We start from the raw sequence: 123,885 nt of genomic DNA, 5'->3' as shown, positions 1-123,885 counted from the left end.
GGTGTGTGGAAAGGTGGCTAGGGCGGGTGGGGGGGATCAGAACAGGAAGTGGGCGGGGGGCGAAGGTGGAGGATAAGGTGGGCAGGTGCGCGGGCTCAGGTGGGGAGGCGTGGCCCGCACCGCGGGCGTGTGAGCCTGGAGGGCGCGTCCTGGGTTGGGCCCACAGCGCTGAGGGCGCGCCCGGCTTCAAGCCGCCGCCTGCGCGGGGACGCGCTGCCCCCTGGCGGAGGCGCTCGGCATGGCGGCTCCCTCTCCCCGCGCCGCGCCGCTGCAGAGCCCCGGACCCGCGCCCGCCTTCCGCACAGGACGCAGCGCTCCCTACTCCCGAGCGCCCAGCCGAGGGCGCTTCCTGCAGGAAGCCCTCTGGCCAGCGAGTTCCTTGGTCTCGTCCCCCGCCACCCCCATCTGCATTCTAATCCCACGGAATCATCATGAGGATTACAAGAGTTTCTGTTTCCCACCTGTCTGGCACAGGTGAGCCCCAAGAAGCATTTATTTGCTCTTCATGTGACCCTCGTTCCACCATGACAAGCTGCGCCTAGCTCTGTGCCAGGGTCCCTGGGCGGGCCGGAGCTGTGGGGTTCATGGCCTCGGTCCTCACAGAGACCACGTCTCAGTAGCAGGCGGTGACTGATGAGAAACGCGCCAGGTCTGGAAAGTGCTTGGCTGATGTGCAGGCTTCTGCTTCTGCTCCAGATGAAGGAACAGGGGCCGTTTACACACTGGCCTGAAACAGGAGAAAAAAAATCTAAATTAAAAACAATTTTAAAGCAGAGATAAATACATGTAAAAAGCAGCACTCAAGACACCAGACATACAGAAAGGGCCTGTGCTCCTTGGGAAGTGGAGCTCTGCAGTCGCTCTGCTCCTTCCTGGAGAGACCCCAGGGCCCAGGGCAGGGACCGCAGAGCGCAGGGGCCTCCCTCAGGCGAGCAGACAGCCAGGCAACGAGAGTGAGAGTTCGCAGGGCCGCATTCTGGAGGGGAGAGAGCGCGTGGGGAGGAAGCCCCAGGGGCCCACAGAGCATCATCCTCAGGGCTTAAGGTGAGAACAGGTGGGCGCCAGAGTGAGAAGAAACCGAGGCTGGCGAAGGAGCCACTGGAGGTGAGAGCCCACCCAGGACACGGTGGTGCTGGCGACTGACAGCCAGAGCTGAGGAGCTCGTGATTTAAGGGCATCGGGTAAAGTAGAGAGAAGGGTCTTGCCAACGAATGTAGCTCTGGTGCTGCCTGACAGTTAAGCTTGGAAACTAGACTCAAAGGATCACAGAGCTTCCACATAACTGCATCCCAGAAACAAAGGCGAGAACGAGTGTAGGAACACGAAACGAGCTGGCACCTAGAGAGGCAAAATGCACACTATCTGACAGCTAACCAAAGTTACTCGATGTGAAAAGAAGCAGGAAGTTATAACTCATACTGAGGGAGGAAAAATTGATCAAAACTAACCCAGAAACAACAAAGATGACAGAAAATCACACACACCCACTGTGACTATTGTATACGTAAGGTGCTGGAGGAAAGATTGACTATATTAAGTAGAGCCATGGAAAAAACTTTAAGCCTCAAACCGAACTTCTAGAGATAAAAGTTATAATATCTGAGATAAATAATACATTGAATGGGATGACTAGAATATCACAAAGAAAATTAGTGAACTTAAAGACGAAGCCACAGAAACTATCCAAATGAAACACAGAGAGAAACTGGCTGGAAGAAGGCGAACACGGCACCGGTCAGTTGGGGGGCAGCGTCCACTGGTGACATGCAAGTGGAAATGGAGTCCCCATCTACGACGGGAGAGAGACGTGGAAAAGAAAAAAATATTTTAAGAAAAAATGGCCAGAACTTTTCCAAATGTAATGAAAAACATGAACCCACAGTTCCCGAAAACTCAACAAAACTTAGCACAAGAAACACGGTACGTCGCTCTCAAAACGCTGGGAAATGGTTGTCAAGAGAATAGCTTAAAAACATCCAGAGGTGAAAAGGAAGCATTGTGTATACAGGAACAAAGAAATGGACGCCTCGTTAAATGAAAACAATGCATGCAAGGAGACGATGGAGCAACATCTTTAAAATTCTGAAAAAAGAAATCCTGCTGACCTGGATTCTTTATTAGCAAAAATGTCGTTTGAAAACAAAGATGAAATAAGGATTATTTTCCGACACAAGGAGCTAAAAGAATTAGCCAGCAACAAGTCTACGAGAATCGTGAAAGCACATCCTCTGGGCAGAAGGAAGATGGGGCCAGAAATGATAACTACGTGAGTAACCCCAAAAACATTTGTCGTATTATTTAAATCTCTTCAAAGGACAATCAACTGTTTAAGGCAAAAATAACATCGATGTATTGTGGGGTTTATGCCATATAAAAAAAAGTACAGAGGCTGGAGAGGAAATGAAATACAGTGTCATGAGATTCTTTCGCTGCACGTCACTCACGAGAGACACTGACAAGTCAAAAATGGACAGTTTTAAATCCCAAAACAACCAGTAAAAAAAAACTACCAAAAAATTATAGCTAATGAGGCAACAAAGGTAACAGAATCATTTTTTAAACATAATAATAATCCAAATCAAGCAGAAAACGAGGGGGAAAGAAGAGTGGAGACAAATTAAAGGTAAACACCAAGGCGGCAGATTTAAACCCAGCCCTATCGGTCATCACACTCCAGGTAAGGATCCAAGCATCCCCGTGAAAAGGCAGAGGTGACCAGGGTGGGCAAAAGCAAGCTTCGACTACCTGCTGCCTACACAGGGCGCACTTCTAATGTAGACACAAGCAGCTTAAAAGTAAAAGGACAGGAAAACATACACCATGGAAAGAAACACGGAGTGCTACATCGGTGTCGGACAAAGTGGATTGTAGAGCAAGAGCATTACCGGAGATAAATAGCATCATTTCATTTTGATGAGCTGGTAACATCGCGGGGACGTCGTGGCCCTCCAGGTGCGTGCACTTGACGACAAGCATGACGCTCACGAAGCAAAGCTGATCAGGAGAAACAGGTAAATGCACGACTATACTCAGAGGTCTCAGCACCCCTCTCTCAGCGTCGGATGCGACAAGTGGACAGAAAACCACTCGGAATGTAGGTCTGGACAACGCTGTCAACTGGCTTGGCCCGTGATGATGGAACAATCCAACACGTGCTGGGCCACAAGTCTCGGCGTATTTAAAATCATTCGGGTCATGCCAAGAACGCTCTCCGGCCACACTGGAGTCACATCAGGAATCAGAAGCAGAAAGAGGCCTGGAAAGTCCTCCAATCTTTGCAGACCAAACAATCCACTTCTTAATTTCCCATGCAGTGAAGAAGAAACCAAAAGGAAAATTAAAAATGGTGTTGGACGGAATGGAAATGAAAAGGTGACACATCGAAGTCTGCAGAACGCGGGTGGAGAAACGGACAGCTCTGGACATCCGTGTGGGACAGAACGGGTCTCAGGTCAGGGACCTCGGCTTCCACCCCAACGGACTGGAGGCCCTGAGAGCAAACGAAACCCGCGGAGACGGGGAACTGAAGGTCACATTAGAAATCGGTGAAACAGAAAAAATAAAGACGATAAAGAGAAATAGTGAAAGCAAAAGCTGGTTTTTTTGAAAGGATCAATAAAATTGATAAATCTCTTACAGATGGATCTGGGATAAAAAGAGAGAAGACGGAGAGTTAACGTTACTGCAGATACTATGCAATCAAAAGAACAATCGGAAATAGTTTGAATAACTGTGCCGATACATTTGGCACTTTAGATGAAATGGACAAATTCCTTGAAAAACGAAAACGACCAAAGCTCACTCTAGAAGAAATAAAAGCCTGATTACACCTATTAAGTAATTTGAATTTTTAGTTAAAAACCTTCCCCCAGAGAAAACACAGGCTCCAGAGGGCTTTGCTGAGAAAGTCTACGAAACATTTTGGGGGAAGTAAAACCCTGTCTACGCAGACACTACCGGAAAGGCGAGGGAGGGGGACCTTCCCACTCAGCTGCCGAAGCCGGCCTGGCCTTGAGGCCAAGGCCGCAACGGAGAGTGGACGCTGCGGAGGACAATCTGGCATGAACACAGAGATGCGAAACATTTTTAATTGTAGTTAATCAAATACAACAATGTAAAAAAAAAGGATGATACATCAAGATCAGGTGGGGATTTCCCCAGAGATGCAAAGTTGGTTTAGCGCTTGAAAAACAATTGACGTAACTTACTATGTTAACTGAAAGAAAAAGCATGTGATGATCTCAATAGACACAGAGAAAGCACTGGACAGAATCCAGCACCCATTCCTGATTTCCAAACAAACAGCTGTCAGCGAAAGAGGCTGAGGACGTCCCCGGCCTGAAGAGCGACATCTACAAAGACTCGGCGGCTGACATCAGAGCCGGCCCTGGGAGCCTGCTCCTTCCCCCAGTCAGACCCAGACGGCGCTGCCCGTCCGCCACTGTCCAGCACTGGACTGGAGGGTCGGCAGGGACCAACCGGACAGAAATAAGCAAGATGCTCCCGTTTATATATGACGCGCCCCTCCATGTGGTGATTCTACAGGATCTATGAGAGGAAAAGGCACTGAGCTAGTCACAGCTCACTTTGCAAGGTCGCAAGATGCAGACGCCGCACCTGCAGGTTGGTTATCCGGGCTGTGGGGGTCCGCGGGAGGGCAGCTCCGGAAAGGCCGTTAGCGACGGCTTCAGAGCTAAGTGCACGTCCGGCCTGGCCAGCGCTGCAGTCCTTGCCGAGCGAGGAGGCCCACGTCCGCCGGGAGGTTTGGACCCGACTGTCCACAGCCGCTGTGTCCGGGGGAGCCCCACACTGGCCAGCGCCCCGCTGTCCGTGGGCCGCGCATGGGCGAACCCACCGTCGGACCCCGTCCGACGGGGCCTGGTGATTAGAAGGAGCGAGCTGTTGACGCTCACAACGACGCAGATGCATCTTGAAACAGCCATGCCGAGTGAAAGCAGTCGGTCCGGAAAGCGTGCAGAGGCGTTCGTGCGGTGTCTGAAAGAGCCAGTCGATCTAGCGACAGAGAGCGGATCCGGGGCGCCTGGGGCGGGGCGAGAGGCGCCCCGCGGCGTCCGCCGTCTAGATCGTGGTCGTGTTTGTGTCAAAACCCATCGAAGTGCATGCTTTCAACAGAGCGGCTCACTGGGTCGGTTGTACCTCGGTCGAGGTGTTATTTTTTTTAGAAGACAAGCAGGCGCCGAGCTAGACGGCGGCCTCCGCGTGGGTGGGGGGCCCCGCCCGGGGCTGCGGGGTGAGGGCGCCCAGCCTGAGGGGGCGCGTCCATCATCCCGGCCACGTTAACGCGCAGACGACCTCTTCTTGGTTTTCTTCTGTGACCTGCATTTCAACTTGACAACCTCACGGGACCTTTTCCCTCGTCCCTGGCGCTGATCCGGAACCACTGTTTGGAGGGCCCAGGACCCACTTTCTCCTTCTTCCTCCAGGGACACTGGGGGGCTGGCCCAAGCCCTGGCCTAGGGTCCCCTCCAGATGGTCCGCCATCCCCGCAGCGATCGCCACGTGTGGCTGTGTGACACCGGTCCTGCTTGACGGCTGGCCAACACGGGACACGGCCAGAGCTTCAGGGCTGACCCACACTCCGCCAAGGTCGGGCCCCAGTCCCCTGAAGATGTGCACCCCTGACCCCCGAGCCGATCCCTGCCCAAGGCCAGGCAGGACACTGGTCAGGCCAGGCCGTCCCGATGGGTGGACAAGCCTCCCCGATGGAGAAGCTGGGCAGCCGCTGTCATTGGCCTGGGATGTCCCTCTTGGGTTTCTCTGTGGCTCTCCTCAGGGCAGTGGTCTGGGTGGGGGGTGGGAGCTGGGGGCAGTGCTGGCATCCACGGCCCCCTCCTGCGTGGTGCCCATGCATACTGCCACCTGGAGGGACCCGCTGGAGCGGGGGTCCTGGGGGTTCCAGGAGAGGGGGTTTCCGGCCTCTTCAGGCTGCTAGGCAGGGCTGTCCACGGCCTGCCTCGGCCTCGGCCAGAAAGGGGGCCACCTGTGCCAACCCTGGGGGGCCCATGGCCAGGGAGAGGTGGGGTGCATGGCCCTGGCAGCTGCACCCCGGGCCCCACTGAGCTATAGGAGGGTGACACCAGGAGCTCTGTCCTTGCCCGCCGCGGCCCAAGCTGACCCAGCACCCCCTCTGGGCTGTGGGCCATCCCACTCAGGACAGCCTCCTCTGCAGCCCCTCCCCCTCCCCCCTGAGAACGGCTCAGGTCACGCCGGGGTGTGTGGTGGCATCTGAGTCTTCCGCCCATGGCTTCCTTGGGTTTGGTCTGTGCAGAACCTGGAAGCGGTGGAGGTCAGAGGTCAGATGTCTCGGACCTGTGGGGCCACCCCCTTCACACCTGGGAGAGGTGACACCTGCCCTTCTGCCCTGTCCCCTGCGGGAGGCTCCCTGACCCACCCCACCCCTGCAAAGAGTCCTTGCACAGAAGAACCTCACTGGAGTGTGCCTAGCCTGGTCCGCGTCCTGGCCATGGGCCACCAGCACTAGAGGTGGCCCCAGGACACAGACCCTCCACAAAGGTCCTGGCACCAGGTGACAGATCTAAGGAGCCGAGGCAGAGCTTGCTGATGGGAAGTGTCATCTCGGTCACTCAAATCACCAGGCAGCTGGCAGCTGTTTGTAAGGACAGGGCTCCATCCTTCGCCCCTGGAAGGGGGAGGTAAAACAGAGCTGAGGACGCGGGGGGCAGGGCGGCCCCCCTGGGGCTCCGAGCTGCGGCCGACAGAAGGCTGCGCCCAGACGAGGCCTCTGTCGGCTGAGGAGCAGCACTTTACCAGGAAAGGGGGGGCACCTCGAGACCCGGGAGGAGCATGGGAACAGCTGGGCAGGGGCCTCACCAGGGGGCCCTGCCTCCGTTTACAGCCTGTCCCTTCTGCACCTGGGCCATCGCTCTGCCTCCAGGACCAAAGGAGACTGGACCCCCAGGTCTAGCTGATGCTGCCGGCCGGAGCCTGGGCAGCAGGCAGTGACCTCGAACACTGCGCAGACGCCCCAGGTGTGCTGGGCATCTCTGCCCTGCTGGTCAGGGATGTGCCAGCCTCACCCCGGCCTGCAGCTCCGTCCCAAATGCTTCCCACGTGTGACCCCAAGGCCCCCGGAGCCTGGCAAATCAGACCCACATCTTAGGAAGACCCGGGGGCCTCCCCCACACATGCATGTCTGAGGCAATGGGCCCTCAGGGGTCCTTGTCAAACATGAGTCAGCTGACAAATAGGGTCCCAGGAAACGAAACACATAGGTCTCCCCAAGCGCTGCCGGAAGCACATGCAGACTGTGGGTCTGCTGGGCACTCCTGGTGCCCCTCGCAGGGAGGCTGCAGGGCCATTGTCTGCCCCCACCCATGCCCGGAGGACCTGGACCCTGTGATGGAGGTGGAGGATCCCCAACGGGTCCGGGTGCAGCCGCCAGCACAACCCCGAGCACGGAGGGGTGCCAGTGGGCACCTTCGGGGACTGCCCCGTGGGCGGTAGGTACTGGCTGCCCGGGGCTTACTGCATTCTGGCCTGGCCCCTGGCTGGTTCCCAGCCCCGAGACCCATCATCGCTGGTCACATGTGCAACGTTCGTGAGCCACCTGCGGCAGCATCTCCACATGGGTCCCCTGACCTGGGAAGCCCCTTCCCCACCCCGGACCCTCCATGGGGAAGCTGCAGAAGTTAGCTCCCACATCGGAAGCATGGCAGACGCAGGGGATTCCTTCTGTGTCCCCCGCATAACTTGCCAGGTTGGTGTCGAATGACGGATGACACGGTGTAGCCCGTGGTGACAATCACGGTGGAGGTCTGGGTGCAGTATCTTTACTGGAGGAAATCGCAGCCATGAGCACCCACCCTGCAGCTGACCTGCAAATGCCTTATTTTCTGTCTCCGGCACTGAAGGGACCAGCAGGACTTTGCCACCACACGAGGCACGTTGGCCACAACCCTCCCGCTGTCTTGATAAGACCCAGAGAGCTTGGCTTCCCCGATGACATCGCACTGAGCAGACCGGGTGGGCAAGAGGTGACAAGCACCTTGCTGCTTTTGGGCCATGCATGGTCCCCAGAGGGTGGGGGCACACCCTGTGAGCTGGAGGGCCTCGTGGTCAGGGAGCCCAGGGTCGGAGGTGTTAGGACAGCCTGTTCGAGGCGAGGTGACTCGCTGGCCTCACACGCCCACCCCCAGAGGCACAGTGCCCACGGTTGCTGCTCAGACCTACTTCCTGGGCGGCAACAGGTCACGTTGGCAAGAGAAGGCTCCGTGGAAGGAAAAGCTTGGCAGACAGCCCTCTGAGCCCACACCGCCTGCAGCACCGTCGGCAGAGGCGCCCCCGGCGCCCCGGAGCAGGACCACCTCCTCCTCCAAGCACTGACCCCCGGCTCGGAAAGCAGCCCGGGCTCGCGCTGAGCTCTGTGGAACTCTGACCCGGCTCATTGAGAGGCTGAATGCCCGGAGGGCCCAGCGAGAGCCGGGTGCACGCAGTGTCTGTCCCAAAACGCAGACCCTGCGACCTGAGAGCATCCGGCGAGTCACGTGCTGGACAGGCTCCAGCTCCACTGAGCTGCCACGGTGCTGCCGGAGGAGCTTCCTACAGGCTGCCGGGGTGGAAGGGAGGGGCGCAGACGGGCGGGCAGGCACACCTGTACAGTACCCGCATCACGGTGGGAGGAGTCCGGGTGGCACATCCGCCCCAAGCTCGCTCTCCTATGGGCAGCTCCCAAGAGGCTGACCAGTTAGCCAGATTCAGAAAGACCAAGACGGGAAGTTTGGACAAGGAGGTCTGGGGAGACTCAGAGTGAGGGTGCTTTGTCCCACAGAAGCTCCTGCATGGATCCGGGGAGTGTCCCCTACGTGGAGACTCTCATCAGCAGGGTGCGTTAATCCCAGTGACCACCGCCCGGGCGCCCAGTGGCCAGGGCAGCAGGGATGGAGGCTGCGCACCGGCCAATCACGTGGACTTCCCCAGCCCCCCACAGGGCTCCAAGCCCAACCCAAACCAGCAAAGGCCAAAGGGAACTAATGTGTGGCCGGAGGCTGGGGACGCACCAGCAACCCGGGGACTGCATGGAGCCACAATCGAGGGGGCGACTTACCCCCAGGGACAGAGGGACAAAGCAGATGACTGTCCTGGAGCCACAATCAGCTCCACAGGAGGGGCCCATCCTGCGGCCAGGACAGGTGGCGGCGTCTAGAACCCGCGGCTGAAGGGGCACACGTCACACACGGGCCACCTCACCCTCGCGGCCACGTGGGTCCCCACTCGGCAGGCCTGCAGTCTGCCAGGGAACCCCGCACCCTCCCAGTGCGCTGGAAGCTGAGCTGGCCCCCAGCTGTCCAGATTCTCAGGCCACCAAGCCAGCAGATGAAGAGGCTGCTCTACAGCTGGCTGACAGGTCCAGACTGCCCCAGAGAAACGGGGTGAGTGCGGTGAGCTGAGCTGTGTCCCCCGCGAGTTCTAACCCCCAGCACCTCAGAATGCAACATTTGGACACAGGGCCTTCGGAGGGGTGGTTAGATGAGGTCAGGACGGCGGGCCCCGATCCCGCGCAGACGCACACGGGAGGAGGCACCGTCTGCCGGGCACGGAGAGGCCGCGGCAGGAAGCTGCCTGCCACACCTCGACCTCAGGCCCGGAGGAGACAGGGCCGGGGCACGCACGTTCCTGCCGTGTGAGCCCCGGCTGGCCGAGGCTTCGTGGCGGGCCCTCGTGCGGGAACTGGTCAGTGCGTGACGGTGCCCCACGAAGACGCCCGGGCCCCGAGCCCTCTGGCACCCGCTCGGGGCAAGGTGCGTGGGGACAGGTGCCGGCTTGGGGTTCGGATGGGTGTCTGCCCGAATCGATGTCTCTGGCCCGTGACAACGCGGTTGGTGGCCTCTGGACCGGACACGCACAAGGCGCGGGCAGGTCCGGGCGAGCTGGCGGGGCTGGCTGGGCCCTGGCTTCCATCTGCCCCGCCGGACTCGGCCCCTCCCCCACCCGAGCCCAGGGCAGTGGAGAGGAAGGGACTGCCCTCACCAGGTACCTGCTCCCTCACCGGCTCTGTCTGTCCTGGAGTCAGGGAGGCCGGGGACAACCTCTGCGGCTTCCCTGGCCCTGCCCACACTTTATGAACAGTCCCCAAGCTCCCTCCATCTGGGCGTGCGAGCAGCTCCCTTCTGGGCCCAGATATGGAAGCAGGGTGTCCATGGGGGCAGGCAGAGCCTGTTGTGGGCGCTGCTGGCCTTTTCTGCTGCTGACCAGGGTCAGGGCCAGACAGCCCGCAGGAGGCGGGGACAGCCCAGCGAGGCCTCTGGGAATGGGCGCCCCTCTGGACTCGTCCTGAGCCGGGCGCATCCCCTCCGAGCACAGCCTCAGCTCCTGCTCCGCAGAAGGGGCGAGAGACAGACGGAGAAAGCGGCCGTCCCGCCCAGCGCTGAGCAGGCGGGAGCGGCAGCTGCACTGTGGCCGCCTCCAGCCGCTGACCTGTGTGCAACCTGCTTCCCACGCCGACACCCACGGGAGGGCACGGCAGCGTGAGTGGGGGCGGGCGAGGAAGGCTTGCCGCAGCCGGTCCGTCCACAAAGGCCAACTCCAAGCCCACCAAGAGGAAAGGCACTTTAAGGAGGTGGGGGAGGGGCGGCAGGGGGTGACTCGAGCTGAGACTGGTGGCTGGTGGGGGTCCAGCCCACGCCTCCCCTGGCTGCCCAGGGTTCGCCGCTCAGCACACGCTCACAGTAACTGGGCAGTGGTGGCCCTCACAGGGCAGGGACCTCCAGGTACCGTACAGGATCCGAGAAGGGGCCTGGCCGGGCCCAGTAGTCCACCGCTCGAACCCGATAGGAGCCAGAGACGACGGCTGTGGCTGGGGACACAGAGGTGCATTCGTGTTCTTGAGTCCAGCCCAAACTTCTGCAGCCGCCTGACTTCTGGGTTTACAAGGCCCTGGACCCCGCCCCACAGGGCCCTGCGCTGAGGCCCAGGAGTGGGAGGAAAACACACCTGGGCTGAACACAAAAAGGTTGAAGGTCGATGGCTTCCTGCTGATGGGAGCGAACGCCTGGCCGTCCGGGGAGAACTGGATCTCATAGGTCCACAGGCACCTGGGAAGGTGTCAGGACCAGGGCTGAGGTCGCGGTGGGGAGGCCTTATTCCTTCCAGCCCCACTCCTGGCCCTCCGCGGCCTGAGGGCACTTCCTGCAATGACGACAGCCACCGTGGCTGAGGGGAGGGAGCTCGAGCCCACCTGCAACGTCCCCTGCAGGTGCGCCCACCCGGCATCAGGCGGCAGACGGGTGACGTCACGGGCTCCCTGCGCGGGGCCAGGTGTGCGAGGGGAGGAGGGCATGGCCCGCGGGGCAGCAAGGGCGAGGGCCAGGAGAGCTACAGTGGGGTGGCCACGCGGGCACTGTGGCCGAGGGAGCTCAGTACGAAGGCGACCACACTCACGCACTTGGAGCGCATGCGTTCATCCGACCAGACCAAAAGCAGCTGCCCGTGGGTCAAGGGCAGAGCGCGCAGCCGGGTCACCTAGGAAGAGGGAGGTGCTGTGACGGGGGCGGGGGGGGGGGGCGGTACGCGATGGGCGGGGCCGGGGCAGGGCGGGCTGCCACTTGCCTGGCCTGGTGGCTCCTCGGGGCGCGCGCACACGTGCACCAGTAGCAGCGAGGGCAGCGGGAGCTCGGGGCGGAGCGTCAGGCGACCGCTGGTGGGGAAGGGGCGCGGGGCGGTGGCCACGGGGTCCTGAGGACAGGGGCGGGAACTCAGGGTCCTGGGACCTCCGGAACAGCCCCGCCCCACCCCTCACCCCGCCCCTCTCGCGGACCTCCGCCGCACGCATGCGCCGAAACTGCTCTGGCGAGGGGAAGACCGGCCGGCCGAGGCGCTGCCACTCGCCATGCGGGCTGCAGAGACGGTTGTCCAAGTACAGCGTGACGTACACGAGCCCTGCGGAGCCAGACACTGGGGCCGCGCCATCCAGGCCCCGCCCCGCCGGGCACACCCGCCGCGGGGGAGCCCCCCGCCCCGCCCCCCGCCAGCCCTGGGACCCAGGCTCACCGCGGCACGGGGGCACCCCGTGCAGGCGCAGGGTCAAGGCGACACTGCGGTTGGCGTGGGCGCGGGTGTCGTCGCTTGCATAGACCAGCACCGTGGCGCGCCAGGCGTCGGCAGGGCCAGCCGGCTGGTGGGCGCTGGCCAAGACGCCCACGGTGTGGTTGCTGTCCAGCACCACTCCCCCCTGCGACACCTCGGCCCAGAGTTGCTCTCCGTCTGCGGGGTGTGCGCGGTGGTCACCACACAGCGGTGGCCACCCCTCTGCCCTCCCAGGGCCTGGCTTTCCGTCTGCTCTCCTCCACAGGGCGTCCCCAGCCAGGAGGCCTGGCTGCTCAGCACCCGACAGGACGCACCCACCAGGTCCCCTCCCCGCGCACACACACTCAGGGCCTGAAATGACAGCCCTGCTCCAGGCGGCCTCGTGCGCTTCCAGCCCGGCTCACCCAGCAGGGCCAGCAGCCCCATGGCGGCGAGCACGGGCTTGCGCAGCAGCTGCACGTGCGGCGGGCGCGTGTTGTTGACCTGGAAGCGTGCGGTGAGCGTCCGCTGCGAGAAGGGGTGCGGGTGGTAACTCAGGAATGCGTTGTCGTTGCTCAGGAGTGCATAGCGCACGTGGGAGGAGCTGGTGTTGGCCACCAGCAGGTTCTGGTGCTGAGCGATGACCTGCGGGAGTCACTGCAGCTGGGACCGCGGGGGTCCGCCCCCCACCCCCACCCCAGAGCGGGCCGGCCCGGGGATGGACCCACCTTCACCACCATGGCCGCATAGGTCACGTCAGCCCTCCACTGCTGTGGCAGGGACCAGCCCACCAGCGGGTCGGCCTCGTCGTTGTAGATGGGGGTGTCGGCCAGCTCGGGGAAGAGCTGCAGCATCTGGCGCAGGGCTGCCCGCTCCTGCTCCAGGATGTAGATGGAGCTGCCTGCGCCCTGCGGTCAGCAGCGGGCCTCAGCGTGGCCAGGGGCCATGGCGACCCGCCTGACAGCCGCTGAGCGGTGGCAGGGCCCCAGGAGGCCATACCTTCTTGTGGAGGGCGATGTAGTCCAGCCGCACGCCCACCTCCCCGGTGAAGAAGTTGGTGCCGCGGAGACAGTGCTCCAGGAGGCCCCAGCACAGCCGGGAGCGCGGCGGCGGGTGGAAGGAGTCCCCGGGGCCGCCCAGGCGCAGGGCGGGGCTGGCCTCGCGCAGACCCTCGGAGCAGGCGTCGTAGTAGTTGAAGAAACCTGGGGGAGGGACCCAGGAGTCTTCACCCTCGCACCTGGGCACCACCCCACCCTCAGCTCCGCGGGACTCCAGGAGGCCCCGCCCACCTTGCACAGTCATGGACACGTTGTCAAAGTCTCCGTGGTCCGGCTCATTCCACGTCTCGAAGTTCCACTTGGAAACATGCGCCAGCCCGTATTTCCCTGCAGAGTACCGCTGCTGTCGCGAGGGCCCCTCCCGTGGCGCAAGGGTGGCCCTGGCTGCTCCCTGGCAGGGGCAGGGACAGCTGGAGCCTGTCCCCCACCTGGCCTCACCGCCCCCTACCCCGTCAGGAGGAGGTGCAGGTCCATCGCAGAAGAGCAGCCACGTGGCTGGGAGCGCCCCCAGCCCCACCCCCAGCCCGCGCCCTGCCCACCGATGTATCTCCTGGCCAGGAGGGAGACCATGTCCTTCCACTCAAACACCTGCTGCTTGTCCTCGAAGTCGGTGAAGTGTCCAGAGGGGCTGCCCATCAGCTCAAAGCCTGCGTGCAGCACAGGAGGGCGGCTGGCGGCTGCCCAGTGCCCACACGGTGCCCAGGCTCCGCCCACCCCGCTCCATGAGCCGGCACCAGGGCCCGTCAGGTGGGCCACCAGTGAGGACCCAGAGGGGCCAGCTCATGGGGAGGGGACACCCATGGGCAGACACAAGGCCAGCCACTTACCCGGAAGGAGCTGGTTCTCCCTGAGAAGGTCCAGGTACCCATCCAGGTGGGTGAAGTTGTAGCTCAGGCTTTGTCCTCCCGAGTCCCTGTAGGAGGACAGGTCATGCCAAGGTGGGGAGAGTGGGCCTGGGCTGGGACAGTGACCACATTCACGCAGGTAGGCAGCCAGCAAGGTGCCACAGGATTCAGCTCCAGACTCTGTGGGCCCCCCCCCTTGCAAAACGCCAGCTATGCAGGCCTATCAGTCACTCACAGCCTAGTGTGAAATAGTGTGCCTGTCCTGGAATCCCCACCTCAAAGCCTCCGGGGCGCAGAACAGCTGGGGCTGAGGGTGAGGGTGAGCAGACCGGTCTTTAGGAAAAGGGGTAACACGTGGAGCAGGGAGAACCAAGCGTAGGGTGTGTGGGACCAGAGCCTGACAGGGCCTGGTGTGCCACACCCTGCTTCTCTGCGTCCCCCGGAAGCCAGGGCCCCAGATTGGGCCCAGAAGTACCCTGTCCCCCTCCCACACTCCAAGAGGCAACATGGACGGGCCGGAAAGGGAGAAGGGCAGGCTTCCCTCCCTGCGCCCACCCCACACGGGGCCCAGGGCCCTCGGGCCTCGCGTTCTGAGAGGGGTCGGGGCACCACCAGGCAATCACTCAGATAGGACGTGCCGTGAAGGGGATGTGCCGGGAGCCAAGGGTCAGGCGCGGGGACCGTGCCAAGGCAGCAGCTGAGACCTCCCGAGGGATGGGCAAGGCAGCGGTGAGTGCTGGGGCACAGACGGGACAGCGGAGCGGAGGCCCTGAGGCAGGAGCGAGCTCGGAAAGAGGCGGCAGGAGCGCGCCCCTGGGCAGCACACAGGGGAGGCCGCGGGGCGAGCCCGACTCGGGGGAAAGGGGGAGCCCTCTGCGGGGTCTACGCGGAGCAGCGCCACGACTCTTGGTTTGCTTGTCAAGACTGAATTTTCTTACAGCAGATTGAGGTTCACCGTGAAATCAAGGCACAGAAAATTCCCATCCCCCTGCCGGCAGGCCTGCACAGCCCCGCCCACTGTCAGCCGCCCGTCAGGATCGGAGCGGGACCCGCGGTGCGGTGGCCGGCCCTGAGCCGCCACGCCGCCATCGCCGGTCGCCCACCGCGCTCGTCAGGGGCACTCCCGGTGTTGTGCGCTCCACGGGTTTGGACAGGTGCAATGAGACGTGTCCCCCGTAACGGCATCCTGCGGAGTATGTCGCCGCCCTAAATCCTCGGAGCTCCACCTGCTCGTCCCTCCCTCCACCGAACATTCCTGGCAAACAGGTCTTTTCACTGTCCCTGAAGTTTTGCCTTTGCCAAGATGTTTTGAAAGAGTCCCTCTGGTGATTAACCGGAGCCAGAAGACAGTCCCCCAGGGGGAGGTGTGGCACCAGATCAGGTGGTGGCCGCAGAGGCAGTAAGGAGGGGCCGAGGATCGGTTCAGGTGAGGGGACGGCACTGGCTGATAGGCTTATGGTGAGCCGGGAAGGGTGAGCCCAGCACAGCCCCTCGGATCTCGGATCTCGGCTTGAGCGGCGAGGCAGGCAGAGAAGTGGGGAGAGCAAGGGTGTGGACCCCAGGGGCACGCAGGGATCAGCTGGCAGTAAGGTGAGTCTTGGATTTACCCATGTGGCATCTGAGGGAGGGCCTGGTGTTGGCAGCGTGGTAAGGAGGCTGGTGGTCCCTGGTCGGGCCCAGGCAAGGGTGGGGGGCAGATGCAGCAAGCGGGAGCAAGCACTGACCCTGGGCTGGCCCGGGTGGGGGTGTCACCCGGCGAGGCGCACAGGCAGGTGGGTCGGCGGTGGTCTGAGGGCTTCCCCTGAGGACACGCCTGGTCCACCAGGAGATGTGAGGAGCAAGGCAGGAAATGGCAAGAGGGCCTGCAATATGGCACCTGGGCTTGTCCCTTGTGGGTGACACTGAGGGAGGGGCAGTGGGGGTCACTGTCACCCTAAACAGCTCTTGCTGTCAGTCTCCATCCCAAGTCACAGTCTGGCCAACCTAGGTGTGTCCTCTGGACGCAGTTGGCACCTGCCCCTAGGCACTCTGTCCCCCACTCTCACTTTGCACACCACCGAGGCAGAGCCTGGGCCTGGCCTTCAAAGTTGGCCACTGTGCACAGGCGCCTCCTGCTCCCCCTGGGCCACCTCTGCCCCCCACCCCACACCCCTGCCGGCCTCTGCACAGTCTTTCCGGCTACCGTGCACGAGACCTGCCCCTCCCCCTGGCTTCCCTCCCATCCAAAGTTCACGACCAGGAGCAAAAAATAAAAGTTAACAAGAACTTGTGTAAAAATTAAATGCTCGCAGCAGAAGGGTTCCAAAGTCCCACGGATCGGGGACAAAGGAGGCAGACAGTGCCAGCGAAGGGCGCTCAGTGGAAAGCGAGGGCCCAGGAGCGCTTTCTCCACAGATCCGGGCGCTGGGCAGGCCGCACCCCAAAACCTCTGGTAAATGCTCATCCCTGCTCAGCGTGGCGCCCCCACACTCCCGGCTGGCGAGGACCCCGGGAGCAGTGGCCCCCTGCCCCCCCTCCCCCGCACCGTGGTGCCTCTGGCCGCCGGGCCGCTGCATCCTGCCGCCCCGCAGGGGGCCGCACCTGGGCGCGAGGAGGCAGCAGCCGGGGCGCTCCCGCGCCTGGCCGAGCACGTGGGCCGGGGCCGCGGCCGCTGCACAACGGCCTCATTCACCGCGCGCCGGCGGCCGCGCGGGCGGCACCAGAGCCCCGCAGCCCTGGGCCTGAGCGCGTGCGCCGCCAGGCCGGACCTGCGCCCGAGCCTGGTGAGTGTCCAGGTGCGCGGGGCAGGGACCCCGGCAGCAAGTTCATGGGCGGTGGGGACCAGCCGCGCGTGCTCGGCTCTAGGGGCGCCGACCGGGGCGCGCTCCCGGAGCAGCGGAACCCAGAGGACGGGTGCGCGCGGTGAGGCCCCCAGCGACGCGTGCTGGCGCGTGGGGTGGGCGCCGGCGACGAGCGCGGGCCGCGCGGGCCCGGACCAAGGTGGGAGGATGTCGGGACCCGCCTGCCCGCGGGTCGCCCGCCTCCGCCTTCCCTCCCAGAACCCTGGAGCGCGCGCAGGCGCCGCAGGCCTTTCCGGAGAGACTGGGTCTGGCTCTCACGGCCCAGGATACTTAAGCGCCGTCTGCCCGCCCCTCCGCGCTGGCGGCCATGCAGCGTTTCCCGTCCGGATAAGTGCATGCATGCAACGATTTAAAAAGGCAGCTTGGACACGGATAGTAGGTGTCGCGGGACTGGGCAGGAGGCGGATGAGGGCGGCTGCAGCGGGTGGAAGGCACTGGGGACCCCAGCCCCACCTGGAGTGTGAGAGGAGTCTGGAGCTCAGCAGGCCCCGGGGGCGGGGAGAGGGGGGGTGTCAGAAGACAGTCCCCGAATGCTCTCCCAGGACACCTAACAAGCCCATGGGCCTGGCCAGACCACAGGATGGTCACAGCAATGACCGACTCCAGAGAAGCAGACAGAGGGGCAGTGCCTGTGGGACAGTATGTTAGGCCTGAGCTCCACCAATTCTCTGAAATGTCGGATGTGACCTCGACCGCATTCCTCCACCTGTTTTAGATACCAGCCCATGCAGGAGCCGGGGGAAGTACAAGGCCCCATCCCTGCTACCAGGGACAGCCAAGGCCAGGATAGGGGCTCTGGGTGCTGGGTGCAGGCAACAGCCCTTTCCCGAAACAGCGCCACCTGCCAAGACCCCACCCACAAGCACAACAAACTCGGAGCCTCTGGGAGTCCCTGCCCCCATTCCTGAGAGAGAAGGGGCCACCCCCTATGTTAAGCCACCCCAACCCTGTCCTGGACAAGCAGCAAGCCCCTTGACTCCCGCACACATGCACCTGTCCACGCTGGCCACCGCCACTCTGTGCCCCCAGGAGCCCTCCATGGTGCTCAGCTGCGGCCCTGATGCCCCACTTCCCGTCCCAGGGAGTGGCCCAGCCCAGGCACAGTGAGGACCCCCTGGCAGCCCCCACCTCCAGCCATGGGCCACCCAGCAAGTCCTCCTGCTGCCCTTTTTGGTAGCTGAGCCATCAGGTAAGCTGTTTTATGGCCTCTACACTTGCCCCTGGAAGTGTACCTTATCCGCCCCAGGTTGGGGACTGAGGCCCTGGACTGCTGTGACTTGTCCGGCCCAGCCCCTCCCGGGCCAACAGGCCCAGCGAATCATAGCTCTAGGCCTGGCAAACAGTCCCCAGGGCCCAACGGGTCCCAGGACAGACTCAGAGCAGGGCAGGGAGGCAACAGCCCTGTGGCTGGAAGTCCTCAGACTCCAAACGGGGCCAGACTGTGGGGCCCAACGTAGGCGCTTCAAGGACAAAGAGCTGGGTCGGGAGAGACAGAGACAGCATCGCAGGTGGGGGACACCCTTCCAGTCTCTGGGCCTCTCCCCCTCTGGGCACCACTCCCATCTTTGCTCCCAAATGGGGCTCCTGGTCTCCCCAGCCAGGCCCAGGGATGTGGGGCCAGGGCAGGGCCTGCAGGCAGGCTTCTCGGGGGTCTGAAGTGGGGCTGTGTGTGAAAGGGCTGGCGTGGGCGCCCCTCATCCTCTCACTGTCCCCTGTCCGGGTGGGATGGATCTCTGCAGGACAGCTGGCTGTTGATCTGAATTCCCCCTTAGTGCCTGGGGCCAGGGCCTCTGGGGACAGCAGCCCATGTCAGCTCGGCCTTCCAGCCCCACTGAAGGGACCCACTGTCTCCACATGGGGAGCATGAGGGCCTTCAGCACCCGCAGGCTGGGCCCCTTCTCACCTGTTTCTTCACTTTAAAGGTGAGGGGCTGAGGCTCTGATGACAGCTGTGGGAACAGCAGCTGCCCTTAGTTCACCAGGTGTGGGGCTGAGGGAGCTGCGGAAAGCACTCACTCGCCTTTGCCAGCCCTGTGAGGCTGGCCCCGCTCCGCAGAGGGAGAACGGAGGTGCGGCAAGGCCTGTTCGCACACAGGGGCCAGCACCCGGCTGGCACCCAGACCCAGGGCCTCCACCCCACAGCAGGAAGAGCGTGCCCGGCTTGTAACAGTGTGTTGATGATTGGCTCCCTTCTGCCCTCTGCAATTCTCACACTCTCACACACACACACACGCACACACGCACACGCGCACACAGCCTGTCCACACAGACGGAACAGAGGCCAGGGGCGTGGCTGCCAGGGCTGAGCTGGCTCTGGTACACCCTGCCCCTGCCGGCTTGACCAAACCCTCCCTTGGTCCCCTCTGGTCCTTGTCTGCCCTCCAGGGTCCTGGGAACCAGGGCACTGGGCCCCAGAGCTGAAGGGTCACATGCTGCCTGTGTCCATCTGGAACTGGCCTTCCCCAAGGGCCCCAGAACCCAGCCGCCCGCTCCGGCTCCTTGCCGGCTCCGCCCATGTCCCGCACCTGCAGCCCAGATCAGGAGCTTATTGGAGGCCACACAATGTAATTATTTGTGAGCCTCTGATTACGGCACAGCTGCCTGGATTAGCCGCTCAGGTAACACTTGTCTGGCAAACACGTGACTCGGCAATCTTTGGCGTAAATAATTAAATGCTAGCCCAGCATGGCCAGGTGATCAGATGCTGACCTCAGCGCACTGCCCGCAGATGCGCCAGGCCCCCGTCCCCGCTCCCCCACCCCGCCAGGAGCCAGACGGCTCTGGAGGTTCAGCCGGCCAGCAGACCCTGGCCTCAGAGGACAGACGGGCCCGGGGCCCTCCCTGCCCACCCAGCCCGTGAGGGATGCCCTCAGGTAAGAGCCATGCCGGGCCCCGTCCAGGACAGCGACAGCCCTGGGGACTGGCCACAGCAAATGCCCGCTCCCTGGGTGCAGGGTGCTGTGAGGGGATTCAGCTGGTCAGGGTTTTGTCTGGGACCTTCAGGCACAAGGCTGGTGGCATTTAAACAGCCCTCAATCCACACACCTGGACCCTGGAAACCCATGTGGGAAGGTGAGCGGAGGAAGGACACAGCTCTCTCATGTCTCCTAAGGGACAGAGCCACTACCCTGGAGTCCGCAGGGCTATGTCCACGGCCCAGGCCACCTGCCAGGCTGCGGCCACCCCGCTCTGCAAGCCCCAGGTACACCCAGGCCCTGTGTCCTGGAGCAGCACACGGTGCCCTCAACACACGCAGCAGCATGACCAGGCTCAGCGTCACTAGGAGGGGACCTTGGAGCTGAAGTCTGAGCTGAGCTGGGCATGGTCGTGGACAGACCAGCTGTCTACAGAGGGCCCTGGGTGCCTACTGCCTGGGGACCGGGAGGACAGTCTGGTATACATGTTGCACAGGAGAGAACCCGGGGAAAGGGTGCCCCACAGTCCTGGCCCCCACAGACGGCACTCTCCAAAGCACGGTCCTGGATTTGTCACAAGGACCCATCGGGTGGCAAGTGCTGCTGCCCAAGCACCCCTCCCCCCACAGATCCAGGCCCTGGTGACCAGGCGGCTCTTCCTCCCAGCTGCTGTCGGCTGAGGGCCCCGGTGCCAGGTGACAGGGAGATGGCCGGAGGGGACCTCAGTGGTTTGGACGAGGCGCAGAGGGGCTCCTGGTGCGACAGCAGGCCCCGTGCCTGGACGGGAGGCGGATGGGCAGCAGGAGCTTGGGTCTGGCCACATGCATCCGGCTTCCCGTGACGTCCTCCAGCCTGGCATGTCCTGCGGCCCCTGTGAACATGCCACTTCTCCCTTGCAGGTTCCCCAAGGGGGCTGGTAGCCCAGGATGGACGCGTCCCCTGAGCGCCCGCGGCGGGCAGGGGGGCCGGTGCTGGTCCGCCGGCAGCCGCCCGCGGCGCCGGGCCTGCGGGAGACGCTGAAGGCCAGGCTGAGGCGGAGCTGCACGTGCAGCGTGCGGGAGTTCTGGGCGCGGGTGCAGGACCTGCTCCCCGCCACACGCTGGCTGCCCGCGTACCGGCCGCGGGAGGACCTGGCAGGCGACGTCATGTCCGGGCTGGTCATCGGCATCATCCTGGTGCCGCAGGCCTTCGCCTACTCGCTGCTGGCCGGGCTGCAGCCCATCTACAGCCTCTACACGTCCTTCTTCGCGAACCTCATCTACTTCCTCATGGGCACCTCCCGCCACGTCTCCGTGGGCGTCTTCAGCCTGCTCTGCCTCATGGTGGGGCAGGTGGTGGACCGCGAGCTCCTGCTGGCCGGCTTCGGCCCTGCCCAGGATGGCCCGGGGCCCAGGGGCAACAGCAGCACCCTCGACGCCGAGGCCGGCGGGCAGGGCTGCGGGCGGGACTGCCACGCCGTCCGCGTGGCCACCGCCCTCACGCTGGTGGCCGGGCTCTACCAGGTGAGGAGCTGGCCGCGTGGGCATGCTGCCCACCCAGCAAGGCTGAGCCTGCGGGAGCTCAGGCTCGAGGCCTCAAAGGGCAGTGGGCTTGGCCGGGGACAGGCAGCGGCAGGCCCGTGACAGCACCCCAGACGGCGCCCGAGGGGCTGAGGCAGCCTGGGCAGAGACAGGTAGCCAGAGTGTGGCTCAGCCCCAGACGTGCCCAACGACGGCCCACGTGGCCCGGCCAGGCTTCCTGTCCCAGGTGGGACCCAGGGGCACTGCCCGCCTTCCCGTAGCTTCACCACACCCAGCCCTCTCCTGTTCCGGGCCTGTCCACAGCAACCCTGTGTCACACCCTCCCAAGGGCCACCCTGGGTCCTCCCACTGGCGCCAGGTCTCTGGGGAGGGGGCACAGTGGCACTCGTGGGGCAGGAGGAGCTGCTTGGCCTGCTCGGGCTCCGTGCCCAGGCCACTGCGCCCTGACAGCGCTCTGCCCACAGGTCCTCATGGGTATCCTCCGGCTGGGCTTCGTGTCGGCCTACCTCTCACAGCCACTGCTCGATGGCTTCGCCATGGGGGCCTCGGTGACCATCCTGACCTCCCAGCTGAAGCACCTGCTGGGCGTGCAGGTCCCACGGCACCAGGGGCCGGGCATGGTGGTCAGCACGTGGCTGAGCCTGCTGCGCAGTGTCCCGCAGGCCAACCTGTGTGACGTGCTCACCAGCGCCGTGTGCCTGGCTGTGCTGCTGGCCACGAAGGAGCTCTCGGACCGCTGCCGGCACCGCCTGAAGATGCCGCTGCCCGGGGAGCTGCTGGTCATCGTGCTGGCCACGCTCGTGTCCCACCTCGGGCAGCTCCACGAGCGCTTCGGCTCCAGTGTGGCTGGCGACATCCCCACGGGCTTCATGGCCCCGCGGGTGCCGGACCCCGGGCTGATGTGGCGCGTGGCGCTGGACGCCCTGCCGCTGGCCCTCGTGGGCTCCGCCTTCTCCGTCTCGCTGGCGGAGATGTTCGCCCGCAGCCACGGCTACTCGGTGCGCGCCAACCAGGAGCTGCTGGCCGTGGGCTGCTGCAACGTGCTGCCCGCCTTCTTCCACTGCTTCGCCACCAGCGCGGCCCTGGCCAAGAGCCTGGTGAAGACGGCCACCGGCTGCCGCACGCAGCTGTCCAGCGTGGTCAGCGCCGCCGTGGTGCTGCTGGTGCTGCTGGCGCTGGCCCCGCTGTTCCGCGCCCTGCAGCGCAGCGTGCTGGCCTGCGTCATCGTCGTCAGCCTGCGGGGGGCCCTGCGCAAGGCCAGGGACGTCCCGCAGCTGTGGCGGCTCAGCCCCGCCGACGCGCTGGTCTGGGTGGCCACGGCGGCCACCTGCGTGCTGGTCAGCACCGAGGCCGGGCTGCTGGCCGGCGTGCTGCTCTCGCTGCTCAGCCTGGCCGGCCGCACACAGCGCCCACGCGCTGTGCTGCTCGCCCGCATCAGGGGCTCCGGCTTCTACGAGGACACCGCAGAGTTCGAGGGCCTGGTCCCCGAACCCGGGGTGCAGGTGTTCCGGTTTGCGGGGCCACTCTACTACGCCAACAAGGACTTCTTCCTGAGGTCCCTCTACAGCCTCACGGGGCTGGACGTGGAGCGGGAGGCCGCCAGGAGGAAGGAGCAGGCCCCAGAGGCAGGGGTCAGCAAGGGAGACCCCGTCGGGGGCAAGGACCAGGACCCAGAGAGCAGCAGGGCTGCGCTGGTGCCCACGGCGGCCGGCTTCCACGCGCTGGTCATTGACTGCGCCCCGCTGCTGTTCCTGGACGCGGCCGGCCTGGCCACGCTGCGGACGCTGCGCCAAGACTACGCAGCCCTGGGTGTCGCCCTGCTCCTGGCCTGCTGCAGCCCCTCGGTGAGGGACGCCCTGAGGAGGAGTGGCTTCCTTGGGGAGGACCAGGGGGACGCGGAGGAGGAGGGCCAGCTGTTTCACAGCGTGCATGACGCTGTGCAGGCCGCCCGAGCCCGCCGGCGGGAGCAGGCGCCCGCCGACTCCACCCTCTAGGACAAACAGCGCCTTCACGCCACCTGTGACCCAGGCTGACCCTCCTGGGACTGAGTGCGCCATCTCTGCCCTGGCGGGACCATGGTACCCCAACTGGGTCAGGGCGGACGGCGCTGTGGACACCCACGAGGACCAGACACTCAAGGATCCGAGAACCACACGTTTAAGACAAACCCTGCCAGTGCGAAGCTGGGCTCTGGGCTCTGGGCCCTGAGCCGTGGGGCCAGTGTGGCACTCGATGTCACCATCTCAGTTCAAAAGGGCCTTCGAGGTACCAGGACACTAGTCCCTTGGCCCCCGCCCTACTGGGTGAGAGCTGGTGGCCCTGGCCAAGAGTGCAAAGGACTCTGTGCCTCGAGAAGCCCTCGACACACACCCAAGTGTTCTTACACCTCGTGCCTAGGCCCCGGCCGGGTCGTGTGAGTAACACGACCTCAGCTCGGCCCTCCCCGCATGGCCCGGCCCGCAGAGCCCGAGCCGGACCCTGCGCCTCCAGGGCGACCTCCAACAGGAAGCCAGCAGAGCCCATCCTGGGGCTGTCCCCGCACCACGGTCCCCTGGAGCCGAGGGGACGTCCTCCCTCCTCCCCTCCTTCCACACAGGACGCCTGGCTGGGCAGAGCAGGGGCAGTGGCTCCTCAAGGCAGGATGTGCCCCCATGGCCCCGCACAGCCCCGCACAGCCCCGCGCTGCACGGCCCTCCGCAGAGGGCACAGCCTCCTCTCTCAGCCCCAGTCCAGTGGGCTCTGCCCAGCTAGCCCAGGCTGCCCACCCCCTCCGTCACCCACCTGGCCGTGATGAGGTCCAGCAGCCAGTGGGTCCGGACCTGCTCGATGCCACCGTGAGGGACAGCACCCACGTAGGCCAGGTTGAGCTGCTGGTCCCAGCTGAGGTCATACTGGTCAGCCCGGCTGTGTGGCAGTGGGGGGCTGAAGGTAGAATGGGGGTGCAGGGCATCAGTCCTGCGGCTGGGCCCGCAGAGCAGCCTCAGCAGACATGAGGCACCTCCAAAGCCAGGGCCCAGGACACTGTGCTGTCAGAACCAAAGTCTGGGACACACTGGCCGGTCCCCGCCTGGAACACCACCCTCCAAGATGGACTGCGTAGTGTCTGCCGGCAAATTTACTGTCCTCGATGTAATAAAAGGAACCCTAACACCAGGAATGTTATGAAGTCCCATGATTACGGGGCCAGGACTCCCAGACGAGAGAGGGTCACGTGCTCACCCTGCTCCTTGCCCCACCAGCCACGGGTCTCGGCTCCAAGCCTCACACAGACGGGGTTGGGGAGACGCAGGGATGGGGGACAGGTCCCAGGGCAGGGACGTTCAACACCGCGGGGGCTGGGAGGGTTCTGGTCTGCAGCAAAGAGCGGTGTTCTGAGCCACATGCCCTCCCAGGGCCTGACCTCAGGCCTCCAGACCCTCGGGGCTCCCCCTCGCGCGCCAAACACCACATGGAGCTGGAGCACAGAGGTCGCTCTCAGTCTGCGGTGACCCCGGGGGAAGTTGTGAGCAGCCTGGGCCGGTCTCCTCACACTGCAGCGACTGCTGTGCGCCATGGACGCAGAAGCCTAGGCCTCTCTCCACAGGCGACAAGGGGGCCCCAGAGGCCCAGGGCCAGGGCGCGGCGGGATGGAGGCGAGATGGACGGGCCGCCCGAGCCCCAGTTTTCCGGCGTGCGGCGCTCACCAAAAGCCGGTGCTGCGCCAGAAGTGCCGCAGGGGCCGCAGCGCGCGGGACGCGTCCACGCGCACCAGGTGCGGCGCCTCGGCCGGCTCAGCCCGGGCCGCGGCCAGCAGCACCGCCGAGAGCGCCAGCAGCGCGGCGCGGCGGCCCGAGGCGCGCACGGCCGGGGCGCGCATGGCTGGGGCGCAGCGCGGGCAAACCCCGGGCCCCTGCAGGCCCGCGGGGTCCTCCGCGCTCTCGGAACCGAGGTCTGAGACACGCCGGCCGGTTCCGCCTCCGGGTCGCGCGCCACGTGACCGCCTCTGCGGGGCGGGTCCTTGGAACCGGAGGGTTGGGGCTGAGGCGGGGCTTAGGTGGACGAGGCGGGTGTGGGCGGGGCCAAGGCGATGGGCGGGGATTGGGTGGGTGGAGTGGGGCTGTGGGCGTGGCACCGTTTGGGGGTGGGGGGCCGTCTCCGTCGCGCCCCAGCAGCCTGGGGAAACTGGAACGCTCCTAGCTAGCTCCGCCCTGCACCCCGTCCCCCGCCGACGGGGACTGCTGTCCCGCCTCGCGGGCCGCGTGGGGACCTAGGAGTGGCGTGCGCTGGGGGCCTTGGAAGACCGCTCCGCAGGTCTGCCGCCGTCCGTTGGGTGCGTCCGAGGTCGCCCTGGAGGCCGGCTGGTGCCTAATGGGAGGGTCCGGCGGCTGCTCGATGGCTCCGACGGGGCGGGGAGGCTGTCACGTGAGGGACACATTTAGAAGGCTCAGGGCTAGGACCAGCCGATGGATTGGATGTAGAAGGGCGCGAGGGAAAGAGCGGAATGGAGGATGATCCTAGAGTTCTGCCTGGGGTTTGGGGGGCATTTTCTGAATTCGAGGCTCAGCTGTGGTCCCGGACACGCTGGGGAAGCCAAGTGCGCATTTCTAGTAGACAGCGGGGTGGCCTGGCCGGGATGTGAGTGGGGCGTCGCGATGTCAGTGTGTACATTTTAAACTGTCCAGTAGGTCACAGAGCTGAACACCTGTCCCTGCACCGTCCTCCTCAGACAGCTGCGCCCCAGCCTGGAGTCAGCCAGTGTCCTGGTCCCTTAGGCTGGTGACAGAACAGAATTGAAAAGATAGGAGCTGATCATTTTCCAAAAGTGCTGGAAGACGTGATCCGGTGGCGAGGAAACGCTCCAGGAAAGCCGCGGGCCACCGCCGTGAGGAACACCACCAGGGCCGCAGCCGCCGCAGCCCCCAGGACCTGCTACCTCCCCTGTGCAGGGCAGCCGCAGCTCGCCGTCCTGAAAATAAACGCCCGCAAACCCAGATGTCTGGATGCAGCAAGCAGCACGCTTCAAAGACGAAGGTCACAGACATTGCAGAGACGAAGCCCGAGAGCATTCGTTATTAAGGAGACTGGTCCACAGAGCCCGAGGACAGGAGCGAGGGGACACAAGGGGACGGTGCGTCACAAAAAGTCTAGTGAAGTGCGACTTGTAAAACAATGAGGGTGATGTCTCGTGAGGCCGAAAACGTGCCCAGAGAATTAAAACATGCGACAGCGTAGAAGCGAGGCGGGTCCATGCAGTGTGAGCGGCAGGCCCTGGGCATGACCTAATCCCCGGGGCCTGTGAGTGTGAGACTGCTCAGTGCAGGGGCTTTGCAGGTGCGATTAAGTTAAGCATCTTGAGATGGAAGATTATCCTGGATCATCTGAGGAGCCCTAAATGCCATCCTGGGGACTGGACGCAGAAGAGGCCACAGGGTGACCTTAGAAGAGAGATTTGAAGATCACTGTGAAATCCACATGGGGTTTGTCTTAATCAGAATGCTGAGGCAGTGGATGTAGAAATGATTGTCACAAGGGGAACTTGGTGCTCACAGATCCCTGCAAGCAGTAGGCAGGGCCACTCGGAAAGGCAGGAGGCGAATTATTTTATGTATATTTAATTCCTCGGGCCTTGGTCCTGGAGAGACGGCTGGGACTCACTTGCGAGAGCCTCTGATTACAAACTGACCCATCCAAGAAACAGCCCGCGCCGGCTCCTCACCTCACCTTCAGACACCACGCCGTGTTCCTCCTGCCCCATATCACCCAGGGCCAGGAACTGGACGACTGAGGACTTTCCTGTAGCCCAGGCTGCCGCAATTATGTATGTTATTTGATTCTAACCTTACTCCGTGCACTGTGCTGCCTCGCCCACTCCTTCCTGCGAAAACCCCAGTAAAGGCTCTGGGCCACATCCTCCTCGCTCCTGCTTCTGCTCCTGGCCCGAGCCAGTGCTTCCCCCACGTGGCCTGCGTGGCACTGTGAAATGCGAGTAATAAATTCTCCCTGCAAAGGCATCGCCTCTGTTTCTGTCACCTCACCGTATCTGATCAAAACAAATCCTAGGCACGAATTTTAGAGCAAAGAGCTCCGAGGCTACTCTGATGATGGAAGGAGGGGCCACATATGCAGGAATGCGAGGACCACGGCCAGCCGCAGGCCTGGGCGGGGGGGAGGGGAGGCCATGGTCCTGCCCACACCTTTGCAGAGCAGCGGAGGCAGCGTGGCGCTGGGTGCCCCGGGCACAGCGTGTCCGCAGTGGCGCGGTTCATATGGTCACGTGATTTTGTAAAACTGGCTGAACCGAGATACTGTGACCACAGCAGTTCCCACATTATCTCGGAGTCCCTCTGTCACACTTCCCTCTCTTGCCGGGGTGGTGCTAGAGAGGGGGGAGCACTTTCGGGATCTGGCCAAGTGGAAGTCGGAGCTGTGGAAGCCTCCACTGGGGTTTCGGGGAGTATGTTTCTGTCAGTCCCACTCACTTCCTTGCTTATCAAGGTCAATGCCAGACATCCTGGTGCAGAAAACCATTTCCGGGAACGCCCCCTGCAGTCGACCAAGAGAAGTGGATTATGCGAACTTTTGGAAAGAGATTAAACATCCTGCTGATCTGACAGGAAATGCTACATGGGCACGATAACCTAGAAGCCCACGGCAACGTGACAGGACGTGACGTGAGGGGTTTCATCAGATTAGCAGCGGCGTCTTCGGTCGGTCATGGCCTGAGAACGTGCACCCAGAGCTTCCCCGATGCGTCTTCTGCAGGCAGATCTGACGGCCGTCCGGACACCGGGTCTGATTCGGGCAGGGATGCGCTGTCAAGTGTCTGACTCCTGTAAAGCAGCGGTCCCGGTTTGTTCCCATGCAGCCACGCTGAGGGATGAAGTTACCTATCTATTTCCCCCCTGGGAAATTACATCATAAAATGGTCATAGGAGACAACAGAAAATGGAGAATTAAAAAGTATCAGCAGAGTAGCAGGCAGTTACGAATAAAAATTGTGACATTTCTGGACTTTGTGATGTTTGTGCCTTTAGAATTTTCAATTTGTATTAGAATTTTCAATTTGTTGTGATTTCTTCTCTGACTTTGAGTAAATATATGTCTAATTATATCATAATATTCTTGCTTTCGTTGTTGTTGTTGTTGTTGTTGTTGTTGTTGTTACAGAGCATCCCATCGGCTTCGGCCTGTGTGAACCTGGCTGGGCCCAACACCACATTCACAGTCTCCCCTGGTCACCCCACTCACCAACCTGGGCCTGGCGGCCTCAAGGGCACCAGACAGACGTCACTGTGAAAGGTAAACAGCTGTTCCGCGAGTCTCTCTGTGGCCTGAGGACACAAAGGTCCCACCAGGAAGAAGGCTGTTTGATTGGACAAGGTGAACAGTAAGAAGGGCTGGTCACCAAAGGCCACTGGCAGGGTGACAGGCACCCTGGTGTGAGGAGGGCATGTGCCTCAGTGGCCGCCCGCATCCTGTGTCTGTGAATTTCCCGGTTCCCAGCTTTACCTGTAACCCACAGCGGCTGCTCGGGGCGCTCCCGAGGCCACCGGGACGTGTGCAGCGTGGTGAAGATCACGCGTGCCCCTCGGTGGGCCGTGGCCCCCGGCCCTGTTTCAGCTCCGACTGTACACACCTGTCCTTTTAGCTGCATTTCTGTGCTTTTTCTTGGTGATCTTGCGGCTTACAGCCCCGGAGTCTGGTCCCAAAGGTCGCCTGGTGCTCCCAGGTGCAGGAGGCTGGGACGTGCCTTTGGGAGAAAATGCGTGTGTCAGCCGAGCGTCTTCAGGCCGAGTGACAGTGCTGCGGGCTGAGCCTGGAGTCCGCAAACCAGCAGTGTGCGTTAAAGTGTCTGTAAACAGGAGGCTCATTCAACAGGCTCTGCGCGGCCACCGCCCAGCAGGTGGTGGCCAGGGGCTGGGGGACCCGGCCCTGCTTTCCCCCAGGAGCCGGGGTCAGCATCCGCTGGCTCAGAGCTCAGTGACTTTACAGAAACAAATCTTGGGAATAATGAGAATTGACTGCAGCTGACAAGAATCACCTCCAGTACAGGTAGAGAACTCCTACAAATCAGTAAGAAAAAGACAATAGAAAAATGATCAAAGACATTTAATGGGGCCTCACAAGGGGCAGACCGCCGAGAGGCTCACACCGGTCACACAGACGCACTGAGCACACAGACGCCGGTGCGCCCCAGCCAGACGGGCCCCCTGTGCCGCTGCGAGCGTCTGGGGCTGACGCGTCCCTGTTCGGCGACTCATAAATTTCATCTCTGTGGGATGATGTAGAGGTGGACACAGCATGTCCTATAGCCCGGCGGCTACTTCAGTGCGCATGTGAGCTCGTGGTGTCCTAACACTTGGATGAGAGTGTTCCGGAAGCATGTTTCCTAACAGCCAAGGCCGGGTCACCAGGCAGGTCCATGGGCAGTGGGAGGAACGAGATGCAGACGCACCTGCAGCAGGACTGAGCAGCGTGCCGGCCGCTGTGCAGCGAGCTGTCAGAGGGCGCTCCCGGCGCTCAGACCCACACACTGCCAGAGCGATGCGTCCGCGACCACAGCTGGCGCGTTTCTGCGCCGCGCGCGCAGGTAGCGCAGTCCGCATGCGCATCGGTGCACAGGGGTCCTGCAGGGAACCACCCCCCTCGGAGGCCCCCGCAGCACAGCTGCTTGATCTCTGATGCCTAGTTGGAACTCTAACCCTACGTGCTGGCATCTGGAGGTCCAGCCTTCGAGCCCTTAGGGTCGCACGGGATTCGCGTCCTCAGGGAAGTGACCGCAGAGAGCTCTCCCTCCTGCCAGGTGAGGGCACAGCGAGGAGGCGGACGTGGGCACGCCAGGAAGACGCTTCGCTGGCTGGCGTCTCGCAGGTCCGGCCGGCGGCCTGTGAGAGGTAAACGTCCGTTCTTTAAGCCCCAGGCTGTGGTGTTTTGTGTTGGCGGCCTGAGCTGAGCTGATCGGGACAGTGAGAGAGAGAAAGCGAGAGACAGCCGAGGGGTCGCGTGGCCAGCGCGCGGGGGCGCAGTCCGCGGAGCCGCAGGCTGGAGCAGACGGCCCCAGCAGGCTGCGTGCAGGCGGGGACCGCGCTGTAAGCACCACCTACGAGCTGCCGCTTCCGAAGTTATTCTAAGAAGTTCGTGGAGGGTCCGCTGGAAGTACTGTCTGCCGTTTTAGTTAACACGGGGTCAGAGAGTACAGTTAGAATTCTGCAGAGTGGGGTGTCCTTGTTGCCCTGCATTCCACTTTCTTGCAGACGGACAAAGGTCTGTCCTGAATCCTCTGTCCTTAGGAGTCAGCAGCATTTTGCAGTCCGCACAAACCTGCTCACCGCACCGCGGTGGGGTCATAACCTCCTGGAGCCAGCGGCAGGTGGGGCCTGGCCCTCACCAGGCCCTGGGACCTGGCTGAGGGCAGGTGCAGGGCCTGGGAGGTGCTGAGGAGGAGGAGACAGGAGCTCCCAGCCACTGGGCTTGACAGTGGGGCAGGGGGAAGAGGCCAACAGTGAGCTGAGTGCCCGGGCCAGAGACTCACAGCTTCCTCTGGCTGGAGAGGAGTCCCAGGGGAAGGGGGCCTTTCCGTGCCCTGATCAGCTCCACCATCCCCCCCCCCACACACACACAACTCAGCCCTGGTTCCCTCTCCCCACGCTGCACATGACACTAGGTGGCATCTCTGGGCTTGTTTACTTTTCAGTCTGTCAGATGACAGACAGCTTTAAGAGTGCAGTGGACGCTCAGTGAAGGTTCTAGACAAGTGAGGTGCCCTTCTGGGGTGGGAGCAGCTGCCACCCGCCTTCTGGGGCCTGGTCCTCTCCATATTCAGACGTGGGCCTTGGCACCCCCTCCCTCCCTCCAGAATCCCCTTCTGTGCCAAAGGCTGTGTCTTCCAGGCATTTCCTCCGTAGCATTTGTGACTTCCACTCCGGACATTATCGTCATGGCTGCATACCCTGCCCCTCCTCTGGGAGCCTGGGGTCCCACTCTTCCAGGCACCTGCGGGAGCCAGCTCCTCAGAGGCCCTGCAGCCCCTGCTCACCTTGCCAGGGTAGGGGCCCACAACTACACAGCAGGCACCAGGCAGGTCCCTTGCAAGATCGTTGGCCCAAAATGCCCGGCTCTGTCAAGTGCACTGCAGTCCACTGTCAAGCTCCCAGGAGCAGGGGCCTTGGAGTGCCGGCAGGCGATGGGGCACAGTGACCCACATGGACTCGTCCCCAGCCCAGCCTGGACAAGACAAAGCTGTGCCTGCTGGGGCCGCCTGGCCAGCAGGGATGGGGAGTGGGATTCACCACCGTCCTGGGAGAGCGCTGGGATTTAATGGCGGGGAGGGTCGGAGACCAGCCCTGGCAGGAATGCCAGGCCAGGGTCAGGAAGCCGGGATGCCCGCCCCTTGCTCTTCCCACAGGAGAGCTGACGGGAGGGGCTCCTGTAAGCCCACCTGCAAACATGCAAGGCAGCAAGTCAGGGCCGGCTGCAGTCCCTGGCCGTAGCTGGCCACGAGCCTCAGTCTCTGACTGTGGTGAGGACAGGGGCCGGCGCCTGGGATGCTCCGGGCAGAGTCCACGCGTCGGAAGACCCCCTCCCAGCCCAAGGCCATATCCATCACGCTTCTCCTCCACGGTGGACACCAGACTGAGCCCCGATGGCGGGGCTTGGATCCCCGTTCCCGCCCTGCCCCGCCCCAGACTGTGCCTACACAACCGCAAGCCACAGACTGGATCCTGGTGCCGCATGGGAGATACGCATCTGCGCAGGCACGCGCCAGGGCCGCAGGTGCAAACACCTCGCGTCGGTGTCTGAGGGGAACCCGGCCCCAAGCGCCAGGCGCTGGCGGCCGACCCAGACTCCTGCTCTCTTAGGTCTCCCCACACGCCCCGGATTGAACTGGCCGGGGACCTTGACCCCGTAGGCCAGCCTCGCCTCCCGCCTCGGGCGACGCGCCCAGCCCAGGCCCCGCCCTCTCAGGCCCGCCCCACACAGCCCTCCTTTCCCAGGTTCCTCCCCAGGCCGCTTGGCCCGGGCCCTGGCGGACTCCACTTCCCCGCCAAAGCCGGTTCCGCAGCCCGGAGTCCTATTCCCGCCGGCCCCGCCCCTGCGGCCCCGCCTTCCCCGGCCCCGGCCCTTCCCCGCAGGCCACACCTGCCGCGGTTCCAGGCCTCGCCCCCGCCACAGGCCACACCCCGCCGCGGGCTCGGCCCCGCCCCGAGAGTGCGCGCCTGCGTGGTGGCGGCGGGCGCTGTCGGAAGCCCGGCGCCGACCACGGGGCGCAGCCGCGACCACGGCCTCTCTCGTCCGCAGCGCGGACCCGGCTCTCGCCCGCCGCCGAGGCTCAGGCCGCCCCGGCCGGGATGGCGGCGGCGGCCGAGCCCGGGGCCCGCGCCTGGCTGGGCGGCGGCTCGCCACGCGCTGGCAGCCCGAACTCCAGCCCGGATCTGGGCAGCAGAGGCCGTGCGAGGCCGGGGCCGGGGTCCGGGCTGGGGGCCGGGCCCGAGCGGACGGGCGCCAAGCCCTCGGGCCCCGCTGCTCTGGGCCACAGCTTCCGAAAAGTGATGCTCACCAAGCCCACCTTCTGCCACCTCTGCTCCGACTTCATCTGGGGGCTGGCCGGCTTCCTGTGCGATGGTGAGCGCCCGCACCCCCTTGCAGACCGCGGCCCTTGGCTCGGAACGGGCACCTCTGGCCTCTGCACTGCCAGCAAAGGCCTTCCCGGGACAGGGACCCTTGCCCCACAGGCAGGAACGCGTGGGCCACCCCCTCCCCACCTCTCCTTGGAGGTGCTGAGGCCCGGCTCTGCCAGGGGTTTGGGGGCCGTCAGGTGGCTCCACTTCTCCCCCAGGACTGCCTGGGCTTTCTCCACTCGTGGGGATCCAATGGGGCAAGAGCGTGGGGGGCCGCTCCGGGCTGGGTGAGAGGGGGGCCAGGTTCAGTGACGGGGGAAGAGGCCCACCCAAAAAAGGCCGACTCACCCCCGGACGCTGGGCAGCAGTGTGGCTAGGCAGGGCTGGCCTGAGTCCCTGGCTCCTGTGCTCTGCTGCTGGTCCCTTCTTTCCCTGTGTACTCTGCTGCCCACAGGGGTCAGGTTTGGCGCTGCCCGGGCTCAGACTCCCGGACGGTGGGCCCAGAGCCTACCAGCCCGAGTTCAGCGTGCCCCGACAGGGCCCCCGCCCCGCCGCCAAGCCTGCGGCTGAGCAGGAAGGGCCTCCCTCCTCTGGCTCCTGGGCAGCAGTGCCTGCCCTCCGGGTCTGCCCTTTCCTAGTCCTGCTCTCTTCTGCAGGGCAGGTGGGTGCTCCCCGGGGACCACAGCTGCCCCGGGTGCTAGGGGATGGCCGGGTAAGGAGACCTTGCCTTGCTCAGGGAGACAGGCCTTTGGCTCTGGGGAAAGAGGGACAACTCGGGCGGGGGTCCACAGAGGCTTGGTCCCTCGCACAGGACCCCTCTGTCAGGGTGGGCAGCATGATTGTCCTGAAGCCCCACCTGTACCAGGTGGCCTGGCCAGCATGGTGGCAGTTACCCAGTTTCTCTATCATACTGGAGACATTGCACGGCCCTGCTCAGCCCCTGGGGGAGGCAGTGCTTGTGCGGGCTGAGTCGGCTCCGTCTGGACCCTGGGCCCCTGCACAGTGAGGGCCAGTGAAGGCAGGGCTCCCGCTCAGAAGGGCTCAAGGACCGGCCGTGTAGCCCTGCGCCTAGGCCTGGGTGCAGCAGCTCGTGGAGAGAGGCCAGCCCCAGGGGAGATGTGGAGGCCTTCGCGGCAGCTGCGTGGGCATCCTCCCACGCTGGCTGCAGAACGGGCTGCTGACCTCTGCTGGCAAAGGGGCCCGTGAGGATGTGAGGGCAAGAGCCCTCTCCCCGGCCACTGCCCGGCCGGGGAGCACCCAGGATGTGTGGTGTGGGGTGATTGCGCGCTATCTCCGTGGGCCCGCGGAGGGAGCTGGGCTCCGCCTGCCCGCAGCTGCTGCGGGAGCGGCAGCGCTCACTCGTCCTGCGGCCCCGCGTCTCCCACCGACCCCAGCCTGCTTCTGGCGTTCTCTGAAGCAGGGGCTCGGCCGCTCTCGCCAGCCTGCGGAGGAGCGTGTCAGCCTCCTGGGGCCTGGGCGGGACGGGCTGGTCAAGGCCCTGTGGGCAGCTTCACCCAGGGCTGTGCTGGAGAGATGTCCCTCTGCCGTCAGCCCACTTCCCAGCCCCCTGAAGCCTGTGTATCTGGTCCCACCCTAGTGGGGCCCACCCCGGGACCCCATCTTCACTGGCCCCACCCCTGCTGCATGTGCCGCCAGAGACCGCGTGGCCGCTCCTTCTCAAGGTCTTCCCGCATCCCTTCCATCTTTGGGTCTACCTCCCACTGAGCCTCAGTCTCACTGGGCCTCCCCAGGACAGATGGGGGTGCCCCCTTTCTGCTCCGGTAGGCCTCGCGAGCACAGTGCAGCCTGAGTGCTCACTGCCTCTGGGGCGTCTGGGGGCCCCACCCCTCTGGGTGGTGGCCTGCCACCGCCTGCCTCGGCGGGGTCTGGGCCATGTGGGCACGCGGCGTGTGGGAGGTGTACGTAGGGTGCGTGCGGCTGTGTGAGTGACAGAGGGTGTCCCTGGTGAAGCCGGAGTGTGGGGACGTGCAGAGATGCCCATGCACCCCCCTCCACCCTGCAGGGACTAGAGGGGAGCTGGGCCTGCACGTGGGGCAGGGGCCACTCTGGACACCAGACCTGTCATCCAGAATGGCCAGAGCCATGAGGGCCCTGCTACCCACTCTGGGCACTCAGATGAGGGGTGGGGCGGGGCATGGGCTTGGGGTGTCCTGCGGCACTCACGGCGGGGGAGCCCGTCTCTGGGTGGGGCCAGCAGGCATCACCAGTGCCCCATCGTGCCCACAGCGGGATGGGCTGGGGGGCCACCGTGGCACAGCTGTGCCGAGTCGTCCCGTGTCGGCTCTGGCAGAGCGGGCCCACTGGCCTGCCGGGATGCCGGCGCCCTGCCCTGCCACGGCCCCTGGCAGTCCCACTGGGCCCGCGGGCTGCCCCGCTGGCCATCTGCGTGCCCAGCCAGCATCTCTTGATACCTGGGCGGGACAGGGGCCAGCTCACAGGGCTCCTCTTCCCGTAGTCTGCAACTTCATGTCCCACGAGAGGTGTCTGAAGCATGTGAAGACGCCCTGTACAGGCCTGGCGCCCAGCCTGGTCCGGGTGCGTATGGAGCGTGGGCCGGGCCTGGGGCAGAGGGGCCCTCAGGGGAGCTCTTAGGGCAGGTCCCGGGATGGGGGTCAGGCCGGTGGCTGGGTGGGTGGGAGTGGTCCTTTGTGCTGCCCACCGCGTCCCTGCGCTGGGAGCCCCTCCCCAGGGTGGCAGCCGGGCCTCACTGCCTGCTTGTCCTCACCCATCTCCTCCTGGAGCCCCCAGAACTACCTGTTGGTGGCCCCCCTCCACCTGCTCCAACTGGGTTGGCCCACATGTACCACTGGGGACAGGCCTGGGGGAAGCGGCCAGTGCAACTGGAGCAGGTCCGGAGAAAGACCAGAAGGGCTGTCACCTGCCAAAGGGGTGCCTGAGACCGCGTGGGGGAGGGGCAGCGTCGGTCCTGCACAGAGAAGCGGGGGAAGCAGGGGCAGTTGCCAGCGCGCCCCCTAACAGCACGTGTAAAAGTGCATACCCCAGTCAGGCGGGTGGCGGGGTTGCGGGATCGCCCCGTGGAGGGCGGGAGCAGCGCTGCGTGCACCAGGGCTGAGGACACTTTGCTTCCTGCAGGTCCCGGTGGCCCATTGCTTCGGCTCCCGCGGGCTCTACAGGCGCAAGTTCTGCTCCGTGTGCCGCAAGTGCCTGGAGGCGCCCGCGCTCCGCTGTGAAGGTACCGCAGGGTGCTGGCCACTGGCCCTGCGGCTGGCTGGTCAGGGATGATGGGCGGGCGGTGCAGGGGTGGCCTGGGGACCCCAGCAAGAGTCTTCTAGATTCTAGAGCCGCCGGAGCAGGAAGGCAGGTGCTGGGGCCCTAGCAGCGTGTCCAGCTGAGTAGGGCGGGGAGAGGCGCGGAGAGGTGGCGGGCTGTCCTTGCCCCGCACCTCCGGGCACAGGAAGGTTACACAGCGTGGCGGGGTGAGGGCGGGAAGGGGGCAGGGGCCGTGGGAGCAGTGAGAGGCCCCTAACCCTGCCCGCCCCCCAGTGTGTGAGCTGCACGTTCACCCCGACTGTGTGCCCTTCGCCTGCAGCGACTGCCGCGAGTGCCAGCGTGACGGGCACCGGGACCACGTGAGTGCTCAGGGCCTGGGGGCCGGGGGCGGCGGGGCGGAGGCGCGGCGAGCCTGCTGACCGCCCTCCGCCCCCCACAGGACGCGCGCCGCCACCACTGGCGCGAGGGGAACCTGCCCCCGGGCGCGCGCTGCGAGGTGTGCCGGAAGGCGTGCGGCTCCTCCGACGTGCTGGCCGGCCTGCGCTGCCAGTGGTGCGGCGTCCAGGTGGGGCGCGCGCGGCCTGGGGGCGGGGCCGGGGCCTCCTTCCTATCCGAGCCCGTCTGGGTCACAGCCTTTCGAGGTGGGGTCCCCGCGTACAGAAGACAGTCGGGGCTCCCCCTGGTGTGTGGGCTGCGGGCGCGCTGTCGTGGCCGCGCGCGGGAGTCACTGGCGGCCCAGTCCCGCCGTCTCCCGCCCAAAGGCCCCAGGCTCAAGGCGGTGACCCCCCCAGGCCCACACGGTCTGCTCCGCCGCGCTCGCCCCTGAGTGCACGTTCGGGCGCCTGCGCACCCTGGTCCTGCCGCCCGCGTGCGTGCGCCTGCTGTCCCGCAACTTCAGCAAGATGCACTGCTTCCGCGTGTCCGAGAGCGCGGCCCCCGAGCCCGGTGAGCACGGGGTGAGGGTGCGGAGGGGGGGGGGGCGCGGGGGGAGGGTGGCAGGGCCACCGTGAGCACCGGGCCAGAGAGGAACAACGCGCGTCCCGTAGGTGAGGGAGACAGTGTGGACGGAAGCGCCTCGGGCGGCCCGGGCAGAGAGGCGCAGGCGCCGGAGTCCGGTACGTGCCTTGCTGTGGCCTTGCTGTGGCCGCCGCACAGCCCGCCCCCCCCCCGCCCCCGCCCCCCTCCTTCCTGCCCCCTCCCCCCTCCCTCCCGGGTTCACACCCAGCTCGCTCTGGCCCAGGCAAGCAGACCCTGAAGGTCTTCGACGGCAGCGACGCTGTGCAGCGCAATCACTTCCGAGTCATCACCGCCACGCGGCTGGCCAGGAGTGAGGAGGTGCTGGTAAGAGGGACCCCCAGGGCCGTGGCGGGGCCGCGCCAGTGGGCCCCACTGCTCTATTCTGGCCCTCGACCGGCAGGAGGCGGCGCTGCGGGCCTACTACATCACGGGAGACCCTCGCAACTTCGAGCTGCAGGCGCTGCCCACCCCGGGACAGGCTGGCGACGCGGGTGCTCTGCGCAAGGCCGGGAGTGGTGGGACTCTGGAGGAGGACGGCGGCAGGGGCCCTGCGTCCCGTGAGGCTGCTCCTGAGGCCTGGGTCATCCGCGCTCTGCCCCGAACCGAGGAGGTGCTGAAAGTCTACCCTGCCTGGCTCAAGTGAGACCCCTCCCGGCCCGGGGTCTGCCCGGGGGTCAGAAGGGGGTGGGGTGTGTGGCCTGAGCTTCTGAGACTGTCCCCTGCAGGGTGGCTGTGGCCTACGTGTCCATCCGGGTGACCCCGCAGAGCACTGCGAGGGCCGTGGTGCTGGAGGTCCTCCCGCTGCTCGGTCTCCAGGTGCGTGTGCCGTGGCCGGCCCTGGTGGGGGGCCCCACGCGGTGTCCTGGGGGGTGGTGCTGGTGTAGGCCTGATGCCCCGACTCCACCCCCCACAGGCTGAGGGTGCCGAGAGCTTCCAGCTGGTGGAGGTGCTCATGGGCAGCAGGCACGGTGAGTGTTCTGTTGTGGGTGCCCCGGGGTGGCAGGCTCCCGGGGCTCAGGCCGCGTTCTCCCCTGCAGTCCAGCGGACGGTGCTGGAGGACGGAGAGCTGCTGCTGCACCGGCTCCGAGACATCCGGCAGGTCAGTGGGCCGCTGACCGTCCTGGCCACAGTGCCTCCCCGCCCGGCTCTGGGGCCTGTCCGCTTCCTCAGTCCCCTGTTCCTGGACGGTGGGGTTTCGAGCACAGACCTTGAGCTCTCCGAGGGGTGGAGGGAGGACGCCTCTTCCGGCCGGCGCAGTTCAGCCTGGGGTCTCCCCAGGGCCCCTCCCGGGTGCGCGAGGAGGGGCCTGGCGCTGCGACCCCACTGCGCTCAGCGCCGCCCCACCCCCGCAGGCATCCCTGTGGCAGATGGGCCAGACACGCTTCTACGTGGCCGAGCGCAGGGCCGCGGTCCCACGCGTCTCCCTGTTCGTTGGTGGCCTGCCTCCCGGCCTGTCCCACCCGGAGTATGGCAGCCTGCTGGACGAGGCTGTGGCCACCAAAGGTGTGACCACCTGGGCTGGCCCGGGGCTCCTGGCTCCTGGCCGCGGGGGGCAGGGTGGGGGTCCTCAGAGCGGGCTTTGGGGGCTGCTGGGCAGGGCTGGGTCCTCCTGCCCTCTCCCCCACTGTTGCCGCGTTTGTCGTGCTGGTTCCCCACCCGGCGGGTCTCCTCAGCTCCGGGGCCCAGACTGGGACAGTCCCCTAGGGGCTGCTGCCCAGCCTCGCCGGCCCTGCTGGGCACTCCTAGGATAGCCGCCCCTGCCGGGTACAGTGAAGTCGCCCCTGAGCAAAGTGGCTGGGGGCCGGCCCTAGGGGTAGACAGCCCTGGGGACAGGGGCCTGGGGCGGTGAGGCCTCTGCCCCTGCCGACCACAGCCTACCTTACAGCTGGCCTGGCGACCCTGAGCCACGTCTACTCCTCACAAGGTGAGCCGCTGCCCAGGGGCCGGGCTCGGCGGAAGTCGCTCCTGCCGTTACGTGGAAGAGCCCCCCCTTGCTCCCCTGGTCGCGGCCCCCGTTCCGACCTGACCCTCTCCGGGAGCCTGTGTGAGGGAAACGCGTTTCCGCTATCGTCCCACGGGTGGGCTCGTGTCCTTGTCGTGGACACCTTCAGGCCTCCTGGGGGTGGGAGGGCAGCGCCACGGGCCGCCTGTCTTCTGTGGGTCCCGAGCACTTACCAATGTCCTCCGTCCTCGAGGGCACGTCCCCCAGCCTCGGGGGGCTCGGCCGGCGGGGGAAGGGCCGAGGGCGTGCCACACTCTGCCTTCTGGTGGCCTCGCATCCGTCCCCCGTGTCCTGTCTCTGCGTCTGGCCGTCCTCGAGGACTCCCCCAGGGGCGGGACCCCACACCACACAGACACCCTGGGCTGGCTGACCTGTGCTCACAGCCCGCCTGCCGCAGGTGCTGTGGTGCTGGACGTGACCTGCTTCGCAGAGGCCGAGCGGCTGTACATGCTGGTCAGGGACACGGCTGTGCACGGCCGGCCGCTGACTGCCCTGGTGCTCCCGGAGGTGCTGGTGAGTGGGCACTGGGGCCTGGGCCGGGCGGCGGCTTCTACAGCCGGTTCGTCTAATGCTCAGGTGTCTGCTGCACACGCCCAAGTCACACAAGTGGGAGACCTGGCCAGAGGCCACTGGCCAGGGGACCTTGTGGACTCCCGGCCGGCTCTTGCCCTCTGCCCTTGGGTCACTGGGCCTGGCTGGACTCCCTTGCCCAGCAGGCCTCGGATCCCTGCTTGGAGCCTCTGGCCAGCAGGTGGTGCTCCCTGACGCATCGCTGCCTGGAAGAGGGGTGCTGGGTGGCCAGGGCAGGGAGAGGGTGGGCACCGCTGTGGGCACCACAGCTGAGGCCGGACGAGGGCCAGAGCCCTGGAGCCCGCCCTGTGCCCTGCGCCTTCCCGCAGCCTCTGGGCCTCGGCCCTGCTAGCCCCAGGGGTCCCCCAAGGTGTCTGTGGCTGCTCTGCCCTGGGCCCCTGACCCTGTCCGGGGAACCAGGATGACAGCAGAGTGAGCGCAGGGCCTGAGACTGCGGCGGCCAGAGGAGGACGCAGCCCCGCAGGTCAGGACCCTAGCGCTGGCCCCCGGGGCAGGCTCCGGGCCAACACGCCGTTCTCTCTCCCGGCAGCTGCCTGCCCCTGGGGGAGCCGGTAAGTGGTGCCCGCAGGCAGCTCTGCCCGGTGGGTCACACGTCACCCCGAGTGTGTCCTCGGTCTCGGGCCATGGCCATTGTATCCGTGCCTGGCCTGCATGTGTCCCGTCGCGGGGGCCCTCGCCCCCCACCTCGTTGCGTGGACCGAGTTCCCCCACCCCCGTTGCCATCGTGAGACCCCAGCACCCACCCTGTCTTCACTGCCGTGGCAACCACAGTGCCCCATCCTCACCGCGAGGATGCCAGGCTCACCATTGTTACCATTGTGGGAACTCTGGTCTGCACCCCCGTCTTTGCTGTTGTAGAGACCCCAGCCCCCTCCATCCTTGCCTGTGGGGACCCCAGCCCCCTGCCCACTGTCTCCTGGGCAGTGTTTTGGGGGCTGGGGGAACGGGCTTCGTCCTGAGCCTGAGGAAAGCTGTGCTTGTACCCTGGGAGGTGGGCTGCTCCTCTTACCTGCCACATGGGTGGCCAGGGGCCCTGGAGCTGTGTCCTCCCTGACTGCACCAGGTGGCTCCAAGAGGGGCAGGTGAAGTCCCAGGTGGGTTTCCAGCCCGGGCTCATGGCCCATGGATCAGGCGGTGTATGAGGTCTCTGGGTATGTGTCGGCGTGTGGCTCAGGCTGTATGCTCAGCTCCAGGCTGGTCAGTGGCCTCTGGGTGCCGCCTCTGCCCATAGTGCTCAGTGGTTAGCTGAGGACAGCCATGTGCCTCTGGGCCTCGTGCGTGACTTCCTTGGGCGGTCACTGCTAGGCAGGGGAGTGGGGCCCATGCCTGCTCTAACTTGGCCCCGTCTGTCAGCACACCAGGCTGCCCCCAGACTGCCGGCCCCTCCTTGTGTTTGTGAACCCCAAGAGTGGAGGCCTCAAAGGCCGTGACCTGCTCTGCAGTTTCCGGAAGCTGCTGAACCCTCACCAGGTCTTCGAGCTGACCAATGGGGGCCCTCTTCCCGGGTGAGTCTGCTGGGGTCCCCAGCAGGGCCCGGGAGGGGCTTCGTCCACCCACTGACGGGCCTGCGGGAACCCTAGGGCTGTCCTGGGTGGGGGATGAGCCGCAGCCCATTCTGAGGCTGGGCCGCGCCCTCACGACCCTGCTCGCCGCGCACCTGCATGGCCGCGGTGGGGCAACGCCTCTCTCCCTGCCGCCAGGTTCCACGTGTTCTCCCAGGTGCCCTGCTTCCGGGTTCTGGTGTGTGGCGGGGACGGCACGGTGGGCTGGGTGCTGGCTGCGCTGGAGGAGATGCGGCCCCGTCTGGCCTGCCCGGAGCCCGCTGTGGCCATCCTGCCCCTGGGCACAGGTGGGGTCAGCCGGCGAGTTGGGGGCTGAGGCCTCGGGGCTTATCCCTGCCTGCCCGAGTTCGGCGGAGGCCTGGGCCGGAGGGTCAGCCTGCATCTTGCCCCTGCCCCAGGGAACGACCTTGGCCGGGTCCTCCGCTGGGGGGCAGGCTACAGCGGCGAAGATCCACTGTCCGTGCTGGCGTCGGTGGATGAGGCTGACGCTGTGCTCATGGACCGGTGGACCATCCTGCTGGACGCCCACGAGGCCGGCGGCGCGGAGAACAGCCTGGCGGACGTGGAGCCCCCCAGGGTACCAGTGTGTCCGGGGGAGGGTGTGGCCGTGGCGGGACCCCTGCAGGCGACTCTGCGTGTGCATCCAGGGGCTTATCCTCGTCCTACCACACCTGGCGTAGGTGCCAGTACCACTCCATCTATGGACAGGGAAGTTGAGGCACAGAGCAGCGATTGCCAGGTGACAGGCCCAGGGCTGCTGGCTCCAAGCCTGGCCTGTGCCACGCGCCACGCTGCCTTCTCAGGAGGTGGCAGTCACTCAGCAGGCGGGGCCTGGGCAGAAGCAGCTCTGACGATGGCAGCAGAGTTGGGTTGGAGACAAGGAAGCTGGACCCAGCGTGGGCAAGGTGGGGAGCACCTGGTGGGCTGACTGGGGCCATGGGAGAATGTGTCTCGTCCCCAGATTGTGCAGATGAGTAACTACTGTGGGATTGGCATCGACGCAGAGCTAAGCCTGGACTTCCATCAGGCACGAGAGGAGGAGCCCGGCAAGTTCACGAGCAGGTGCCAGAGGATCAAGGAGCTTGGGACCACTCTAGGCAGAGCGTGGGCTGCCCCCCGGTGACTGCGTACCTCCAGGGGCTTCGCCAGCAGGAATAGGACACGGGGGCTGCTTTAGACAGGGCAAGGGCCCCACCTTGAGACCGGAGGCGTCCCCTGCAGGTTCCACAACAAGGGCGTCTACTTGAGGGCCGGGCTGCAGAAGATTAGCCAGTCTCGCGGTCTGCACAAGGAGATCCGGCTGCAGGTGGAGCAGCACGAGGTGGAGCTGCCCAGCATCGAGGGCCTCATCTTCATCAACATTCCCAGGTGCAGTGGCCGGGCCCCCCCGGGCTCGGCCACCCCGCAGCCTCCGCTCTGGCCTCCGGTTCTGGCCCCTGGCGGACTCTGGGCCCTGTGCGGCCTGCACACTTACCTGTGCACCCCTCCCTCTTGGCACAGCTGGGGTTCAGGAGCTGACCTGTGGGGTTCTGACAACGACTCAAGGTTTGAGAAGCCACGCATGGACGACGGGCTGCTGGAGGTGGTGGGCGTGACCGGCGTCATGCACATGGTGAGCGCAGGCAGGCTGGGGGGCGGGGCCCAGCGTGACCCTGCGGCCCGCTGAGCCCGGCTGGCTCTCCCCTGACCAGGGCCAGGTCCAGAGCGGGCTGCGCTCTGGCATCCGCATTGCCCAGGGCGCCTACTTCCGCGTCACCCTCCTCAAGGCCACACCTGTGCAGGTTGATGGCGAGCCCTGGGTCCAGGCTCCCGGACACATTATCATATCGGCCGTGGGCCCAAAGGTATGTGAGTGGTGGAGCAAGACAGGCTGGGCGGAGGGGTGCGGCTGAAGTCCTGCTGCAGTCGGCCCTCCCCTGCCCCGGGGAGGCCAGCTGGCCCTTCAGGAGCACCTGCCTCACACGGAGATGAGCCCCTGGGCCCCCGAGGGGCGGGGCTTCCGCTGGGCAGCACCAGGCTTGAGCCGCCCCCACACGCTGCAATCACAGGACCCCCACTCCTTCCCCTTTTGTGAAATGGGCCGAGGTGGCGCTGGGTAGCCTGCAGTGTCACCCAGCCCTCTGACCTTGCCTGCTTGGGACAGGTCCACATGCTCAGGAAGGCCAAGCAGAAACCCAGGAAGGCCGGGACTCCCAAGGAAGCCTGAGCGAACGGGATGCCTACCCCTGCGGGGGACCCCAAGGAAAGGAGGCCCAGAGCAGTCCGGCTGGCCGACAGCAGCAGCCAAAGGGGATGGGCTTGCCCATGGCCCCGACCTCCGGGCGTCCCTCCCACAGCCCCCTCTGCACCAGTGACTCTGGTGGGCAGGGCTCCACTGGCCAGTCCTCTCGCTCCCTGGGGCCACCACCATGGAGGACAGGCACTCCTCCCTTAGTGTCCTCTGCTACCTGAGCCCTTTGAGCTGGTGGCACTGGACCTCAGGGGGTCCCCCTGGACACTCCTACAGAGCAGCTGGCTCCATGGGCCTTGGGTGTGCCCAGCGCAGACATGGCATCCACCACCAGCTCCTCTGGCCTCGTTTCTCCACTGAGAGTGGAGGCATCTGCCATTTGCTTCCTGGCCCCACCGCTTGCCAGCCTGGCTGTGGCCTGAGTGACAGGGCTGCAGTGCAGAGGGGGCCTGAGGGGATCACATGGGCCCGGCCACCATTCCAAGGCAGCAGCTGGGGGGCACCCCCTGGGGTGGGGCAGAGCGGGCCTCAGGGGACCTGAAGCGAACCACAGTGGGTGAGGAGGAAGCAGCTTTAATCGTCAGGGAGAGTGGGGTGCTCCCTGCCGAGCATACAGGGCTTCAGTGGTCACGGGGCTTCTCTGCACGGACCCCTGGTGATGTGGGGTGTGGCCACTGGGCAGGCCACTTCAGCAGCGTCCCCACCAAGCCCTAAAGTCCAGACAACCATGGAGCCACATCTCGGCTGCTGGGAGGAGCCTTACCAAGTGCTCAGTCCGCCTGGCAAATCTGAGGCCCGAAGAGAGGACCCTCGGCTCTCCTCGGTGTTTGGCCCTTGCCGCTGGTGCCACGGGGGCTTCGTCCTGAGATCTGGCTTAGACCTTGGGCCCCACCCGGCTGCGGTCCTCCAAGCCGCTGTGACGCCCTGGACATGCGCGCATTTTCCATGCCTTGTCCGTGCTTTGCAAGCCCTGGCCTTGACCTGGGTCTGCGGAACTGTCTGGGAACTGTGGCTGGGTGAACCTGTCCCATATTTAAGTACGTGTGGCCCTGCACCATGCTCTCCCGCGCAGCCTGCGTGACCTGAACGCCGCCGCAATTTATATCTGCGACAAATACAGTCTGGGCACCACTGTGCCAACGCCTCGCTCCTCCTTGTGCCCATGGGCCAGTGCATGGGGAGGGGTGGTCTGTAGCCTGGCAGTCTCCAGGGAGCTCTGTGTGGGGAGGGTGGGCTGAGGCAGGTCCCGTTGAGGACCTGGGTTGCAGACACCCCTACACCCCCCTGGAACCACCCGACTGCCTGAGTGTGGGCCAAGGGCAGAGGGAGGCGCGTACAGCACTATAAAGGCAAGTCCCGTGAGTCTGCAATATGAAATCCCACCGTGGAGCCATGAGACACTGCGACCTCAGGCTAGCGGGGGGGACGGGTGCTAGCAGGGAGCAGGCAGCAGCGGGGCCCGCACATCCTCCTCGGCGCCCCGCGCGGGCCGGGCGAGGCCCCGCAGCGTCTGCAGGAGGGCCAGGGCCAGGCGCACGAGCAGTCGCAGCAGCAGGAAGGCGGAGGGCACGGCGATCTGCATGAGGTGGAAGATGGCCGTGCTGAACCGGCTCAGGAAGCAGGTGGAGGCGAAGGCCAGCAGGCTGGTGCAGGGGTACAGCGCGAGCTTGGCGAACATGAAGGCGTGCTCGCGGCCGCCGAACCGCGCCGAGGGCTGCAGCGTCTCGGGCCCGTGCAGCAGGGCCGCGGTCCACGTGGCGAACTGGAAGATGCTGGCGAAGAAGATGATGGCGCAGCTGATGCGCACGCGCGCGAGCTCGTCGCGGGGCTGCCGCGCGAAGGCCGAGGTCTGCTGGTAGGCCAGCGGGAGGCCGCCCACGAAGGCCAGCGAGAGCGCGTTGAGCAGCCCCATGGGCTGCGTGGCCTTGCGGACGTGCAGGAAGAGCGAGTGGTGGGCGAACCAGAGCAGGCCCACCGTGGCGAAGGAGCCGAAGTACGCCAGGAAGCGCGGCCCCGACTCTCTGAGCGCGGCCACCAGGCTGCCGTGGAACCTCTCGTCCACGTCCTTGGCGTCCGGGACGTTGTCCTCGCTGCGGGTGTGAACAGACGGCACGCGCAGCGGCCTCACCATGGGTGTCTGGTCAGTGCTGCAGCCCCTACCGGGCAGCTGGGTCCCAGCTCACCTGAGCTTCAGGTGGCTGGCATGCACTTGGGCACACTCAGCTTGCACGAGCCTGAACTTGCACAAGTTCAACTGCATGCCATATTTTCTTTGCTAACTGGTAGCCCTGCCCGCCGGACCAGAGCCCGCAGCCCCCTTGGCCACCATGGCTGGGTGCTTGTGAGGTCTGGCCGTCCCCGTGAAGCCACCTGTCTCCGGGGGTGGACCTGCAGGCCTGTGGTTCTGATCTGTGGGCCATGTGTTATCGTGGGGAGCAGTTCTAAGACATGTTGAGCGCCAGGCTTCTCCCCTTCCTGGGGCCTGCCGCTCCTGGTGGTGGCCCTTCTCCCCCGTGGAGACACCCTCCTTGCACAGCGCTGCGTGTGCTGGTGGGGGTGGGACACGGAGCCTGGCGCACGGCCTGGGGACCCCACCCAGGTGCTCAGGGCCAGCAGGGCAGGCGCGGTGCCTCTGGGTCTTGGAGGGTGGAGGGGGGAATGTCCCATTCCTGGGCCCCCAAGCACAGCGGCTCCCTGAGCTAGGGTGGCCCTGGCCGCTGCGTGGAAGCAAAGTCAGGTCATTCCGGAAGCTTAGGTCTAGGCCTCAGCACTACCAATGGACACTTCCTCCTAATTTTTATGTATTCACAAATTACGGCAGGAAAGAGCCACTCGGAGAGAACTGAGAGAATCAAGACTGGACTGTCAGACACAAGACATAAAAACAGTTTCTCATGTGTTTTACGGAAGGAAAATGCACTGAAACATGACCAAGGAACAGGAAACTGCCAAGAGGAAGGAGTTTGAAAAGAGGCGAACAAAATGCTCCAAAGTAGAAATAGGACAACTGAGGTTAGGCCTGTGACAGATGGAAGAGGCGGTCCCGAGGGCAGAGGGAAAACCCTACAGGGAAGTGGGAGGGTGGCGTCGGGTGGCCAGGCAGGGGCCCTTACCAGATGTCCAGGATGAGGAGTGTGGCCACAATGGCGTAGACCCCGTCACTGAAGGCTGCCACCCGCTCCTTGCTGAGAGGCTCCTGCCGGTTGAGGTCGAATAACTCTATGCTGGGCGTGGGGGGCTCCTGGGGGCCTGCGGGTGGGACGGGAAGGAGCTGGCCAAGGCCCTGGGGCTGTGGGGTCAGCGTGGACTCTTCCCCAGGGGCCAGGAGCGGGAGGACCAGGGGAGGGCACCCCACAGGGATGCCTGCCCGGCCGCGGGGACTCACCCAGGAGCCTGCATCTGCACCAGCTGGCGGCCTTGCTGAGGTAGGGGAGGAAGACGGCCATCGCCATCAGCAGGTACGACTGCAGGACACACACGGCATGTCAGGGCCCACCAGGAGTCCCACGTGAGGGACCCGCTGGGCGTGTAGGGAAACAGGTGAGTTACACCTCCCTGAGGCGTACACCTATGCGCCAAAGAACACTGCCCGCCCGTGGACAGACGGGGGCGCAGGAGCGAGCCTGCCAGGCACGTCTGCGCCACCTCCCACAACAGGGTGTTACCGGGTGGCCGGGAGGAAGGAAACCCTGACAGGCTGCCACATGACGAACCCTGAAACACCTCTGGGCGCAGGGGGCCAGGCACGGCAGCACCCTCGCTGTGACCCATTTACGTGGAACACTCCGCCCTCTGCCGCCCACTCACCGCCGGGTAGAAGAACAGGGAGAAGCCGGCAGCAGCCAGACACAGCACGGGGCCGCGGAGCACGATGTGCAGGACGTGCCTCCGGTACAGGGCCCGGTGCGCAGAGCCCTGTATCTCGGGGTTCAGGAGGTGCGGGAAGCGGAACGCGTACACCACGATCAGCGCCTGCGGGAGAGCGCGCTGCAGAGCACAGCAGGGGAGTCCTGCCCCGCTGCGGGGGGGGGGGGGCGGGGGCGGGGCGGGGGGGTCTCGGCTCCGCCCACCCCGCCGAGCACTCAGGAGACCCCACTCTCCGCTGCCCACGGCGGCGCCGCACAACGCGCCGTGGCCCCACAGCTCTCAGGGCACCGACGCGCCTCGCCCGCCTCCAGACTGGGGCTGCGCCGGGACACGCATGCGCAGAGGGCAGGCGGCGCGGGAGTCCTACCTGCACCGCCCCGATGGCGATCACGCACATGCAGAACAAGAAGATGCCCAGAGGCACCTCGGGGAAGGTCACCATTAAGGAAAACTGCAGCCAGAAAACACAGAGCGCGGCCTGCAGGCCCAGCTGGCGGCGGTGGCTGGGCCCGGGGCCTCCTCCCTCCAGAGCAACTCCGCGGCATGTTTGAGCTGAGGCTGGGCTCACGGAAACCCAGGCCCCAATTCTCCTGGACACTCGCAGTCAGTGGGGGACAAGGGTATGGGGACCACACACTGCGGTAAGCCTGGGATGGCTGAGGGCGGGGGCACGGAGGAGGCACCTCCACCCAGCCTGGGAACCCCAGGAACATCCCTCACCAGGCAGATGCGACTGCCACCCGGAACCCCTTCTCTTCCCAGCTGTGCAGCCAAGCCCTGGACCACCCGGCTGTCAGCATCCCTGAGGGGGGACCTTCTTGGGCTGTGAGCCCCCTCGCCCCGCGGGGGCCCCGGGGCCCTCAGTGAGGCCTGGGAGGTCGCAGCACTCACTGTGAACGGGAGGAAGGTGATGGTCATCATGCAGGCCTGGGATGGAGGAGGAATGGCCGGCAGGTCACTCCCGGCTGGTCGTCCCACCCGCCCGCCAAGAGCCTCGAGGAGGGGCCGGGTGGGGACAGGGCGCTGGAGGAGCCCCGCGTGCACTTCCGCCCCCAGGGCGGGACTCCACACGCCACCTCCGCAGAATGAAGGGGACTCACCAGGTTGAGCAAGGCCAGCGTGTCGTCGATTTTCCCAACAACCTGGAACAATCTACAGTCAGAGAAAAACAGGAAAACATGCACGTCAACAAAACATGGTTAATGGCATTAAACATCACGCTCTCCAGTATTTTCTGATGAAATATCAAAATACATCATTTTAAACCAAATTTAACTACCTAGTGTGCGAAGGCCGCAGGAAACTGACGCGTGAAGAAAACGTCTCTGGAGACTGCCATGCTAACACTTCCCAGGGTCCCCCGTCACCTTCCTTCCCACTTACAGCCCCTGCTCCGAACAGAGCGCCCGTCTGCACAAACGGATGTGCCGGCAAGCTGTGCGGTGGCTGACCACGCTCCTCGTAGCCACTGACACAGAGGGGCTCCCCTGGCCGCCCAGGAGACCAGAAACCTGAAGGCTGAGCGCCAGCCTACAGCCGATGTTTTCTAGGCCTCACATTCAAAACCACTTTTAGAAAGGGAAACCCGTTCATCCATCACACGTGGGGCCCGTGGGAACAACCCGCTCCACACAGCCCTGACGCTGAGGGAGGCGCAAGCAAGCCCAGCGGAGCTCCCAACAGCTGGGTCAGGACCTGGAACACGAGCTTTGCCAAGGCCCTGCCTCCTCGCCAGGCCCTCCAGGGGGTCCCCCTCAGGGTCCTGGCCCCTCTGCAGACTGGCCTTCTCCTGGGCTGGGCTCAGCTAGGCCCAGTGGGAGCCTCGGGGGGCCAGGACTCAGGGTGGTGCACTTCTCCACAGTCAGAGGAAGGGGCCATGTCCCCTGTGGCCCATGTCCGGCGAGGGGCACAGGGGAGGCCAGGCGGGAACCTGCTGCTCCCAGAGGCAGACCCAGCAGTAGGTGTGGCCAATGAACCAGTGTGCCAACAGGCACAAGTGGCCCTATCCTCCCGCTGGGCTGCTGGGTGGCCTGGCTGGACCAGTGGCCTGCACAATCACCAGCAGGACCGGACAGGGGCCGGCTGTGACCACCTGGCTCTCACCTCCTCTCCGTAAACAAGGGAGGTGGGAGAGAAAAGCCGTTCCCTGAGCCTGTCCCATCAGGAACCATGGCTTTGCTGAAAGCACTGGACACTTTCAATGCATGTGCCAGAGCCTAACCCTGGCCGGGAGCATTTCCTTACCGAGGATGCCACACCCCACCTCTATCTGGATACCCCAGTTGGGGACTTGGGTCTCCTACAGCTCAGAGGCCCTGTTTCCTTAGGATCCGAAAAAACCTCTTGCTCCTTAAGAGAAAGCTCAGGCCCCAGGGCTCGGTTCCTGCGGCCTCGTCCTCCTGGCCAAAGACTGGGGACGGTGATGGAGGGCCGCGCCCCGACTCCCGCCCCTGCACAGCGGCACAGGGGGCCGAGGGTGTCAACTTGCACCCTCACCCTGTGCCCTTGTTGACTCCGGCGGGTAGTAACCCAGACCAGTGTGCACGTCACCCCGTTTCGTCAGGCCCGTGAGCTAGAGGTCCCGACCTTTCTGGCGCCAAGGGCCGGTGCCCATATGAGAGTCTAATGTCTGGGGATCTGAGGCGGAGCTGAGGCGGTGACGCTAGTGCTGGGGAGCGGCTGCAAATACAGATGACACTTCGCTCGCTGGCCCACCCTCACCTCCTGCTGTGGGGCCCGGTTCCTAACAGGCCACGGACTGGTACAGGTCCATGGTCTGGGGACTGGGGACCTCTCCCGTAAATGGTAAGCCTTGCCATTGCTGTATCCACAGGAGGAAGAGGAGGCTTAGAGTGAGGACTCCGGTGAGGGGCAGGGAGGGGCTGCTTGACACCCCAAGGTCGTTGGTACGGGGAGTGCATGCTTTCTGTCACGCTGACCCCAGCCAGGCGGGACCTGCAGTCCCCAGGCTTATGCACTGCAGGAAGGCCTGGCCAGACCCGCACCTCGTGTGAGCTGCCCAGGCCACAGTCACGATGAGAAACGTCATCAGGTAGACAGCAATCCTGGTTGCCAGAAGTTTCTGTACACTCTTGTCGAACTGCTGAAATAGAAGAGCACAGTGTCAGACAGCTGCGCGCCACGGTGCCCAGCCGCTCCGGTGGGGACGGGCTCTCCTGAGCCCAGCAGGGTCCCTCTAAGGGGGGCTCCAGAACAGCAGAACCTGCACCGGGCCTCAGTCACCATGTGGGGTGCTGGCTGCCCAAGCCAGGTCCCACCTGCTTTTCTATTAATTCTCACCAAAACTCTGCGAGAGACATCGTTATCGTCTTCCCAAATGAAAAAGCCAAACTCTGAGCAGCACCCCCCACCACCACCACTACCAAAGGCAGCCAGGCCAAGCAGGCTAGTAGGGATGGGACCACAACCAGGCAGAGATGTAGTAGGCCCTGCACCGCACACCCTCACCCCTCCGCCTCGAGGATGCCCCATCCACACACCAGGAGGCACCCAGGGCCTTCAAGTGTCCTCCAGAGTCGTATCTAGCTTCTAACTGTGTTGCCATTTAACTTACAGAGCAGAAACATAACAAGTTGGCTCTAAGTGAAAACTGCTTTAGAATACCGTCCCCACTCACCTCCATGACAAAAGCCGCATGTGTCCCTGTGTGCCCAGGAAGCCCAGGCAGGAGCATCTCTCCTGGAGCCCAGAGGCTGCTGGGCCTGCTTGTCAGGCAGACAGGCCACCCTCTCCCCCGAGAACCCTGCGAGGGGTGCTCCAGGGGCAGCGGGCTGAGGCGCCTCACCATGACTCGACGCCGGGCGGGCCTATTGCACGTTCCTTCTCAGCCTATCCTGGGGCTCCCCATGAGGGCAATGCCGCTGTCCACAGGCCAGGGTCTCCCTGGCCAGGTTTGGGCTTGTGAACCCTCACCCGCACACCAGATGTTGCAGACTGTGCCCAAGTACCTGTTCTGGGGAGATCTTCGTGTGGGTCACAGGCAGGATCTGTGGGAACAAAGGAAACTGAGATACTCCTTGGGCACTGACTGTCCCTCGGGTGCCAGGGTGTTGGGGACTCAGGCCAGTGCTGGGCGGCCTCGCCAAAGCTGCCTGGGCACACAGCCGGGGGTCCTGGGCGAGGGGTGGGGCAGGGGAGGCTCTGAGCTGGGTGGGCCCCACACGGACCATAACAGTGGCGATTATGGACAGCAGGGCGTCGCTGAAGCTGAGCATGCGGTGGGAGTGCTGGGTCCCGTCGGCAGCGTCCTCGTCCTGTGTGCCCGCGGCGGAGTCTCCCTGCACGCAGAGGGCTGGCTCTGGGGTCCCGGGCCTGGACATGGTGGGGCCTGGAAAGCAGCGCAGGTCTGAGTGTGCCAGGTGCTCCCGGGGGCCTGCCCCGCTGGAAGGTCACCACGCGAAGATCAAACGCACTCTATGCACTAGCGGTAAGCATCCTGAGAATGGATGTGAGGGGACAGTTCCGTTTACAACAGCATCAAAATACTCAGGAACAGATGCAGCGAAGGAAGTACGAGGCGCTGCTGAGAGAGAGTACAGACCGGAACAGAAAGGCACCCTGTGCTCACGGCCTGGGAGACCGATGCTCGTCGGTACGGCGTCAGTGCTTCCCAGCTCATCTATGGGGGCGACGGGATCCCTATCAAAAGCCTGAATTTACATAGTGTTGGGTCGAGTTTGCTAAAAAAAAAGTTAAAAAAAATGTTGCACCTGCGTCTACAAGGAATTTTGGTCTTTGGTTTTCTTTCTGTGCAACTTGTCAAATCTCCTCCGAGTAACGCTATTCTGACAAAGTGAGCTGGAAATGCCGCCTTCCACCAGTTCTAAGTGGATGTTTAGAACTGGTTTTATTTCTTTTTTTTGACTGTTTGGTGTGGAATTCCCAGTGAGGACATCCAGCGCTGCAAGTCCCTTCGAGGGAATGTTTTTAACTACAAGTTCGGTGCTTTAAGAGACGGAGAGCCACTTGGGTTCCCGTTCCTTGAGTCAGCTTTCGCAGTGCCTTTGCTCCTTTCGTGCAGGCTGCTGAATTTACTGGCATAGTTATGTGTGTTCTCTGGTCACCCCTTTAGCTGTGACGCCATCTCATTCATAGCGTTAACTTTTCTTTTTCTTGTTCAATTTGGGCAGATTTCTCTATTTTATTGATCTCAAAGAATTGGCTTTTGGTTTCATTGATTTTCTCTATTATTTTTGTTTTGTTTCATTGACTTCCACCGTGCTATTATTCCTAACATTTACTATTTATTACATTGGTAAATATCAATGACATTTATCATTTTATTGTAAATTACATTATTACTTTGGATTTCCTTTGCCCGTTTTTCTTATGGTGGATACTGAGGCTGCTGATTTGAGACCTAGTGTATAGTAGTGTTTTAGACATGTACCACAAATTTTGAAATGCTGCATTTTCATTTTCATTCAAAATTCTCATTCCCCTTTTGATTTCTCCTTTGCCCCACAAGTAGAGGGTCAAAAGTGAGTCATTTAGTTTCCCACATTTAGATGATGTTCAAACAGCTATCGGTTTATTCTAACTTTTTTTCATTGTGGCCAGGGAACATATGTTTCATATCCCATAATATGGTCCGTCATTATAACTGCCATTCATACACTTGAAAGTGTGTCTCCTGCTGTTACTGTGTAGACTGCTCTTTGGAAGTCATTAGGTCAAGCTTATTGATAGTGACTTTCTGGGTACCTCTTCTATCATTTACTATGAGTGTGACACCTCCAACTGCAACTATGGGGTGTCTGTCTGTCCTGGTGGTTCTGTTAATTTTGCTTCATGCATTTTAAAGCTTTATTACTGGGTGCAGAACTGTTTAGGATTGTTTTGTCTTTCTGATGCGTTTACCCTCCGTCACCATGAAATGACTCTCAATTTCTGGTAGTATTCTTTGCTGTGAAATCTGCTACAGAATACAGGTATGTGGGGCTAAGAGCGCATATTCAGCTTTGGGCACGTATGTCCAAGGTGAGATCTCTAAGAACAGATGTCTACAAGTTCAGCGGGGAGATGAGGCCTGGAGACACGGATCTGGGTTCAGACGGAGTTACCAAAGGGGCTACGGCAGTGCCAGTATGTAAAGGGACTCTGTAAATACTCAGGAAATAAAGTCTGAGCAGACACTGGCTTCCTAAGTGACGACACCACTTAGAAGCCTCTACCTGATGCGAGGCGTGTGCGGAAAACTTCATGGTGTCCAAATTCAGATGAGCCTCCACCTCTGTGAGGTGTTCTGGCGGAGACAATCGCCAGGTTTTCCACATTAACTGTTTTTGATCCTTTCCACATTGCTTAAACCTTAGCTCCCTCAAGTCCCTTCTCATTTCCCATAGGTGTTTTCTTTTCCTCATTCTCAGAGAAAATCCGAGCCGTCGGAGAATTCTTTCACTTTCGTTTCAGTAAACACAGTTCCCTGCAACTGCAGTCCTTCTTCCTCCCCTCACAGTGAAAGGTGTTTTTGTGTCCAAAGTGAAGACTATCCCCTCCCCCCACACACACTGATGTCGTTTCCGCCCATCTTCTGGGGGCTTCACGTTGCTGCTGCCACCTCTTCTCTGTCAGCGCACTTTCTCTTGCCACTGGCTCCCTCCCTTCCATCAGCTTTGAACATTTCAACACCACGTCATCCTTCCATACTTGCTCCTCCACAGACGAACTTCCTGAGTCTCTACCTCTTCATTTCTTTACTCCTGTTTATGCTAATGAATAGCTTCCACCCCACCACTGCAATGGGACTGTTCTCGGCAAGGTCACCGACGATCTCATCGTACACTTTTCATTCTCCTTTTTCTATGTGACTATTAAGTAGCCTCTGACACTACGATTTTAGCTCTGGAATCACCCTCTCTCTTTGGCTCCATGACATAATGGTCCCTCGGTCTCCTCCCTGCTTCCCTGGCTGCTCTTTCTCCAAACACCTGTCCACTGTCTGAAGGCTCTAACCCTTCTCTAACGACGCTGTCCTCACGGATGCGCTCTTCGTCTGTTAGAGAGTCAACTGCCATCCACATGCTGAGGCCATCCAAATACCTGTCTCTAGCCTGGAGTCCTTCCCGAGCTCCCCTTCCTTGTACTCCACGTACCAGGCAAATGCATTGGTTGGTGAAGCCATACGACTTGTGTGGAATTCTAGCTGTATCACCTGTTGACTGTGGCCAAGTAATGACATTATCGAGTCCGTTTTCTCTCCAAAAAAAGTGGGGGGGATTAACCATATTCTGCCTTCTTCCCCAAGATACTCTAGGATAAGGACAATGAACCACTACGTAGAAGTTATAAGCAATAAAGCACTGCTGTTGTTATAAAGATGACATGTATTAGCCTGTCAGGAAAGAGATCTTTAATAGCTTCAGATTCTGGAAAAATTAAGATGTTGACTGGGGCTTTCAAAACCATTTTTAAGTTTGAGAATGAATACTCTTATTGAAGGGTTTGCAGCCTCAAACATGTACATAAACCAGACAGGTGACAGAAACGAGCCAAGCTGGTCAGGTGAATGAGACTGTCTTACCTGAGGGGGCAGCTCTCGGTGATTGGTGACACACGGGATTCTGGGTCCAATGATGCCGGGTCTGATTTTCCTACAGAAGCTGGAAAACCGGGTTTTTAAAACTTACGTTTTTCAGTCTTTTAGTAACAACCTATTCCTTTAAGAAAAACGCTCATGTGGAGCCCCCAGCAAGCCAAACAAGCCAGGCCCATGGGCGGTGCCACCAATCTTATTAAACGTCGCCGCGAGGCAGAGCTACACCGGCCTCGAGCGCTGTTGCCCGGGGCCGGCCCCGCCCAGGTCCCCGCGCGCACGACGCCCTGGGGCGTGGGAGTGCGCGGGGCGCCGGGCTACCTGAGCCGGGGTCCCCGCGGCCACCCCTCCGCCGAGCGGTGCCGCAGTCGGCCGCCGGCCGCGGTCGGTCGCCGGGCGGGAGCCGCGAGCCCGGCCGCCGGAAGTTGCCCGCGACCCGGACTCCGCGCATGCGCAGCCTGCTGGCGCGGCGGAAGTGAGCGGCGGCGCTCTTCCGGGTCTGCGTCACGGCGTCGGGGCGGAAGCTGGTGCGGCTCGGGGCTGACGGTTGCTGAGCGGACCCCGACGCCCCACGACCCGGGCCCCCGCTCGGCGCCCGCGGAGGGCCGCCGCCATGTCGCTGCTGCAGTCTGCGCTCGACTTCCTGGCGGGCCCGGGCTCCCTGGGCGGCGCCGCTGGCCGCGACCAGACCGACTTCGTGGGGCAGACGGTGGAGCTGGGCGAGCTGCGGCTGCGGGTGCGGCGGGTCCTGGCCGAGGGTGAGGCCCGGGCCGGGTGCCGGGGGTCAGCGCGGGGCGCACGGGCGCGGGGCGAGCCGGGCGGGGTCGGGAGGGTCACGGCCAGGCGCGCGGGGTCAGGCGCGGGCGAGGCAGTCACCGCAGGTGCGGGGCTGACCTGCGGCTGGGGGGGAGGCTGTGGCAGTGGAAGGAGATGGCGGGCAGGCGGAGAGCCTGGGGGAGGTGAGGGCAATGGTGGAGGCCGAGGGACCCAGCAGGCTGAAGGCTGGAGTCTGCGGGAGAGCAGCGCGAACTGGCCCTTCCCTTGGCGTCGAGGGCTGCCGCGGGCCGTGGGACAGCACCGGACTTCTGGCGCCACCTTGTCGAAGGTGGTTGCAGTCCTGTCCTTCCTGGGTGTTGGGACACAGACAGTGCGGGTCCTGTAGCCCTGCTCCAGCCCCCATCCAGGCGAGTGTTTCCTCGCCTAGCCCAGTCCGACCGGTCAGTGCGGAGGAATTTCCGGGTCAGTCTCCGGCTTGTGAGCTGGGCCCCTGCATGCTGCTCCCAGCTTCCTGAACGTCCTCTCTCTAGCTCACACAGCACTTGTCACCAGCGTTGGTGCAGTCCCGTCTCTCCAGTGGGTTCTCCTTACACTGTGTTTGGTGGTGCCCACAGGGGCGTGTCAGGTCGTTAGAGACGCCATGGGAAAGATCGAACCCCTCTGTGACAGCTCGCAGGGCTGTAGGTTCAGCCTGTCGCGGTGGCCACCCCTGCGGCCATCTGTGTACAATTGGAGATGGGAAACCAGCTGACCGTTCTGTCGCCCTTGTTCCCGAAGGCCTGTGGGGATCTTCTGGCTGCAGCACCATCGCACACTTTTCCTCTTTTGGCTGTGGACAGACCCAGGCTCTTCCCGTGGTGGGGACTGGTACCTCGCCTGGCACTCTTTCACACCTGTTGAGACAGCGAGAGTTCCCCCCGGACCAATTCATTCATTCCAAATATACCAGGCAATTGTCTCGGTTCTTTAAGAAATTCACAGTAGACAGTCGGTGGCTTCTACCTAGCGGAACTTAAAATTAGACACATGCTCCCGTGACAGAGGACAGCACTGTATGGGAGGACCCTCGAGGTGGGACAGACAGTGGAAGAGGGTTCTCAAGGGCCCAGCTGACGTGGGAGGGGAGAGAGTGCACCCCTGCCAAGGACAGGAGCAGGGCCCGGGGCCAGGAGGGGTCACCGCAGACGGGATGCACATCACTAGGTGCCCAGGGTGAAGAACAAGGAAGCATGACCGGCCTCTGTGGGTATGCAAAAGGTCCCACTCCCTCTGCTGTCCAGGCAGGTCAAGGGGCAGAAGTCGTTACGAGCGGGGGACTTCTTCCTATTAAGTTTAATGGGTGGCTTGCGGTCTCTGAAACCTGTGAAGCCTCTTTCTGAACAGAAATGGTAAGAACCCTATCTGGAGTCTTTCACGTAAAACAGTGATGTCAGAACACAGGCTGTAGAAAGTCAAGCTTCCTGGATAAATACGGGAGGATCCCAAGCCCTAAACCCGTGGGTGCCAGTGTTAAACCTTTCAGAATTCAGGTTTCAGGAAGAAATGCATCTCCTGTGTATCCTGGAATAATCCCGTAGGGGTTGAACAGTGTTCTTTAATCAGACACATTCATGTATCTGCTATTAAACGAGTAAGTACTCTCACCGCGGGATAACTAAGTCTTTAAATGGCCCCCTCACCAGTTCGCATTAGGTCTTGGCCCACCTAAATTTGCGATAGATCAGGTTTTGCTGTCAGATGATTTAGGGAAAAGATATGGCTTTTCATAGCTTTTTGGAATTCACATGAAATGGTGTGGACAGAGCTGTGGAGCCAGACAGCTCACTAATCTTTTCAAAATTTGTTCTAAGTTTTCATTAAAAAAAAAAAGACAAACTGTAGGGCAGACCCAGTGTCTGGATGGGTCCTGGGGTACATTCCTCTGTCGTCCTGCTGTGGACCCACTTGCTCCAGCGTGCCACTGCCAGAATGGGTGCCCGAGGTGTGTCACTGCTGCCGAGACGGGTGCCCGCCACGCACAGCAAGGCCCCTCACCGGGCCACTTCCCTCTGCACGGGGCTGAGGCAGTGCATGGCAGCTCCTCAGACATGGAAGACGAGGCCTCGTGGCCGCCACAGAACCCGAGTGTGACTGGTCACCTGTGTCTCGTTAGAGGTGATGTGACGTCTCAGCCAGTCAGCACCACTTGCTGGGACACCACGCATGGTATCGGTGGCCTTTGATGAACTTAACTGTGGTTTCCGCTCACGGATTTGTGTCACCTCTGGGGTTGGCGCTGGCCTGACAGACCGTGAGGTCACACCCCACGGTAACTCCGGGCCATCTGCTTGGAGCCTCGGCCCCGACCTGTCTCCTGGCCACTGCTTTTGGAGGGCAGCTCCCTTCATGGTGAACAGCGTTGCGATGCCCTGGGACAGGCTGCGGGACTGTTTGGGGGACGGGCAGGCGCAGGGGCGTGTGACGGTCGGGACTCTCGGCCGCCAGTCTCGGAAACCACTGAGGCTGGTCCGAGGGGCCGCGAGGGGCTTCGCTGGCGCGGACGTCCGCACACGCGGCCACTGTGCAGCGCGTCGGGGCGGCTGGGAGGCGGGTGGGCGGGCAGCACGCCCACGCCGCGGCTCGCCCCCGCTCCGCCCGGGACGTGCTCTTGCCGGGCCACGCGCCCCCTCCCAGCCTTCGCGGCTTCCTCGTCCTTGCTCCTTTGCGCCGGCTCCGGGACCCGGAGGCCTGAGTCCAGGGGCTGCTCTCCCCACACCTGTCCCACCCCGAGGGTCCGCTGCACTGTCCTTCCGTCATCAGAGCCTGTGTCTTTAGTTTGCCAGACAGAGCCAGCCAGGGGTGCCGACGGGATGTTCCCCCGTCCCGGGGCGCAGCCGGCCAGGGTCTTCGTGGCTGGGGCTGGGAGTGGCCCCGGGCTCGCGCCCCGCGGCTCGCCCTCTCCTCGTCTCCTCACTTGCAGGTTGGTGGCTTCGCCACCGGCCCCGTGTCTGCCGTGGCTAACAGCCACTTGGAGTCTTCATGGCCGCCGCCGCCGCCTCATCGACGGGGCTCCAACTCTGGCGGGCGTAGTCCCCAGGGCTTCCTGGCGACTGTCATCCTGTCGGTGGCTGAGGTCTTGGCTCACCAGAGCCACCAGGCAGTGAGCGGTGGCGTGTGGGCTGGGAGCCCAGCGAAGGCCACCTGGCCCGGGGCTCCCCAGCGTCTGGCCGAAGGCACCTTCTGCATCGTGTGGTGCCTGGGCCCACCTGCGAAGCTTGCCCTGGAGGGAGCAGTGTCTGGAGTGGGGCGCTCTGGGAGGTCACCACCAGGGTCGTGGAGGCGCTTGCTGGGGGGGCCCTGGTTGCCGCAGCTCGCCTGTCCTCTCGGCTGCTGACGGACATCCGAGCGTTTCCATCGGGCGCTTATGAGTAAAGCTGCCGAGAACACTTTCTTGCAGGCTTTTGGGGGCGTGTGCTTGCCTCTCTGTCGGGTAGACCCCCGGGAGTGGGGTCGCGACGCGGGTCTAACTCTCCACGAAGCGGCTGGACCCTCCTGTGCCCGCCCCCTGTGTGCGTTCTGCTGGGCGTGCGGTGATGCGGGCTCGTGGCTGGATCTACATCTCCCTGATGAGACCACATTAGACCTTCGTCACCTGCTTAGGAGCCAGTCACGTCTTCAAGCCCTGTTTCCATTTCCTAGTGGCAGGAGCTGTGGGAGTTTCTTCTGCACACACAGTCACACGTACGTGAGGAAGAGAGGTGAGCCCCGGCGCGGTCACTGCCGCCCCACCGGGCCGCGGGAGCCAGGTGTGGCCTCTCCCCCGAGGCCAGAGCGCCGCCGGTGCAGGGACCGCGTGCGCGGACGGGCCTGCCCTGCACGCCGGTGGCACCGTCTTTGTCCAGATCCCGACTTTGAGATCGTTGCAGAGTCACGTGCAGTTTGTCGCAGGAGGCGGCCGGAGAGCGCAGCACACCGTGCCGTTGCCCCAGGGCTGGCATCGGGACAGCGCGCGTCCCCTCCGGGGTCTCGATGTCGGTCGGCACAGTCGAGACGCGGGAGTCCCTGTCTGCACGGGGCCCCCCGTCCTTTCCCGGCCGCGCGGCCTCCCGCCCCTGGAAACCGCCCGCCTGTGCTCCGTCACTGTGACCCTGTCCTTGTGAGAACGCCGTCCGCGGGACGGGCTTGCCGCACGCGCGCGGCTCTGCAGACCCCGGGGCCCACCCGCACCCGTCCTGGCGCCGCGGGCGTCCTGCGCTGTGGGTCCCGTCTTCGTGCCCCCACGGGCGGCGCCCCGGTGTGTTTGGCGGCAGAGGTGCCGCGAAGGCTTCGTGCACACGCTTCCACTCCGCAAGCCCCGGGAGTGCGGATTCTGGGTCAGGTGCTGGTTGCGCGTTTGTTTTTTCCGGAAACCGCCAACCTGTTTTCAGAGTGGCTGTGCCACTTCTATGTGCCCACCAGCGGTCAGCTCCTGCCGCTGTGACAAAGCCCCACAGACCGGTGGCGAAACCGCAGGACCTCATTTTCTCCGTCGCAGAGGCTGGTGGTCCGAGTCGGCGGGGGGGGCCGGCCGCTGCCAGGGACGCCCCCCCGTCACAGCTCCTCAGCCCCGTGCAGCGCCCCCTGCGGCCTCCTCCCGCCGCAGCCACCCCCTCGCGCCCTGCGTTCACACACAGCCCTGGGGGCTTCGGCTTCAACACGCGAAGTCGGGGCGACCCGGTTTCCCCGTGACCGCGCCAGCGTCCGAATCGCGTTTCTGTGTCGTGGCCGGGACAGGTGCGTGGTGACTCCTCGTGGGTCTAATTTGCGTCTCTCTAAGGCTGGTCGCACACCAGCTCCGTCTGCCCCTCGCGAGCCAACTGTCTCTTCCTGTCTCTTGCCCATTTTCTAATCTCATTTTTGTCGTCGTTAAACTTCCAAGGGTTCTTTGCGGATTGTGGACGCGCGTGTTCGGTCAGACACGCGGTCAGCACGTGCTTTCTCTTAGCCGGCAGCTTGTCTTTTTCTCCCTAAACGGGGTCTCTACAGGTCCAAAGTTTCTCACCTCCGTGAGGTCTGCGGTACCCGCTTGCCCCGTGTGACTCCTGCCTCTGCTTGCGCGCCTGGGAACTCCGCCGTGCTCCGCAGTGCGAGGCTCTTCTCGTCTTTTCCTAAGGGCCTCGCGGCTTTGCCTTCGTGCCCTCTCCGAGTTCGTTGTCACGAGGCCTGACGTTTGCGTCCACTCCCTCCGCCCTCTGCTGCAGCGCCACGTGCGGCCGGCGCCGTGCTTCCGCCAGTGAATCGCTTCGGCATCTTTATCAGAAATCGTGTGGCTGTTTCTGGGGTTTTCCTGTCCCGTTGACCCGCGACTCCACCCCTGCACCAGGACCAGCCTGGGCCTCAGTAGCTGTGTGGCAGGTCCTGAAGCTCAGTGTTTTCGTCTTCAGTTAGGGAAAATTCAGCTGTACAGACCAGTAGAACGGATAACAGAGCAAATGTCCAAGTCCCTGCTCTCCAGGGCTAACAGACATTAGCTTCAGAGAAGTTCATGTGGCTCCAGACCATCTAAACGCTTACGCAGCCGGGGTCCGTCGCGCTGCCCCTGGCCGCATCCCGTAAGGGCCGCGGGAGCTCAGTTCATTTCATGATGCAATTTTCCACTACAGGAAGCTAGAAAAGGCTCAAATTAAACCCCAGAACAATGGAATTATATTGGTTTTCAAAATGCAAAAGCAACTTTCCTTAGTCACGATGCGTCATTTTTTATGTGTTGTTGGGTTTGACATGCTAACATCTGAACTTCCTTAGAATTAAGGGCTTCTTAAGAATTCTTTCGTCTGTGTTCCCGTGTGACGTCAGTCTACGCTTTCGACGTCCTTTTCTGTCTCGCGCATCCGGGCGGCGCTGTTAGATGCTGGTCGTTTGGCCTTGATCGGTCTCATGCGCTCTGACCCGTCTGTCTGGGATTCACCAGTCTCGCTTACTTGTCAGAGCACTTGCCTTGCCTTGTTTTTCTCCACTTTTTCTGTCGCTGATCTCTGTTCCTGTGTTTCTCCTTCCTGCCTCTGAAGCAGGACGATGAACAACTAGTGTCATACAAATTGGAGCTGTTATTTTTGCAGAAAACAAATTGTTACCCACAGGTCCAGTTTGTATTTTACTTAGTAAAGGTATTTTAAAAGCTTAATGTTGAGTAAAATCATAGCACTGAACTGATATGTATGGTTTTCTAATTTTCAGGAGGGTTTGCATTTGTATATGAAGCTCAAGATCTGGGAAGTGGCAGAGAGTATGCATTAAAGGTAAGAAAGGGTGTCGCCATTTTATGTGGGTTTTGGGTTTTTTTAGAGGGACTCTCAAAGTGGCAGTTTCGAAGGGTCTATCGCCATCATTTTGTTGGTTTCTTTTTTCCAGTCCGTCTCTGTGTCTTATCTGTTTCTTCTGGTGGCGAGAAATCATCAGCAGTGTTAGTGGACTTTAAGGGCGTGGTCTCCAACTTTGGGACGAGGACTCAGCGGGCCACCTGGGGGGGACGGTGACCTCACAGTGCCCAAACTGCAGTGAGGGTCCCACAAATAGCCGGGCTTTAAAAGCTGCTCGCGTAAACCGCGGCCCACAGTGCACCTGTGTGTAAGCCACGTCCCGACAGCGGGAGGGACATCTGGGCCTGGGTGCTGGCCCAGGCGCCTCTCGTCAGTGGGCAGAGCGCGCGGCCGCCCCGTGGGGGTTGGGGGCCCGGACGTGGCCCCGTTTCCGCAGCGCCTCCTCCCCTGTTCACGCGTCGGCTTGTCCTTCGGGCCGCTTGGAGAAAACGCTCCTGTGTTTACTTTTTCTTGTGTCCTTGGATCCTCAAGGACCACATCCATGGCCTTCGACTTCTCTCGGGGTTGGCAGAGGTCGGGGGTTAAGACGGAGTGGCGTCTGCTCTCCAGGATGCAGGGCAGGGCGACGCACAGCTGCTGACCCTGTCTCCGCTCTCCCCTGCTGCAGAGACTGCTGTCCAACGAGGAGGAGAAGAACAGAGCCATCATTCAGGAAGTGTGTTTCATGGTATCCTTCTCGGCGCTCCCCGGGGCAGCGGGCGCTGAGCCACGCCGCCCGCCGCCCGCCCTGCTCGCCACGCACTCACGCTGGCTTTCGCCTTTCCCAGACGTGTCTGTAGGCTGTGTCTAGGAGACAGGAGCTTTTTCCACATCCTTCACTCCCGAGTAGTAGCGGCTTTGGGAGTGGACGCGAGGGTCCTGCCCCAGAGGTCTCCGTGCTCGCGGTGTGGGCTGCTGCGGCCCATGGTGCCCGCCCAAGCGCTGCGGCCCGGGCCATGGCCAGGGCCCCTCGCTGGGCCTCAGCATCGCTTCCCCTGACCAGCCGCCCCAGCCACCAGAGCGCTCGGGCCGTGGGCCCCGTGCACAGGTGGTAGACTTGGGGCGCTCCTCGCTGGCCCTCCGCTCCGGCACCCGTTCTCCCCAAGCCGGGGTCTTGCCCTTTGCCGCCAGACCTGTTCTCAGTCCCCTCTGCCCATGGCGAGCCTGCTGGCCGCCTCGGCCCTGGGTGCTTGCCTCGCCAAGGGTTGGGGCCCCCACCGCACCCTGCCTGCTGCCCCCCAGCCCGTGGTCGGGTGTGGCCAGCGCGCTTGTCCGCATCTGTCCCTCCCTCTCTGCACCCTTCTCGCCGGGCCCTGGCCTCCGGGGGCCTCACCCGCCTGCCTGCATCTCTGCTCAGTGGTCAGGCCCGTTGCTCTGCTCTCGACCCGTGCCTCCGTGTCTCTGAGTGTGTGGGCGTGGCGTTCTCCTTTAACAAGACACCCGCAGAAAAAGCTTTCTGGGCACCCCAACATCGTCCAGTTCTGTTCTGCAGCGTCCATAGGGAAGGAGGAGTCGGACACCGGGCAGGCGGAGTTCCTGCTGCTGACGGAGCTCTGCAGAGGTGAGCGCCCTGTGCGCCGCGCGGCCGTGCGAACAGCACTGGGCTCTGGGGCCGGGCGGCGCGGCATTCCGAGGCCCTGCCCGGCGACGCGTGGCTCCCCGTGCGCCCCGGCCGCCTCTGTGCCCTCAGCCGGGTCGCCGTGTCTGGGGCGCAGACGTGCCTGCACTGCTTCAGTCTTGGGGTGTAGACGACTGTGGGGCCAGCAGGGCCTGCGGGACCCATGTCTCGAGTGAGGTCGCGTGCCGAAGGACATGCCAGCGGTGGGGCCTGGTGCTGGCCGCGCACTGCGCTCCCCGCGTGGGGCAGTGCGGCTCTGGACAGGGCGCCCTCGAGGAGCACGTGTCCAGACCCCAGTGTGGGTGCCGCGCACGAGGCTGGGGGCTGAACGCTTGGGGTGCTTGCGGGCGGCCGCAGGGGTTGCCTGGCCCAGGGCGGGGACCGGTGTACGCAGGTCTTAGGAGGAGGGTGACGTGGGTGCCCCCCGTGGGAGTCTCCTCGCCCTGCCTCCCCCCGCAGTGCCCTCCCCAGCCCCTCTGCCCCCTTGGAGTTGTTTTCGAAGAGCCCCCCCCCCGCCCCGGTTTCCCCGGAACGGCAGAGACCGGCGAGCCCTGACGAGGCGCCGGCTCCTCTGCGCACTGGCTCGTTCGCCCCCCTCCGGCCAGGCCCTCAGTGTGTCCCCAGCCCCTCCGGAGGGGCGGGGCCCGCCTGTGAGGCAGGCGTGGCCGGGACAGGGGCCGGTGGGCTGGGCTGCGGGGTGAGAGCCGGGGGCCCAGAGCGTGGGCGGATCGGGGAGCCAGAGCTGAGGCGGGGGGTTGGGCTGTTGGTGTGGGATGCAGACGGCGGAGGAGCATGCGGGCCCCGGGCCGCAGCTGCCCTTGGTGTTGGAGGCCACGAGGCGACGCGGTCCGCGAAGGGCCTGGACACCTGGGCGTGCAGGAAGTCCACGCTGGCGCCGCCCCTCGCCCCTCCGCAGTGTGGACGCTGCCGCACAGGTCGACGTGCGCGTTGCCACCGCTGTGTGCAGGCGAAGGGCGCGGCGACTCCCCAGACAGCCCACCCAGAGCCCGGTCTCCGCCCGGGGTCGGGACGGGGTGGTTCCGAATGTCCAGGAAACGCGGCCCAGGAGAGGGGGTGCACGGTTGACAGTCTGAGCCGAGACAGCCGCTGGAAGGTGACATTAGAGGCAGGAAACAAAAGGGGCAGGGGCAGCCCGAGGTGGGACAGGAGACGGCGAGCATGGCAGCCCGGCCGGGGGCAGGAGCGCGGGCCCCACTGTGGGGCCGCAGGGCCCACGACTGCCCGGGTTCCGCGTCAAGCAGCTGCGGGGGCCCGGTGCCTGGGCCAGGAGGGGGCAGTGTGTATGGCCTGAGCGGAAGGCGGGCCCCTCTGGGAAGAGGCTGTGGGGACGGTGCCACGGGGCGCGGGCAGCCTGTGGAGCCGGCCCTGCAGCCCGGAACGCGGTGTCCCCAGCAGACAGCCGCCCCGTCCTGGCGGGGCCCGGGGTCCCTGGTGCAGCGGGAGCCCAGGCTGTCACCACATGCTCGTCCCACGTGCGGTCATGTGCAGTGCAGAGCGAGCGCCCACCGAGGCTCCCGCTGACAGGCAAGACAGCGTGTGTCGCTCCGGGAGACGGAGCCGTGGTTTCGCGGGCAACGGTCGTGGGAGGCGGGCGCGACCGCGGTGGTCCCGGTAGCCGCCGGCTCCGCGGCTCCGTGTTGCCCGAGGCCTGTGGGGGCCGCGGCAGGGGCTGTCTGTGTGCTCCCCCGGCTGGCGGGTGCCTCCCTGCAGCCGCCAGCATCCGTGGCCCCACCGCGATGCGCATTTCATCCTCTTTTAGGGCAGCTGGTGGAGTTTTTAAAGAAACATGAATCTAAAGGGCCGCTCTCGTGCGACACCATCCTGAAGATCTTCTACCAGGTGTGCAGGGCCGTGCAGCACATGCACAGACAGAAGCCGCCCATCATCCACAGAGACCTCAAGGTACCGCCCCCGGGGGGCAGGGCCCCTCGCGCGCCCCGCGGCCCTGGCGCTCTCCCTGTCCGTGAGGCTGCGGCGGCCTCCACGCTCGAGCCTCTGACGAGCCTTTGTTCTTCGTCACCCGAACCTGGAGGCCGGTTCAGGTGACCCGCCGGCAGGTGCCCGACCGTGGACGCGTGTGGGGCTGGGGCCCCGGCCCGGGACCCGCGCCTGCAGGGCTGCGGCGAGAGGCTGCCGGGGCCGCGTGGCCCCGGGCGCGGACGCCCTTTCCCGCCTCCGGACAGCACCGCGCCCCCCGGGCCCGGGGTTCTCGTGCCACCAGGACCACTCCGGCTCCGGTGGCGGGTGGTCCCTGTGCCCGCGCCCCGCTGGCCCTGGCGTGGGCCGACCACGGGTCGCGGGGTCCTCCCCGCGCCGTCTTCCGGCTCCCCTTGGGGGGAGCACTGCAGACACGCCAGCCTGTTTTTCGCTCTCTGAGCTGCCGCGCTCGGCCCCCTCCCGGGAAGCCCCGCGTTGGGGGTGCGCGTGGCCTGCCGGCACACTCAGTGGCCCGTGCGCGGAGGGCACCCCTCTGCTCAGGGCACCCGCCAGCCGCCGTCACAGTCGCGTCGTGCTTCGTGTCTTGACGGAGCCCCCACCCTCCCAGGCGTGGCGTCCTGAAGCCCGCGGTCGCCCCGTGCTCGGGGCCCGGGCCCCCGTGTGGCAAGGCCACCCCTTGCCGGAGCTTCGCGGCAGCTGCCTCTGCTGCTCTGGGACCGCTGGCTCCTCTTGGTTCTTTGTGTCGCCATGTAAAGTTTTGAATCCGCTTGGCAGGTTCGGCCCCCAAACTTGGGGACCCTGATTGGGACTGCCTTGACTCCCGCAGAGCGGGCGCCCATGCGCTCTGTCCGGGAAGGGCCAGACCGCAGACGATGCGGCCCGTTGGGGCAGTGAGCGCGGCGGCCCGGGGCCCGCGCTGGGCAGCCGTGGGCTCCTGTTGGTTTGCGAGCACTGCTGTCGGGGAGCCGTTCTCAGGCCTCCGCCCTGCAGAGGGGCAGCGCTGGACCTGGGTTCCCGGCCGCAGGTCTGCTGTCCAGTGACCAGGACAGGGTCCTGCTGTTGGTGTTGGGAGCATGGTCTGGTTCCGTTTACTTTGGCTTTTAAAGTTTTATGTCAGTTATTTACAGTTTTCTGGCCAGGAGTCTGTTGTGTGTCTTCCGTTACAGTTCTTCTTAGCTTTTCGATGTACTCGGTGGCTTTTAATTGGGATGTTAATTTTTTTTGCCGTCTAACCACTTTTTCTAAAGGCTTTTGTCATATGTTGCACATTATTTGTTGGGCTTACCTTTGAATTATGGTTGATTTTGAATTTCTAGTTTTACTAAATTATCCATTTTTAAAGGTACACATACTGATTGTGGTCAGGAGAGCTAAGACGCCGCGGCTTTCCCTTTGGGGGAGGAAGGCCTGCTGCTCACTGCTCCGAGCCCTCCGTGGGGGGCTGCCTGCGCCCGAGCTCACTGGCGCCGTCCGGCCCTGCAGGTGGAAAACTTGCTGCTGAGCAGCCAGGGGACCGTGAAGCTGTGTGACTTCGGCAGCGCCACCACCATCTCGCACTTCCCCGACTACAGCTGGAGCGCCCAGCAGCGCGCCCTGGTGGAGGAGGAGGTGAGGCGGGCGGCGCGGGTGTGCCCGCGGGGCGGCGTCTGGGAGTGCCGGGCCAGATGGGAGGCTCAGTGCCGGCCTCCAGCTGCACGGAGCTCCAGGGTTACGGGAGGGTCACGTTCACACACGGTGCAGGTCGTGCACCTGCAGTGCGGCGGCTTCCGGAGTGGACATCCTCGCACCCCACTGGGGGCCGCCCGCCTCGCCTCCCCCGGGCCCTGGGCCAGCCTGCCCCAGCGGAGCACGGGAGCGGCTCATTTCTGGGGGTGCAGGAGCTGCCGGTGCCCTTGGCTGGCGCTGGGTGTCGTGCACGTGTGTGCCCAGCCGCGGCCGACCTCAGAGCCGGTCCCCCAGTGGGGAGCAGGGGTCACCCCCCGCACGTGCCCCCGTTTTCCCTGTCCTGCCGCAGCCACGGCTCTGTCGACAGTCCCCACGGAGCCTGCGGCCGTGGGGCTGGGGCTGGTGTGTCTGCCGCGCGCTGAGGCTCCCGTCTGCCACGGGTCCCGCCCTGTGTGTTGGGGTCTCGGGCTCTGTCCGTCCTCCCGTTACTGAAGCTCATAGAGTAAACCGCTTCCTTTCGGACACACGAGTGGCCCTTCAAGCCGGCTTCGGGCCGCTGTGCACGGGCCTCCTGCTCGGCGAGCACAGCACAGGGGTCCTCACGAGCACGTCCGCCTGCTGCTCGAGCCAGCGCCGGGCGCCATGCGAGACGGGTGGGGACGAGCAGCTCTGGAGGTGGGCGGCGGCGGGGGTGGGGGCCAGCAGCCTGCGGCCTGTCCGGACCGCGGTGACGTGGAGCGAGTGTCTGGCGGCGTGGGCGCCGGCTCACAGTGGGGACAGCAGGCCGCACCCTCTGTCCCCTGCAGATCACCAGGAACACGACGCCCACGTACCGGACGCCGGAGGCCGTGGACCTGTACTCGCACTTCCCCATCGGCGAGAAGCAGGACATCTGGGTGAGGCCGCCGCGGCCCGCTCACCGCTGCCTCTGGAGGACTGAGTGGAAACGGGGTGTGCGCGCGGGGCGGTCAGCATGGGTCCTGCCCGGGCGCGGCGCCGGCACCGGCCTGCTCCCCGCAGGCCTGACACTGAGCGCCCCCGACGCAGCCACCTGCCCTCTGGCTCAGAGCCCTGCCGGGCGGCTGGGACGTCCACGGAGCTGTGGCCTGTGTGGCCATGCCCTGGGCATCCCAGGTGGCCCTGGGGCGTTACGCTGGGCTGGCGATGGCCAGAGCGAGGGCTGGCGTCGCCGAGGTGGGCGTCACGCCCAGCAGCGCTCACTCCCCCCCCCCGCCCCCCGCCATTGAGCTCTGGTGCCTTGCGGCCTCCCTAAGAGCGGGGACAGTGACTCCTCCACCCTAGACGGCCACCCTGTGGCCTCGCACCTCGAAGCTCACGTTCCAGACTCCGAGCTCGGTGTGATGGAGCCCAGGCGCGGCTCAGTTACTGATGGGCAGAGACTGGACCTCGCGGGCCACACCCTCACCCCCGCCCCGCCCCTCACCCCCGGCCCCGCCCCGCGCCCCCGGCCCCGCCCCGCGCCCTCGGCCCCGCCCCTCACCCCGGCCCCGCCCCTCGCTTCGCCCCGCAGGCCCTGGGCTGCATCCTGTACCTGCTGTGCTTCCGGCAGCACCCGTTCGAAGATGGGGCGAAGCTGCGCATCGTCAACGGGAAGTACTCGATCCCTCCCGACGACACCCAGTACTCCGTGTTCCACGGCCTCATCCGTGAGTCCTGCGTGCAGGGCCCGTGGCAGACGCGCCCCCTCGCGCCCCCTCACGCCCCGTCGCCGCGGCCCCGCGCCGGGCAGCCTCCCCGCTGCGGGCTTTGCCCTTGCCGCTCGCCCTCTGTGGGTTCGCGGTGCCCTGCAGGGTCGGCCGGATCATTTCCCTCCACTTGTCGTTGCTTTTCGTGTCATAGTGTCCTCGCTGTTCAAGTCAGCGACGTGAGTGAAACAGGGCCCCTGTGGGTCTGGGCGGGGGGGACACTGGGCCCTGAGCACGCGCTGCCTCTGCTGCAGGCGCCACGCTGAAGGTCAACCCCGAGGAGCGGCTGTCCATCACGGAGCTGGTGAACCAGCTGCAGGAGATCGCGGCCGCCAGGAACGTGAACCCCAAGGCACCCATCACCGAGGTAGGGTTTCCGGGTGTCACGTGCGAGCGTGTGGTCTTGAGACAGCTGGCCTGCTTTAGGGGCGACAGCTCTTGGGGGAGCTCCCGTCTGTCGTGCGGGGAAGTGCGCCCACGCCAGCCGCGGGGATCGAGTGCCCTGAGGGCCGGCCCCCCGCTGAGAAGCGTGCCGCCCTGGGGTCACAGGGTCAGGGGAATAAACTGCGTGTGGGGCCCCGTTGCCCACGCAGGGCCGTCCCGCATCAGGTGGCACTCAGTGTCCACCCCCGGGCCTGGGGCCCAGGCAGGACGCGGAGTAACGGGCTGGCGAGGCACACGGCCGTGGTGAGGCGGGCACAGGCCGGCTGTAAGGCACGGTGGCCGGGCTGCCCCTGCGCCTCCGCGGGCGGGCGGCCCTTCCGAGTGTTCTGGGAGCTCCATGCGGGGTGGCAGAGGTGCCACTGGACAGACACAGGTCACCGCAGGGTGGCTCCCGAGCACTTAGTGCTTCTCGATCCCAGGACAGCGGGGCAGACGCCAGCCCCGCTGACGTCCAGCAGCTGTCCCCGCGAGGCAGCCGAGCCCGCTGGGGCGGACACGACCGCGCCCGTAGCCCAGGGGCCGCGCAGCTGCGCAGGGCGTGGAGAATGGCGGAGTCTGGCGCTCTCGCCGGGGCGGCCTCAGGGACCGGGGTCGTTCCGCAGTGCGGTGGCGGCGCGAGCGTGGCCTCCCCGTCGGAGCCGGGTGAACCGGGTCGCTGACACCGGACGTGTGGAGGAGAGGCCTGCCCGACCCAGGGCCACGTGCTGCCTGCGCCCCCCGGAGCCCGTGCGGGCTCCACGCCGACCACGCTGGGCCCCGGGAGACGCTGCTCCGTGCGCGCCTTGCCCCTGGGGTTTAACGCAGTGACCCACGAGAACCTGCAGCTCCCCTCTGACTCCTGAGCGACCCACAAGCTTACCAGCCCCTGGGAACAGGGCGGGGTCACTGCGGCGCTGGCGAGGGGTGGGCAGGAGGCCACGGCCTGCTCCCAGCGGCCCGCCACGCAGGGCAGCGCAGTGCCGGTTGGCTCGGGGCTCCGCTTTGCCGCCGCAGCTCAGCTCGGAGCCAGGTCTCTAACTCACAGCCCGCCACCCGCCGCCGGCAGGCCCCGGGCGGGCACAGGGAGGCGCCGCTCATCTTCCCGCGTGGGCCCCGTGGCCGGCAGAGCCCGGCGCACAGCGGGCATGGGCGGGCTCGCAGCCACTGCCTCCATTTGGAGGTGCTTGCTGAGTGACCCCTGTGAGTGGACACTCCTGGCCTGTGTGGCCGCCCTTGGTCCACGTGGATCGTTTACACCTGTGCAAGTTCTGTTCTCGGATTTGACCACGAGCCATGGCTCGCCGCCACCGGGCCGGCCGTGGCCGTGGCTGTGGCGCCTGCTGACTGTGTGCTCTGAACCTCGCAGCTCCTGGAGCAGAATGGCGGCTACGGGAACGCCGCCCCGGCCCGGGGGCCGCTCCCTCCCGGCTGCCCCGTGAGCAGCAGCCACAGCACAAGTGAGTACCTTGTCTGCACCCGCCATCCGTCCGGGGGTCACTGCACCTCGCTGTGCTGGGCACCCAGGCCTGTCCCTGGGGCTCTCGGCCTGACAGTGAGAGGCGGCGGGCTCTGAGGGCCCGAGACCCTCAGGGTCACAGCTGCCTGAGCTCCCAGACCTCAGCAGGGGCCACATGCTCGGCCACGGCTCGGGGAGGGACCAGAGGAGAGGGGAGCACCGGCCGCTGGGGCCCCGAAGCTGCCTGTGAGCCCTGGGAGGGCTGAGCCCTGCACCCAGCACGCAGGGCTATCGTGGTGGCCACACGGCACCACTGTCCCCTACGTGGCCAGCTCCGCCTCTGACCCCTCAGAGGCCCAGCCAACGTGCGTGACCCTGGCGCAGGCAGATGAGGCCGCCCCACAGGGCCGCCGACGGTGACCGTGAGGGTGACGTGCAGGGCAGTCACACGGTCATGACGGACCCCAGGCTGCAGGGGCCCCAGTCTGCCGGTGGAGAGGGCACAGGCACGCGGTCCTGGCAGGGGCAGCGGGGGCCGGCGGGCCCTTCTCAGGACTCAGGCCGTGCTTGGTGAGCGGCCGCACCGCCTCGTCCCACGTGTGGGTGCCCAGGGCTGGCACAGCGGAGCCTTGTCCCGGAGCTGCCCTCAGCTCGACCCCGTGGCTGTGCCCTGGAAGGCCCCGAAGGCCGTGCCGGGTGCCCTCTGCCACCCCCGTCCCCTCAGCCTCCTGCCCTGGTGTGTGGAGTCCAGGTCCCAGGACCTGTTCCACTGCTTTGTTTCCTGGGGAGGGATCATCCTGGTCTCCGGTTGGCCACGTGTCCTGGGCATCTCGTGTCCACACAGTGTGGCTTCAGCACCCCCACTGGCCCTGGGCGCCTGCTGTGTGGAGGCAGGTGGGTTCTCGAGGTGCCCAGCAGGGCCACCCGGCAGGTGCTCACGCCACCTGTGTGAGTGCCGGGGCCAGGCTGGTCCTGCTGCACTGCGGCAGCCCGAGTGGCCCCGTCTCAGCTGCGGCCCAGCCGTCGGCGGCTGGGGTTGCTGTGCTGGTCACTGAGGTGGTGGCAGAGCCCACAGACCCCCAAGACCCAGTGGGGGCCCACACCTTCCTCTTTCCAGAGCCGCCTGTAAGGGCCGCACCCGGGTCCCTGGAGTTTCGGGCACCCGCCTTCATTCGCTGTCACCCCGTTCACGTCCTGTTGGGGGCCCCGTGGAACTGCGGCCTGCTGGCCAGGCTCTGGCCTGGTGCCCCCACCCCTGTAGCTGGAGCGCAGTCCAGGCCCGACCCTGCCGCCTCAGCCCGGCGGGGGCCTCCCGCTCGACCCCGCTCCTGGGCCCTGTGTCGTGGGGGCTGTCCCAGGCCCCGGCCCCTCGGCCTGCGTGTGAGCGGGGCGGGGCGGGAGGCGAGCCGCTTCCGCGTCCCAGAGACGGAAGCAGAGTGCCGTGTGCCGCCAGAGGCTGGCGTGGGGAGGGCGGGCGGTCGGGGCCGACAGGAAGTGTGCTTGTCGCGGGTTCCGGGTGTCGTGGGCCCCCCACCCCCCCGCCTCTGGGACCCTGCCTGGCGCGCCCTGAGGCTGGTCTCTGCTCGCAGGCCTGGCGCTCGCCGAGTACGACCAGCCCTACGGCGGGCTCCTGGACATCCTGCGTGGGGGCACCGGGCGCCTGCTCACGAACATCAAGGACACCTCCTCCAAGGTCATCCAGTCCGTCGCCAGGTGGGTCGAGGGTGTGGGCGGCCTTGGCGGCAGCTCGCGGCTTCTCTGCAGCGTGTGGATTTCCCACCCGCGGGGCGTGTGCACCCTGCAGACCTGACAGCCTCCTCAGGGGCGTCAGGCTGCAGCCCCGGGCCCCGCCGGGTTGGGGGGCCCTCCACAGGAGGCGGAGGCGTGCTGGCGTCTGCCGGGGGCACCCTCGCCTGAGCGAGGCGCCGTCCACGCCGGCCGTGCCCCTGCCTCGCCGCCCCTCACGTCTGCGCTGTGCCCTCTGTGGCGCGGGGCAGGCGGGCGCCCCCTCAGCGCTAAGCGGGCCGGGCGCCCGTGTGCGGGGCCCAGGCGCGGGCTCCGGCCTTCAGCAGGGCCGGCACAGAGGCGTCCACCTCGCCGTGAGGCCATCGCTCCGCCCCAGCTGCCTCGGGACGCCGTCCTCGACGCGTTGCGGGGCCCCTGCCCCAGGTCGGGGCGCTGGCCCCTTGGCCGTGAGGAGCATTTCTCTGGGCATCTGTGGAAACCTCCCGACCTCGTTTCGCGTCCCCTTTCTTTGTACCGCGACTGCTGCGTGCTTCTCACCGCGTCGCCAGCGAAGGCGAAGGCGCGTGTGCGAGGGGTGCACGTGCGTATGTGTATGTGTGGTGTGCAAGTGTGAAGGGCGTGTGAGCCCCGGCATGCAGGGGCCAGGAGTGCACGCGCCCTCGCGAAGGGCGTGTGAGCACAGGCGTGGGCATTCGCGTGTCGTGGGGGTGTGTGGGAGTGCACATGGGGGGTGTGAGCACGGGGGTGTCTGTGGGCAGCCGTGGACGTGTGTGAGGGCACGTGTGCCCGGGACGTGCCGGGCACCGCCGTGGCCTCGTGTGCTCGGTCCCTGGCGCGATCGGGAGCAGAGCTGATGGGGTCCCGCCGGGGCCAGGTGTCGTGCAGTCCCGGGGGCCACGTGCCTCTGTGGCCCTCGGCAACACCCCGATTCGGGCTAGCAAGTGGCGTGTGCCTGTCCTAGTGTGGGCCCTTCGGGGTCCCGACCGTGGGGACGGGCAGCCGGGGCCAAGGCTGGATTCCGGGCAGTGACCACTCAGTGCTTACTTGACCCCATGCCGTTCACCCCCATGCCAAAGGCGGGTGGCCTTGGGCGACGGCACCAGGCCGCGGGCCGCTCTGCACGTGCGGCAGTGCCCGGCCATCCCCTCGGCCCCGCGGGCCGCCCCCTTCCCGCCGCCCTCCTCCCACCGAGTGACGCTGCAGGGTCTCGGCCGGGTCCCGAGTCGGAGGCTGCTGCCCGATGGCAAGGACGGGCGGCTCCTGGGCACGGCAGCGACTCGGCCTCCCTCGCAGAGAGACGTGCGGATTGGTTAGGGGCCGCCTTCCCGACGATGCCCTGGGCCCCGGCACCAGCTTCGTGCTGGGCAGAGAGAGGCCGGGCCGGGCGAGGAGCTGGGTGCGTTTGCTGCTCGCGGCGCGAGGTGCTGGAAGCCCCCAGCGGGGCCAGCAGCAGGGGCGGGCGTGGGGCTGTGGGCCCGCCTCCGTGGCCCCGGGAGTGCAGCTTGGTAAACAGTGCCCTGCGAGGCCGGGGAGGGTGGTCCGCTGTGGATGGAGCGCTTGCGGGGCGAGGCTGGGTCCGCGGCGGCACCCAGCGTCCAGTCCTCTTCCTGTGGTCACTCGGCTCCGCGTGGCGCCTGGGCAGAGGCGCCCTGCCCGGCATGCACCGGACATGGAGGCAAAGCCTGGGCCTGGCCACTCTGCCCGCGTGGGCGAGGTGCATGTGGCGCGCGCTCTCCTGGAACCCGACACCTGCCAGGGTTGTCCCCGTGCATGAGCGGTCAGCCCTGTGTGTGACCACCTCCTGCCCAGGACGCTTGCCCGCGTGCCCACTGCAGAAGGGGTGGGGCGGGCCTGTTCTTCGTCTCTCCCCACTGAGAAGGTGGGTTGCGGCGGCGGCCGAGGCCCCTGGACTGTGGCTGGACACTGGCCAGTCCCCGAGGGCAGGGCTGCTTCGCAGTGGGACCCTGACTTGGGGTGCCCGTGGCCCGAGCTGGGGCCTTCGGAGCCTCAGAGGCGCACTGGCCGGGCGGACGGGGGCATCTGAGGCACTGGCAGGCGCGGGAGTTCGCAGGGCGACTGCCCGGGTCACACCAGAGCGGGGCCTTGGGCAACACGCTGGCAGAAGACGTTCCCAGCCCTTTCCCCACGGGCTCACACGTGACTGGCGGCTGTGACCTTTGTGCGTGTGACCGTGAGGGCCCAGCGGCCGGCGGGTGGGCTGCTCTGCTCGCGGGCCCAGGTGCCCGGCGCCCGGCGCCCTGCGTAACGAGCTAGGGCCTCCGGCAACCCAGGGCTCTGCCACAGGAGGCCCGGCTCGGGGCCTGGGGGCGGCTGACAGGGACACTGTAGGGTCCCTGGGCAGCCCACTCTGCTGCGGGCCGAGCCCTCAGCAGGCGGTGCGCGGGCCCAGCAGCCCCGGGGGCCCGACCTCAGAGGAGGCCCCCTGCGCGCGCCCTCAGCTGCCGGCAGCGGGTCCGGGTCCTGGGAGCCGGGCCCCGGCCTGGGCCTTCCCTCTGCGGTCTGTGCGTCTCTCTCGAGGGCTGGGGGTGCAGCTCCCGGCTGCCCGCACCCTGGAGCCAACACGCCCGGCCTCACACAGCGTCCTGCCGGGTGCCGCGGCCCCGGCCCTGCGTGTCTGCAGCGCCTGGCCCCTGCGCTTGGCGCTCGCTCCGCCCCTGCGCCCCACGGGTGCTGCGTTGCCCGGTCCGTGCGCCACCTCGGCACCGGGTGCCCGGGTCAGGCCGGCCGTGGCCGTGGCCTGCTGGCCACAGGCGCGTCCTGTGTGTGTCCTGTGCTCGCCCTCCCTCTTTTCACGTCAGGCTTTGCCTTTTTAATTGACTTTCACGCGTCCTAAGTACTGATTTGTTCTGTGAAGAAGGTAACGCGGCAGGAAGTTTCTCTCTGTCGCTCATCTCTCTCTGGTTCTGTGCTTGGTGTCTGACTTACCCCGTGGGCACACCTGTGGCTTCCTCGTGTCCTGTTTTCTCGTTTGGCGGGAAGTTTTTTCATGCCCCATTTTAAATGGGTTAGACGTGTTTTAAAATACGTTTCAGAGTGGTTAAGTGTGTTTCTAACTTTTTTTGTGCACGTGCGTCTGTAATTTACGTGGACCTTACTTTGGGGGTTTGTCATTGACTCCGGCCTGCCGTCCCCCAACAGGAGAGACCCCTCTCCCGTTCGGCCGAGCCAGGCCTTCCGGGCGACCTGCGAGCCCCGCGGCCGTCCTCTGAGCCCCCGCCCGCCGGCAGGCCTCCCCTTCTCTCCCTCCCCAAGGCGTCGGCCCCTCTGCTCGACTGTGTCTTCCGGTGAATTCTATAGAACACGCTTGTCAGGTCGCCTGCCTGGTTGCTGCGGTCTGTCCATGTTATGACCGGACTGGGGACACTCGGTCTCCATGGCGCTGAGTTTCTGACTCGTGTCGTCATTTTCCTGTGTAAAGAGCGTTTAACGTTTCTTGCAAGGCAGGTGTGCCGGCAGCAAATCCCGTCCGGTTCTGTCTGTCTGAGAAAGGCTCTAGTTTTCTTTCACTTTTGGAGGGTAATTTCACAGGGCACAGAATTCTGAGTTGGTGGTTTTTTTTCTTTTTACCACTTTAAATGTTGATCCCGTTCTCTTCTGACTGGCCCGGCTTCCAGGAGGTCGGTGGGATTCTTCCGTTCCTCCGGGTGGTTCCTCGCCCGGCCTCCCTCGGGCCCTGGTCTTCGTCTTTGACCTTCTGCCGAGCGTTGGTGCCCAGGCGCCGTGCTCCTGGTTTTCGCCCGGCCAGGTGTTCTCTGGGGTCCGTGGGTCTGTGGTTCGGGCACGTTCTCGTTCTCGCGTGTCCTGAGAGCTCCTGCCCCCCCTCCCCCGGCGCCCCCGTATGTGCACGCACCTTCCGCCGTTGTCCCACGGCCCTGGCTGCCCCGACTGGGTTTTCAGCCGGTTCCCTCTGCTTCTCGGTTTCCCGAGATGGCGCCGGCGTGCCTGAGGCTCGGGGCCCCTCGCCGCGCCGTCCCCGAGCCCGTCCCCCGAGCCCGTCCAGGCGTCTCTTCTCAGCTCGTTCCTGGACGCCCGCCTTGTGCGCGTGGCCGCGCGCTGCCCTGCCAGCTCCGATTCCGCCTCGGAGGCTCTTCGTGGTGGCCAGACGTGGCGTGCTGGGTCGGAAGTCTCCCTCGCACAGTTTGGTCACCGTCCGTCTTCGGCGCCGGCTCCGAAGCGGAATGGCGCTGAGTCAGAAAGGATCCTTCCGCTGGGCGCACGCGGCCCCCGCGCTCGCGGTGTCTGATTTCTCATCCACCTCCCATGTGGACATCAGCTCTGCACACGGGCACGTGCACAGATGCTACACTCACACACTCACACACACACACACACACACACACACACACTCACACACACACACACACACACTCACACACACTCACACACACTCACACACACACACACACACACACACACAGCGTGCCCCAGGAGCTGCAGCCCGACGGTGACGCCGCCCTCCGCGGCCTCTGCGGGACTCGCTGTGGTTTAAGATCTTGCTGCTGAACCGTAGGAGTTTCCTGCGATGACTGAGTGCTTTTTAATTCCAGTTATGCGAAGGGGGATTTGGACATATCCTACATCACATCCAGAATTGCAGGTACGTCAGCAGCTGTGGCCATCAGTGCCCTCCCGCCCCCTCCCCGTGCGGAGCTGGGGCACGAGGTGCTGGCCGTGGCCAAAGCCCTCGCCCCGGCGTCAGGCGGGGCGTGAGGGCGTGGCCCGTGGGGAAGGCGAGTGTGCCTCGTGGGCAGCCACACGCTGGCCCGAGGGTGACCTAGGACATCTGTCCCTGAGTCCAGTGCACCTCCAGGCCCTGTGGTAGACAGCGCCAGTATCATCCCAGCTTCTCCCCTCTGGAACTTTCTGGAATTCTGAGGTCATGAGAGGAATGATGCAAGGTCATGCAAATTTAAAACTTGGGTCTCCAGCAAAAATCAAAAGCACAACCAGACCCAGACACCCAGCCTGTGTTGTGTCCCAGGCCTCGGGCAGACCCTGCTGTCCAGCTGGGGCTGCAGATAGCCTTCCTCGCAAACGGCTGGCCCGCTGGGGGCTCTGCATCACCCCTCAGCTCCCACTGCGCCGATCAGCCACCCGCGCAGGGCGCAAGCACAGGGCCTGTGCGTGGCCGGCCACCCAGCCAGGGGCCGGGCAGCCTGCCCTCACCCCGCACGGGTCCCCGGAGCGGGCTGCTGACGTGGGCTGTCTCTTGCAGTGATGTCGTTCCCGGCAGAAGGCGTGGAGTCGGCCATTAAAAACCACATAGAAGACGTGCGGCTGTTTCTGGACGCCAAGCACCCCGGACGCTATGCCGTCTACAACCTGTCCCCCAGGACGTACCGGCCGTCCAGGTTCCACAGCCGGGTGCGTGGCCGCGCCTCGCCCCCGCAGGACCCCCTCAGGGACCGGTCCGCGCCTCGGCGGGGCCGGCGCCCGGCTCCCGGCCTTCCCCGGGGCTCTGACGGGGGCCGCGGTCGGTGGGCGGTCAGTGGGTCGAGTCGGGTCGGCCGAGCGGCGCCGTGCTGCCGCTCGCCTGGGGCCCCGCGGCCCCCCCCCCGGGAAAGGAAGCTTCGGGACGCAGACCCCGTCACGGCCGGCCCCGTGCGTCGAGCGGGCCGGCTCCAGGCACTCGTCGCCGGAGCTGCACACGTCCCGTGGCGGGGGGCGGGAGCCGGCGCGCGGGGTGGGGGCGCGTGGGTGCGGAGCCCCCGCGAGCCTGGCCCTGCCCCGCAGGTCTTCGAGTGCGGCTGGGCGGCGCGGCGGGCGCCCGACCTGCACCGCCTGCACGGCCTCTGCAGGAGCATGCACGCCTGGCTGCGGCAGGACCCGAGGAACGTGTGCGTGGTGCACTGCGCGGTGAGTGCCGGGCCCTCGGGGCGCAGGCGGCGGGGGCGAGGACGGGGGGGGGGGCTCGCCTGGCGACGGTGCTGCCAGGGGGCCGCGGGGCCCGCCTCCTGAGGACGGGGGCTGGCGCGGGGCCTCCCGGCGGGTCCCCGGAGGCGCAGGGCCCGCCCTGGCGTCTGCAGCCGGCGGCCCCGGGCCTACGTGTCCCGGCCTCGTGCGACCTGCCCTCGTCCAGCAGTGTGGACGCTGCGCTCTCTGGCCCCCCGGGGCCCCCAGGGAAGGCCCCCGCACGGGCGGCGGCAGCGTCTCTCGTTGGAACACGGGGGGACACAGGGGCCCCCACGCGGCATTCTTCCATCTCCCGGTGGGAGTCCTGCCCAGCCGCACCGGGGCCCGTCCGCCCCGCAGGACGCCGGCTTTGGCCCGCCTGCTGGGGCTGAGGACGAGCCTCTCTCCAGCCGCAGCTGCACAGCAGGGCTCAGGTGTGTGGGCGTCACAGTGGCTCCCACCAGACACACGGACAAAGGGTAGCGCCTCTGCGCTGGGGTGGTCGAAGCCACAGCGGCAGAGACGGCGAGGGTTCCGTCAGGGTGAGCGCGAGGCCCGGCTGCAGAAAGCGGCCGTCTTGTGCTTTTTGGGCTGGGTTGGCACGTCACCGGGTGCATTTCCGTAAGCTCCAGAACGTGCAGCCCAGAGGCAGGGCCCTGCTGTCCCCAGGGGAGGCGGGGGTCGGGACGCCCGCGGCCCCCGCGTGCGGCGTCAGGACCGCCCCGTGCCGTGTGTCCTAGGACGGGCGAGCCGCGTCGGCGGTGGCCGTGTGCTCCTTCCTGTGCTTCTGCCGGCTCTTCAGCACCGCGGAGGCTGCCGTCTACATGTTCAGCATGAAGCGCTGCCCGCCGGGCATTTGGCCGTCCCACAAAAGGTACCGCGCCCACCGCCTGGGGACGCGGGGTGAGGCGTGGGCCCTGGGCGGTGGGCTTGGTTTCGCGGGGCCTGGCGCCTGGGGCCCCGCCCCACGGCCTGCTGTGCTGGCGAGGACCCAGGCCCACCCGCCACAAAGGCTGGAGAGCAGGGCCTGGGCCCCGAGCAAAATGAGGAACTGCTGACCCTTTAAACATGTCAACCTGGAAACCGTTTTTCCTCCCGTGTTCCAAATCCATTTGGGTCCCCGAGTGGTGCCTGTGGAGCAGCTGCCGCCAGTTGGGGGCAGAGCGGGAAGGGGGTGGTTAGCCGTGCCGTGGGAGGCCTTGGGGCCCCACCCAGGCTGCCTCCTGGGAGCCATGCAGGTGTGTGGAGCACATTTCCATCCTAACTGCTTAGCGAGTAGCCCGTAGCAGGACCAGTGTTAGGTTCCTGACTCTTGAGACCTGTTGAGCAGTGGCCGGCCCGGGACCTGCAGAGCGGCTGGCGTCCCTGGGGAGCAGCAGGCGGAGTTAGCAGGCGTGCGGACCAGTGAGGTGTGGGCGTGGGCGTCGGCCTTCTTGAGTCTCCACTGGGCAGTCAGAGCAGGCGCAGAAGAGCCAGGGCCTGAGGGTGCCTCCCTGTGGGATGAACGTGGTCGGAGCGCCCAAGACCTAGACTCCCCTGCAGGAGCCGGAGATGCTCGCAGAGCAGGCGGGCGACGTGCAAGCCCGCAGCAGCGTGGGGACGGTGAGGAAGTCCCGTGGGAAGGCCAGGCACGAGGAGAGACCTGCGAGTGGCACCGAGCAGCCGGACCCGCACCCCTGCCGGGCCGCCTCACGGAACAGTGAAGAACGTCGTCGAGGTCGCCCCCAGTCAGGGACAGCAGCAAACCTCGGACAGGGGACACCGAGCAGGGACAGGGACGCCCAGGAAGCCCACCGCAGCTCTCCCGACGCAGAGCGGCAGAGAGGGACGCCGTCCTCGCGGGGGCACAGGGCACAGCGGGCAAGGTCGTGTTCTGGGCCGTGTCAGGGCCACAGGTCGAAGGAGCGGAAATCGTACGGGCTGCGTTCACAGGCCGAGGCAGGGCAGAACCGGAGGTCGGTGGCAGAAAGCGGAGGGATCCGTGACCGTTTCCGAGTTCACGCACGGCCTCCTTCCCAGCACCCCGGGAGTCGAGAACGAAGTCGGACGGGAAGCGCGAAAACGTTTCTCGCTGAACGGAAATGCCGGCGTCAGATTCGGGGCGTGGAGCTAGGACGCTGCTGACAGCAGTGAAACTCGTGCGGCCGAGGAAGGGTCGCATGTGCTGCCAGGAGCACAGAGCACGCGCGTGAAGAGGCGTGCAGGCTGTGCGCAGCGTGCGTGACGGGCCGCGCCTCCCGCCCCTGCAGGTACATCGAGTACGTGTGTGACATGGTGGCCGAGGAGCCCATCGCGCCCCACAGCAAGCCGGTGCTGGTGCGGGCCGTCGTCATGACGCCCGTGCCGCTCTTCAACAAGCAGCGGAGCGGCTGCAGGCCCTTCTGCGAGGTCTACGTGGGGGACGAGCGCGTGGCCACCACGTCCCAGGAGTACGACAGGATGAGGTGAGCTCAGGGGCGGGCCCGCCCTCCCCCGGGCCGCCGCGCGAGCCTTCTCCGTCCTCGGGTCCGGGCCACGAGCAGCGAGCAGCCTCGCGGGCTGTTCCCGGCAGGCAGGCGGGAGCCCCGTGATGGCAGGCTGGGGCGGCTCTGACGGGTCATCCCCGAGAGAGCTCGGTAGCACACCAGCAAGACCAGAGCGTCGGAGGTCGGCGTTGGCGAGCTCGAGGCTTGCTCTTCAAGACAGCCTCTCACTCTCGTTCTGTCCCACAGGGACTTTAAGATCGAGGACGGCAGAGCGGTCATTCCCCTGGGCACGACTGTGCAAGGGGACGTGCTGATCGTGATATACCACGCGCGGTCCACCCTGGGCGGAAGGCTGCAGGCCAAGGTGAGCTCCTCGTGGGCCGGGGCTCCCGTGGCAGCCCGCCTTGTCCCCGCCTCCCGTGCAGCCTCCGGGTCCCCCCGCCGCGGGACGGCCGCCCGCATGGGGTCTGGGGGCTGCCCTCCGCGACCCCGGGAGGCCTCTCGCGGGGCGCTGCCGTCCCGCCGCCATGTGCCCGAGGCGCCCGGAGTGCGGCGACTGTCTCAGCGCGACGCGGCGCTCCGGGTGCCTCTCGTTTGCGCCCTGCAGATGGCGTCCATGAAGATGTTCCAGGTCCAGTTCCACACGGGATTCGTGCCTCGGAACGCGGCCACTGTGAAGTTTGCCAAGTGTGTGGGTTCGCACTGGGGCGGGGGGGGGAGGTCCAGGGGGCGGGGGGCGCCGCACGCGGGCTTCCACCCCGGGTCTGCCCGCAGAGCCGCCTTCGCTTCAGGACCCCCTCGACCACGGCCGCCCGCGCCTCGCCGGGGGCGCCCTGCTCGCGAGCGGGAGGTGGCAGCAGCAGCCGGGCCCTCGCGGCTCGGCACCTCCGGTCGGCACCTGAGGCGGCGCCTGCTCCGCTGGGCGGGGCCGGGAAGGGCCCGGGGCGGTGCCGGCCGGCGTGGGAGGCAGCGGGGCAGCCGCCCGTCCCGTCCCGTGTCCCGTCCAGCAGTCCTGGGTCACCGCGCCCTCCGTTCACGCCGACCGTGAGGACGGTGGCTCTTGGCCTCGCTGCGCACCTGGCCCTCGGCCGCCGGCCCGGTGCGGCCTGAGCTCAGCAGGACGGTCTCCGCGTGCGGGGCCTTCGCGCCTGCCGGCTGCTCTTGCTGCTCAGTCTCTCGCACGCTCACACACGCGTGTGGGGCACACCCAGACTCTCGTGTTCCAGCAGGCGGCTTCAGAGGCGGCTGCCCACAGGTCCCCAGCCTGCACCCTCCGCGGCCGGCTCAAGTCCCACCCACCTGGAGCTGTCAGGGCCCGGCCCGGCTCCTGGGGGACGTGTCACGCGGGGTCTGCACGCGGCACTTAGTGACCCACCGCCCCCCTCCGGCCGCCAGCGTCAGGAGGCCAGGGGTGCGCGGCTCACGTTTCCGGATAGGGCCACTCTTTCAAGTGGTTTTTATCATCTTTTTATTGTCTTTTTCACGTTGGCGCTTAAAAAAAGTTGTGAAGTGCCCGTGTGACAAGATGCCACAGAGACAGGAAGTGTCGCAGCTTTGGCGTTCCTGTGAAGATAGCCCCCGAGCTTCAACGGTTCTTAACCTGAGCAGGCGTGCGTGCAGCCGTTGTCACCAGAGACCAGAAGGCGAAGGTGGTGATGGCCACAGTGACTCAGGCGCTGGACTCAGCAGACAGGGGCTCCCGACAACGGGGCACTGTGTCGGGGGGGGGGGGCAGGAAGAAGGGGCTTCCGCTGGGGCTCTGCACGGCGTGAGACGTGGCGGCCGTGGGGCCCGGGCCCCGGGAGAAGAGCTCAGCCCGTGGGTTCCTAGCGGAGCAGACCCCCCAGAACACAGAAGTCGTGAGTTCAAAGCAGATACCTTCAGGCTGAGGAAAACTGATGGAGAGACAGAGAGGGTCGTGAGAGGTATCGGGGCCGGGACGAGGTCCGCACGCTCCTACTGGAGTCCTAGGAGGAGAAAGAGAACAGAACTAGCGTTCGAGAATGTTTATCGGTAAACGTTTCCTCGCACCGACGAGCAGCGTCGCGCTGTGGCCGCAAAGCCGCCTTCGTGAGGGGGCCCTCGGTCGGCGGGAAGGAGCCCCTGCCAGGCGCGTCACCGCGGGTGCCGAAGGCCAGAGCCGTCGCTCCGAGCCCCTGGCCTCCGGCCCGCAAGCCCGACAGCGGCCCTGCAGGGAGCCGGCGGGAGCCAGGCGTCCCTGGGGACACCCTTTCACGTGCTGAAAGACGCGCGTGGGCGGCCTGGAGTTCTGTCTCCAGTGAGTGTCCTTTGGAGTGGAAGTCAGTCACAGGTGTCTTCAGGCCGAGACGGTGTTCAGACACGACGCACGGCCCGCGCCTGCGGAGTGGGTGACGAGGCAGCCGGTCAGCAGTGGGGTCACTTCTCCAGCGAGACCCCAGTGGGCGTGAGCACAGGGGAGGCGCAAGTCAGCCACGTGCACCCCGACTAGAGTGGCCGAGGCGCAGGGAGCTGCCGAGCACGTCGCCGGCACAGGGCGGAGTCGGGAGACGCTCGCACTGTGTCCCCGAGGCCGCCCTCAGGACGCGCGGCCCCCGCGGCCTCTGCGCCTTTCGTCGGCGAGGCCGGCACGTGCGTCCCGGCACCTGGCGCCGCGGTGTGTGCGCTGCGACGTGCGCCCGCCGGCTCAGCCACCACGCGGGCCGACCTCTCCCTGGGGCAGGAGCGACTCGAAGCGTGGGGGGGCACAGGGCGGTTCTCGCGGTCGCCACACTGCGCCTGGCCGCGTGCGTCCTCACGGCCGCAGAGCGGGAGGGGCCCAGCGTGGCCCCCGGGCGGGCGACGAGCTGGCCCTCGCGGGGCGGCAGCTCTGCCCAGGCCAGCCCCGCGCAGAGCGGCTCGCAGGCCCAGGACCCCGTCGTCAGCTCAGGCCTCACGCGGGGCCGTGGACAGCGAGGACCGGCTGCCCGGGGCGGGGTGGGGTGGCTCAGAGAGGCACGGGGACCTTCCTGGGTCGAGAAGGGACTTTCTTAACGTGCTGGTCACACAGCTCGGGAACAGCCAAACACAGCCAAAGTGCCCTCAGGTCGCCACCCTGCCTGTGACGCCTCCAGCTCGGTCAAGGAGGGGGCTGCCGGGTGGCCCTGCCGGGGCGGGAACATGCTGTCCACGGGTGGGGCCCTCGTGCGGAGAGGGCCTAGGAACGGGACGGCGAGAGAGGGGTCTGGGTTGCCATGAGTGGGATGTGCTCTCAGGTCTGCCCCCCGTGGGGCGTCCTGTGAGCAAGGGCGGGCCCCCCGGGTGTGTCTGTGGGCCAGGCTGCAGTCTGTGACACAGGTCAGTGCTGGGCCCTGCGCCCTCTGAAACCCAGGGCCTGTGGGGGCTGCTCCTGTACCTCTCACAAACCCCATTGTGCCCTCACCGGCCTGCCGGGTCAGCAGGCGGGCTGGGCCCGGGGCAGTCTCTGGGGGCCAGCGGGGAGGGGAGCGGGCATGGGTGGTGACCCACGCGGCGCCCGGAGCTGAGCCCGCAGAGGCCATGTGCCCCTCTGCGGGGACCCCGCCGCGCCCCCTCCGCCCGTGCTGCCTGGCCTCGCCTCCTGTGGGCGGGCGTCGGGGCCTTCCCCGGCCCTTGCCGCCCGCTGGGCTCCCCGCCCACGGTTCCTGCTTCCGCTGCTCCCGTCTGGTGGAGGGGCCGCCCGTGCCGTCCTGCTGGCGCCCAGCCAGGACGGGAGGTGGGCCGTGGGGGCCCCTGGGCCCGGAGGGAGTGGGCGGGGGGGAAGAGGGGGGCGCATGCAGAGGGAGCCGTGTCTTCGCGGGAACGGGAGGGGTCAGAACTGCTGGATGTCGCCCAGTAGGGCCGCACGCGCTCACCAAGTTTGCGCGTCAAGTGCTGAGGAGTGAGAGCCGGAGCCTGCCGTGGCTTTGCCCCCTCCCCTGAGCCCCGTCGCCCCGGTGGGAGAGGTTGGTCGGGGCCAGTGGCGCCATGCGGGCCGGGGGCGGCTGGGCACCCCCCCCCCCCGACAACGGGCGCCGCACAGTAGGTGGCCGTGGGAGCCTGTGGGGGCGGGGCGGGGCCTGTCCACAAGGGCGAGAGTCCCTGGGGGTGGCCTCGGGGCGCGTGGCTCACCGGGGAGTCCCCGGAGTCCGCACAGCCCAGTGAAAGGGCAGCCGAGGTCGCCACTGTGGGTCGCCCCGGGCGCTGCCGTCCAGGAGCCGGCCTCGTCCCTGTCCCCAGCCCGGCAGGGGCAGGCGGCTGCCGCCCCCGGGCCCTCAGCCAGCACACTGCCGGGCCTGTGGCCGGCCCTCAATGGGGGTCTTCGAGGCAGCGTCTTCGCGGAGACGTGCCGAGCTCCCGGGGGGCCCCGCGGTGCGCACGCCCGTGTGCACAGACCGTCCTGAGGCGCAGCGGCCATCCTGCGCCCGGGCGGCACTCGGCCCTGCTCTGGGCTCTTTGCTGGTGGACGCTGGGCGGCCCGTACAGCGTGTCACAGCCTTCCTGACGGGCACGCGGCCCCCCCCTGCAGGTATGACCTGGACGCGTGTGACATCCAGGAGAAGTACCCGGACTTGTTCCAAGTGAACCTGGAGGTGGAGGTGCAGCCCAGAGACAGGCCCGGCCGGGAGGCTCCCCCCTGGGAGAGCGCGAGCATGCGGGGGCTGAACCCCAAAATACTGTTTTCCAGCCGGGACGAGCAGCAGGACATCCTGTCGAAGTTTGGTGAGACCCTCGTGTTCTGAGCACGCTCGTGGGGGCCAGGTTCCGACGCCGCCCCGCGAGGCCGCTGGGGTCAGGCCGAGCGTGGGGCCGGGCGCTCGGGCCGGACGCGCCCTCGCTGGTCTGCTGGGCGCGCGCCCGCTTCAGATGTGACCCGGATGTCGAGGCTTCGCCCTGGACCGCGGGGGCCACGCGGCCACCGGCGCTGCAGGGCGCGCGTCCCTGGACGACCCCTCGGGCCGCCCAGCCGTCCTGGTCAGGGCAGCCGCACACGGGTCGCAGGGCAGTGCACCACGACACGCTCCTCACGCTGGGTCTGCAGCTTCCACGGTTCCTCCGTGAAGACAGCCGAGTGTCCCTGAGAACCGCGTGTGCGGCATGCGCGTGCCCGGGCGTGCCGTGCACATGCGTGTTCTGGTCGTGTGTGTACCGGTGTGCACACGTGGCCCGGGGCAGCTCCGAGCACACGCGGGTCCGCGCGCAGGCCGGTCCCGGGGCTGTCGGCGCAGGCTCCCCGTGGCCGTGGCCGTGGTGGGCATCGCCCAGTCGGGCGGCCGGGCCTGACGCCCCATTGCCCTGGCAGGGAAGCCAGAGCTCCCCCGGCAGCCGGGCTCCACTGCTCAGTACGACGCCGAGACGGGGTCTCCCGACACAGAGCCCACGGAGCCGGAGTCCCCACAGACCAGCAGCAGCACGGACACCAACCACTTCCTCCACACGCTGGACTGGCACGGTAGGCGCCGTGGGCACGCGGCCCGAGCCCCGGCCGACGGAGCCCCTGCCGTGCAGCCGCCTCAGCCGGCCGTTTCTTTTCAGAGGACAAGGACTCAGAGCCGGTCCTAGAAAGTAACTTTGTCAAGGAGATGCCACCGGCCCCAGCTGAGGACGGAGGGGACAGTGAGCCATCTGACGAGGACGCAGCAGCGTTCCCAGCCGAGAGCAGGGACGCGGCTGCCGAGGACGCGCCAGGCCCGGCAGCGAGGGCGGCAGAGCGCGCCTTGGTGTTGGACGCGGACTCGCCGGCCTCGCCGCAGGAGCCCGCGGGGCCGGGGGACGGCGTCGACCTCCTGGGGCTGCACGCCGAAGCGGGACCGGCGCCCCCTGCACAGGCCTCCGGGGGCCCCCCCAGCAACGCCGACCTGCTCGGCTCCCTCTTGGGGACCCCCGAGGCTGCTCCAGAGGCCTCCCCAGGCGACCTCCTCGGTGGCGAGGACCCCCTGCTCTTCACAAGCCCGGCCCCTGCCCCAGGCCCGCGGAGCACGCCCCACGACGGCCTTGGCCCCGCGCCTGCCGGTGCGTGTGCTGCGCCGCGGGGCTTCCGGGGGGGGGGGGTGCCTGCGGGAGTGGCGCCCTGAGGCCCGGGCCGCACCTCCGTGGAGGGCGGGGCCGAGGGTGCACCTGTCGCCGTGGCCGCGTCTGCCGGCCTCTCACCTCCGCCCGCCTCTCAGGGGTCTCCACCGCCGACCCGTTCGACGCGCTCCTGCTGACCTCCGACCTGGACGCCCCGGCCCAGCCCCAGCCAGACCCCTTCTGCGGATTTCTCCGCGCGGACCCTCCCGCCCCGCCCGCACCCTTCCCCTCCGCCCACAGCGCCCCGCCCCCGGCCTGCAGCGCCGACTTCCTGCAGCTGGGTAAGCGGCCGCGCGGCCCTGGCTGACGCGGCGTGGCTGCCGGCCCTCCGTCCACTCCAGGTCCTCCGCCCTGTCCGGGGGGCGTGGAAGGCAGGTTGTGGGGGTGCTGGCGTGCGGCCACGGCGAGTGTGTCGCCAGCCGGCGGTGGGGAGCGGGGGAGGCCTCTGAGGACCCGGGCAGAGGAGGGACGGGCCGCGTTGCCCAGGGAGTGTGTCCACGTGGCCGTGACGTGTCCTCGGCCCGGGAGGAAGAGGGGGCTGACAGCAGCTGGGGAAGCCCCTCGCTCAGCTCGGCCCCCGTGGGCTGGGGCGGCCTGGCCCGGGGCCCGCTCGGCCAGCACTGTCTTGGGCCAGCTGCACCCGCAGGCTGGCTGCGGCTGCCCGTGGCTCAGGGGGAGCTCGTGGTTGGCGGGTCCCCACAGGGTCCGCAGGGGGCAGACCACACACTGCTGTCTTCCAGGGGACGTGCCAGCAGAGCTCAGCAAGGTGACAGCCTCGGCCAGCCACCCGGACCTGCTGGGAGGGTGGGATGCGTGGGCCGAGGCGGCAGCCCCCATGCCAGCCGCGGAAGGTAGGACGCGGGCCCTGGAGCCGGTTCCCCTCAGGGTGCCCACTGGGCCTGGTGCCTTTCTCCACCTGTAGCCCTGGACCCCCCAGCAAGGGCCGAAGGGCGGGAGCGCCAGCGGCCGCGAACAGGCTGCGATGAAGCCTGGGCTCGGGGGGCGTCCCCCGCGTCCGCGCGACCCACGGGCCCCCGCGCACTGCCGGGCTGGCCTGGGCAGCGGGGGCCGGGGGTGCAGGCCGGGCCCCGGGGAGCACAGGGCCAGGCAGCTGTCCGCCTCACACCCTCGCCCTTCTCCAGGCCCCTTCTTCTCTCCCGGAGGCCAGCCGGCCCCCGCCGGCCCCCCAGCCGGCCAGACCAAGCCTCAGAGCCTGGATCCGTTCGCAGACCTCGGCGACCTCAGTGCCAGCCTCCAAGGTATTGTGCGGGACGTAGCGGGTTACACGGAGTGCCGGGCTGCTCGTGGGAGTGTTCGGTCGTCTGTCCTCTCGTCCTGCTCTCTCACCAGACTCAGGCGCCCTAGACAGGCCCTCACCTGCGCCGCCAAGACCCAGGCCACAGCAGCAGGAGTAGCCGGTCTGCCCTGCCGCGGGGCCCTAACCCAGCTGGCACCATGGCAGACTGGTGCCGGGCCTGGGCCAGCCGGGCATCGTGGTATGCATGGGGCTGTCTGGGGAGCCGGGACTCAGCAGGGGCCTCGCATCGTAGCCTTGAGTCCCCTAGAACTGATCCGACACCCTAGGGACAGCGGCTGCAGAGGCCCCTGCAGCTCCTCCAAGAGCACATAGTGTGTGAGTCCTTCAGAGGCCGTGAGTGTCAGGACTTCGTCCTTGGTGGCCGGGTGGCTGTTACTCTCCAGGTTGATACCACGTCTCCTCGGAATGCTTGCTGCTCAGGGCAGTCAGCATCTGGCCCTTGGGTGGCGTCTCCTGTGGGAACGTGGTGCCCAGCAAGCCCTCGCCCCTGCCTGCCCCGGGCAGCCTCTTCCCTAATCTGCGGCTGCAGGGGCTCCCGCCGGCACCTGCTGGGTCCCAAGGGTTTGTCGTTCTTTGAGGAGTCCTTTCTAAAGGTGGTTTCCTGGCGTTTCAGGGGGCAGTGTCTCTCGGGGGCGTTCCCGGGAGTTGGGTTTGTCCTCGGTGTTCCGCACCCGCGTAGCCTCTGTCGCAGGCCATCTGAGCGTGAGACGGGGCCACCCGGAGCCTCGGGGTGCGGCCTGGGCTGTCGGCTCCAGGTCTGGTGGGGAGGGGCTTCTCCGGACGGAGCCCGCCCTCAGGCCTGCACTGTGGCCCGAGAGCTTCCGTCAGCCCTGGGGACACAGAATCCCAAACGCGATGGCAGGTGCGAGAGGACAAAGACAGATGCGGCCGGAGACCACAGCGTCCCCGTCGCCACGGCACCGCGCGGCTGGCCGGACAGAGGCCGGGCAGGCTCGGGAAGCGCTGCCCGCACTGCGCCGAGGCGCGCGCGGCACGCAGGGACCCGTCGCCGTGCCAGGAGCACGTCCCCTCAGCGCGCGGGGCCCTCAGCCAGGAAGCTCGTGTCCCGGGCGCTAAGCAGAGGCACGTTTGGCGGCACAGGAGCCGCGTGAACCGTCACCCTGCTGACCTCGTAGACTCGAGCCAGAAGTCAGAAACGGTCAGCCGCTGGGGGCCTGAGCGGCTCCCCTCAGAGTGCCACCAGCGACCCGGGAAGTCTCGGGGGAGGCAGCGCCCTGAGTGACGGGAACGTCTGAACCGGCGAGACCGAGGAGTGGCCCTGTGGCGCTGCATGCCGTCGGGCCCGAGAGCCCGGGCAGGCGGGGGGGGGGGGGGGGCGTGCCGAGAGCCCGGACGGGGCCCGGAACGGTGACGGGCAGAGACGAGCCGCTGCCCCGGAGACGCCAGGGCCGGGGGCGGAGCGGCGTCGCCTCGGGCTGTGCGCAGGGCCGGCAGGGGAGTGCCTGCGCCGCCCGTGAAGGCTTGGACGTGCGTGAGGGGGACAGTCTTCAGCAGCAGCGCCCCCACCCGCTGAGGGGCCCGTCGCTGCAGCCTTCCGCGGTCACCAAACGGACTCGCCGTGGGAAGCCGCCCCTGCCGGAGGAGCTGGAGTCACCCTGGCACCGGGCCGGACTGAGAGCACGAGCAGAGGAATCAGGCGGCGTCCACAGCAGTGCAGGGGAGCAGAACCCGTCAGACGCCAGGCGGTCCCACGCACACCCACGCGGGGCCCCCCGCAGCCGGGCGAGGCTGGCACCGCCTTCCAGAAGCAGGTGACCCAGCCCGCCACCCACCCGGCCCGCAGAAGTCACGTGACCGTATCAGCAGAAGAGGCTCTGGACGGGGCCCAGCGCCTGGTCGTGGCAGAAGGGTCAGCGGGCTGGTGACGAGGGGGGCACTCCCACCCCGGTGACAGGCACCGAACGGCCCCCCGGCCCAACTACACAGCGGGGAAGACCGCACCGGCTGAGGGCCGGTCGAGGCGGGCACGCCGTGCCCCCGAGTCCCAGCCGGGCAGCCCAGGCAGCAGGAGCGTTGCCCGCATTGCGGGGGAGGAGCCGGTCCCTGTGGCTCACCTTTGGCAAACTCCGGAACCCTTTTGACGCTGGAGCGAGTCCCGCCTCGGCCGCAGATGTGAGGCCAGCAGACGAGCAGGTGCGCTGTCCTTAGCGCCACGCACAGGGCCTGCCCACGGAGACAGCGCCCTCGCGGCCGCTGGGGGCGAGGAGCCTCAGGTGGGACCCAGGACATGTGCGCCGGAGCTACGCAGCAAGCGCCACGCGGGGCCTGGCAGCCCAGCCCCCCCCTCACGGCCCGGCAGCCCACAGACGCGGGGAGGAGACCGGGCGGCGGGGCGTTCTCCGGCAAAGGAGCAGCGCGGAGGCCGCCGCCCAGCCGGGGTCGAGGCCGTGTGGCGCTGGGTCAGCCGAGCAGCGGCCGGACGCGGAGCCGTCTGAGTGAGGGCAGCTGGCTGGCGACAGGCGCGGGAGCCGCTGCCGTCGGTGCCGGGCGATGGGCCGTCTCCCTGGCGGCAGGAAGGTCACCTCGCCTCAAAGGTCACGCCTCACTGCGGGCAGCGCAGTCGGTCACAGGCTCAAGTGTGAAACGCGGAAACCCTCTGGGGCCCAGGGCGAGGTTTAGGGGTCACGACCTGCAACAGGAAACGTGGCTGCGTCGGCTCCTGAGGACTCCGTGCTCCGCCCTGCTGACGGGGGCCGGGTGCGGAGGCAAGCGGCAGACGCGCGGAGAGCGTTTTCAGAGCACGCGTTCGACAGAGAACTCGATCCGGGCCTCCGGGCCGTGCAGGCGCGGCCAGGCCTCGCCGGGCGCCGCCGGGCGCCTCCGCGCCTCCAGGTGGAGCGGCGGGCGTGGCCGAGTCAGGCTCCGCAGCAGCGTTGCGATGAGGGGGTCACGGGCCTGCCGGGCGAGTGCTGACGAGGCGCTCCAGCCCCGGGGCGCGCGGACGGCCACGCTGGCACCCGGAAAGGTGCCACCGGGAAACCGCGATGGCGCGTCACCCCTCGGGGCGGTCGAGCAGTGGGGCCGGCGGCAGGCGCGGGCGCGCAGCACCCGGGCCCTCGCGCGGCCGGCCACTCGGGGGGCCCGGGGCCGGCTTCCTCGGGTGAGCGCGCGCGGACAGGGACGCGTTCACCCGGAGGGGACGCGGGCCTCACGCACGTGCTCACGGCGCCTGCGGCGGCTCGTGCAGCGCGAGCCGACGCCGAGCACCCTGGCTGGCTCCGCAGCTTCCTGTGGCTCAGTGTGAAAGGGAGAAGCTGCAGAGCCGGCCCTGCACCTTGAGAGCGAGGGGGCGGGGTGCGCCCGCCCCCGCCCCGCCCCTGCAGACTGCCCAGCTCGGGGCCTCCTCCCCCCAGGGCCGCCCGTCGGGCCCACTTGCTAACGGCCGCCTGCCGCGACTGTCTCCCCAGGCTCACCCGCTGGATTTGCTCCGGGGGGCTTTGGTCCCAAAGCCGCCGCGCCACCCAAGGGCAGTGGTTCCTGGCAGACAAGTCGGTCCCCTGCCCAGGGTCCCTCACGGTCCTCCCAAGCCAAGCCGCCCCCCAAAGCCTCACAGCCAAGGCCTAACTATGCTGCCAACTTCAGCGTGATCGGCGGCCGAGAGGAGAGGGGCATCCGCGCCCCGAGCTTTGGTGAGTCTCCTCCACACGCGGCCCCCGGGGAAACCTGGGCGAGCTCGGGGGCCCGCAGCCTCGTGCTCAGAGGACACCCCCGTGGGTGGGGGCGGGGTTCAGACCGCGGTGCTCGTCATGGGGATGGCGCGTCCCTCGCGGCCCCTGCTCCGAGCGCTGGGCGTGGAGGTGCGGTTGCGACGGCCGCAGGCCAGCAGCGCACTGCCGTGCTCCAGAGAGGGCGACCCCCGGCTGCCTCTCCTTTGAAGTGTCACATGGCGCCCGCATCCCGGGCGGGCCGAGTGTCCCTCAGCAGAGTTTCCGTCCTCCAGCTCAAAAGCCACGGGTGTCGGAGAGTGACTTCGAAGACCTGCTGTCCACGCAGGGCTTCTCCTCCAAGGCCGACAGGAGGGGCCCGAGGACCATCGCCGAGATGCGGAGGCAGGACCAGGCGCGGGACGCAGACCCGCTCAAGCTGAAGGTGCGCGGTGGCCGCCGGGGCGGGCGGGGCTCCCTGGGCCACCTGTGCTCCCCCAGGTTGTCTAAGCGGACAGCACGTCCCCCGCGGCCGCCACGGGGCCCTGGGGTTCGCCGAGAGGCTGCGGGGAGCCTTCGGGGTCCCTGGGTGCATCCGGCCTGCACCCCGAATGGGCAGTAGCTGCCTTGGGCCTCTGTCGTCGCACAGGAAGAGTGTGCGCCGTTTCCCACAAGGCCGAGTGAGCCTTCCGCGAGTGCAGGAAGGGCGCAGGCCGCCCGGCTGCCTCCTCCACGCTGACCGAGGGCGGGGGCTTCGGCCTCTCCCTCCGTGGCTAAGCGCTTCTCTCAGGACACCTAGCCAGACGTGAGCTGGCTCGGGGGGAGCGGCTTGGGACAGCGGGCCCGTGGGAGGCCTGCCGTGCCCGGCCCCCGGGTCCCACTGTGCCGCAGCGTCACCGGGTGCTGGGGGTGGCCTTGCTGAAGGGTTGGCGGTGACCTGGGCCTGCAGGCCACCTTGGGCGCCATGGCCTTGAGCGTCACCTGATAGGCCGCCCGGGAGCCCGGCCTTGTCTCGCTGCTGGGCGGGGCCAGCGCACTGGGGTCAGCAGGCCAGCCTCTGGGCGACGGCCGCTAGCTGCAGGCCGGGGCGGGGCGGCGTCCGGGACGCCGGTCTGCAGCGCCCGCCCGCCCCGCAGCTCCTGGAGTGGACCGAGGGCAAGGAGAGGAACATCCGCGCCCTGCTCTCCACGCTGCACACCGTGCTGTGGGACGGCGAGAGCCGCTGGGCGCCCGTGGGCATGGCCGACCTGGTGACGCCCGGCCAGGTGAAGAAGCAGTACCGCCGGGCCGTGCTGGTCGTCCACCCGGACAAGGTGAGCGCCAGGCGGGGCGCGCGGGGGCGGGGCCGGGCCGGCACAGCGCCAGGCTGCCCTCACCGCCGCTCCCGCAGGCCGCCGGGCAGCCGTACGAGCAGCAGGCGCGGATGATCTTCATGGAGCTGAGTGACGCCTGGGCTGAGTTCGAGACCCAGGGTGCCCGGCCCCTCTTCTGAGCCCGGCTGTGCACGCGGCTCGCGAAGCCGGAACCTGCTGGGCTCCACCGTGAGGACCACCACCCCCCCAACCCCCCACCCCGAGGCCGTGGGCCCGCACAACGCCGTGCCGCGCCCAGCCCGCGGCAGACCGGGTGGACTCCATCCATCCGGCCGCGAGACCGGAAAGCATTCCGAAGCCTCTCGGCTTTTTCTTTTTTTTCCTCTTTCTCAAAGGAAAGTGTTGATTCACGCTCCTCCCACAGTCGTCACAGTTTGTGATTTATTTTGTCTGTGGCCAACCCCTCCCCCGGCCCCGCCCGTGAGCGTCCGTCTCCCGTGTAATCAGCCTGGCTGCTGCCTGTACAGAATTAAACTATTTTCTGACGACGCCGTGTCCGTGCCGAGTCCCCGACTCCCCACTGCTCTGCCGTCGTCTGGCCTCAAAGGCACAGCACGGGGACCCCACGCACTGCCCGGTTGGCCATCTCGTCGCCGCTGGCCCGAGACTTCTCTGGGCCCCAGGACAGCCCGGGCCGGTGGTCACCTGCAGCAGGAAGGCAGGCAGTGTGGGGACCGAAGGGTCCCCCACGGCTCGGGGTCTGGAGGTCGGTCCTCTCCGGGCGCTGGCTGTGCCCCGCGGTCACTACCCGTGGTCAAAGCGCAGGCGCCCGGACGCTGTCCCTGTGGGAGCAGAGGGCCCTGTGACCTGTGCATCCCCCGTTCTCAGCCAGGGGGGTGCAGGGCCTTTGGTGTTCAGCGAATTCAGCACAAAAACTACTTCTTTGAGTCGAGGCCTGTGGCACAGGCGCCAGCTGCTCCGTCTCGGGGGTGTGGTGGGGGGGTGACGGGCCATGCGTCAGGGCGGGTGACGGCAGCGGTGGCGTCCTAGCCTCCTGCGGGCTGGTCTGTCTGTCCACCAGGCCCAAGAGCTCAGCCCTGGCTGCCCGAGGGTGTCGTGCCTTCGTCCCCCACCCTCAGTCCAGGCCAGCAGTGCAGGCCTCGGGGACCCTCACCTTCGCCCAGAGAGCGGGTCACCGACTCGGACGTGACGCCAGTGGAGCGCGAGGTGACCCGGGCGCGTCCCGGGAGGCGAGTGGCCCGGAGGCGGGCAGCTCCCACTGCCGCCGTCTGCGGTGGGCGTCGAGGCGATGTCCACCTTGATCAGGGGCCTCCCGTGCTGCGTCCCGCCTGTGGGGACCTGGCGCCGACGTCCTCGAGCAAAGGTGTCCCCTCCAGAGCCCAGACCGTGGAAGCTGACCTGCGGCTCAGAGCTGCTGCCGGGCCCGACGCCTCTGGGCGGCTGTCTGGGGCGGTGCTGGGGGGGGGGCTAAGCTCCGCCCACGTAGACGATGGGCGACGGGCTAGGTGCAGAGATGCCGCGTGGAGTCGCTGGCGTGGACCTCCGCGGGCCGGGCCCAGCGGCTCAGCCGTCGGTCTCCGGGTGGCCCCCCCTGCGCTGCCCCCACCAGCGCCGATGTGCCGCGCTGGGCAGCGACCGTCACGTTTCCGCCTGGTCTGCCCCAGCGGCTCCCACCTGCAGGCCGCGAGCCCTGTGTGGCAGCCGCTCTGCAGAAGTCCACAGGCCCAGGGACTGACCACGTGGGCCGCAGACTGGCCGAGCGGCATGCAGTGCCCAGCCCATGCCCCAGCTCAAGGGGACAGGTGACTCCGGTCTCTGGCGAACCGCCACGGCCTCGGGGAAGCGGTTCGCCCAGCACTAGGTCCTTGCTCGAGACTCGGGCAGGCTCCCACGAGGACCTGGTGTAGGACACACCCCCGTGCCGCCTCCCCATTCTCTCCCCAGGCCTCCTCTCTGCTGCCCCCAGCCGGCAGGGCAGCCCCCTGCACGTGCGCCCGGCGGGCTGGGTGACCGCTGGGTGACCGGTGCGCTGCGTCCGCACACGCCCGTCCCCCCAGACCCGCCTCCCCGGCCTCCGTCCCCACCAGCTCCCATGCACCCTCGGGCCTTGGCCAGGTGTTAGGTCCGGCGTCAGGAGAAAGGGCCCCATGGGAGTGAGTGTCCGTGGGTCCAGCCGCACGTCCTGGGCCTCGAGCATCCCGACGCTGGCCTCCGTCCTGTGGCACCGCCGCTGTTCCCGCAGCTCCCGGGCGGGGCCCTCAGTCCCTGCGCGGCTCCTCTGAGGACCCTCCGAGACCCTTGCTGACAGGGATCCTCCCCGGGCCGTGTGGCCTCAGCCAGTGGCAGGACCCTGGCCAGGCTCCCGCAGGTGCCCATGGGCGGGGTGAGTACCCATCTGCTCAGTGATGCCACTGGGCGCCCACCCCCACGCAGGCCCCCGGTGACCGCGGTGCCTCTGGGGTCAGGGCCCAGCAGGGCCGAGCACCGCCTGCTCGTGCCGAGGCCAGTCAAACATCGCCGCTCCAGACTTTGGCTCAGGCTTTGGTCCAGGGCGAGAGCCTCTCAGGGTGTGCGGGGCACTGGAGTGGCATGGGGGCCTTGCTCTGTGGCAGGTCCCACAGAGCAGTTGACCGCACACCCCGTTCACACTGGGGTGCCCAGCGGAGCCCTATACGGGCCCAACTCATTCCCTACAGGGCAAGGGCCCTGGTGGCCGGGGCTGGCGCTCTTCATGTGAGAGACCCCCAGGACTGTCTCGGCCTTGGGTCTGAGTCTGTACCCCAAGTCTGTGGACTGTCCTGGGAGAGACCCCCCCCTGGGGACCACGGCACTGTGACTCCTGTCCCGTCACTAAAGCCACTCGGGCTCCCAGCAGCTGAGCGCTGCTTCGGCCCCCGGGCCCTGGCACCAGGTGAGCATGTCTGGAAGTCTGACACTCTGCCTCTGGGGGCCCCACGCCCTGTGCTGTGTGACAGGCTGGGCGATGACAAGAGACTGAGGGGGGCACAGCGGGGAGGCCGGGGGGGGGAGTGGGAGGCTGTCCCCCGGTGGGGTCTGAGCAGGGGTGCGAGGGGTAGCCCTCAACGTGCTCTGACCCGGGCCCTGGCAAGGGGCCCGCGGGGGCCCATTCGGCCAGGGACACTGAGAAGCAGCCCGGGGGGCCCTGTGGAAAAGGACTGCAGGCCGGAGAGCGCTGCCTCGGGACGTGAGAGCGAGGGCAGGCTGGGCACCTCCACCCCCCAGGAGCCCGTGGCGGAGGAGGAGCCGGGGCACCGGCAGCCCACAGGGGCCCAGCCCGACCCCAACGAGCCACGAGGGTCCCCATCTTTGCTTTTTACATTATTACCTTTTGATGGTGTACAGTCCCGCAGGAAACAGGGCAGCTGCTGGGGGCAGAATCATGCAGCACTACGAGGTCCGCGTCCACAGGGTGTGCTGACCCCCCCCCCCGCCGGCCCCCACTCCGAGAATGAAGAACAACTCCCGCAAAGCCCTCCCAGGGCCCTGGGGTGGGGGTGCTTGGGTCACTGGAGCACCAGGGCTCGGCCAGGCCTCCCCAGAAGGAGCAGAGGGGTGCCCGGCAGGGGCCTCCGGAGAGGGGCTGGGGGTTGCCTCTGCCATCCGGAGTGCGTGTGGGGGTCCGAGGGGACCCCGGCAGGGCTCTCACAGCACCACCGCGGCTCCTTCAGCACAACCCTGCTGTGGGTCAGGGGTCCCTGGCCAGTTTCTGGAGGGAGGTGCTTTGAAGAGCTGGCAAGACCCCTTGGTGGGACTCCCCTCCCGCAGCTCCCGGGCCTCGTCCCTTCCCACCTCCCCACTGTCCTGGGCCTGCCTCCCGCTGACCGCCTGCTGACCGCGCAGCCCTGGCCTCAGCCTTGTCTCCCGCCGGCCCCCACAGGTCTCTCCTGCTCCCCGCGGGCCTGGGGACTGCTCACCAGCTCACCTGCTGGGGCGGGGGCCAGCATCCAGGTGGAGGCGAGACACAGAGCGGACCCACCACTGGGCACTTCCTGTCCTCACCTCCTGCCCAGAGCTGGCACTGCCCGTCAGACCTTCTCACGGCCCCGGAGTATCAGTCACTGTCCCCAGATTGCCACTGGGTGGGTCTGAGGCCTGGTCGGGCCACCGCCTCTAGCTCAGGGCCTGGGCAAAGGACTGGGGCTGCTGTGTGTGGTGAGCGGAAGAGCAGTAAGGACGGAGACGGCGACCCCACAGCTGACGTGCGTGGTGACCCCGCAGGGAGAGGGAGGGAAGGAGAAAGAGACAGAGACGGAAGCAGACACAGTCGGCCCCGCGGCCCCCGTGGCCAGCACACGGCCCGACCTCTGTGGACTGCAGCACGGGGGGCGGGGCGGGGGCGGAGCCGAGGCGGGGGCGGGGGCGGGGCGGGGCGGGGCCTAGCTTGCCTGACCCGCGCAGGTTGTGCGGCCCAGCCTGGCTGCCGCGAGGTCAATGGGACGACATCTCCCTGCCAGCGGCTTGCGAGGGCAGCAGGGGCCATCGCGCGTGGGGCCTGCCCTGGACGCAGCCAGGGTCACCTCTGGGGTCCTCTGTGGCGTTGCCACCAGGATGTCAGCTGTGGGTCACCCCAGGCCTGGGGCGTGTGTGGGGATAAGTGATTTCTCTCGCCCCTGGACCCCCTCTCCCCCCCTCCGCCTCCACTTCCAGGTTCTGAGGGTGCCAGAGGGCTGGGTGACCACGTCTGAGCAAGACCCTCAGGTACTGGGAGACAGTGGCCGCTCTGCAGAGCACCTGTCCCCAGACCCGCACCAGGCCCGAGGCTTTGACCCACTTCCTGAAGAAGTGAAACATTCCGGGAGGCCGGACGGGGGGGCCAGAACGGGGCCCCTGCACCCCTGGTGCGAGTCCTGTGTCCTGTCCCCAGGCACACCTTTCTGGGCAGCCCCGACCCTGCTCCTGGCCCGGATCCGGGTGACAGGAGTGGACAGTGCTAGGGCCACTTCCATGGCCCTAGGACCCTGGGACCCTGAAGCTGTGTGTCCTGGACCTGAGTCTCCCCCAGGGCCTCTGGGGCCCCCAATCCCAGGGAGCAGTGGCGGGCTCCTCCACCCGTTTGCACCCCCATCCCTTGCCTGCTGAGGGCCCTGCCAGGCTCCTGCTGGCCACGGTTGGGCCTGGAGATGGTCAGCGAGGGGCGGGAGCTGGGGGCAGGGGTGCCCAGCAGACTGGGGGACACAGGCAGGTAGGAGCTCAGGCTGAGCTTCCAGAGGGGGTGAGGGGAGGTGGGGAGACGAGCATGGGGAGCGATCCCCCAGGAGTGGGGGCAGGGGCATGGACAACCCCAGGATCCACCGCTTCCACTCCAGGTCCCAGGAGCCTGATGACTCAGCCCGGCGAAGCTGTAACAAGTTAACACCCCGCCACCAGGGGTGTGTGCGCCCACCGCCCAGGCAGCTAGCCTTGGGCGGCTCCGGAAGACCCCTGACCCTGCCCAGCAGCGTGCAGGGACCGCAGGGCCGGGTCACGGGACCCATGGCGGGGCCGCCAGCGGGAGGCTGAGCCGCCAACCTTGCAGCGACCCCACTTGTCCCCGCAGTGCAACTTCCGCCGCAGAGGCAATCCCGGAGGCCCCAGGGAGGGGGCAGCACGGCAGGCGGGCGGGGCTGCGGGGACGGCGGGGGCGGAGCGGCGGGTCCGCAGTGACCTTCACGCCCCCTCCCCGCCGCGGGCCGCCGGCCGTGCGAGCGGCGGGGCATCTCTCTGCGACCGTGCGCTGAGAAACGGGTCGCGGGTGGGGAGTCGGGGTCTCCACACTCCCGCACGCGGGGCGCAGAGGCCCGAAGGCGGCGGCGTCGGGGTCGCGGGCGCGCTTAGGGTCACTTGGCCGGTCGGGGACTCCTTCCCGTGCGAGCCCAGGCAAAGCGGAGTGGGAAGGGGAGCCGCGACCCCCAGCCACGGGCCCTCCGCACCCAGGCCCGACGAGGACTGTCACCACGGGGGTCGCGCGCGTGTTGGTCCCGCACACGCTCGCGAGGCCTCCCCGCGGCGGGAGGAGCGCGGACCAGGCGACTATGCGATTCTGAGTTGCTGGGCGGGCAGGGGTCGCGCGCGGGCTCGGAGAGCTCGGGTCGGGCCCCCCCGAATCCGCGCGGGCGCAGGGCTCTGCGGCGCGGACGGGGGCGCGGCTCCGCCGCCCTGGCCCCGCCCCCCGCAGGCGCCCGCCGGGCCGCCGCGGCCCCGCCCTCCTCGTCACGCTCGGACGCGGGCGGGGGGCGGGGAGCCTCCGTGTGATGCGCCCTCCTCGCCGTGCCCTTCAGCCGCCGCCGCAGTTCCCGGGGCGCCTCATGGACCCGGCCGGCCCGAGCGCGCTCCGCCGCTGACCGCCCGCCGCCCGCCGCCCGCCCGCGCCCCGGCCCGGGGAAGGTAAGCGGCGCCCCGCGCGCAGCCCCCTCGCCGCCGGCCGCCGCTCCCCGGCCGGCTGGGCGCGCGCTCGGCCCGGCGGGCGCTGTCCGCTGGCGCGGTGCTGAAGCGGCCTCCGCGCTCCCGGCCCGCGCCCTGCCCCTGCCTGGCTCCCGGGCCGAGTCCCCGGCCTCTCGCGTCCCCCCTTGCCCGCCCTCGTCCTCCGTCTCCTTCTCTCTCTTGGCGCGCTCCCCGCCCCCCCCCCCCCCCGCCAAGGCCGCTCAGCGGAGCCCGGCAAATCGCCCGCCCGCAAAGCCGGGGATGCGGTGACGGCGGGAGCCCGGCTCGGGGCCCTGGGGGAGCTCTAGCAGCACCCCGACCTCTCTGCGGCGGGCCCTGCGGTTCTCTCTCCCCCAGCAGCCAGGGGAGAAGTTTGGAAGAGAAGCCGCTTTGCGGCAAGGGCGCCCCTGTGCGCCCGCGCTTCGCGGGAGGGGGCACTCCCGCCGCCGCATCTCCCCAGCCCGCACACGCGCGGGTCTCCTAAAGAGGAAGGAGCGGGGAAACGCCACAAAACAGCGGATCCCCAGGGCCCTGGGTCTCCCTGCCAGGAGAGACCCCACTGTCCGGGACGGGGCGGGGGGGGGGGGCCTGCAGCTGATTTTACAGGAAGCATCTCCCGAGTTCCCGCTGTGAGGGACCCAGGAGCGCCCCACCCATGCAGATGCAGGTGGGGGCTCTGCCCCCCCATTTACATTTGTCCCTCAAGACTGGGCTCCCTCCTAGTTCTCCCACCCTAATCTCTGCAGTGGATGGGTGGCAGTGGACCCTGAATACCCCTGGACAGAGCCTGGTCTCCCCACACTCCTCCTCCAGCAGCTACAGGGACTTCCCCGAAGGGGTACCCACTCAGGGTCCCCTACCCTGTGTCTTAGGTGGACCCTGCCCTCTGTGGCAGCAGAGCCAGTCACCTTCAAACACCCCTGGGCCTGCCCCTGCTTCTCACGGGCTGTTTCCTGCGAGCTGTGCACCCCCACATTGTGAGCGCCCCCCATCTCTGCAGTAGCAGCCAAAAGCTGGCCTCGAAACCCCCAGGGGCGGGGTGAGACCCCTTAGCAGATCCAGCTAGGGTCCTGGGATTGGCTCACTCAGGGCGGGGTGTGCTGCGGGGTGAGGCCCCCCCACAGGGGCCCCTCCCAGTGTCACGGCCCAGCAAGTGACGCCTCAGGATACAGACGCTGCTCAGGGCTGCCGCTCTGGGCAGCAGGCAGGGCGAGGAGGGAGGCCGGGGTGGTGACCGCCTGCTCTCCCCCAGGCAGAGGCTCGGCCACACGTGCACCAGAGTTCAGACCGGGAGGAACTGCTGAGGCGTGAAGGCCGCGGTCATGGAGTTTGTGATGAAACAGGCGCTGGGAGGTAGGAGAGCGAGCTGCCACCAGCCTGCGTCCTCAGCCGCACGCGGGCACGCGGGGCGCCCCCTCTCCGGGCAGAGCGGGCGGGCCGGGGGTGGGGCGTGCTGGGGTGCTGTGGTCAGTGAGGCCGGGGGACACCCCAGCGTGGGTTTTAGGGGTACCAAGGGCCAATCCTGCTGGTAGGGCCCGTGGAGCCCATAGGTGGCCTCAGCAGCGAGAACAGGGTGGGGGCAGCGAGCTACGCGGGAGGCTGGGGCTGGCCGAGCACCAGCACAAGAGGCGCAGTCCAGGACAGCTGTGAGCCCCGGCCCCACTGTGGAGGCAGTGTGGGGGGGCCCCCCTTCTGACCACGCCGACTCCCAGTAGAAGAGCCCACTTGGCTCAAGACCGTCGGCGTAGCCCGAGACCCTGGCCCAGGAGGGGGTGGGACTGGGCCCAGGCCCGCACTGGCACCGATGCACCCTGGAGGGCACTCTGGCCAGCCCGGCCCCCAGCTGCTGTGATGGGAGCCAGCACCTGCCTGCCGCTCACCATGGCCTCCGTGGCCACACTGACCCGGTGCCATTCACAGCCTGGCCTTAGTAGGTGCTGCTGTGAGGTCAGAAGGCACTGGGAGCTACGGCTGGAGGCGGGAGGCTGGGGAAGCCATCCTGCCCGGATGAGGGGCAGGGCAGAGCAGCCGGGGCCTCTGCACCGGGGACAGGACCCCCTTGTGGGCCACGTTCTGCTCAACACTGATTAAATGAGAAGACATTTAGGCCTGGCCCGGGGCCACACTCCCTGAGATGCTGTGGTCAAGGCTGCAGGTTGAGTCTAATTATAATGATTACATCACCGGGACATGATTCAGGGCCCAGCGACATTCTGGCACCAGGAGGGGTCCATGCTCCACCCAGCCAGCCCCAGGCTGGTACAGATAATTAATTAGGCAGCTAATTCAGGCCCCGAGGTGGGCTTGTAAGAAAACCGAAATATCTGATTTGGCTGTCTACACGGCTGAAATTAGCTGGGTAATTGCCAGCCTGCACTCCCTTTGTTCCGTGTCAGCCCAAAGTTTCTCCTGCAGCAGCAGCGGCATGGTGGGCTCCTGAAGGACAGGGGAGCCGCGAGGGGGCGGCCCGCCGGGTGCCCCTGCCTGGGTGTTGCTCCCCCCGTTCACTGTCCCAGTTCCGCTGGGACAGGGGCTGCCCCCGAGCTCCAGCAAGGCCCACCTGCTTTCTGTTCCTGTCCCATCCCGGGCACTCAAATGGGCATGGGGGACAGGGAGACAGACGGAAGGACAGAGACAAACCGGAGCCTCAAAGAGAGGAAACCGGCTGGAGAAATGGGCCGAGGATGAGCTGGAGAGAGGATACAGCCCAGAAACAGACCAAGATTCAGATGGAAACAGAACGGCCCCAGGACCCGCGAGGCGAAGGTGTGGGAGCGAGAGGGAGACAGGCGTGGGAGCGAGAAGCCCGGCGGGGAGGGCAGCTGGGGCAGGCGGGCACGGGGCCCAGAGGCTGGGGGAGCAGCTCGTGAGGCCCGGGACCTGAGAAACGGGTGAGCGGTGGGAGAGCAGAGCGCAGGGGCCGGAGAGAGAGACGGACAGGAGCAGAGCGGACGGGGACCGAGACAGACCCCCGGCCGGAGAGGCACACGCTCGTACACCCAGAGAGGACGAAGCCCAGTGGGGAGGCAGCGGGCCTGTCAGGAGCCCCAGGCAGCCTCCGCTCAGCCGCGCCGGGGACGGGCCGGATGCGGCCTCATTAGCTGGCGGCCATCTGCGTGGGCTGCGGGGGCAAGTCCTCTACCGAGGATGCACCTCCCAACACCTCATCTGCCCTGACCCCGTGTCTCAGCCTCTGTGGGGGACAGAGGCTGCGAGGTGAGGCCCCTTGGGGACAGCAGCTGCAGGACTGGGCATCCTGTGTCAGACAGACGGACAGGTGGGGTACGCACTGCTGGGCCTTGTCCGCCCTGGACCAGGAGCAGCTGATCCCGGACCAGCCAGACCTCGACGAGGTGCCTGCCCTTGGTCCATGGGGTCCCTGCACCCTCCCGGGCCCTCTGACCACTTGCCAGGAGGGTTGCCCCGGCTTTTCCATGGCACTGAGGCCTCTCACTCCCCGGTCATCTGGTCACTGCTCCGCCAGCAGCCGCTGCCCCTCCGCACACCCCAGCAACCAGACACCTGCCCCGTGGCCAGGCCGGGCCCAGGCGAGATGAGGCACATAGACGGGCCTGGCCCAAGCTCAAGGGAGTCCACTCAGAAGGTGCAGACCAGTTGGCTGTGAAACCCCAGGCCCCAGGCCAGCCTGTGACCTCACAGGGTGCTTGACCCTGCCAGTCCCTGCGGCCCAGCCCTATTGGACCAGCTGGTTCCAGCTCTGCCACTGCCAAGGGCCCTCGCCTCCAGTGGCTTCTCTAGGTGAATGCTGAGCCTGCCTCTCTGGGGACCATGAAGTCCCTTGGGAGCAGGACGCAGACCCCTGTGGGCAGCCGCTGCACCAGGGAGGGGGAGGAGGTGACCAAGAGTCATCTTAGCAACAAGAGCCTGCCCTAGGCAGTGAGGGAGGATGGGGGACACAGGCTGGGAGGGGGCCGTCGGGGTGGGCTGCAGTCTGCAGTGTGGGGACAGGGTTGTCCTTGGCATGGGTGGTGAGCAGTGGGGCCCAGCTGTCGGCAAGGCCAGCAGGACTGCCTGGTGACCTCTCCGAGACTCCTGGCACCGAGCCGCTTCTCTAAAAGCAGGTGGGCAGCTGGGGACCACAGAGGGAGGGACAGGCGGCTGGCAGGGCCCCTCTCCCTGAGATGGCAGGAGCTGCCTAGATGCCGCAGGTTTGTGGGAGCCGGTCTGAGCCCCGAGAGAGAGGGACTCTGGGGCAGAGTCTGGTGGCAGTTCTTGCTGGCACCTGCGACCTGTCCCCTCAAAGCGGCCAGGCACTCGCTCGGACCACAGCTGCCCAGACCGGCAGGGTCTCAGGCCAAGGGGAGAACCTGGGGCACATGCTGCTGCCCGAGGCTGGGCTGCCGCACAGGCCCGGGAGCTATATTTGCACCTGGGCGCGTGGGCCCTTGTCAGGTCAGCGTGGCTGCTGCAGACTCATCGGCTAAATCGGGCGCAGCCCAGCTGTTCTGGCCCCGCCGACCTGGTCCACGGCTGGCTGTCCTGTCGTTCCGCCTCGGGGTGACACATTCCGTGTGCAGAACACGCTCAGGTCCCCAGCAGCCGTGCAGGGACCTCTGAGGTGGGCGCCGAGGATGGCACCGAGACTGGGCCGCAGCACGTGCAGGGGCCCGGGGGCTGTGGGGCCTGAGTCTGGCAGGTGTGGACGGCAGCAGGAGGGTCGAGGGAGAACATCGCAGGACCCCAGGGACCAAGCCCGGGAGGGTGTCTTCTCGCCCAGCCCTGTTCTTCCCTGGGGGCCTCCAGTGGCTCTTGGTGGCCTGGTCAGCGTGGACGGGGTCCTGTGGCAAGTTGGCCGGGGCCTGTCCTGGGAGCAGGGAGTCTGGTCTGTCTCAGAGAGGATGGGGACCAGCCGCCGCCGCCCTAGGCTTGCGTGTCTGAGCTGGGACAGTGCCCAGCGGGGCGTGTGGGAGGCCAGGCCGCTGTCCCCAGAACTCCATGGACAGAGGAGAAGCATTTTCACAGGTACAGCCCCAGGGTCCCCAGATGTGTGCAGGCCAGGACAGGTCTGGGAGAAGGGAGGGCTCCCACAGGTGGGCCAGGCTGGGGTGGGGGTCCCCTCTGTGAGCCGGGAGCCCCTCGGGCTGGCCCCGAGGGGCACATTGGGGACCTTCCCTGGCCTGGCACCTGCTTGCATGGAGCAGCCCGAGCCCCACCCCCGCTGCTGGCTCCATGACCACAGCGGAGGCTGTGTGCCTGCGGCCACGGGACGCTGCTCCAGGCATGCTCCGTGGGCCCGCTCTCTCCTCGCCTCCTCGGACCTGAGGTCAAGGGCGTGCGGGCAGCCTGAGGCCCCAGCTGGTCCTGTCCCCGCCCCCGTGTCCACTGCTGGGGCGCCACAGCGGGGTGACGCCGGGCATCCCCATCCTGTCTCAGCCCCGAAGGAGGGCTGTCCGCACCAACACCCCGCCCCGTCTGCTCCTCGGTGGCGCCCGTGGGCCTGGTGCTGCTCCCTGGCACGCTGGCCGGGCGAGGCCAGTTCCTGGCGTCCGCCCGGAGGCTGGCGGTGCGGGGGCTGGCGGGGGTGGCCGTGCTGCGGAGGGAGGAGGGGGCGGCAGACCCGGCGGGAAGCTCGAGGGCTCTGCTCTGGGGGAGGGGCTTTGGCTCAGCTCACGGAGTGCCAGACGGGACGGCCTGGCCTAGACGTGTTTCTCGCGCGCGGGAGGAGTCGGGAGGTGGCTGAGCCGCTCGGCAGCACCGCAGGACCTGGCCGAGGCTCTCACTGCGCCACCGTCAGCCCAGGGGGCCTTTCGTGCGCAGCCTGCCCCTCACAGTAGCGGAATGGCAGGGGGCAGGGAGGGGCTAAGGGACACCTCTTCATCTGTGCAGCAAACGTGTTTGTGAAATCTCGCTGGCGGCTTCCAATTACGCGTCACAGGCCGAGGGGTGGGGTGGGGGTGGACATCGCCCTTTAAACAAGGTGGGGGGCGGTACTGGCACCTGGCTGAGCGTGCCTGGCTCCCACCAACCTGGGGATTGTCAAGTGCAAGACCCCAGGCTCTGAGCCCCCAGAGGGCAGGGCGCCCCCTCTGCAGGCAGCCGGCGACTGTGGGTGGTGAAGATCCACATGTGCTCGGAGGCCCGCAGACGCTCGGCCGGCGAGAGGCGCTGCCCACCCCTGGTTCTGGGAGGCAGGGGACGCCTTAGGGAGACTGCTCGTCCCTCAGGGGAGGGAGGCCCCTGGGGACTGAGCTGCACCCTGGGCTCGCTCGCCTCGGCCCTGCATGGGGACAAATGGACGTGAACACTGGGGCAGATGCCACCCCCGAGTTTCTGCCCTGTGGGTCCGACTCGAAGCATTTGTCGTGGTCATGCGGAGCTCGTGCTAACACCAGGGGACGTCCTGGGCTTAGCGCTGGGACAGGAAACGGACCAGGGCATCTAGGACAGTTTCAGGAGTTTAAAATGAGCGCCAACTACAGGCAGACCTCAGCGCAGCCGGTTCCAGAGACCTAGGCCTCTGAACCAAACCAGAGCAGAGCAGCCGGAGGAGGGGGCCCTTCTGAGATCCTGCTGTGCACCCTGGTTCCCGTGAGACAACGTGGGGGTCCCCGCGACGCACCCGTGACGTCGCCGCCCCAGCTGCATCGCAGGGCCTTGGGGAGGGGCTTGGGTTCGGTCCCCAGGCCCCGGGCAGCGCAGCGCCCGGCCCTGCTCCACCTCAGGCGGCCTTGGGGCCAGGAGGTGCGGGGTGGGGCGTGCGGGCGGCCCCCGGAGGGCCCCGCCTCGGCGCCGGGTCGCTGCGACGCGGCGCCCCAGGCCATCGCCGCGGGCCGGCGGGGCCGGCCTGGCGAGCGCCGAGCGGCTGAATGGAGGGGCGCGCGCGCGAGGCTTACAACCGTCCCGGACGCCGGCGGCGCGCCATCTGTCGCCGGGTTCGGCTCCGCGTGGGCTCGTTAATTGGCGTTTTCATCTCGCCTCTGTCTCCGTTTGTCCTCTCCGGAAAGCCAAGACCAGACGCCCTGCGCCTGGCGCCGGCTCCGCAGGCAGGACCGGCCCGGCCGGCGGCGCCAGGCCGCAGCGCAGCCCCGCGGCGGGCGGGCGGCGTTTGCTGCCGCCCGGGCCGGGGCCGGGGGCTTTGTTCTCCGCAGGAGGAAGGTTCCCGGGCCCTGACACAGGTCTGCGCAGCCACGGGAGGAGAGGTGGGGAGGGAGGAGGTGCTCTGGGCGCGGGAGGCGGGTTTTGGCACCTTCGTCTGAGTGGGCGGGAAAGCTAGAGGAGCACCGCGGAAAATCGGGGAGGTGCGCGCGGCGGGGCGCGGCTCCATCCAGGCCAGGGGCCGTGACCCCCACGAGCCCCTCCGCGCTGCAGGCACGAGGCCCGCGCCCAGGGCCTCGGGGTGACACTCGCGAAGCGGTGGGCTCTGTTGTGCCAGCAAGAACTGCACCAAGTCCTCGCGCGTGCGCCTGACCTTGGCCGGCGGCGGTGGGGGCTGCTGGGCCCAGGACGGCGGCCGCTCTACCTCCCCTCGGATGCTCGGCTCCTCCGCTCCGCCTGCGGGACGGCCGGACACGCCTCGTCTAGCCTGTCATCAGAGCTTTTGCCTTTTAACATTTCCTTGCTGTTCACTCGTTTTATCTTAGCATACGGAGTGAATTTTCTTTTTACAGCCCTGCGGTGTTTTGGGACCTACGTGCCCTTCAGAAACATTACTTAAGCTCCAGTTGTCACAGTCAGGCCTGCGCTGTGCCTCCTGAGCCCCAGCCAGGCCTTTCCAGGGTTCTGCGCGTGCGCGTGTGCTTGCTGCGCGCACACGCGTCCGAGCCGGAGCGTCGGTACTGCGGCCCGTTTCCTTAATACATAAAACATGTTTTGACCTTTGCATTCAGTTCTGTAAGAGACTGTGATACAAATTCATGTTTAGCGAGAAAGTGCGTTCCCCTATCATTGAAATAGTGAATGCTCATGGCGGGAAATTGAAATCATGAAGTCTAAAGAGCGAGGTGGAAATCGAGACACCGCGTTGCCTGAAATTCATCGTCAGCCACTCCTGGCTTCCCTCAAGGCCATCCCCAAGGAGCACCGCCTGCAGACCCAGCCGAGTTTCACACGACTCCACCGGGGCCCCGGTGCCGTTCACTGACCAGACCCACTTGGGGGGCAGCACGGTCACACTGATGACTGGGGGGACAGTCAGCCCCCCAAGGTGACCGTGGTCTCACAAGGCTCCATCTCAAGGACCTTTTGGACATCGGTTTCAGGGACCAAGACAGACTCGCCCCGGGAGGTGAGCACAGCGTTTGAGGACGGTCACGGATGGCCCCCACGCTGGCCAAGGCAGGGCGAAGGCCTCACTCTGCCCAATCTGCCCATGGTGAGGTGTAGCCAGAGTGTCTCGTTTCTGAGGTCACCCTGGAGGTGAGTCCTTGCGGGCATGTGTCCCCGGAGATGCTCCCGGAGTGCTCCCCAGAGATGTGCTCACTGCGGTCACCTACGACATTCAGTGAGTCTTCTGGCACGGACTGCGGACAGACCCCTGTCCCAGGCCCCCGTGGTCACGTCAGCAGCTGGTGTAGGCATGGGGGAGCGGGGCGCTGGACCACACCCCTCCCTCACAGAGCCTCCGGCTTGCCGCCCGCTCACCGCCGCCCGGTCCTCCACATGCTTCCACAGCCTCTACTGTGGCTGTCTGCGGCGGCAGGGCGACAGGCAGGGCCGGGTCCGAGCAGCCAGGGGGCCTCCCTCTGGAGGAGAAGGAGCCTTGCAGAAAGAGGGGCCCCCGCGGGCCTCTGGCTGCCTGCTCCACGGTTACAGCCAGGCGAATGGGCATTGCCGGTGGGAGCCATCGGCACCTCCCTGCGCAGACTCTGCAGGAACCCACTGCACTCCTGTCTCTGGTGCAGCTGCCACCGCGCCCTCCCGGTTTTGGGCGTCATTCTGATCCCGATTTCACAAACAACGTGTAGAATTCCCTGTTCCCTCCCTTCCGGAACAGTAGAAATATCATTCCAACTATCCGGCTCCTGAATGCTAGAAAGAATCTGCCTGCGAATTCTCAGACGCAGTCCTCAGTGTTCGATGATGTCTTCCAGAAAGCCGCCTCCTTTCGAGTTTGCCCAGGTGTCAGCGCTTGCGGAGTGCGGGGGTGGGGGGCCTCTTTCCGCCCTCCCCGCGCGGACTCCTGACGCCTCCCCTCCTGGCCCCGCGGGCTCCGCGCTCAGAGTGGGCCGCGCTGCCCGCAGGACTCACGCCTCTTTCCGCGCCCTTTTTCTTTCCTTGGAGCCGGGAGGCGCAGGCGCGCCCCGCATGCGTGCCTACGTGGGGACCTGCGTGTTCCAGGGACCCTGGGGCACTGGCGGCACCTCGGGTTTGGCCAGAGCGAGGCCTCGTGCCTCCGGTTCCCAGATCTTGTGGTCTGGGTCACATTTTCTCACGCATTTGTCCTTAGAGAGATTCCACATTCGCAGCGCCCCGGGCTGTGTCTCGCCGTGGCGGTGTCTGCGGCCTGGCCCCTGAGCTCTTCGTCGTGATGCAGCGCGCATAGCGTGAAGTTTGCCGTGGGAAACGCTCCCGGGCGCCCTGCCCAGCGCCGCAGGGCACGCGCACTGCTGCGTGGCCCGCTCGGCCTAGGACTTTCCATGTCCCCAGACGCCGCTCTGCGCGGTCGGCGCGCACCCCCGGCCCCGCCCCGCCGCCCGTTGCTGATCTCCCCGCTGGAGGCCGCGGAAGCGGAGTGGCGCCGGGCTTGTCCCGCGCGTGTGGCTCATTCACTCCCCTGCCGTCCTCGGGGGCCGCCTGCGGTGCAGCCCGTGTCAGAGCGCCCTTCCTGCCTGAGGCCGAGTCACCTTCCACCGTGGCCGGGCCTCATGAGCTTTACCGTCGTCCCGCGGTGGACTCCGTGCCCCCCCTCCGCTCCGGGGCCGCTCGCAGCTGTCTGCGGGGTGCGCCGGGGCTCACCGGCTGGCGCGCAGGTCCGCGTTTCATTGCGTGCGGAGCCCGCACGCTGCGCGCCCGGCGGCCACCGCGTCTGCGTTCCCGCCGGGAGCGCGAGGCACCCCCACCCCCCGCCAAGTCCCGCCCGCGCGTGTTGTTTCAGGTTTTTTGTTTGTTTGTTTCTGCTTTTTTATAATGGCCATAGCTCCTGCAGCGCTTCTTCCGCCGCACGGATTTAGTTTAACCAAACCCCCCAAAAGAAAGGGAGTCAGAGGGGTGTAGAGCGGAAGCGCAGCCCAGACGCGCCCCTCGCACGGGTTCTGGGGCCGCGCGCGCGCGCGCGTGGCGCTGGTCCCTGGAGAACCCGCGCGCCCAGGCCTGGCGCCCCTTCCTGCGAGCGGCTCCGCGGGTGTCCCCGTCAGACTTATTCCCAAGTGTTTTCTCCTTTTAGAATTGCTGTGAACGAAGCGTTGTTCCCCCCTGTGTGTCGGTCGAGCTCATCATGGGCAGTGCGGGGTGACGCTGCTGAATTTTTACACACCGTTCGGCTGCGGCCCGCCTTCACTGGGCGCCGAGGTTTTAGACATATGATCGCAAGACGGTGGCGAGGAGAGACAATTTGGTGTCTTCTTTCTCAATGTAATACTCGCTATCTGATTTCCTCGTGAAACTCCGTGGAACCGCCAAAACGGAGCTGGACGGCCGCTGCCGTGCGCGCCGTCTCTCGCCCTCAGCGCGTAAACGGATTTACCCGTTCGCTGTTTTTGTTTGTTTTCTACTTCAGTTATAGCTTTTATCTTTATTAATTCTCTCTTCCTGCCTTATTTTGGGTTATTTGTTACCTTTAAAAATTGTAAAGATAATAATGAAGTTTCTATACTTTATAATTTTCTCCTTGAAAATTTAGGGCTATAGTTTTTCCTCTAAAAACAGCTTTATCCATGGACCCTAAGTTCACATATACCGTGTTTATTTTTCATTTCTTTCTAGAGTTTTTACAGTTTCAGTTTTTATTTCCCCTTCAATTTAAGTGCTAATTAGGTCCATACTTCTAAAACTTGAACTTCTGCAGTTCTGGGTTTGCTCATAATTTTTTTAGTATTTGTTTGTAGTTTGATTAGACTGTGATCCGGGAAGATGGCCTATGGTTTTTCATTTGTTGGGCAAATTTGACAAGGCTGCACTTTTGGAAGGGTGCGTTTCCCGGAGTTCTGACCGTCACCATGATCGTCCCCAGGGGCCCTTCGCAGTCTGTCCTGGCCACGCCCATCCATTTGCTGTCTCTGTGGACTAGTTTGCACTAGTCTGTGTGAAGCAAGTCGACGTTTGGCTTTTCCCCTCTGCATAGAGACGCTCTCCGGTCGGCAGTCCACTCCTGTCCACTGCGCAGCCTCCCACCATGCACGGGCCAGCTCGTCTGCCCGGCACCACACGCCGCCGTGTCGTGGGCTGCACGCCCTGGGCTGTGCTCCGCCCGGGCGCCTCGCCATTCTATGCTCCGCCCTCAGCCTGTTGGATTTCAGAATTTCCTTTTTCACTCAGGAGTTCGATTGTAATTATGTTTATTTGTAACTCGGTGTGGGGAGAATGGACATCTTTACATTACTGTCTCCCAGTCCACAAACAGGACAGTGTCTTTATTTATTTAGGCATTTTTTAGTTTTTCATTATGTTTTATAGTTTTTCCCATAGTTTTAGTTCAAATTTTAAAAATGTTTCTTTTTAAATATTGACTTAACCTAAGTACAATGTGATATCTGGGACCAGACCCTGAAACAGAAAACCACGATAGCGGGAAGGTGGGGGCCCCGGGTGCAGTCTGCAGGGGGGTAGCGGTGGCGGCATCACCGCCTCCGCCCGGGGCCTGGGGCCGACGCTCCGGGAAGCTGGTCGAGGCTGCAGGAGCCCTGCGCACAAACTGTGTGTCTCTTGCGTAAACCAGAGGTTATTTCAAAAAGAAGCTTTAAAAATCAGATTTATTGTACGTATTATTTAAATACGCATCATATCAGTTATGGATAATGCAGTGAACACGGAGTTTCCCGGTTTTGGGGGTGACTGTGAGCAGGCGGTTCCCAGGAGACCCTGTCTGGGGAGACGCGGGTGGGAGGAAATGGGAGGCACAGCTGAGCCCCTGACCTGTCCTCCCGGCGCCTGCAATATTCTCGTTCAGGCTCCAGCAGAGTGGAGGACTGCACAATTGGCAGGGGCAGTGAGGGATGCGGACCTGGGGTGGCGGCGGCCCCCAGACCCGTCGCTCCTGCCAGCGTGCTCCGTGGACAGTGCCGAGTGGCCCTCCAGCTCCCAGTGGATTTCTGCGTACCGCCCTCCGGGGGAAAGGTGCCCCCACTTAGTCTTGCGATTGTGCCCCCAGAGATTTATCTGCCTGTGGGGCAGGGGCTGCGCCAGCCCCATCTGCTCCCAGCTGCCCTGAGGCTCTGCTCCCTACTCCTCACCAGGAGGCTGAGCCTCAGAGGAGAGCGAGGAAAGAGGTGGGTTGGCTCCACGATACCCCGCCTCTGCACCAGTGTGGCGAGGCCAGTGCTGGACTCCGGGGGACCCCAGCCGGTCTCACCCACTCCTGCAGTTGGAGGCTTGGGGGTCCCTTTGGGCTTTGAGCACCAGGTGGAGCGCTCACTGCCTCAGTTTCCTTATCTGTAAACAGGCGGTGCGTAGCACCTCTCTGCTTGCGGGTGGAGGGCTTTGTGCGCGTGCGCAGAGGAGTGGGGATGGGGTGAAGAGTGGCGAGCAGGGAGGAGACCCCCAGGCACACCTGGCTGGCAGCTGCTGCGCCCCACCCCCCCGCTACTGGTCCAGGAGAGCCAATGGCACTTGGGGCTTCAGTGACCCGGGAACGAGCCTCCCCAGCATCTAATGCAGGTGCCGCTGCTAGTCTCACCCCAGCCATGCGGGGCCCGGGCACGTCAATGCATGGCAGGAGCTGTGGATGCCCCGAGAGCGAGGTCTGCTCAGACAGGGGCAGACAGCCCCACGTGTGACTTTACCTCCTACCCCTGGACTGGGAGAGGTCACCCTGCCTCAAGAGCTGCCCCTCTGCCCATCCACTGGGCTAGTCCCTCCCTGGCCTTCCCTGACCCCCCTTGCCGAGTGGACCAGCCCAGAGCACAGCCGTGGGGCTGGGGGCCCTGACACCCAGAGCCAGAGGGCTCTGGGCAAGCACCCAAGGGTGGCACAGTCCGTGCTCAGTAAGTGCCTGTTTTGACCCATAGCCCGTGTAAGGCATGAGCGGAGCAGGTTCAGGGACCCAGCCCCAGCTGAGTGGCCCCTCCAGCCCCTCCCCCCGGCCCTCTGTCTCAGGGGAGATATGGATGAGATGGCTCATCCACCTCCACTTTAGATACCTGCAGTTTCCAGAAGGAAGTGCTATTGGTCATTCTCATTTTAGTGTGAAGGAGCTTGTTCCAGTGGTGAGAAAAGCTGACATGAAAGCAGCCGCTGGTGCTGCAGGCGGCCAGGAGGCCGGGGAGGCTGGGGAGGCGCCGCCTGGAACGAGGCTGGCTGTAGCCGCTGCCCACACCAGCGAGAGCCACACCTGTGGGAGCCACACCTGCGGGAGCCACACCTGCAGGAGATGGCTGTAGCAGCAGGAGACTGATAGGTTCTGGCATAGTTGTCTGGGGAGCAGATAGGAGAGTGTAGAGCGACTCTATGACCCAGTTTCCCTTGAGTCGTTGGCCCAAAATCTCCTTGGCAAAATTGTGCATATGTGGCTGAACACTGACCCTGAGGCTCTCATTTTGTCTGGATCTGTGCCATTGGCCAAGTACCTGGCACAGGTGGACTCCCTGTGCCTTGGTGACAGCGGTGGTGAGTTGGCCTGGATCTCCCCACACCCTGAGACCCACAGTGGTTTCTGGTGGGCAGGAGGGCCCACGCAGTATAGGCTTGGCCCAGCCTGACGGGCACCTAGTTTTCAGCCCAGAGCTCAGCCACCCACAGCTGGGAGCCTTCCAAACCACTCCCTCTGTCCACACAGGGGGTCATTTCCGAGAGTAAGCAGCAAGGCAGCATTTGGGACACATACCTGCAGGCAAGGGGACCTCTCCAGGTTCAGTGTTGCACAGACCTGTGTGGTATCGGAGTGGCACCACAGTACCAAGAACACCAAGGACGTGGAAATGGAGAATCGGGTCACGGAGCTGCTGAGTGCGGAGGGCAGGGGGTGTAGGGCAGGCCCTCTGAGCAGGCCGGGAGGGGCCCTTCCCCCGACCACGGAGGGCAGTGCCCACACAGGCTGGTGCCGGGCTTCTTGTGCACGGCCTGCTCCTGCTTACTCCTGAGGTATGGGCCCCGCTGGCCATGGGCAGTGCTTGGAGAGGTCACGAAGGGACAGGGGGAGGGGCAAGATCTTCAGAGCCCGGAGGGCATTGGCCGGACGGTCACTGATTCCTGCCGAGGACAGGGAGGAGGATGGCAGGCACCGGGAGCCCCGCGGGCAGGGCGGTAGGGCGGCTGGCTGGCTCCTGCAGGCGCGCAGAGGTGCGTGGGCACAGGGGCCTCAGGCTGAGGTGGGCGGAGCTGCAGCGCTGGCCTCTGGCCGCTGTGCTCCCTGCGAGCCGCCGCACCGCGAGGCTGTAATTACACGCTCTGTCCTGTGGGCCGAGTCACAGGGGGCGTCTGGGGAGGTGTTTGTTGTCGCCTGTGAATCAGGAACTCATGAGAAAAGTGGCGGCTGCCGCAGCGGAAAAATTAGGGCCTTGGTGCTGCCGCATGCAGCCTCCAGCAGCGGCATGCCGGGGCCACCGCCAGTTCCTGCGCGCCAGGGGCCTTGCCCACGCCTTCCGGGCCGCTCCCCAGCCCGTTAGGCCATGTGTCTGGCCAGTCCTTCCACCACCTTCCGGAGGCTGAGCCTCTGCTGGACACAGGACCCAGAGAAGACACACACCAGCCGCCTCCCAGAGCACACAGACGTGCACGCGCACACGCACCCCCCACGGCACAATCTCACGCACATGCAATTGTGCTTCTCTTACAAACCACCTGTGCACGCACCCCTCCCCCAACACACACACACAAAGGCCACGTTTTTCTCTATGGGCAGAAAATGCCAGAACCGATGGCAGCGCGGGATCGCTGCCGGCGTTGTCTTCCGTCTGGGCAGTGCCGACCCGCAGTGGGGGCTGCCCAGACTCACTGGCTTTTCCGTTCCCAGGGGCCACCAAAGACATGGGGAAGATGCTCGGGGGAGACGAGGAGAAGGACCCTGACGCAGCCAAGAAAGAGGAGGAGCGCCAGGAGGCGCTGCGCCAGGAGGAGGAGGAGCGCAAGGCCAAGTACGCCAAGATGGAGGCGGAGCGCGAGGCCATGCGGCAGGGCATCCGCGACAAGGTGTGGACGGCGGGGCGGGGCGCGGGGGCGGGGGGGGGGGCACACGCTGGGACGACACCCCCACACTGCAGATCGCGGTTCCTAGCTTGGGCGCGGGGTACGGGGGACCCAGCTGGCTGTGGACCGAGGGAGGCTCCCTGGCAGGGGCCACGTGGAACCTCTTTCTTCCCCTTCTCTCTGCTCGGCTCCACTGCACAGACCTTCGGATGGTCCCTTCAGGGGGGTCACTGCACCCCAGGTGTCCATATCTGCCACACAGGCTGTCCCGGGATTAGAGTGCCCTCCGTGGAGTCCCCAGTCCTTCCTGTTCCTGACAGAAGGCGGCTGGTCCTCCACTCATGGGTTGGGTGCGACCCTGGGGCCCATGCCAGGCTGGGCCTCCCCTGTGGAGGGCACTTGGCCGGAGTCACTGGGTCCAAATGGTAGATTTGGTTTGGGGGAGGCACTGCTTTGCTTGGGTCCTCCCGGCAGGCAACCCGATGCCCTCAGCTCTGGGTTCTGAGGGCGTCCCAGATGCCCCGGATGAAGCCTGCAGCCGGGGGCTGGGTGGGGTGCAGTGAGACTTCCCCACTGGATCTCCATGGTGCCTGGCCCTGGCCCAGTGAGGCACGTGGGCTGCAGGGTGGGAAAGTCTGGGGTTCTGCCTCAGTGTACCCAGCAAAAGGCCAGCTCCATCCTGCCTGATGCAGAACAGGACCACCCAAAGGGGGCAGCACAGGTGGGGCACTTGCAGGTCCGAGCCCACAAGGGCCCCACAGACAGCGGATGTCCCACTGTGGGTCACTGGATGCCTTTCCTGGGCACCTGCGGAAAGCTCAGGTCGACTACGTTGTGACACCAGCTCTCGACTCCTCCCCAGGGATGGTTTTGCTGGCCAGGAATCTGTCTGGAGCAGAGCCAGGAAATGTGCACCGCCAGGCAGACCCCACCTGGGATGTGGCCGCGGGCTCTGTGTTGGTGGGAGGAGGGGCTGGGGCGGTGGAGGAGGTCAGAGGGGAGAGAGACAGAAACAGAGACAAAGAAAGACCGAGAGTCCTCCCCCACTCCTGGGTCAGAAGCAGCTCAGGGGGTGTCTGACGCGTTCGGGGTGTTCGCGGGGCTGGAGCTCTGGTCTTCCTGGCCTCACTGCTCCAGCCTCCAGAATTCGGTCCGCCCTTCGAAGAGCCTTCAGCTCGGCAGAGCGGTGCCCAACTCCTCCTACCCTGTCCCGCAGTGGGAAGCGCAGTGGGAGGGGTTGCGCCCTTGACTGGCGAGGGCGGGGCGCCCCCTGGTGGCAGGTGTGGGGAGCTAAGCGCCGGGCACCTGCCGCCGGTCCTGACCCGCGGCGTTCCCAGCATTGCTCGCCCTGCTCCCGCGAGGTCCGTCTGTCGCGCGAGTCCTCCTCCAGCCCCGGGTGCGGAGTACTGCCCCAGACCTGGTGGGGCTGCTCAGAGAAGCGGGTACTGAGCTGCCGGGTCCAGGGCCCCATCGGATGGGGGCCAAGGGACGCGGCCGGGGTCATGCGTGCTCGGGGCGTCCAGCTCCCCTGGCGACCTCATACGAGCGGAGCGGAAGCGGACAAGCACGACTCTCGCTTCAGGGGCTGGTGGGCGGTGCCCCCGTCCCCATGCGCGCGAGCCCTGGTCGGAAGGGACGGGGGCATTTGCGCCCGCGGTTTGCAGACGTACTTCCTGATTTGCACAGGCACCTTCAGATCCGTATGTGCACCGCGAGGTTCGGGCTTCCAGCGTCCAGTTGCGCAGCGTCGAGTCAGAACCACCCTCCTCCCTGCACCAGGCTGGCGGGTCCCAGCCCTCCCCTACCCCGCACTCCGGACCCTACAGCCCCTGAGATCACTCCATGCTCGGTCTGAGTTTCGCGCAGATAGTAACAGGTGTGGGCGTGGTTGCCGATTATTAGTCGTTTGCTCATGTTACAGATTCTCACCGCTAGTGGGCGCCACGTTGGCTTCTTCGCAGCACCAGGGTGCGTCTCAGCGGTGGAGGAGGATGCCCGGGGACCTGGGTGGGCAGTGTCTCTGATGAACAGTTGTCGATGTACTCCTGGACCGGGTGTGGCTGGGCGTTTGTCTCTGGAGCCTGGAAGCCTCAGCCCAGCTTTGAGCGAGCACAGCCGGGCAGGGTCTGGTGGGCTCCAGCTCAGGAGCCCTGCCCCCGCTGAGTGACCACGGGCCTCAGGTCAGCCCAGAGTGGCCTGGGCCTCAGAAAGCCTTTGAGCTTCAGTGGGGCAACTGGACCGGGTCTCCTTCCTGGACCTCAGAGCGGAGGGCCCCAGCACTGCTTGCAGACAGGGACCCTCCCCACCCCCCTGGGCTCCCGTCTCTGGTCAGGCCGACGCCCGGTGTTCTGTGTTACGTGGGTGTCCCGGTGTCGTCTCCTGGGTCCGGCCTGCGCTTGTCCCCGCAGTGTGCACACCTGTGCCTTGGGAGAAGGCTGGGGCTCCTGCCCCTGGCTGGAGGGAAGCGCTCCCTGGTCTGACCTCGTTTCTGGTGGCATGTCTCCCCGCCCACGCTCTGCACCCCAGGACTCCCGGCCAAACACCCTCCCAACCCTCCGTGCCCTGGGGCCGCTGCTCCGGAGGAGGGGCCCCCAGGGAAGGGCCGCTGCTCCTGGTGCCAGCCCCGGGGACTGCCCACCCTCTGTGCCCTCAGCTGACCTGCGTTAGTGCTCTGTACAGGGCCTTCTGGGCAGTGTCCTGCTGCCCAGGTCATTCTGGGGGGGAGGCCTCCCCACCCCTCATCAGGCCTGCCCAAGCGCTTCCGCCTCTTGTCCCGGGCACAGAGGGGCTTTGGGCCTAGGATGCATAGACGACCCTCATGCCCCTCCTCAGTGGCCTGCAGGCACCCCAGGAGGCCCAGGTTGTGCTCTGGTCACACCCCTACCCCCAGTCTGGAAGCAGGGGGAAGGGCCTTTGTGGCGAGCCAGCCTCCCCCCCACCCACCAGAGGGGCCGAGGAGAGACGAGCAGTGCAGGGTCCTCCCCCTGGGCAGAAACGCCCCCTCCCCAAAGCGATGGCCGGCAATCCCACCTTCGCGTGCCCCTCAGCACCCCCTCAGTCTGATCAGTAATCACCGATCACCACGAGCTCTCCCAGTGCCCCCTCTTTGCCCTCATGACTGACCTCGGACTGAGCCAAGGGTGCCCCTCCAGCAGCCTGGGTAGGTCCTGAGCTTGACCCCAGATGGAGGACCAGCCCCCCAAACCCACAGGGCCACCTTGGCCCTGCCTTTCCCACAGCCCTAAGGTCTCATGGCCTCAGTGACCGTAGGCTCACCGGCACCGGTGCTGATGGTCCACGGAGGGCATGTGCGCATCGCCTAGAAATGCGTTCTCAGTTCTGAGGGCCTGAAGGCCAAACTCAGGGCTGCGCTCCCTCTGAAAGTGGCAGAGAACCCTCCGGGGCCTTCCGGGGCTCCCGGCGGTCCCCGCAGTCCTGGGTTTGTGGGATGTTATTCCCAGCCTTCCTTTTCCATAGGGCCTTCTCCTCTCTGTCCTTTTCTCTCTCGCAAGGAAACACACTGGATTTAGGGCCCAGAGCAGTCTCATTTCTATTCTGCCCTTAACTACATCTGCAAAGACCCTGTTTGCAAATAAGGTCACATTCTGAGGTTCCAGGTGGCAGAGACTTTGGGAGAACACCAATGCACTACAAAGGGGAGATTTGGGTAAGGGTGGGGGGCCGGGACACATAAGAAATCAGAAGTAGGGGGCGCCAAGGTGCCCAGCAGTGTTGGCTGAGGGCACACCTAGGGGGCGTCTGGGACGTCCATCCAGAAGGGACCACTGGAATCGCTGCTCCGCCAGCTGCCCACGGCGTGTGCGGAGTGATATTGCAGGGGTTAGATTCATGACCGTGTTGGGGGAGACTTGGCCAGGCATGAGGGAGTGACCACCTGTCTCCCCACCAACGATCGGGGCTGTATGGCGTCGTTCACCAGCGGAGCAATGGGCTCTCGCCACCACCGCCTGGCCCCCAGGCCAGCTGAGGACAGCGCGGCTCCGCCCCCCAACCCTAACCCAGAGGGGCCGCGGGCGTTGGCACTCCTTCAGGGAGAGGCACCCTGCCCGCCCCTCCCAGCACACGCCCGGGGGTCCTGTGGGCTCCGGCACACGCCTCCTGCACACGCCTCCGCCAGCCGCAGGCGCTGCCCCTCTAGGCCCCTGGGCCGATCTCCCTGCGTAGCTGGGGTCCAGCCCCCCAGGCTCCTGACCCTGCCTTGTCCCCCACAGTACGGCATCAAGAAGAAGGAGGAGCGCGAAGCGGAGGCCCAGGCCGCCATGGAGGCCAATTCGGAGGGCAGCCTGACGCGGCCCAAGAAGGCCATCCCGCCGGGCTGCGGCGACGAGCCGGAGGAGGAGGACGAGAGCATCCTGGACACGGTCATCAAGTACCTGCCCGGGCCGCTGCAGGACATGTTCAAGAAATAAGGCCGCGGCGCCGCACAGCCGCAGAGCCTGGACCCCGCCCCGCCGCCCCTCGCCCACACCCCGTCCGTGCCCTCCGCCGAGGCCCCGAAGGGATGTCGGGAGCAGAGTGCAGCCCCCAGCGCCACTATAAGCCATAGTCCTCCGTCCATCCGCCCCTGCCCCCTCGCGCCTCGGAGCCTCCGACCCTCCCCCCTCCCGCACTGCCATCGCCACCACCACCGCGGGAGGGGCGCCCAACCCCCAGGGACCAGCCCACGTGCTCCTCTGGCCGCGGGCGGTTTGGACCCCCCTTCAGCCTGTGCCGCCCTTCACTGTCCCCGCCCTTCCCCGCCACGCAGGGGCGCCTGAGCCGGAGCCGCCGAAAGGGCCAGCCCCTCGACCTCCCCTCGGTGCGCGCCCGTCCGGGCCCACACTCAGGAGCACAGCCATAGTGGGAGGGGGCGGGGCGGGCGAGCCGCAGGGGCCGGGGTGGGGAGCCCCGCCCCGTCCTCCGGTCCGCCTGCCCCCTGGCGCCCCGCCCCCCGCACTGACGCGGCCGCCGGGTCTCTGCATCAGCCCGTCCGCTGGCTGCCCGCCTCTCCGTCTGAACCCGCCGCGTGCCCCGGCCGCGGTCTCTGCGCTTTGCTCCCCCGTCTCGGCCCCCTCCCCCGGAAGGCTCTGCTTCTCGTGAATGCCACGGCCCTTGTCTAAGCTAAGGGAAACAAAGCAATACGACCGGGGGAAATCCTCGCTCCCCCGAGTGTGGCACACGCAGTCTCCCACACCCGCTGTAACTCACGCTGCCCTGAGTGTAGGTCCAGCCCGGCCCATCCACTCTTCTCCCTGGTTGGCACCTCGTCCTGTACCGGGCGGTGCCCTGCTCTCACCAGCCAACTCCCACCCCCCGCTCCCCGCCGGAGCTGTGCGGGAGGCCCGGGGCCGCAGGACTGAGTGCGCGGCTGGAGGCGTGTGTCCCTGGGCCCCTCCGCTGGGGCCACCGGCGCGCGTAGCTGAGGCGGCGGGTTAGGTAGACGCACTGGGCCTCCCGTAGCCCTCCGTTTCCATCATCCTTGTTTAATTTGCATCACAATGTGTTGAATCTCAGGTAAATGAGGTCTAACGTATTGGGGGAGTTTATCTTGACCGAAAGCCCGGGGCCTCCTCCCGGGCCCTCTGTCCACATCAGAAATTCACCGTGTCCTCCTGTTGCGGCCCGGGGCGTGGCCCTACATCGCTGTTTAGAGAAGCCATACAATTAGACTGCAATACTAACCGCGGCCGCCCGTCAAAGACGCGCGCCCTCGCCCCGCGCCGCCTCTGTGCGCCTCGCGTCCTGCGCCCTGACTCCTCCCGGGTCCATGTCTTTTAAAAATGCCTGTTTTCACACTTTAAAAAGCCAACTCCGCGCAGACAGGGCGTTGTCTCGTAGAAACCCCGCATCCCGTTCCCAGCGCATGGGGCGCCCGGAGAAGCCGAGCTTACCGTAAACGGCGGATGCCGCCTGTCCGTTGTCCTTGCGCCTGCGCCTCCTCCTGCATGTCGGGGCGTCGCGTGTGTTCTCTCCGGATGGAATCACAGCCAATAAACAACACAGTGATTTCACACTGTGTGGCCCTTCTCTCCAGAGTCCCGGTTCTCCGGGAAGGCGCTGCCGAGTCAGACTGAGGATCCACACCCTCCAGGCCATGCGGCCCAGACCCCGCTCACCCCGACTCCTGTCGAATAGGAAGCACCTTCCCCGCTCCTTGGGGCACCAGCTGGGGCTCCCCACGGCTGTGACCCAGATTCACCTCTCTGACCTTTTCTCCCTAAGGGGCCCTGGCCAGAGTAATCTCTACCTAGAATGCAAACCGGCCTCTCAGGCGCCCCCCTCCCATCTGAGCGGAGGCCTGACCCACAAGATGCTCATGGGCCCTGCTTGGCACAGAGGACGGCCCCGCTGTCTCCCTTTTGGACCCTGCACATGTCCTTCCCGTGCCTGAAGCCCACCCCAAGGTGCCTTTCTCTAGAGAGGTGGCAAGCCTGGGTCACCTGTGATGTTCCTCCCTCTGCTGGCTGGGGATGCACAGGGAGCGTCCGGCAAAGCCTGTCCAGCAAGCAAGTAGCAAGGCCACACTCGCCCCTGCCCTTGCTGCCTTTCCCCCTCCCCATCAAGCTGCTTCCTGAAGGCTGCTACGGAGCCCGCCACAGCCCCTCTGCCTCTGCCTCAGAGGCTGGGGGGCATCTGGGACTGAATGTGCTCCTTGAGCACAAGTGTGTGTGTAGGGGGGTCTCCATCCCGCTCCTGCTACCTGGGTGGGTGCAGCTCCAGCCTCCAATACTACAAAGCTGCTCAGTGTGCCTTCCACTTGCTGAGGACAGAGCAGCTGTTCACCTTCCCTCGATCCAAAACTCACACGGAAGCCTTTGTCACCAGCTTGGCGGCTTTGGGCTCTGTGGGCTGCTCTACAAAGGCACTCACCATCTGGCCCCTTTACCCTGCCCCCACACAGCCCAGCAGCACCGTCTTGGGCCTGAGCAGTTACCTAGATGTGCCAGGTGACCTGCTGTGCTTTCCCTCCACCCTGGCCAGACGCTTTGGGCGCTGGTGTCTGAGGCCCCAAGGAAAGCATTAGCTCACCTGGTGTTTACTGAGCCTGACCAGGGACAGAGCCCAGCTCCAGGCGCTGGGGATGACACCTTTTCCTCCTGGAGCTGCTGTTTCCGGCGGGAGGAGACAGATGACAAACCCCGAAGCCCAGTGGTGTCTTTTCCTGCGGAGGGTATCCAGCAGGATAAGGGGACAGGAAGGATGGTGAGGCTGCCATTTCACCTCTGAGGGGTGCAGAGAGACCCTGAGGGAGAGTGGAGGGGGCCCCCCGTGGGCCTCTGGTGGGAGAGCCTTTGGGGTAGAGGAACAGCCGTGCCAAGGCCCTGAGGCAGGAGCTGCCCTAGGTGCTTGGAGCAGTGCCCGTGGCCCCAGCTGACTGTGGCCTTGGCCTGGTCGCTTGCTTTGGGCCACACTCCCTCAGGACATTTTACTCTGTTTTGACAAAGCAGAGCACACCTTGGTGCTGGGCACCCTCCAGAGACGGCCTCCACTAGGCAGGCTGGTCCCCTGCAGCCCGGCTCTGATGACCTCTTTGGTCCCTGAGCACAGCCAGCCCCAGGCAGGGCTCTGCTTCCATTTCCTGTCTCCTCTTGAGTCATGAGCCACTTAACCGTCAAGGCTGTCATGACTAATTTAAGGACCATTTGTCTAGTTCTGCTAATCCGCAGCTAGACGAATCCTGCTGTCTACAATCGCAGCCAGCGGGGTCAGTGAACCCTGGGTCTGCGCCACCTGTCCACGTTGGAAAGGGATCCACTGCTGTCTCAGCGATTCCTGGAAGGTCGGAGAGGAGGGGTCACGTTGCAGGTGAGGCGCAGGCCCCACGGAGTTGGGCTTGGTCTGGGGGCTGTGATATCCAGTTAGTGTTGGCCACACGGCAGCGTGGCTTCGAGGAACGGCCTTAGAGCTGGACCGCAGACCAGCGGCCCTGGAGCTGGGCGTTGAGGCCGGGCGTCGGGGCGTGGCCTTGAGGCAGGAATCCTTTCAGGCCCCGCCCCACCGCCACTGCCTGAGCCAATCAGCGCCTGCGGGGTAGGCCGCCGCTATTGGCTCCGAGATGGTCACGTGGTCAAATCTTGTCCAATGGAAAGTGGAGAGATGCCGAAGCGGGCGGGGGGGGGCGGGGGGGGCGGGGGGGGCGGGGCGCGGCATGTGAGTCGTCCGTGCTCATCTCGGCAGCCTCGCTGGATCGTGCAGGACCCCAGGAGCTGAGGAAGGGGCTGGGGTCTCCTCTGCAGCCTGGGCTCAGGGTGGGTGGGCACAGCCTAAAGCCGGAGTCCCGCGCGTTTCGCACCGCGGCTCCCGGGCGTGGGGCCTGGCGGGGCCTCCCTGCTGCAGGTCCCCATGACACCACTCAGGCCTGGTCCCCGGCCTTTGGCCCCAGTGGTGCCCGGGGCGATTTCTCTCAGCGCCAGAGGATGAGGCCTGGGAGTGGAAGTTTGGTTGATTTCTACAAATAACAATTCTGTGCACCCTCGAGGGATTCCATTGAGACTGATGCTATGCAGCGGCAAAGTTAGACTGCCAGGAGAAAGGACCCGGTCTGGCTGGGATGGGCCAGGGCCACAGGGCCTAGCAGAAGTTCCCGGCTGTAGGAGGAGGAGACTCAGCAACGGGGGACCCGGTGGATGGCAAGGAGACCGGGGGACACAGCTCTGCCACTCCTCTGCCCCCTGCCCTCCAGAGTGCCCTGTGCAAAGACGGCTGTTTGGAAAAGCAGATGTTAATGTTATTAACCGGCCTTGGAGGCTGACTCAAGTCCTGACCTTTAGTTTTTGGTGTGGGCATCCCATGCAGCTGCAGGGCTCGCCTGTGGCAAGGCATGTGCCCTGTGTCCAGGCACTCAAAGCCTGACTCTCTCCCAGGAGTCCTAGGCTCCAGGGTCTGTCAGCCAGAAGTCAGCCTCCATCCACACGTGTCCACCAAGGCC

At 65.9% G+C, this 123,885-nt stretch overlaps 6 protein-coding genes and 2 long non-coding RNA genes across 40 annotated transcripts; 6 read left to right on the top strand and 2 right to left on the bottom strand.

Moving 5' to 3' along the window:
* Nucleotides 1–4,067: 4,067 nt before the first annotated feature.
* Nucleotides 4,068–25,176, bottom strand: IDUA (alpha-L-iduronidase). 10 transcript variants are annotated; one of them, XM_036227365.1, is made up of 16 exons: nucleotides 24,903–25,176; nucleotides 24,001–24,141; nucleotides 13,928–14,013; nucleotides 13,689–13,747; nucleotides 13,332–13,491; nucleotides 13,042–13,244; nucleotides 12,771–12,950; nucleotides 12,468–12,687; nucleotides 12,028–12,240; nucleotides 11,795–11,916; nucleotides 11,587–11,712; nucleotides 11,423–11,499; nucleotides 10,972–11,072; nucleotides 10,753–10,834; nucleotides 6,524–6,661; nucleotides 4,068–6,292 (listed from the first exon to the last, which is right to left on the bottom strand). In XM_036227365.1, exons 1-16 carry the CDS (start codon nucleotides 25,073–25,075, stop codon nucleotides 6,223–6,225), a joined length of 2,151 nt encoding a protein of 716 aa, XP_036083258.1. In that variant the 5' UTR covers nucleotides 25,076–25,176; the 3' UTR covers nucleotides 4,068–6,222. The 10 variants fall into 10 exon arrangements, with proteins under 10 accessions (XP_036083258.1, XP_036083259.1, XP_036083261.1 ...); XM_036227366.1 differs by lacking the exon at nucleotides 6,524–6,661 and adding an exon at nucleotides 9,086–9,193 and having other exon boundaries at nucleotides 10,758–10,834; nucleotides 24,903–25,175; XM_036227367.1 differs by having other exon boundaries at nucleotides 6,207–6,292; nucleotides 6,452–6,661; nucleotides 24,903–25,175.
* Nucleotides 14,971–24,376, top strand: SLC26A1 (solute carrier family 26 member 1). 11 transcript variants are annotated; one of them, XM_016159288.2, is made up of 4 exons: nucleotides 14,971–15,535; nucleotides 17,867–17,974; nucleotides 20,599–21,201; nucleotides 21,684–24,376. In XM_016159288.2, the coding sequence occupies exons 3-4, from the start codon at nucleotides 20,626–20,628 to the stop codon at nucleotides 23,211–23,213; spliced, it is 2,106 nt and encodes a 701-aa protein (XP_016014774.2). In that variant the 5' UTR covers nucleotides 14,971–15,535; nucleotides 17,867–17,974; nucleotides 20,599–20,625; the 3' UTR covers nucleotides 23,214–24,376. The 11 variants fall into 11 exon arrangements, 10 of the variants coding, with proteins under 10 accessions (XP_016014774.2, XP_016014767.2, XP_016014771.2 ...); XM_016159281.2 differs by having other exon boundaries at nucleotides 17,815–17,974; XM_016159280.2 differs by lacking the exon at nucleotides 14,971–15,535 and adding an exon at nucleotides 15,955–16,376.
* A 187-nt stretch (nucleotides 25,177–25,363) lies between the features above and the next one.
* Nucleotides 25,364–28,209, top strand: LOC118608635. Its single transcript, XR_004953004.1, has 2 exons — nucleotides 25,364–25,528; nucleotides 25,884–28,209. It is a non-coding gene; the product is annotated as an uncharacterized LOC118608635 (long non-coding RNA).
* Nucleotides 28,210–32,453: 4,244 nt separating this feature from the next.
* DGKQ (diacylglycerol kinase theta) lies at nucleotides 32,454–44,606 on the top strand. 7 transcript variants are annotated; one of them, XM_016159269.2, is made up of 23 exons: nucleotides 32,471–32,820; nucleotides 35,293–35,372; nucleotides 35,931–36,030; nucleotides 36,342–36,427; nucleotides 36,508–36,633; nucleotides 36,860–37,013; nucleotides 37,115–37,183; nucleotides 37,309–37,409; nucleotides 37,486–37,724; nucleotides 37,811–37,901; nucleotides 37,999–38,053; nucleotides 38,123–38,184; nucleotides 38,438–38,588; nucleotides 38,971–39,129; nucleotides 39,485–39,600; nucleotides 41,032–41,183; nucleotides 41,379–41,527; nucleotides 41,639–41,817; nucleotides 42,202–42,302; nucleotides 42,462–42,608; nucleotides 42,741–42,852; nucleotides 42,932–43,084; nucleotides 43,384–44,606. In XM_016159269.2, the coding sequence occupies exons 1-23, from the start codon at nucleotides 32,547–32,549 to the stop codon at nucleotides 43,444–43,446; spliced, it is 2,919 nt and encodes a 972-aa protein (XP_016014755.2). In that variant the 5' UTR covers nucleotides 32,471–32,546; the 3' UTR covers nucleotides 43,447–44,606. The 7 variants fall into 7 exon arrangements, 5 of the variants coding, with proteins under 5 accessions (XP_016014754.2, XP_016014756.2, XP_016014753.2 ...); XM_016159271.2 differs by having other exon boundaries at nucleotides 32,472–32,820; nucleotides 38,971–39,009; XM_016159268.2 differs by having other exon boundaries at nucleotides 32,469–32,820; nucleotides 37,309–37,403; nucleotides 37,999–38,184.
* TMEM175 (transmembrane protein 175) lies at nucleotides 44,028–55,270 on the bottom strand. Of its 6 annotated transcripts, XM_016159273.2 has the most exons (12): nucleotides 55,214–55,270; nucleotides 54,881–54,959; nucleotides 51,525–51,685; nucleotides 51,306–51,344; nucleotides 50,343–50,440; nucleotides 48,438–48,489; nucleotides 48,229–48,264; nucleotides 47,705–47,788; nucleotides 47,278–47,442; nucleotides 46,856–46,934; nucleotides 46,584–46,719; nucleotides 44,903–45,560 (listed from the first exon to the last, which is right to left on the bottom strand). In XM_016159273.2, the coding sequence occupies exons 3-12, from the start codon at nucleotides 51,675–51,677 to the stop codon at nucleotides 44,903–44,905; spliced, it is 1,500 nt and encodes a 499-aa protein (XP_016014759.2). In that variant the 5' UTR covers nucleotides 51,678–51,685; nucleotides 54,881–54,959; nucleotides 55,214–55,270. The 6 variants fall into 6 exon arrangements, with proteins under 6 accessions (XP_016014760.2, XP_036083256.1, XP_016014759.2 ...); XM_016159274.2 differs by lacking the exon at nucleotides 55,214–55,270 and having other exon boundaries at nucleotides 44,028–45,560; nucleotides 54,881–55,179; XM_036227361.1 differs by lacking the exon at nucleotides 55,214–55,270 and having other exon boundaries at nucleotides 50,343–50,437; nucleotides 54,881–55,180.
* On the top strand, nucleotides 47,524–52,974 carry LOC118608636. The gene is made up of 2 exons (XR_004953005.1): nucleotides 47,524–47,978; nucleotides 48,100–52,974. It is a non-coding gene; the product is annotated as an uncharacterized LOC118608636 (long non-coding RNA).
* Nucleotides 55,271–55,401: 131 nt separating the features above from the next.
* Nucleotides 55,402–93,826, top strand: GAK (cyclin G associated kinase). Of its 3 annotated transcripts, none has more exons than XM_016159255.2 (28): nucleotides 55,402–55,650; nucleotides 61,865–61,926; nucleotides 62,615–62,674; nucleotides 63,433–63,547; nucleotides 65,385–65,527; nucleotides 67,046–67,171; nucleotides 68,035–68,124; nucleotides 68,760–68,895; nucleotides 69,189–69,301; nucleotides 70,724–70,814; nucleotides 72,403–72,526; nucleotides 77,128–77,177; nucleotides 77,796–77,944; nucleotides 78,314–78,436; nucleotides 79,213–79,346; nucleotides 80,722–80,916; nucleotides 81,184–81,301; nucleotides 81,545–81,624; nucleotides 85,442–85,635; nucleotides 86,216–86,365; nucleotides 86,449–86,925; nucleotides 87,081–87,263; nucleotides 87,723–87,833; nucleotides 88,125–88,241; nucleotides 91,729–91,950; nucleotides 92,262–92,410; nucleotides 93,102–93,278; nucleotides 93,356–93,826. In XM_016159255.2, the coding sequence occupies exons 1-28, from the start codon at nucleotides 55,506–55,508 to the stop codon at nucleotides 93,455–93,457; spliced, it is 3,936 nt and encodes a 1,311-aa protein (XP_016014741.2). In that variant the 5' UTR covers nucleotides 55,402–55,505; the 3' UTR covers nucleotides 93,458–93,826. The 3 variants fall into 3 exon arrangements, with proteins under 3 accessions (XP_016014741.2, XP_036083251.1, XP_036083252.1); XM_036227358.1 differs by lacking the exon at nucleotides 55,402–55,650 and adding an exon at nucleotides 58,307–59,406; XM_036227359.1 differs by lacking the exon at nucleotides 55,402–55,650 and adding an exon at nucleotides 59,919–60,421.
* Nucleotides 93,827–99,636: 5,810 nt separating this feature from the next.
* Nucleotides 99,637–121,223, top strand: CPLX1 (complexin 1). Its single transcript, XM_016159343.2, has 4 exons — nucleotides 99,637–99,683; nucleotides 100,972–101,072; nucleotides 114,784–114,959; nucleotides 119,189–121,223. Exons 2-4 carry the CDS (start codon nucleotides 101,042–101,044, stop codon nucleotides 119,384–119,386), a joined length of 405 nt encoding a protein of 134 aa, XP_016014829.1. The 5' UTR covers nucleotides 99,637–99,683; nucleotides 100,972–101,041; the 3' UTR covers nucleotides 119,387–121,223.
* Nucleotides 121,224–123,885: the final 2,662 nt, after the last annotated feature.

The sequence above is a fragment of the Rousettus aegyptiacus genome, unplaced genomic scaffold, assembly GCF_014176215.1.
Source record: "Rousettus aegyptiacus isolate mRouAeg1 unplaced genomic scaffold, mRouAeg1.p scaffold_m13_p_10, whole genome shotgun sequence".
Taxonomy (NCBI): domain Eukaryota; kingdom Metazoa; phylum Chordata; class Mammalia; order Chiroptera; family Pteropodidae; genus Rousettus; species Rousettus aegyptiacus.
This window is presented reverse-complemented; position numbering and strand designations above follow the sequence as displayed.

Excerpts from the sequence above, each read along its gene's own strand:
- TMEM175 (XM_016159273.2), bottom strand. The coding sequence starts at position 51,677 with ATGTCCAGGCCCGGGACCCCAGAGCCAGCCCTCTGCGTGCAGGGAGAC. Across the intron at positions 47,789-48,228 it reads TCACCTTCCTCCCGTTCACA|TTTTCCTTAATGGTGACCTT; the intron begins GTGAGTGCTGCG and ends TTCTGGCTGCAG. Across the intron at positions 46,935-47,277 it reads CCCTGTTCTTCTACCCGGCG|TCGTACCTGCTGATGGCGAT; the intron begins GTGAGTGGGCGG and ends TGTGTCCTGCAG.
- GAK (XM_036227358.1), top strand. The coding sequence starts at position 59,073 with ATGAGTAAAGCTGCCGAGAACACTTTCTTGCAGGCTTTTGGGGGCGTG. Across the intron at positions 59,407-61,864 it reads CACGTACGTGAGGAAGAGAG|GAGGGTTTGCATTTGTATAT; the intron begins GTGAGCCCCGGC and ends TCTAATTTTCAG. Across the intron at positions 68,125-68,759 it reads GCGAGAAGCAGGACATCTGG|GCCCTGGGCTGCATCCTGTA; the intron begins GTGAGGCCGCCG and ends TTCGCCCCGCAG.
- DGKQ (XM_016159267.2), top strand. The coding sequence starts at position 32,547 with ATGGCGGCGGCGGCCGAGCCCGGGGCCCGCGCCTGGCTGGGCGGCGGC. Across the intron at positions 39,130-39,484 it reads GACCCTCTCCGGGAGCCTGT|GTGCTGTGGTGCTGGACGTG; the intron begins GTGAGGGAAACG and ends CGCCTGCCGCAG. Across the intron at positions 41,818-42,201 it reads CGGACGTGGAGCCCCCCAGG|ATTGTGCAGATGAGTAACTA; the intron begins GTACCAGTGTGT and ends TCTCGTCCCCAG.
- SLC26A1 (XM_016159285.2), top strand. The coding sequence starts at position 20,626 with ATGGACGCGTCCCCTGAGCGCCCGCGGCGGGCAGGGGGGCCGGTGCTG. Across the intron at positions 21,202-21,683 it reads TGGTGGCCGGGCTCTACCAG|GTCCTCATGGGTATCCTCCG; the intron begins GTGAGGAGCTGG and ends CTCTGCCCACAG.
- IDUA (XM_036227364.1), bottom strand. The coding sequence starts at position 25,075 with ATGCGCGCCCCGGCCGTGCGCGCCTCGGGCCGCCGCGCCGCGCTGCTG. Across the intron at positions 24,142-24,902 it reads TGGCGCAGCACCGGCTTTTG|CCCCCCACTGCCACACAGCC; the intron begins GTGAGCGCCGCA and ends TTCTACCTTCAG. Across the intron at positions 11,500-11,586 it reads CCGAGGAGCCACCAGGCCAG|GTGACCCGGCTGCGCGCTCT; the intron begins GCAAGTGGCAGC and ends CCCTCTTCCTAG.
- CPLX1 (XM_016159343.2), top strand. The coding sequence starts at position 101,042 with ATGGAGTTTGTGATGAAACAGGCGCTGGGAG. Across the intron at positions 101,073-114,783 it reads GATGAAACAGGCGCTGGGAG|GGGCCACCAAAGACATGGGG; the intron begins GTAGGAGAGCGA and ends TTCCGTTCCCAG. Across the intron at positions 114,960-119,188 it reads GGCAGGGCATCCGCGACAAG|TACGGCATCAAGAAGAAGGA; the intron begins GTGTGGACGGCG and ends TGTCCCCCACAG.